The following is a 144,179-nucleotide window of genomic DNA, read 5'->3' on the forward strand; positions in this document are numbered from 1 at the left end:
TCCATTACAGACAGCTGAGGAAGGTCGTTACAACCAGGGGGGACATCCTTCTAGGAGAGATCCACATTCCAGCTTATTCTGGAGCCTTCCTTCAGCTCCACCATTACAAAACCCTCAACCCAACTTTTAATAGAGTCTTTATACCCCGAGAAGATAGACAGCCCTCCTCGGATAGCAAAATAGTAGAACCCCTAGCTAGCCCTAATCAAATGAAAAAAGGTGGAGAAAATGGCGGCCGACGGGGCAAAATCCCAACACAGATTGACAAACTCAAAATAACACATGAAGAGAATGGAGTTGGGCGAGAGCATGCGGGGAGTTACACCGAACTAACGGAAAACTTCGATGAAGAAGGGAGAAAAGGGAAAAGTTAAACCAAAGTCGCATTGCTTGACAAAAAAGACCAAGTTGTGATCTCGCTGAGGGTCAATCAAACCCGGCGGTGGAGGAACAGGAAGAACAATCCTCTCATTACGAAGGGGAGCCCTCACGCGGTAGATAGAGGTGTCTAGGTACTCCCGAAAAAAGAAGTTGGCAAGGGAAGAAGGGGTGATGTAGGACTTCAGATTCACAACATCAGGGATTTTGGGGACAGCCATTAGAGAAAGCATAAGACGTACCTCAAAGAAATTTGGCAGAGGATGAGAGAGACGAAGTACAGAGAACAGGGCAAGCAGGAAAGTCTGGGAAAAATTGGAGATTTTGAATTTGAAAAGAGTAAAGGTAGAGAAAGGACGTTTTGACAGGAGTCGTCCTCGGGCTGCGCGTTCATAATGGGGCCTAGGGATTTACCCCTCATCACTCATGAAATAAGTGCTGAGGAGGTAAAGGGGCAATTGATGATCGCCAGCCTTCTTAAATTTATTTCACCACTAAACAATAATATTTTTTTTAATAAAATAAATTTAACTAAATAATTTTTTTACAATATAATATTTTTCTTACCCAAATGATTCACAACGACATTTATATTTATAAATTTTTTCTACTTTTATAATATTTTAATCCTTACAATTTTTTTCCACCAACCTATGGATATTAAATTTTTTAAATAAATAAATTTTCATATTAATTATGAATAATATAAATTTATTTTGGCACTAAATAATAATTTAATTTTATTAATAAAATAAATTTAACTAAACAATTTTATTAATCGTCTTGGAGAAGGAGCGACTTCGGTCCCTCCTTGGAACTATCCTCTATAGACTCTTCGATGGTGATAGGCTCACGGGAGGCTGAAGTGGAGGTCGACTTGGGCCTGGGGACCGCAGGAGACTTGGAGGAGCTCGGAGTCTTGCCGTGGGTGGAAGCCTTGGAGGCTGCAGAGTGTGAAACCTTGGAGGCAGGCACTAGAGCCCGAGAAGAAGCATGGGCAGGAGGAGCAGTCCGACTAGCCACCGAGGGAGAGATGGCTTGGAAGACCTCTTGGGTCACGTCTGCCACAGATCGGCCAGCCCGGAAGGCCTTCAAGGTAGCCCTCATATTCTTTCTGGACATTGTGAAGTTCTTCGGCAGCTTAATCTTGTCCATGGGCGTAGAGGAAGCTGCGAATAACAAAAATGACAAACGATTTAAAACAAATACAAGAAAAAGACAAGAAACAGAAGAAAAAAGATAGAACATCAAACAAATACCAACATCTTGGTAGTCTTGAAAACTGGAAACGAACATGCACTTCTCAACATTATACTTCCGAGAGACAGAGGTTAGTCGAAAAAGGCATATCTGATCCATTATAGACAGCTAAGGAAGGTCGTTACAGCCAGGGGGGACATCCCTTCAGGAGAGATCCACATTCCAGCTTATTCCAGAGCCTTCCTTCAACTCCACCACTACAAAACCCTCAATCCAACCCTTAATAGAGTCTTTATACCCTGAGAAGATAGACAGCCCTCCTCGGAGAGCAAAATAGTAGAACCCCTAGCTAGCCCTAACCAAACGAAAAAAGGTGGAGAAAAGGGCGGCCGACGGGACAAAATCCCAACACAGACAGACTCAAAAGAACACACGAAGAGAGTGGAGTTGGGCGAGAGCATGCGGGGAGTTACACCGAAGTAACGAAAAACTTCAATGAAGAAGAGAGAAAAGGGAAAAGTTAAACCAAAGTCGCATTGCTTGACAAAAAAGACCAAGTCGTGATCCCGCTGAGGGTCAATCAAATCCGGCGGCAGAGGAACGGAAAAAACAATCCTCTCATTACGAAGGGGAGCCCTCATGCAGTAGATAGAGGTGTCTAGGTACTCCCGAAAAAAGAAGTTGGCAAGGGAAGAAGGGGTGATGCAGGACTTCAGATTCACAACATCAGGGATTTTGGGGACAGCCATTAGAGAAAGCAGAAGACGTACCTCAAAGAAATTTGGCAGAGGATGAGAGAGACGAAGTACAGAGAACAGGGCAAGCAAGAAAGTCTGGGGAAAATGGAAAATTTTGAATTTGAAAAGAGTAAAGGTAGAGAAAGGACCTTTTGACAGAGTCGTCCTCGGGCCGCGCGGTCATAATGGGGGCCTAGGGATTTACCCCTCATCACTCATGAAATAAGTGCTGAGGAGGTAAAGGGGCAATTGATGATCGCCGGCCTTCTTATACCCTGGGGTGAGGCCAGACCCTGAACAAGGACACAGGCCCAAAGCCCATTAGGCTGCACTCAAGTAGACCGGCCCAACATCATGCAATGCAGTCCAGAGACATGGAGTAGGCCGTACTGACCATGCGTGCGGGCCTACCTAAGAAAAGTCTAGCCTGGTGACATGACAAGAGATAAGGAGAGCAGGTCCAGTCACCTTGTAGCCCTGTCAGCACGCGCGTCGAGAGGAATTAAATGGCCACCTGACATGGAGGGGTGCTCTGACCCGTGGTCTGAGTGACAGAGATAGGTGCACCGTAGCAGGAAGGCAATTATACGTCACTAGCAGACAAAAGGAAAAAGTATAAATGGGAAGAGAGGTGATTTTCCCTAACCAAGCTTACACACGTACTGTAAACTCTATTTTCTGGATCTCAGAACATCATAATTTTTCCTCATTTCTTAATATTTTTCCTACACAAAATATTCACAAAAACATTTATATTTATAAACCTTTTCTACTTTTATACTATTTTAATCCCTACAATTTTTTGTCACAATAATCTATATATATTAAATTTTTTAAATAACTAAATTTTCAGATTAATCATGAATAATATAAAATTATTTCACCGCTAAACAATACTTTAATTTTTGACATAAAATAAATTTAACTAAATAATTTTTTTTCCATCTCCTAATAAGTTTTTCCCATCACCTAATATTTTTCCTACACAAAATATTCACAACAACATTTATATTTATAAATTTTTCTTAATTTATACTTTAATCTCTATAATTTTTTGTCATAACACCCTATATATATGAAATTTTTTAAATAACTAAATTTCTAAATTAATTATGAATAATATAAATTTATTTCACCACTAAACAATACTTTAATTTTTATAATAAAATAAATTTAACTATGTAATTTTTTCGCCATTTCCTAATATTTTTCTTACACAAAATATTCACAATAACATTTAAATTTATAAATTTTTTCTACTTTTATACTATTTTAATCCTACAATTTTTTCTCACAACACCCTATATATATTAAATTTTTTAAATAATTAAACTTTTAAATTAATTATGAATAATATAAATTTATTTCACCATTAAACAGTAGATTATTTTTTTTAATAAAATAAATTTAACTAAATAATTTTGTCCCATCTCCAAATATTTTTCCACACTAAATGTTAGCACAAATTTATATTTTTATAAATTTTTCCTCTTTTATATTATTTTAATGCTTACAATTTTTTATCACAACACCCTATATATATATATATTAAAATTTTTAAATAATTAATTTTTTAAATTAATTATGAATAATATAAATTTATTTCACCACTAAACAATATATTAATTTTTTTAATAAAATTAATTTAACTAAATAATTTTTTCTCATTTTCTAATATTTCTGCTACACAAAATATTCACAACAACATTTCTATTTATAAATTTTTCCTACTTTTATACTCTTTTAATCCCTACAATTTTTTGTCACAACGCCCTATATATATTAAATTTTATAAATAACTAAATTTTCAGATTAATTTAGAATAGTATAAATTTATTTCAGAACTAAACAATACATTAATTTTTTAATAAAATAAATTAAACTAAAAAAGTTTTCCCATCTCCTAATAATTTTTTTCCATCTCCTAATATTTTTCCTACACAAAATATTCACAACAACATTTATATTTATAAATTTTTCTTATTTTATACTATTTTAGTCTCTACAAGTTTTTGTTACAACACCCTATATATATTAAATTTTTTAAATAACTAAATTTTCAGATTAATTATGAATAATATAAATTTATTTCACTACTAAACAATACTTTAATTTTTATAATAAAATAAATTTAGCTAAATAATTTTTTTGCCATCTCCTAATATTTTTCCTATACAAAATATTCACAACATTAATTTTTATAAATTTTTGCTACTTTTATACTATTTTAATCCCTAAAATTTTTTGTCACAACACCCTATAATTATTAAATTTTAAATAATTAAATTTTTAGATTAATTATGTATAATATAAATTTATTTCACCACTAAACAATACATTAATTTTATAATGAAATAAATTTAACTAAATAATTTTGCCGCATCTCCAAATATTTTTCCTACACAAAATATTAACACAAACTTTTATATTTATAATTTTTTCCTACTTTTATATTATTTTAATCCTTAGAATTTTTTGTCACACCACTCTATATATATTAAATTTTTTAAATAATTAAATTTTTATATTAATTATGAATAATATAAATTTATTTCACCTTTAAACAATACACTATTTTTTAATAAAATAAGTTTAACTAAATAATTTTTTTCTCATGTTCTAATATTTCTGATAGACAAAATATTCACAATAATATTTATATTTATAAATTTTTTCTACTTTTATACTATTTTAATCTCTACAATTTTTTTGTCACAATACCCTATATATATTAAATTTTTTAAATAACTTAATTTTAAGATTAATTAAGAATAATATAAATTTATTTCAGAACTAAACAATACTTTATTTTTTTAATAAAATAAAATTAAACTAAATAATTTTTTCCTAATAATTTTTTCTCCATCTCGTAATACTTTTCCTATACAAAATATTCACAACAACATTTATATTTATAAATTTTTCTTATTTTATACTATTTAATCTCTACAATTTTTTGTTACAATACCCTATATATATTAAACTTTTAAATAACTAAAATTTTAAATTAATTATAAATAATATAAATTTATTTCACCACTAAACAATAATTAATCTTTTTAATAAAATAAATTTAACTAAATAAATTTTACCCATCTTCTAATATTTCTGCTATACAAAATATTCACAACACCATTTATATTTATAAATTTTTTCCTACATTTATACTATTTTAATCCCAACAATCCTGCATATATTAAATATTTTAAATAATTAAATTTTTAGATTAATTATTAATAATATAAATTTATTTTACCACTAAACAATATATTAATTTTTTAATAAAATAAATTTAACTAAATAATTTTTTCTCATCTCCTAATATTTTTCCTACACAAAATATTTACAACATTTATGTTTATAAATTTTTTTCTATTTTATACTATTTTAATCCCTACAATTTTTTGTGACTAACACCCTATGTAATTTAAATATTTTAAGTAACTAAACTTTTAGATTAATTATGAATAATATAAATTTATTTCACCATCAAACAATACTTTAATTTTTTTAATAAAATAAATTTAACTAAATATTTTTTCTCTATCTCCTAATAATTTTCCTACACAAAATATTCACAACAACATTTATATTTATAGATTTTTCCTACTTTTATACAATTTTAATCCCTACAATTTTTGTCATAACACCCTATATATATTAAATTTTTTAAATGACTAAATTTTCAGATTAATTATGAATAATATAAATTTATTTTAAGCACTAAACAATATTTTAATTTTTTTAATAAAATAAATTAAACTAAATAATTTTTTCCCATCTCCTAATATTTTTTCTACACAAAATATTTACAAAAACATTTATATTTATAAATTATTCTTATTTTATACTATTTTAATCCCTATAAAATTTTATCACATTACTCCATATATATATATAATTTTTTAAATAACTAAATTTTCAAATTAATTACAAATAATATAAATTTATTTCACCACTAAATAATACTCTAATTTTTTAAAGAAATAAATTACAAAATATTTACAACAACATTTATATGTATAAATTTTTCCTACTTTTATACAATTTTAATCCCTACAATTTTTTCCCAAAACCCTATATATATTAAAATTTTTAAATTATTAAATTTTCAAATTAATTATGCATAATATAAATTTATTTCACCACTAAACAATACTATAATTTTTTTAGTACAATAAATTTAACTAAATAATTTTTTTCCATCTCCTAACATTTTTCCTCCACAAAATATTCACAACTATATTTATATTTATAAATTTTCCCTACTTTTATGCTATTTTAATCCCTAAAATATTTTGTCCCAATACCTTATAGATGTTAAATTTTTTAAATTATTAAATTTTCAGATCAATTATGAAAAATATAAAATTATTTCACCACTAAACAATACTTTAATTTTCTTAAAAAAATAAATTTAACTAAATAACTTTTTTCCATCTCCTAATATTTTTTCAACACAAAATATTCACAACATTTATATTTATAAATTTCTCTTGCTTTTATACTATTTTAATCCATACAATTTTTTGTACCAACCCATATAGATATTAAATTTTTTAAATAACTAAAATATTAAATTAATTATGAATAATATAAATTTATTTTACCACTAAACAATATTTTAATTTGTTTAACAAAATAAATTTAACTAAATAATTTTTTCCCTTTTTTCTAATATTTTTCCTACAGAAAATATTCACACCAACTTTTATATTTATAAATTTTTCCTACTTTTATACTATTTTAATCCTTACAATTTTTTATCCCAACACCCTATAAATTTTACATTTTTTAAATAAGAAAAAAAATTTTCAAATATATTTATATAAAAAAAAGAAGAAATTTTTTTTATTTTAGTAGTGTGAGTTTTTTTTTAAAAAATGAGATAAAAAAAGAATGAAAAAAAATCGTTTCGGTTGTTTGATTTAAATAAAAAAAGAAAAAAAGATGAGAGATGTCAAAGTTTAGTGTTTTATTCGCGAAATGTCAAACTGAATTCAAAGAGGATCCCATGTCTGTTGAAATAAATTTATATTATTCATAATTAATCTGAAATTTTAATTATTTAAAAAATTTAATATCTATAGGTTGGTGGAAAAAAATTGTAGGGATTAAAATAGTATAAAAGTAGGAAAAAATTATAAATATAAATGTTGTTGTGAATATTTTCTGAAGAAAAAATATTAGGAGAAGAGAAAAAAAATTATTTAATTAAATTTATTTTATTAAAAAAATTAAAATATTGTTTAGTGGTGAAATAAATTTATATTATTCATAATTATGAAAATTTAGTTATTTAAAAAATTTAATATCTTGGGATGAAAAATTGTAGGGATTAAAATAGTATAAAGTAGAAAAATTTATAAATATAAATGTTGTTGTGAATATTTTGTGTAGGAAAAAAAATTAAGAGATGGAAAAAATTATTAGGAGATGGAAATATAATATTTAGTTTAATTTATTTTATTAAAAAGATTAAAGTATTATGTAGTGATTAAATAAATTTATGTTATTCATAATTAATAAGAAAATTTAGTTATTTAAAAAAAATTTAATATATATAGAGTGTTGGGACAAAAAATTGTACAGTCTAAAATAGTATAAAAGTAGAAAAAATTTATAAATTTAAATGTTGTTGCTATGAAGGAAAAATATTAGAAAAAGAAAAATAAATTATTTAGTTAATTTTATTTTATTAAAAAATTAAAATATTGTTTAATGGTGAAATAAATTTTTATTATTTATAATTAATCCGAGAATTTAGTTATTTAAAAAATTTAATATATATAGTGTGTTGGGACAAAACAATTAAAAGGATTGAAATAGTGTAAAAGTATGAAAAATTTATAAATATAAATTTTGGTATGAATAATTTGTGTAGGCAAAATATTAGGAGATAAAAAAATATTATTTAGTTAAATTTATTATATTAAAAAAATTAAAATATCGTTTAGTTGTGAGATAAATTTATATTATTCATAATTAATCTGAAATTTTAGTTATTTAAAAAATTTAAAATCTACAGTTTGGTGAAAAAAAATTATAGGGTTTATAATAGTATGAGAGTAGGAAAATTTTATAAATATAAATGTTGTTGTAAATATTTTCTGAAGGAAAAATATTAGGAGAAGAAAAAAAATTATTTAATTAAATTTACTTTATTAAAAAAAATTAAAATATTGTTTAGTGGTGAAATAAATTTATATTATTCATAATTATGAAAATTTAGTTATCTAAAAAATTTAATATCGGATGTTGGGATAAAAAATTGTAAGGATTAAAATAGTATAAAAGTAGAAAAATTTATAACTATAAATGTTGTTGTGAATATTTTGTGTAGGAAAAAATTAAGTGATGGAAAAAATTATTAGGAGATGGGAAAATAATATTTAATTTAATTTATTTTAATATAAAGATTAAAGTATTGTTTAGTGCTTAAATAAATTGATGTTATTCATAATTAATCTGAAAATTTATATATTTAAAAAAATTAATATATATAGTGTGTTGGGACAAAAAATTATAAAGATTGAAATAGTATAAAAGTAGAAAAAATTTATAAATATAAAAGTTGACGTGAATATTCTGTGTAGGAAAAATATTAGGAGATGGAAAAAAATTATTTAGTTAAATTTATTTTATTAAAAAAATTAAAGTATTGTTTAGTAGTGAAATAAATTTATATTATTCATAATTAATCTAAAAATTTAGTTATTTAAAAAATTGAATATTTATAGGGTGTTAGGACAAAAAAATTGTAGGGATTAAAAACGTATGAAAGTAGAAAAAAAATTATAAATATAAATGTTTGTGCAGGAAAAATATTAAGAGATTGGAAAAAAATTATTCAGTTAAATTTATTTTATTAAAAAAATAAAGTATTATTTAGTGGTGGAATAAATTTATATTATTTATAATTAATCTGAAAATTTATTTATTTAAAAAATTGAATATTCATAGGGTGTTGTGACAAAAAAATTGTAGGATTAAAATATTATAAAAAGTAGAAAAAATTTATAAATATCAAGTATTGTTACATGGGTAAAAAATCATTTAGTTAAATTTATTTTATAAAAAAATTAAAGTATTGTTTAGTGGTGAAATAAAAAAATTGTAGGGACTAAAATAGTATAAGAGTAAGAAAAATTTATAAATATAAATTTTATTGTGAATATTTTGTATAGGAAAAATATTAGAAGATGGAAAAAAAAATTATTTAGTTAAATTTATTTTCTTAAAAACATTATAGTATTGTTTAGTGGAGAAATAAATTTATATCATTTATAATTAATATGAGAATTTAGTTATTTAAATAATTTAATATATATAGTGTGCTGGTAAAAAAATTATAATAATTGAAATAATACAAAAATAGGAAAAGTTTATAAATATAAATGCTAAGTGTAAATATTTTGTGTAGAAAAAATATTAGGAGATGGGAAAAAAATTATTTAGTGAAATTTATTTTCTTAAAAAAATTAAATTATTGTTTAGTAGTAAAATAAATTTATATTATTCATAATTATTCTAAAAATTTAGTTATTTAAAAAATTTAATATATATGGGGTGTTGTTGCAAAAAATTGCAGTGATTAAAATAGAATAAAAGTAGAAAAAAATTTATAAATATAAATATTTTTGTTAATATTTTGTTTAGGAAAAATATTAGGAGATGAGAAAAAAATTATTTAGTTAAATTTATTTTATTAAAAAAATTAAAGTATTGTTTAGTGGTGAAATAAATTTATATTATTTATAATTATTTAAAAAATTTAATATTGGGCATTGGGATAAAAAATTATATGGATTAAAATAATATAAAAGTAGAAAAAATTTATAAATATAAAAGTTGGTGTGAATATTTTGTGTAGACAAAATATTAGGAGATGAAAAAATATTATTTAGTTCAATTTATTTTATTAAAAAATTAAAGTATCGTTTAGTCGTGAAATAAATTTATATTATTCATAATTAATCTGAAATTTTAGTTATTTAAAAAATTTAATATCTATAGGTTTGTGGAAAAAAATTATAGGGATTAAAATAGTATAAAAATAGGAAAAATTTATAAATATAAATGTTATTGTAAATATTTTCTGAAGTAAAAAATTAGGAGAAGAGAAAAAAAAATTATTTAGTTAAATTTATTTTCTTAAAAAAATTAAAATATTGTTTAGTGGTGAAATAAATTTATATTATTCATAATTATGAAAATTTAGTTATCTAAAAAATTTAATATCGGATGTTGGGATAAAAAATTGTAAGGATTAAAATAGTATAAAAGTAGAAAAATTTATAACTATAAATGTTGTTGTGAATATTTTGTGTAGGAAAAAATTAAGTGATGGAAAAAATTATTAGGAGATGGAAAAATAATATTTAATTTAATTTATTTTATTATAAAGATTAAAGTATTGTTTAGTGCTTAAATAAATTGATGTTATTCATAATTAATCTGAAAATTTATATATTTAAAAAAATTAATATATATAGTGTGTTGGGACAAAAAATTATAAAGATTGAAATAGTATAAAAGTAGAAAAAATTTATAAATATAAAAGTTGACGTGAATATTCTGTGTAGGAAAAATATTAGGAGATGGGAAAAAATTATTTAGTTAAATTTATTTTATTAAAAAAATTAAAGTATTGTTTAGTAGTGAAATAAATTTATATTATTCATAATTAATCTAAAAATTTAGTTATTTAAAAAATTGAATATTTATAGGGTGTTAGGACAAAAAATTGTAGGGATTAAAAACGTATGAAAGTAGAAAAAAAATTATAAATATAAATGTTTGTGCAGGAAAAATATTAAGAGATTGGAAAAAAATTATTCTGTTAAATTTATTTTATTAAAAAAATAAAGTATTATTTAGTGGTGAAATAAATTTATATTATTTATAATTAATCTGAAAATTTAGTTATTTAAAAAATTGAATATTCATAGGGTGTTGTGACAAAAAATTGTAGGATTAAAATATTATAAAAAGTAGAAAAAATTTATAAATATCAAGTATTGTTACATGGGTAAAAAATCATTTAGTTAAATTTATTTTATAAAAAAATTAAAGTATTGTTTAGTGGTGAAATAAAAAAAATTGTAGGGACTAAAATAGTATAAGAGTAAGAAAAATTTATAAATATAAATTTTATTGTGAATATTTTGTATAGGAAAAATATTAGAAGATGGAAAAAAAATTATTTAGTTAAATTTATTTTCTTAAAAACATTATAGTATTGTTTAGTGGAGAAATAAATTTATATCATTTATAATTAATATGAGAATTTAGTTATTTAAATAATTTAATATATATAGTGTGCTGGTAAAAAAATTATAATAATTGAAATAATACAAAAATAGGAAAAGTTTATAAATATAAATGCTAAGTGTAAATATTTTGTGTAGAAAAAATATTAGGAGATGGGAAAAAATTATTTAGTGAAATTTATTTTCTTAAAAAAATTAAATTATTGTTTAGTAGTAAAATAAATTTATATTATTCATAATTATTCTAAAAATTTAGTTATTTAAAAAATTTAATATATATGGGGTGTTGTTGCAAAAAATTGCAGTGATTAAAATAGAATAAAAGTAGAAAAAAATTTATAAATATAAATATTTTTGTTAATATTTTGTTTAGGAAAAATATTAGGAGATAGGAAAAAAAATTATTGAGTTAAAATTATTTAGTTGTTTAAAAAATTTAATATCGGTGTGGGATAAAAAATTGTAGGGATTAAAATAGTATAAAATTGAAAAAAATTTATAAATATAATTGTTGATATGAATATTTTGTGTAGAAAAAATATTAGAAAATGGAAAAAAAATTATTTATTTAAATTTATTTTACTAAAAATATTAAAGTATTGTTTGTTGGTCAAATAAATTTATATTATTTATTATTTATAATTAATTTTAAAATTTAGTTATTTAAAAAGTTGAATATTCATGAGTGTTGCGACAAAAAATTTATAAATATAAAAATTAGTGTCAATATTTTGTGTAGGCAAAATAGTAGGAGATGAAAAAAAAATATTTAGTTTAATTTATTTTATTAAAAAGATTAAAGTATTGTTTAGTGGTAAAATAAATTTATATTATTCATAATTAATCTGAAATTTTAGTTATTTAATATTTATAGTGTGTTGGAAAAAAAATTGTAAGGACTAAAATAGTATAAGAGTAAGAAAATTTTATAAATACAAATTTTATTGTGAATATTTTGTGTAGGAAAAATATTAGAAGATGGAAAAATATTATTTAATTAAATTTATTTTATTAAAAACATGATAGTATTGTTTAGTGGTGAAATAAATTTATATTATTTATAATTAATCTGATAATTTAGTTATTTAAAAAACTTAATATATATAGTGTGTTGGTAAAAAAATTATAAGGATTGAAATAATATAAAAATAGAAAAAGTTTATAAATATAAATGCTAAGTGTAAATATTTTATGTAGGAAAAATATTAGGAGATGGGAAAAAACTATTTAGTTAAATTTATTTTATTAAAAAAATTAAAGTATGTTTAGTAGTGAAATAAATTTATATTATTCGTAATTAATCTGAAAATTTAGTTTTTAAAAATTTGAATATCTATAGGATGTTAGGACAAAAATTGTACGGATTAAAATAGTATAAAAGTAAAAAAAAAATTTATAAATATAAATGTTGTTGTGAATATTTTCTGAAAGAAAAATATTATGAGATGATAAAAAATTTTTTAGTTAAATTTATTTTATTAGAAAAATTAAAGTATTGTTTAGTGGTGAAGTAAATTTATATTATTCATAATTATGAAAATTTAGTTATTTAAAAAATTTAATATCGAGCATTGGGATAAAAAATTACATGGATAAAAATAGTATAAAAGTATAAAAATTTACAAATATAAATGTTGTTGTGAATATTTTGTGTAGGAAAAATATTAGGAGATGAGAAAAAAATTATTTAGTTAAATTTATTTTATTAAAAAAATTAAAGTATTGTTTAGTGGTGAAATAAATTTATATTATTTATAATTATTTAAAAAATTTAATATTGGGCATTGGGATAAAAAATTATATGGATTAAAATAATATAAAAGTAGAAAAAATTTATAAATATAAAAGTTGGTGTGAATATTTTGTGTAGACAAAATATTAGGAGATGAAAAAATATTATTTAGTTCAATTTATTTTATTAAAAAATTAAAGTATCATTTAGTCGTGAAATAAATTTATATTATTCATAATTAATCTGAAATTTTAGTTATTTAAAAAATTTAATATCTATAGGTTTGTGGAAAAAAATTGTAGGGATTAAAATAGTATAAAAGTAGGAAAAATTTATAAATATAAATGTTATTGTAAATATTTTCTGAAGTAAAAAATTAGGAGAAGAGAAAAAAAAATATTTAGTTCAATTTATTTTCTTAAAAAAATTAAAATATTATTTAGTTGTGAAATAAATTTATATTATTTATAATTATAAAAATTTAGTTATTTAAAAAATTTAATATCGGGCGTTGGGATAAAAAAATTGTAGGGATTAAAATAGTATAAAAGTAGAAAAATTTATAAATATAAATGTTGTGAATATTTTGTGTAGGAAAAAAATATTTAGTTTAATTTATTTATATAAAAAGCTTAAAGTATTGTTTAGAGGTGAAATAAATTTATGTTATTCATAATTAATCTGATAATTTAGTTATTTAAAAAATTTAATATATATAGGGTGTTGGGACAAAAAATTATAGGGACTAAAATAATATAAAAGTAGGAAAAATTTATAAATATAAATTTTATTGTGAATATTTTGTGTAGGAAAAATATTAGAAGATGAGAAAAAAATTATTTAGTTAAATTTATTGTATTAAAAAAATTATTGTTTAGTGGTGAAATAAATTTATATTATTCATAATTAATCCGAGAATTTAGTTATTTAAAAAATTTAATATATAACAAAAGATACTGCTCAAGATAGGGATGGCAAACGCTCTCGCCTTTGACGATAGCAAACATGCTACCTCCATGGAGGAGGACGATCTGATTGACAGGAGTACAAGGGAAAAACGTAAAGAGGTGTCGGATGATGCTCCGGTTAACTACCTGGACGAGGAAGACCACGAGGTTTTGGATGACGGGACAAGGAGGGATGATAAGGAGCCGAAGACGCCTGATCTCCCTAAATCTTCTTTCAAAGGCACGTTGTTGAATCAACATATGGGGGCTAGGGATGCTTGTTTTGATGATGATGCAATGAGTGAAGCATCATGTGAATCTGATGATGAGGGGGATGCTACTTGCCCTAGGGTTAAAATACCGCCAGAAGAAAAGAACAGGCTTAAATAGCCTTGGCAAAACTCTTTGATCCTTAAACTTTTGGGACGTTCAATTGGTTATGTTTATTTATCAAAAAGAATCTCTGAGCTTTGGCGTCCGAAGTCTTATTTCAATGTTATAGCTCTTGATAATGGCTATTTTTTAGTAAAGTTCACTAGCAAGCAAGACTACGATCATGTACTTTTGGGTGGACCTTGGATGATTGCTAATCACTATCTTACAGTACGGCGATGGCATCCTGAGTTTGATCCGTATGCTGCTAATGCTTTAGAACAATTTACAGTCTGGGCCAGGATTCCTTACTTACCTATTGAATATTACAATGACGAGTTCCTTTTGAGAATTGGGAGCTTGCTCGGAAAACCTATTAAGGTGGATCGCAATACAAGTATGGTGAGTAGAGGACACTACGCCAGGATTTGCATTGAGATTAACATGGAAAAACCCTTAGTGGCCAAATTCAAGCTTCACCGACGTGTTAGACCAGTGGAATATGAAGGGCTCCACCTGGTGTGTTTCAGTTGCGGTAGATATGGCCATGATGCCGAGAAGTGCCCGGTGAGGGGAGATTCTGGCGGTGCCGGTAATCTTGCGGGGAAAGCCCATGCCAATGATCCGATTGATTTGGATAAGGACAAGGGAAGAGCAATCCCTAATAATTCGATGATTGTCAATGATTATGGGGATTGGATGCTTGTCAAAAAAGATAAGAGGAATTTCAAAAAAGTCTCTAACAAAGTCCTAGTCAACAAGGAGTCTTCAAAAGAGAAATTTTCTGCCAAGGAAAAAGGGACAAAACCTTTGACGGACCGTTCTAATCAATATGCTGCTTTGGAGATTAATGGGCCAGCTCCTGTTGAGCCCATGCGACTACCCCCTCTAATACTATTCATACGGGCTCATCCCGAGCTGGACCGTCCTCTAGTGGCCCACAAACTAAAAGACCTGCCAGTAAAAACCCAGTGAGACCTGGTGCTGGAGATACTCGGACAGATATTACTTCTACTCCTACCATTTCGTCTTTAGTTTTGAATAAAGTGGCTACTGTTCCTAAGCCTAGAAGAGCTGCGGAGGAGACAGAACATGTCCTTGTTTTTGGAGGGAAGACATGCTTCGATTTCTCGTATTGTTACCAACTGGGGTGTTTTTTCTAACCATGCCAACACTCATGCAAATGGTAACCTCGATTTTCCTAATGTGGAGAATCAATTTCTGCATCCATCTGCTCCTAATATTGACAAGAACCTGGAAACGAATGAGATTCAAGAGATGGACATTGTTCCGGAGACTCCACTTGAGGGGGTAATACTTTAGCCTCTCGTCTGGGGGAGAGATGGTCAATTTCTGGCGGTGCCGGTAATCTTGCGGGGAAAGCCCATGCCAATGATCCGATTGATTTGGATAAGGACAAGGGAAGAGCAATCCCTAATAATCCGATGATTGTCAATGATTATGGGGATTGGATGCTTGTCAAAAAAGATAAGAGGAATTTCAAAAAAGTCTCTAACAAAGACCTAGTCAACAAGGAGTCTTCAAAAGAGAAATTTTCTGCTAAGGAAAAAGGGACAAAACCTTTGACGGACTGTTCTAATCAATATGCTGCTTTGGAGATTAATGGGCCAGCTCCTGTTGAGCCCATGTGACTACCCCCTCTAATACTATTGATACGGGCTCATCCCGAGCTGGGCCGTCCTCTAGTGGCCCGCAAACTAAAAGACCTGTCAGTAAAAACCCAGTGAGACCTGGTGCTGGAGATACTCGGACAGATATTACTTCTACTCCTACCATTTCGTCTTTAGTTTTGAATAAAGTGGCTACTGTTCCTAAGCCTAGAAGAGCTGTGGAGGAGACAGAACATGTCCTTGTTTTTGGAGGGAAGACATGCTTCGATTTCTCGTATTGTTACCAACTGGGGTGTTTTTTCTAACCATGCCAACACTCATGCAAATGGTAACCTCAATTTTCCTAATGTAGAGAATCAATTTCCGCATCCATCTGCTCCTAATATTGACAAGAACCTGGAAACGAATGAGATTCAAGAGATGGACATTGTTCCGGAGACTCCACTTGAGGGGGTAATGCTTTAGCCTCTCGTTTGGGGGAGAGATGGTCAATTTCTGGCGGTGCCGGTAATCTTGCGGGGAAAGCCCATGCCAATGATCCGATTGATTTGGATAAGGACAAGGGAAGAGCAATCCCTAATAATCCGATGATTGTCAATGATTATGGGGATTGGATGCTTGTCAAAAAAGATAAGAGGAATTTCAAAAAAGTCTCTAACAAAGTCCTAGTCAACAAGGAGTCTTCAAAAGAGAAATTTTCTGCTAAGGAAAAAGGGACAAAACCTTTGACGGACCGTTCTAATCAATATGCTGCTTTGGAGATTAATGGGCCAGCTCCTGTTGAGCCCATGTGACTACCCCCTCTAATACTATTGATACGGGCTCATCCCGAGCTGGGCCGTCCTCTAGTGGCCCGCAAACTAAAAGACCTGTCAGTAAAAACCCAGTGAGACCTGGTGCTGGAGATACTCGGACAGATATTACTTCTACTCCTACCATTTCGTCTTTAGTTTTGAATAAAGTGGCTACTGTTCCTAAGCCTAGAAGAGCTGTGGAGGAGACAGAACATGTCCTTGTTTTTGGAGGGAAGACATGCTTCGATTTCTCGTATTGTTACCAACTGGGGTGTTTTTTCTAACCATGCCAACACTCATGCAAATGGTAACCTCAATTTTCCTAATGTAGAGAATCAATTTCCGCATCCATCTGCTCCTAATATTGACAAGAACCTGGAAACGAATGAGATTCAAGAGATGGACATTGTTCCGGAGACTCCACTTGAGGGGGTAATGCTTTAGCCTCTCGTTTGGGGGAGAGATGGTCAATTTCTGGCGGTGCCGGTAATCTTGCGGGGAAAGCCCATGCCAATGATCCGATTGATTTGGATAAGGACAAGGGAAGAGCAATCCCTAATAATCCGATGATTGTCAATGATTATGGGGATTGGATGCTTGTCAAAAAAGATAAGAGGAATTTCAAAAAAGTCTCTAACAAAGTCCTAGTCAACAAGGAGTCTTCAAAAGAGAAATTTTCTGCTAAGGAAAAAGGGACAAAACCTTTGACGGACCGTTCTAATCAATATGTTGCTTTGGAGATTAATGGGCCAGCTCCTGTTGAGCCCATGCGACTACCCCCTCTAATACTATTGATACGGGCTCATCCCGAGCTGGGCCTTCCAGTGAGACCTGGTGCTGGAGATACTCAGACAGATATTACTTCTACTCCTACCATTTCGTCTTTAGTTTTGAATAAAGTAGCTACTGTTCCTAAGCCTAGAAGAGCTGCGGAGGAGACAGAACATGTCCTTGTTTTTGGAGGGAAGACATGCTTCGATTTCTCGTATTGTTACCAACTGGGGTGTTTTTTCTAACCATGCCAACACTCATGCAAATGGTAACCTCGATTTTCCTAATGTGGAGAATCAATTTCCGCATCCATCTGCTCCTAATATTGACAAAAACCTGGAAACGAATGAGATTCAAGAGATGGACATTGTTCCGGAGACTCCACTTGAGGGGGTAATGCTTTAGCCTCTCGTCTGGGGGAGAGATGGTCAATTGATGTCTTCGTGTGGAAGCTCGTTATTACTTGCAAGCTGATGCTGTTGGGGTTATATGGTATCGTGGTTTTGCTTTAGGGCTTAATACCCTCCTTACTATGTAAAAGAAATTTAATATATATAGTGTTGGGACAAAAAAATTATAAGAATTGAAATAGTATAAAAGTAGGAAAAATTTATAAATATAAAAGTTGGTGTGAATATTTTGTGGTGGAAAAATATTAGGTAATAGGAAAAAATTATTTAGTTAAATTTATTTTATTAAAAAACTAAAGTATTGTTAGTGGTGAAATAAATTTAAATTATTCATAATTAATTTGAAATTTTAATTATTAAAAAAATTAAATATGTGTTGGGAAAAAAATGTAGAGATTAAGATAGTATAAAAGTATGAAAAATTTATAAATATAAATGTTGTTGTTGTTAATATTTTCTGAAAGAAAAATATTAGGAGATAAGAAAAAAAATTTATTTAGTTAAATTTATTTTATTATTAAATTAAATTATTATTTAGTGCTAAAATAAATTTATATTATTTATAATTAATCTGAAATTTTAATTGTTTAAAAAATTTAATATTCAAATGTTGGTGAAAAAAAATTATAAGGATTAAAATTTTATAAAAGTAAAAAAAATTTATAAATATAAATGTAGTTGTGAATCCCTTGTGTAACAAAAATATTAGATTGTAAAAACATTATTTAGTTAAATTTATTTTATCAAAAAAATAAAGTATTGTTTAGTGGTGAAATAAATTTATATTATTCATAATTAATCCGAGAATTTAGTTATTTAAAAAATTTAATATATATAGTATGTTGGGACAAAAAAATTGTAAGGATTGAAATAGTATAAAAGTAGGAAAAAATTATAAATATAAAAGTTGGTGTGAATATTTTGTGTAGGAAAAATATTAAGAGACGAAAAAAATTATTTAGTTAAATTTATTTTATTTAAAAATTAAAGTATTGTTTAGTGGTAAAATAAATTTATATTATTTATAATTAATCTAAAAATTAATTATTTAAAAAATTTAATATATATAGTATGCTGAAACAAAAAATTGTAGGGTTTAGCATAGTATAAAAGTAGGAAAATTTATAAATATAAAAGTTAGTGCGAATATTTTGTGTAGAAAACTTATTAGGAGATGGGAAAAAAATTATTTAGTTAAATTTATTATATTAAAAAAGTAAAAGCATTGATTAGTGGTGAAATAAATTTACATTATTCATAATTAATCTGAAAATTTAGTTATTTAAAAATTTTATATTTATAGGGTATTGAGACAAAATATTGTAGAGATTAAAATAATATAAAATTATGAAAAATTTATAAATATAAATGTTGTTATGAATATTTTGTGTAGGAAAAATGTTAGGAGATGGTGAAAAAATTATTTAGTTAAATTTATTTTATTTAAAAAATTAAAATATTATTTAGTGGTGAAATAAATTTATACTATTCATAATTAATCTGAAAATTTAGTTATTTAAAAAAATTTAATATTTATAGGGTGGTGAGATAAAAAAAAATTGTAGGGATTAAAATAGTATAAAAGTAGGAAAAATTTATAAACATAAATGTTGTGAAAATTTTGCATAGGAAAAATATTAGGAGATGGAAAAAAATTAAAGTATTATTTAGTTGTGAAATAAATTTATATTATTCATAATTAATATGAAAATTTAGTTATTTAAAAAATGTAATATTTATAGGGTATTGGGATAAAAAATTGTAAGGATTAAAATAGTATAAAAGTAGAAAAAATTTATAAATATAAAAGTTGGTGTGAATATTTTGTGTAGGAAAAATATTAGAAAAAAAGGAAAAAAATTATTTAGTTAAATTTATTTTGTTAAACAAATTAAAGTATTGTTTAATGGTGAAATAAATTTATATTATTTATAATTAATCTTAAATTTTAGTTATTTAAAAAATTTAATATATATAGGGTGTTGTACCAAAAAATGATAAATTAAAATAGTACAAAAATAGAAAAAAATTTATAAATATAGAGGTTGCTGTGAATATTAAAGATGGAAAAAAATTATTAAGTTAAATTTATTTTATTAAAAAATTAATGTATTGTTTAGTGGTGAAATAAATTTATATTATTCATAATTAATTTGAAACTTTAGTCATTTAAAAAATTTAATATCTATGGGTTTGTAAAAATAATATTATGGATTAAAATAGTATAAAAGTAGAAAGAATTTATAAATATAAATGTTGTTGTGAATATTTTTGAAGGAAAAATATTATGAGATGATAAAAAAAATTTTAGTTAAATTTATTTTATTAGAAAAAATAAAGTATTGTTCAGTGGTGAAATAAATTTATATCATTCATAATTATGAAAATTTAGTTATTTAAAAAATTTAATATCTATATCATTCATAATTATGAAAATTTAGTTATTTAAAAAATTTAATATCGAGCACTGGATAAAAAATTGCAGGGATAAAAATAGTACAAAAGTAGAAAAATTTACAAATATAAATATTCTAGAGGAAAAAAAAATAGTATAAAAGTAGAAAAATTTACAAATATAAATGTTGTGGAGGAAAAAAAATAGTATAAAAGTGAAAATTTACAAATATAAATGTTGTGGAAGAAAAAAATTAGAAGATGGGAAAAAATTATTTAGTTAAATTTATTGTACTAAAAAATTGTAGTATTTTTCAGTGGTGAAATAAATTTATATTATTCATAATTAATTTGAAATTTTAGTAATTTAAAATTTTTAATATATATAGGGTTTTGAGAAAAAATTGTAAGGATTAAAATAGTATAAAAGTAGAAAAAATTTATACATATAAATGTTGTTGTAAATATTTTGTTTAGAAAAAATATTAAGATTAAAAAAAAATTAGAATATTGTTTAGTGGCGAAATAAATTTATATTACTTATAAATAATTTGAAAATTTAGTTATTGAAAGAATTATATATGTATGGGTGCTGTGACAAAATTTTATAGGGATTAAAAGAGTATAAAATAAGAATAATTTACAAATATAAATGTTTTTATAAATATTTTGTGTAGAAAAAATATTAGGATATGGGAAAAAATTATTTAGTTTAATTTATTTTATTAAAAAAATTAAAATATTGTTTAGTGCTTAAAATAAATTTATATTATTCATAATTAATTTGAAACTTTAGTTATTTAAAAAATTTAATATCTATGGGTTTGTAAAAAAAATATTATGGATTAAAATAGTATAAAAGTAGAAAGAATTTATAAATATAAATGTTGTTGTGAATATTTTCTGAAGGAAAAATATTATGAGATGAGAAAAAAAATTTTAGTTAAATTTAATTTATTAGAAAAATTAAAGTATTGTTCAGTGGATTTAGTTATTTAAAAAATTTAATATCTATATCATTCATAATTATGAAAATTTAGTTATTTAAAAAATTTAATATCTATATCATTCATAATTATGAAAATTTAGTTATTTAAAAAAGTTAATATCGAGCATTGGATAAAAAATTGCAGGGATAAAAATAGTATAAAAGTAGAAAAATTTACAAATATAAATGTTGTGGAGGAAAACAAATAGTATAAAAGTAGAAAAATTTACAAATATAAATGTTGAGGAGGAAAGAAATTAGAAGATGGGAAAAAATTATTTAGTTAAATTTATTGTATAAAACATTGTAGTATTTTTTAGTGGTGAAATAAATTTATATTATTCATAATTAATTTGAAAATTTAGTAATTTAAAAATTTTAATATATATAGGGTTTTGAGAAAAAATTGTAAGGATTAAAATAGTATAAAAGTAGAAAAAATTTATACAGATAAATGTTATTGTAAATATTTTGTCTAGGAAAACTATTAAGAGATGGGAAAAAATAATTTAGTTAAATTTATTTTATTAAAAAAAATTAGAGCATTGTTTTGTGGCGAAATAAATTTAAATTATTTATAAATAATTTATATTATTTATAATTAATTTAAAAGTTTAATTATTTAAAAAATTTAATATATACAGGGTGTTGGGACAAAAAATTGTAGGATTAAAATAGTATAAAAGTAGAAAAAATTCATAAATTTAAATGTTGTTGTGAATATTTTGTGTAGGAAAAATATTAGGAGATGACGAAAAAATTATGTAGTTAAATTTATTTTATTATAAAAATTAAAGTATTGTTTAGTGGTGAAATAAATTTATATTATTCATAATTAATTTGTAAATTTAGTTATTTAAAAAATTTAATATATATAGGGTGTTATGACAAAAAAATTGTAGAGATTAAAGTATAAATTAAGAAAATTTTATAAATATAAATTTTATTGTGAATATTTTGTGTAGGAAAAATATTAGGAGATGGGAAAAACTTATTAGGAGATGGAAAAAAATTATTTAGTTAAATTTATTTATATTAAAAATTAAAGTATTGTTTAGTGGTGAAATAATTTTATATTATTCATGATTAATCTGAAAATTTAGTTATTTAAAAAATTAATATATATAGATTGTTGTGACAAAAAATTGTAGGGATTAAAATAGTATAAAAGTAGGAAAGGTTTATAAATATAAATGTTGTTGTGAATATTTTGGGTAGGAAAAATATTAAGAAATGAGGAAAAATTATGATGTCCTGAGATCTAGAAAATAGGGTTTACAGTACATGTGTAAGCTTGGTTAGGGAAAATCACCTCTCTTCCCATTTATCCTTTTTCCTTTTGTCTGCTAGTGACGTATAACTGCCTCCCTGCTACGGTGCACCTATCTCTGTCACTCAGACCATACTTACGGATGGGTCAGAGCACCCCTTCATGTCAAGCAGCCATTTAATTCCTCTCGACGTGCGTGCTGACAAGGCTGCAATGTGACTGGGACATTTATTTAAATTTAGTTAAATTTAGTTAAATCAAAGTGACTGGGACAAGGCTGCAATATTCACATTTAGTTAAATTTATTTTATTAAAAAAATCAAAGTATTGTTTAGTGATAAAATAAATTTATATTATTCATAATTAATTTGAAAATTTACTTATTTAAAAAATTTAATATCTATCGGTGTTGGGACAAAAAATTGTAGCGATTAAAATAGTATAAAAATGAAAAAAATTTATAAATATAATTGTTGATGTGAATATTTTGTGTAGAAAAAATATTAGGAAATGGAGAAAAAATTATTTAGTTAAATTTATTTTATTAAAAAAATTAAAGTATTGGTTAGTGGTGAAATAAATTTATATTATTTATTATTTATAATTAATTTTAAAATTTAGTTATTTAAAAAGTTGAATATCTATGGGTGTTGCAACAAAAAATTGTAGGAATTAAAATAGTATAAAAGTAGAAAAAATTTATAAATATAAAAATTAGTGTCAATATTTTGTGTAGGCAAAATATTAGGAGATGGAAAAATATATTTAGTTTAATTTATTTTATTAAAAAGATAAAAGTATTGTTTAGTAGTGAAATAAATTTATATTATTCATAATTAATCTAAAATTTGAGTTATTTAAAAAATTTAATATTTATAGTGTGTTGGAAAAAAAATTGTAGGGACTAAAATAGTATAAGAGTAAGAAAAATTTATAAATATAAATTTTATTGTGAATATTTTGTGTAGGAAAAATATTAGAAGATGGAAAAAATTATTTAGTTAAATTTATTTTATTAAAAACATTATAGTATTGTTTAGTGGTAAAATAAATTTATATTATTTATAATTAATCCGAGAATCTAATTATTTAAAAAATTTAATATATATAGCGCATTGATAAAAAAATTATAAGGATTGAAATAATATAAAAGTATGAAAAGTTTATAAATATAAATACTAAGTGTAAATATTTTGTGTAGGAAAAATATTTGGAGATGGGAAAAAATTTATTTAGTTAAATTTATTTTATTAAAAAATTAATGTATTGTTTAGTGGTGAAATAAATTTATATTATTCATAATTAATTTGAAACTTTAGTCATTTAAAAAATTTAATATCTATGGGTTTGTAAAAATAATATTATGGATTAAAATAGTATAAAAGTAGAAAGAATTTATAAATATAAATGTTGTTGTGAATATTTTTGAAGGAAAAATATTATGAGATGATAAAAAAAATTTTAGTTAAATTTATTTTATTAGAAAAAATAAAGTATTGTTCAGTGGTGAAATAAATTTATATCATTCATAATTATGAAAATTTAGTTATTTAAAAAATTTAATATCTATATCATTCATAATTATGAAAATTTAGTTATTTAAAAAATTTAATATCGAGCACTGGATAAAAAATTGCAGGGATAAAAATAGTACAAAAGTAGAAAAATTTACAAATATAAATATTCTGGAGGAAAAAAAAATAGTATAAAAGTAGAAAAATTTACAAATATAAATGTTGTGGAGGAAAAAAATTAGAAAATAGGGAAAAAATTATTTAGTTAAATTTATTGTATTAAAAAATTGTAGTATTTTTCAGTGGTGAAATAAATTTATAATATTCATAATTAATTTGAAAATTTAGTAATTTAAAAATTTTAATATATATAGGGTTTTGAGAAAAAATTGTAAGGATTAAAATAGTATAAAGTAGGAATAATTTATACATATAAATGTTGTTGTAAATATTTTGTCTAGAAAAAATATTAAGATTAAAAAAATTAGAGTATTGTTTAGTGGCGAAATAAATTTATATTATTTATAAATAATTTGAAAATTTAGTTATTTAAAGAATTATATATGTATGGGTGCTGTGACAAAATTTTATAGGGATTAAAAGAGTATAAAATAAGAATAATTTACAAATATAAATGTTTTTATAAATATTTTGTGTAGAAAAAATATTAGAAGATGGGAAAAAATTATTTAGTTTAATTTATTTTATTAAAAAAATTAAAATATTGTTTAGTGCTTAAAATAAATTTATATTATTCATAATTAATTTGAAACTTTAGTTATTTAAAAAATTTAATATCTATGGGTTTGTAAAAAAAATATTATGGATTAAAATAGTATAAAAGTAGAAAGAATTTATAAATATAAATATTGTTGTCAATATTTTCTGAAGGAAAAATATTATGAGATGAGAAAAAATTTTTTAGTTAAATTTATTTTGTTAGAAAAATTAAAGTATTGTTCAGTGGTGAAATAAATTTATATTATTCATTTTTATGAAAATTTAGTTATTTAAAAATTTAATATCTATATCATTCATAGTTATAAAAATTTAGTTATTTAAAAAATTTAATATCGAGCACTGGTTAAAAAATTGCATGGATAAAAATCGTATAAAAGTAGAAAAATTTACAAATATAAATGTTGTGGAGGAAAAAAAATAGTATAAAAGTGAAAATTTACAAATATAAATGTTGTGGAAGAAAAAAATTAGAAGATGGGAAAAAATTATTTAGTTAAATTTATTGTACTAAAAAATTGTAGTATTTTTCAGTGGTGAAATAAATTTATATTATTCATAATTAATTTGAAATTTTAGTAATTTAAAATTTTTAATATATATAGGGTTTTGAGAAAAAATTGTAAGGATTAAAATAGTATAAAAGTAGAAAAAATTTATACATATAAATGTTGTTGTAAATATTTTGTTTAGAAAAAATATTAAGATTAAAAAAAATTAGAATATTGTTTAGTGGCGAAATAAATTTATATTATTTATAAATAATTTGAAAATTTAGTTATTGAAAGAATTATATATGTATGGGTGCTGTGACAAAATTTTATAGGGATTAAAAGAGTATAAAATAAGAATAATTTACAAATATAAATGTTTTTATAAATATTTTGTGTAGAAAAAATATTAGGATATGGGAAAAAATTATTTAGTTTAATTTATTTTATTAAAAAAATTAAAATATTGTTTAGTGCTTAAAATAAATTTATATTATTCATAATTAATTTGAAACTTTAGTTATTTAAAAATTTTAATATCTATGGGTTTGTAAAAAAAATATTATGGATTAAAATAGTATAAAAGTAGAAAGAATTTATAAATATAAATGTTGTTGTGAATATTTTCTGAAGGAAAAATATTATGAGATGAGAAAAAAAATTTTAGTTAAATTTAATTTATTAGAAAAATTAAAGTATTGTTCAGTGGATTTAGTTATTTAAAAAATTTAATATCTATATCATTCATAATTATGAAAATTTAGTTATTTAAAAAATTTAATATCTATATCATTCATAATTATGAAAATTTAGTTATTTAAAAAAGTTAATATCGAGCATTGGATAAAAAATTGCAGGGATAAAAATAGTATAAAAGTAGAAAAATTTACAAATATAAATGTTGTGGAGGAAAACAAATAGTATAAAAGTAGAAAAATTTACAAATATAAATGTTGAGGAGGAAAGAAATTAGAAGATGGGAAAAAATTATTTAGTTAAATTTATTGTATAAAACATTGTAGTATTTTTTAGTGGTGAAATAAATTTATATTATTCATAATTAATTTGAAAATTTAGTAATTTAAAAATTTTAATATATATAGGGTTTTGAGAAAAAATTGTAAGGATTAAAATAGTATAAAAGTAGAAAAAATTTATACAGATAAATGTTATTGTAAATATTTTGTCTAGGAAAACTATTAAGAGATGGGAAAAAATAATTTAGTTAAATTTATTTTATTAAAAAAAATTAGAGCATTGTTTTGTGGTGAAATAAATTTAAATTATTTATAAATAATTTATATTATTTATAATTAATTTAAAAGTTTAATTATTTAAAAAATTTAATATATACAGGGTGTTGGGACAAAAAATTGTAGGATTAAAATAGTATAAAAGTAGAAAAAATTCATAAATTTAAATGTTGTTGTGAATATTTTGTGTAGGAAAAATATTAGGAGATGACGAAAAAATTATGTAGTTAAATTTATTTTATTATAAAAATTAAAGTATTGTTTAGTGGTGAAATAAATTTATATTATTCATAATTAATTTGTAAATTTAGTTATTTAAAAAATTTAATATATATAGGGTGTTATGACAAAAAAATTGTAGAGATTAAAGTATAAATTAAGAAAATTTTATAAATATAAATTTTATTGTGAATATTTTGTGTAGGAAAAATATTAGGAGATGGGAAAAACTTATTAGGAGATGGAAAAAAATTATTTAGTTAAATTTATTTTATATTAAAAATTAAAGTATTGTTTAGTGGTGAAATAATTTTATATTATTCATGATTAATCTGAAAATTTAGTTATTTAAAAAATTAATATATATAGATTGTTGTGACAAAAAATTGTAGGGATTAAAATAGTATAAAAGTAGGAAAGGTTTATAAATATAAATGTTGTTGTGAATATTTTGGGTAGGAAAAATATTAAGAAATGAGGAAAAATTATGATGTCCTGAGATCTAGAAAATAGGGTTTACAGTACATGTGTAAGCTTGGTTAGGGAAAATCACCTCTCTTCCCATTTATCCTTTTTCCTTTTGTCTGCTAGTGACGTATAACTGCCTCCCTGCTACGGTGCACCTATCTCTGTCACTCAGACCATACTTACGGATGGGTCAGAGCACCCCTTCATGTCAAGCAGCCATTTAATTCCTCTCGACGTGCGTGCTGACAAGGCTGCAATGTGACTGGGACATTTATTTAAATTTAGTTAAATTTAGTTAAATCAAAGTGACTGGGACAAGGCTGCAATATTCACATTTAGTTAAATTTATTTTATTAAAAAAATCAAAGTATTGTTTAGTGATAAAATAAATTTATATTATTCATAATTAATTTGAAAATTTACTTATTTAAAAAATTTAATATCTATCGGTGTTGGGACAAAAAATTGTAGCGATTAAAATAGTATAAAAATGAAAAAAATTTATAAATATAATTGTTGATGTGAATATTTTGTGTAGAAAAAATATTAGGAAATGGAGAAAAAATTATTTAGTTAAATTTATTTTATTAAAAAAATTAAAGTATTGGTTAGTGGTGAAATAAATTTATATTATTTATTATTTATAATTAATTTTAAAATTTAGTTATTTAAAAAGTTGAATATCTATGGGTGTTGCAACAAAAAATTGTAGGAATTAAAATAGTATAAAAGTAGAAAAAATTTATAAATATAAAAATTAGAGTCAATATTTTGTGTAGGCAAAATATTAGGAGATGGAAAAATATATTTAGTTTAATTTATTTTATTAAAAAGATAAAAGTATTGTTTAGTAGTGAAATAAATTTATATTATTCATAATTAATCTAAAATTTGAGTTATTTAAAAAATTTAATATTTATAGTGTGTTGGAAAAAAAATTGTAGGGACTAAAATAGTATAAGAGTAAGAAAAATTTATAAATATAAATTTTATTGTGAATATTTTGTGTAGGAAAAATATTAGAAGATGGAAAAAATTATTTAGTTAAATTTATTTTATTAAAAACATTATAGTATTGTTTAGTGGTAAAATAAATTTATATTATTTATAATTAATCCGAGAATTTAATTATTTAAAAAATTTAATATATATAGCGCATTGATAAAAAAATTATAAGGATTGAAATAATATAAAAGTATGAAAAGTTTATAAATATAAATACTAAGTGTAAATATTTTGTGTAGGAAAAATATTTGGAGATGGGAAAAAATTTATTTAGTTAAATTTCTTTTATTAAAAAATTAAATTATTGTTTAGTGGTGAAAAAAATTTATATTATTCATAATTAATCTTAAATTTTAGTTATTTAAAAAATTGAAGATCCATAAAGTGTTGTGACAAAAAATTGTAGGATTAAAATACTATAAAAAGTAAAAAAAGTTTATAAATATAAATATTGTTGTAAATATTTTGTGTAGGAAAAATATTAGAAGATGTGTAAAAAATTATTTATTTAAATTTATTTTATTAAAAAATTAATGTATTACTTAGTGGTGAAATAAATTTATATTATTCATAATTAATCTGAAACTTTAGTTATTTAAAAAATTTAATATATGGAGTGTTGTGGCAAAAAATTGTAATGATTAAAATAGTATAAGGTAGGAAAAAATTTATAAAAATAAATATTTTTGTAAATTTTTTGTTTAGAAAAATATTAGGAAATAGGAAAAAAATTATTTAAAAAAATCAAAGAATTGTTTAGTGATCAAATAAATTTATATTATTCATAATTAATTTAAAATTTTAATTATTTAAAAAATTTAATATCTATCGGTGTTGGAAAAAAAATTATAGGGATTAAAATAGTATAAAAATAAAAAAAAATTTATAAATATAATTGTTGATGTGAATATTTTGTGTAGAAAAAATATTAGGAAATGAGAAAAAATTATTTAGTTAAATTTATTTTATTAAAAAATTAAAGTATTATTTAGTAGTGAAATAAATTTATATTATTTATTATTTATAATTAATTTTAAAATTTAGTTATTTAAAAAGTTGAATATCTATGGGGTTGCGACAAAAAATTGTACGAATTAAAATAGTATAAAAGTAGAAAAAATTTATAAATATAAAAGTTTGCGTTAATTTTTGTGTAGAAAAAATATTAGGGGAGGAGAAAAATTATTTAGTTAAATTTATTTTATTAAAAAATTAAAGATAGCTTAATGGTGAAAAAAATTTATATTGTTTATAATTAATCTGAAAATTTAGTTATTTAAAAAATTGAATAAATAAAGGATGTTGTGGTAAAAAATTGTAGGGATTAAAATAGTATAAAAGTACGAAAAATTTATAAATATAAATATTGTTATTAATATTTTGTGTAGGAAAAATATTAGAAGATTGTGAGAAAATTATTTAGTTAAATTTATTTTATTAAAAAAATTAATGTATTGTTTAGTGGTGAGATAAATTTATATTATTTATAATTAATCTGAAAATTTAGTTATTTAAAAAATTGAATAAATAAAGGATGTTGTGGTAAAAAATTGTAGGAATTAAAATAGTATAAAAGTATGAAAAATTTATAAATATAAATATTGTTATGAATATTTTGTGTAGGAAAAATATTAAAAGATTGGGAGAAAATTATTTAGTTAAATTTATTTTATTAAAAAAATTAATGTATTATTTAGTGGTGAGATAAATTTATATTATTTATAATTAATCTGAAAATTTAATTATTTAAAAAATTTAATATGTATAAGGTGTTGTGATAAAAAAATTGTATGGATTAAAATAGTATAAAAGTAGAAAAAATTTATAAATACAAAAGTTGTGTTAATATTTTGTGTAGGAAAAATATTAGGAGATGGAAAAAAAATTATTTAGTTAAATTTATTTTATTAACAAAATTAAAGTATTAGTTAGTGGTGAGATAAATTTATATTATTTATAATTAATTTGAAAATTTAATTATTTAAAAAATTGTAGGGATTAAAATAGTATAAAAGTAGAAAAAATTTATAAATATAAAAGTTTGTTGTAATATTTTGTGTATGAAAAATATTAGGAGATAGAGAAAAAATTATTTAGTTAAATTTATTTTATTAATAAAATTAAAGTATTAGTTAGTAGTGAAAAAAAGTTATATTATTTATAATTAATCTGAAAATTTAGTTATTCAATAAATTTAATATGTGGTGGGACAAAAAATTATAGAGATTAAAATAGTATAAAAGTACGAAAAATTTATAAATATAAATGTTATTGTAAATATTTTATGAAAGAAAAATATTAGGAGATGAAAAAAAATTATTTAATTAAATTTATTTTATTAATAAAATGAAATTATTATTTAGCGCTGAAATAAATTTATATTATTCGTAATTAATCTGAAAATTTAATTATTTAAAAAATTTAATATCCATAGGTTGGTGGAAAAAAATTATACGGATTAAAATATTATAAAGTAGGAAAAATTTATAAATATAAATGTTGTTGTGAATTTTTTTTAAGAAAAATATCAGATTGTAAAAAATTATTTAGTTAAATTTATTTTATTAAAAAATTAAATTATTGTGCAGTGGTGAAATAAATTTATATTATTTATAATTATAAAAATTTAGTTATTTAAAAAATTTAATATCGGACGTTGGGATAAAAAATTATAGAGATTAAAATACTATAAAAGTATGAAAAATTTATAAATATTGTTATGAATATTTTGTGTAGAAAAAATATTAGAAGATTGGCGGAAAATTATTTAGTTAAATTTATTTTATTAAAAAATTTAATGTACTGTTTAGTGGTGAGATAAATTTATATTATTTATAATTAATCTGAAAATTTAATTATTTAAAAAATTTAATATCTATAAGGTGTTGTGATAAAAAATTGTAGAGATTAAAATAGTATAAAAGTAGAAAAAATTTATAAATACAAAAGTTGTGTTAATATTTTGTGTAGGAAAATAATTAGGAGATGGAGAAAAAATTATTTAGTTAAATTTATTTTATTAACAAAATTAAAGTATTAGTTAGTGGTGAGATAAATTTATATTATTTATAATTAATCTGAAAATTTAATTATTTAAAAAATTGTAGGGATTAAAATAGTATAAAAGTAGAAAAAATTTATAAATATAAAGTTTGTTTTAATATTTTGTGTATGAAAAATATTAGGAGATAGAGAAAAAATTATTTAGTTAAATTTATTTTATTAGCAAAATTAAAGTATTAGTTAGTAGTGAAATAAATTTATATTATTTATAATTAATCTGAAAATTTAGTTATTCAATAAATTTAATATGTGGTGTGATGACCGCTGGGTTTCTTCATCCCGGATTGAAGCATATGGCACAAGTTCTCCTTGGTGGCCCATCCTCAGACTAACGGCCAAACGGAGGTCACCAACCGAGCTATCCTCCAAGGATTGAAGAAACGGCTGGATGGGGCAAAGGCGAATTGGGGGGAAGAGCTCAATAGCATTCTATGGACACTCCGAACTACCCCCAGAACGTCCACTAAGGAAACGCCCTTTGCACTTAATTTTGGCACAAAGGCCGTAGTCCCCATCGAGTTACAAGTTCCCACTCATCGAGTTCAATTTGCTAACGAGAGCACCAACAGTGACAAACTGAGAAGTAACCTTGATGCCCTCGAAGAGATTAGAGAAGAAGCCCAAGTCCGAACTGCCGCTTATCAATAACGAGCAGCTCGCTACTACAACCAAAGGGTTAGGGAAAGAAGCCTAAAGGTGGGAGACCTAGCCCTGAGAAACCTGGAGGCTACGGGAAAAAGAGCAGCAGTAGGCAAATTAGCACCGACCTGGGAGGGCCCCTTTAGAATAACAAAAGTGATCAGGGCAGGAGTATACCGAATTGAAGATATGCAGGGAAACCCCGAGCCCACGCCTGGAATATCCAACACTTGGAAAGATACTTCCCTTGAGGTATCGATAAATGCAAAAGATTCATTGTATTTTAAAAGCATGATAATAAAACAGGCGATGCTTATCGTCTCAATTCATTATTTGTCTCTGCTCACATGGCTCTCATAAAAGAAACAAAAGGGAAAAATGAAACAGGCACAAGTGCCCAAGACCTCAGTTAGGCACAAAACCAGCTGAGATGACGAAGCGACAGTAAGGCCAATGAGCCTGAATCTTGCTCAAGACCTCAGTTAGGCACAAAACCAACTGAGATGACGAAGCGACAGTAAGGCCAATGAGCCTGAATCTTGCTCAAGGCCTCAGTTAGGCACAAAACCAGCTGAGATGACGAAGCGACAGTAAGGCCAATGAGCCTAAATCTTGCTCAAGACCTCAGTTAGGCACAAAACCAGCTGAGACGACGAAGCGACAGTAAGGCCAATGAGCCTGAATCTTGCTCAAGACCTCAGCTAGGCACAAAACCAGCTGAGATGACGAAGCGGCAGTAAGGCCAACGAGCCTGAATCTTACAGAAGACCTCAAAGAAGGTACAAGGCCGGCGGATCTCAAAGATCTCCCGGAGCAAAAACGGCCATGATCTCGTAAGATCTCCTGGAGCAAAAACGGCCGGCGGGATCAACAAGATCTCCCCGGAGCAAAAACGGCCAGGATCCCGTAAGATCTCCTGGAGCAAAAACGGCCGGCGGGATCAACAAGATCTCCCCGGAGCAAAAACGGCCAGGATCCCGTAAGATCTCCTGGAGCAAAAATGGCCGGCGGGATCAACAAGATCTCCCCGGAGCAAAAACGGCCGGCGGGATCAACAAGATCTCCCCGGAGTAAAAACGGCCAGGATCCCGTAAGATCTCCTGGAGCAAAAACGGCCGGCTGGATCAACAAGATCTCCCCGGAGTAAAAACGGCCAGGATCCCGTAAGATCTCCTGGAGCAAAAACGGCCGGCGGGATCAACAAGATCTCCCCGGAGCAAAAACGGCCAGGATCCCGTAAGATCTCCTAGAGCAAAAACGGCCGACGAGTTCAACAAGATCTCCCCGGAGCAAAAACGGCCAGGATCCCGTAAGATCTTCTGGAGCAAAAACGGCCGGTCAAGATCTCGTAAGATCTCCTAGAGCAAAAATGGCCGACGGGATCAACAAGATTTCCTCAGAACAAAAATGACCGGGAGCCTTGAAATACAGCCCATCTGAGGCCCATCAAGAAAGCAAGAAATTAAGCGTGGACTTCACAAAAAAGAAGGAGAATTTCCGAACTCATGAGCCCGTCACACAAACAGCGCAAAAGCTGTAGCACGAAAATCCAAGTAAATAACAAAAGTCCGAGCTCCTTGGTCGGCTGAACAGGCGAACTCACGACAAAAGCAAATGATCCCACCCACAGCTCGGATCAACTCGCAATAAATAAACGCTTAGCAAAAATAACCCTGGGAGAGGACAACAACAACACAGCCAAACTCCCCCTCCCAGTGGGGCATACAGCCCACACCGCACCAACTGACAAAGGATAACCTCAAAGAAGACCAGATACCCGAACTCATCACCAGACAGAGAGGCAAAATCGTCTAAATTGAAGCAGCGCCATTCCAAATGAAGTTTAGGAATTTACCCCCTCACCACTCACGTCATAAATACTGAGGAGGTAAAGGGGGGCAATTCGAGGAAAAATCCAAAGGCATGAGCAAATGAAACCCCAGTTTCAGCTTTTATCAAATTGGAACCAAGAACAAAAAGCCAGCCCTGCCTAGCACCTTCAAAGGTACGCAATCTGACACACTACTATTAAACAAGGGTTGTATGACCGAGCTCATAATAATGAAGTAATAAAAAAAATGAGGCTATCTTTGCAAGAATCATAAGAACTTGCAGGACGAGAGTCCAGCCCCATGTTAGAAACAGAGCTCGCAGGCACGGCCAGTTCAGCTCGGAAACGAGAACGGTTAGTCCAGCTCGGAAAGAGCTTACAGATAAGAATGCCTTAGCAAAATAAACGAGTCTGTAAGCCAAAAGTTCAGTCGATTAGTAGAATTTTAGTTCTGATGAGTTTGAAAGCAAAAAGAAGAAAACAAGCAAAATAAGTAAAAATAAAGTTTCATTAAAAGAAAAGTACATTTATAGCACGATACAAGTGCCTACTCCACTGAAGGAAAAACTGTCCCCAAAGGACTTACACAACCAGAGGTGCTATTATCTACCCTGCTCCTTTTTTAGCTCGGCGGACTCCTTAAACTCCCTTAGAGGTCCCCTACTCGCCAACCGAACTCTATCTCGTTATTATAGGAGAGCTGAACAAGTTGATCCCCATAAGCATCTCTCACTATTCCGTCATAAGCAGGCTTCTTGTCACCCAAGTGTGATGCACGATACACTTGAGCAAGCCGAGGAAAATTGACGAGGCATTCTGAAGAGCAATGGAACAAGTGAATGTTGCAAATCCACACACATACTATGTTGGACTAATTTTAGCAGATTACCCTTACTGATATTACGTGTGTGAACAACATCTTGTATCTCACAATAAGCCTCAGAAACCATGTTATTCCATGAGTTTGAGTCAGGAGCAGACATCAGAGATACCACGAGAATCCTCTCCTCTCCCCCGGGAAAAAGAAAGACAGGAGCCGATCTTCCGGAAGCCCAAGACTTCTTTAGAGCGCGAACCAAGGCAAGCACTTTGGGGAGAATGGGACACTTGCCTTCGACCTTCTCCGCTACACCCCCATCATCCACAAAGCTAAGTTCCCTATCCTCGGCAGTCGGACCGACCTCGGAAGGGACCCCATAGACATTCCTCACCGAGGAGACCTCAGCCCTGCTAGCAAGGGTCCCCATCTCAGCTATAAAGGCCTCAGGCCTCTTTCCAGAAGCATCACCAAAAGACGGGGTAGGCCTCGCTGTCGTCAAACCGGAGTCCTCGCTCAACCTTGAAGCTCGGGCAGGAACAAGAGAAGGAGGCCGACTAGACGACCCGAACGATATAACTTCGATCACTAGCTGGGTAAACCCCCCCGCCAATCGTCCAACCAGGAGGGTGTCCGGGGCTACATTCAGGCTCCCCCTAGACAGCGTAAGAATTTAGGGGGTTCAATCTGATTCATCTTCACCTAAGAAACTGCAAAAAAATCCAAAACCGGGGCAAGTCAGAACGGCTCTCAACAAGAATCACAAAAGCAAGATCAAAACGGACATCTATAAGGGACAGGGTAATAAAACTTTCGGCTCGACTTAACCAGCCCGAATAAGGTACCAAACGGATGCCTCATGAACGTGAAACGCCCGCTCGGACAGATAGGTTCAAAAGAAAATATGAAGAGAATAAAATTAGTGGCTGACACTTGAGGAGCAATCTCGAAATGCTATAAAAATCCCATGAAAGAAAAGGCATAAGAGCAAGGAGTTCACACCTGCATGAAGATCGATTATACCAGAGATACATGGATCAGAAGGAAAGACCCCTCCATCCTAGCGAAGGTCCTGAAAGGGAAGAAGGGGGCGATATCGAGAGATACCCCGAGAAGGGGGTTCTTATGCTGAACGATATGATGCTAGACTCTAGGCTAGCGGCGTCAGGATTCTTAAAGGATATTCATAGAAAAGGAAGGAAGGCGTATCTGGAAAATAAAAGCAAGGAAGTGAAGACGATCATACGTACAAAAAATAGAGGAAAGCCAGAAATGGAAAAAGACAGAGGGGACTCGAAAGTCAAAAGGACAAAAAGATGAAAAGGCATTATGAAGGAAGCAGTATATAAATAGACGCGGTCATAATGATTCTTGGGATTTACCCCCTCATCAGTCGAAGCAATAACTGACGAGAAGGTAAAGGGGCAATTGATGACCGCTGGGTTTCTTCACCCCGGATTAAGGCCAGGCCCATTAGGACAGCCCATAATCTGAAGGCTTCTAGATCTCTTTTAAGAGTCAGGTCCAGCCCGCTCGGCTCAAAGACCGGACTCCAGTCAGATTCTCCAATCAGACCGGCCCAGCTCATTCGGCCCAATGAACAGATCCCCTCTGGGCCTAGCCTTACCCTTATCTTCTGGCCCAGCTCGGAACCCAGAAGGAGTTCAGCCCATTCGCTTTGTAGGACCACCCGCATGCGTACCTGGGGAGAATCAGGGGTCGTTATGCATAGGACAGAGATCTGATTCCCTCGTACGTCCGTATCAAGGTAGCAGAGACAGGTGGCCCAATGATACACGTTCTATTACACGTCACTAGTAGTCAAAAGGAAACATATAAAAGGAGAAATACTCTCCTCTAGGTCTAAACTTTTTCAGTTTCAAAGGACCCATTGTAAAACCCTATTTTTTGGATCTCAGATCATCATGCTGGGACAAAAAATTATAGAGATTAAAATAGTATAAAAGTACGAAAAATTTATAAATATATATGTTATTGTAAATATTTTATGAAAGAAAAATATTAGGAGATGAAAAAAATTATTTAATTAAATTTATTTTATTAATAAAATGAAATTATTATTTAGCGCTAAAATAAATTTATATTATTCATAATTAATCTGAAAATTTAATTATTTAAAAAATTTAATATCCATAGGTTGGTGGAAAAAAATTATACGGATTAAAATATTATAAAAGTAGGAAAAATTTATAAATATAAATGTTGTTGTGAATTTTTTTTAAGAAAAATATTAGATTGTAAAAAATTATTTAGTTAAATTTATTTTATTAAAAAATTAAATTATTGTGCAGTGGTGAAATAAATTTATATTATTTATAATTATGAAAATTTAGTTATTTAAAAAATTTAATATCGGACGTTGGGATAAAAAATTATAGAGATTAAAATACTATAAAAGTATGAAAAATTTATAAATATTGTTATGAATATTTTGTGTAGGAAAAATATTAGAAGATTGGAGGAAAATTATTTAGTTAAATTTATTTTATTAAAAAATTTAATGTATTGTTTAGTGGTGAGATAAATTTATATTATTTATAATTAATCTGAAAATTTAATTATTTAAAAATATTAATATCTATAAGGTGTTAGTGATAAAAAATTGTAGGGATTGCACTCCAAGGCTTAGCCTGGTGGAAAGTGCATCCTATAGCCTTGAAAGGTCTAAGGTTCGACTCCCCCAACCCCCTATTTAAAAAAAAAAAAATTGTAGGGATTAAAATAGTATAAAAGTAGAAAAAATTTATAAATATAAAAGTTGTGTTAATATTTTGTGTAGGAAAAATATTAGGAGATGGAGAAAAAATTATTTAGTTAAATTTATTTTATTAACAAAATTAAAGTATTAGTTACTGGTGAGATAAATTTATATTATTTATAATTAATCTGAAAATTTAATTATTTAAAAAAATTGTAGGGATTAAAATAGTATAAAAGTAGAAAAAATTTATAAATATAAAAGTTTGTTTTAATATTTTGTGTATAAAAAATATTAGGAGATAGAGAAAAAATTATTTAGTTAAATTTATTTTATTAACAAAATTAAAGTATTAGTTAGTAGTGAAATAAATTTATATTATTTATAATTAATCTGAAAATTTAGTTATTCAATAAATTTAGTATGTGGTGGGACAATAAATTATAGAGATTAAAATAGTATAAAAGTATGAAAAATTTATAAATATAAATGTTATTGTAAATATTTTATGAAAGAAAAATATTAGGAGATTAAAAAAATTATTTAATTAAATTTATTTTATTAATAAAATGAAATTATTATTTCGCATTGAAATAAATTTATATTATTCATAATTAATCTGAAAATTTAATTATTTAAAAAATTTAATATCCATAGGTTGGTGGAAAAAAATTATAAGGATTAAAATATTATAAAAGTAGGAAAAATTTATAAATATAAATGTTGTTGTGAATCTTTTTTTAAGAAAAATATTAGATTGTAAAAAATTATTTAGTCAAATTTATTTTATTAAAAAATTAAATTATTGTGCAATGGTGAAATAAATTTATATTATTTATAATTATGAAAATTTAGTTATTTAAAAAATTTAATATCAGACTTGGGATAAAAAATTATAGAGATTAAAATACTATAAAAGTATGAAAAATTTATAAATATTGTTATGAATATTTTGTGTAGGAAAAATATTAGAAGATTGGAGGAAAATTATTTAGTTAAATTTATTTTATTAAAAACTTTAATGTAGAGAGATAAATTTATATTATTTATAATTAATTTGAAAATTTAATTATTTAAAAAATTTAATATCTATAAGGTGTTAGTGATAAAAAATTGTAGGGATTAAAATAGTATGAAGTAGAAAAAATTTATAAATATAAAAGTTTGTGTTAATATTTTGTGTAGGAAAAATATTAGGAGATGGAGAAAAATTTATTTAGTTAAATTTATTTTATTAACAAAATTAAAGTATTAGTTAGTAGTGAAATAAATTTATATTATTTAAAGTAATCTGAAAATTTAGTTATTCAATAAATTTAATATGTGGTGGGACAAAAAATTTTAGAGACTATAGTATAAAATTACGAAAAATTTATAAATATAAATGTTATTGTAAATATTTTATGAAAGAAAAATATTAGGAGATGAAAAAAAAATTATTTAATTAAATTTATTTTATTAATAAAATGAAATTATTATTTAGCGCTAAAAATTTATATTATTCATATTTAATTCAAAATTTTAATTATTTAAAAAATTTAATATCTATAGGTTGGTGGAAAAAAATTATAAGAATTAAAATATTATAAAAGTAGGAAAAATTTATAAATATAAATGTTGTTGTGAATCGTTTTTTAAGAAAAACATTAGATTGTAAAAAATTATATAGTTAAATTTATTTTATTAAAAAATTAAATTATTGTTTAGTGGTGAAATAAATTTAAATTATTTATAATTATGAAAATTTAGTTATTTAAAAAATTTAATATCAGATGTTGGGATAAAAAATTTTAGGGATTAAAATAGTATAAAAGTCTGAAAAATTTATAAATATAAATATTGTTATGAATATTTTGTGTAGGAAAAATATTAGAAGATTGGGAGAAAATTATTTAGTTAATTTTATTTTATTAAAAAATTTAATGTATTGTTTAGTGGTGAGATAAATTTATATTATTTATAATTAATCTGAAAATTTAATTATTTAAAATATTTAATATCTATAAGGTGTTGTGATAAGAAATTGTAGGGATTAAAATAGTATAAAAGTAGAAAAATTTATAAATATAAAAGTTTGTTTTAATATTTTGTGTATGAAAAATATTAGGAGATGGGGAAAAATGATTTAGTTAAATTTATTTTATTAACAAAATTAAAGTATTAATTAGTGGTCAAATAAATTTATATTATTTATAATTAATCTGAAAATTTACTTATTCAATAAATTTGATATGTGGTGGGACAAAAAAGTATAGAGATTAAGATAGTATAAAAGTAAGAAAAATTTATAAATATAAATGTTATTGTAAATATTTTATGAAAGAAAAATATTAGGAGATAAAATAAATTATTTAATTAAATTTATTTTATTAATAAAATAAATTATTATTTAGCGCTGAAATAAATTTATATTATTCATAATTAATCTTAAAATTTAATTATTTAAAAAATTGAATATCCATTGGTGGAAAAAAATTATAAGGATTAAAATATTATAAACATAGAAAAATATAAATTTTGTTGTGAATTTTTTGTTTAAGAAAAATATTAGATTGTAAAAAATTATTTAGTCAAATTTATTTTATTAAAAAATTAAATTATTGTTTAGTGGTGAAATAAATTTATATTATTTATAATTATGAAAATTTAGTTATTTAAAAAATTTAATATCGGATGTTGGTATTAAAAATTATAGGGATTAAAATAATATAAAAGTAGAAAAAATTTATAAATATAAAAATTAGTGTAAATATTTTATATAGGCAAAATATTAGGAGATGAGAAAATATTATTTAGTTAAATTTATTTTATTAAAAAAATTAAAGTATTGTTGAAATAAATTTATATTATTCATAATTAATCTGAAATTTTAGTTATTTAAAAAATTTAATATTTATAGTGTGTAGAAAAAAAAATTGTAGGGATTAAAATAGTATAAAATTTGTGTAGAAAAAATATTAGGAGATGGAAAAAAAATTATTTAGTTAAATTTATTTTATTAAAAAATTAAATTATTGTTTAGTGGTGAAATAAATTTATATTATTCATAATTAATCTGAAAATTTAGTTATTTAAAAAAGTTGAATATCTATAGGGTGTTGGGACAAAAAATTGTAGGGATTAAAATAGTATAAAAATAGAAAAAATTTATAAATATAAAAGTTTGTATAAATATTTTGTGTAGGAAAAATATTAAGAGATAGGGAAAAAATTATTTAGTTAAATTTATTTTATTAAAAAAATTAAAGTATTTTTAGTAGTGAAATAAATTTATATTATTTATAATTAATTTAAAAATTTAGTTATTTAAAAAATTGAATATCTATTGGGTGTTGTGACAAAAAATTATAGGAATTAAAATATTATAAAAAGAAGAAAAAATTTATAAATATAAATGTAGTTGTAAATATTTTGTGTAGGAAAAATATTAAAAGGTGGGTAAAAAATTATTTAGTTAAATTTTTTTATTAAAAAATTAATGTATTGTTTAGTGGTAAAATAAATTTATATTATTCATAATTATGAAAATTTAGTTATTTAAAAAATTTAATATCGGGTGTTGAAAAAAATTTATAAGGATTAAAATAGTATAAAAGTAAGAAAAATTTATAAATATAAAAGTCGATGTGAATATTTTGTGTAGGAAAAATATTAAGAGATAGGAAAAATATTATTTAGTTAAATTTATTTTATTAAAAAATTAAAATATTGTTTAGTGGTAAAATAAATTTATATTATTCATAATTAAATTGAAAATATAATTATTTAAAAAATTAAATGTGTTGGGACAAAAAATTGTATTGATTAAGATAGTATAAAAGTATGAAAAATTTAACTAAGATAATCACCTGCCTCATTCCAAAACACACCTAAGCTACTCACTTTGCTTGAGTAGAGCAACCTTCTAGAAGATATCTTTGCCTTATTCTTCGTCAAGTTGTGTGACGGGTTTTTTAATCACATGTTGGTCCTGAGTTCCGCATCAGACAAGAGCAAAGCTAAGCAGCTATGAACTTATACATTCAATAACAAGTAACTCAAGAATTGACTGAGTTTGCTATCAGCAAATGTCTTGTGGAGCTTGAAAACACACCTAAGCTACTCACATTGCTTGAGGTGTGCAATAGAGATTGCGCTGCCTAATTTATTCAGCATTATTATGATGGGTTTACTATATTTTATTATTTAAACACTTGATTTATTTTGTATTATGACTATATTTTATCTTTTAAGTTTTAGAGTGTTGGGTCATGTCTTGGACTTATGTTTTAATACTTATGAGTTTGATGTATTATTTTAGTGTGTGATTGTGGCTAGATCTCGTGTGTGGTTCGGCTAGGCCTAAGAAGAGTATTTTAGGGTTTTGTTTATTTTTTCTTATTATATAAGGATAAGAAACACTTGTAGGAGAGAACTTTTAAATCAAAATTTTCAGAATAATAAAATCTCACAAAATACTAAAATACCAAAATAATAAAATTGGCCTAAATGCAATGTGGTCATACATGAATTACGCAATCTACAATTATAAATGATAAATTTAACATAAAATAATTTAACACATTTAATCCCATCTACAAAATTAAAAATATTAATATTTTGTTCATATATAAAATTTACCTCAGTCACAGAGTTGTAGTCTCGAGTAGATGGGTCAATATCGAATTTCAAATTCTACCTATAAATAAGTAAAAAAGCTTACATATTAAATTTTTAAGTACTAAAAGATATATTTTATGACATAATAAATAATAAGAAAATTTGAAAAATAAGAAAAAAAAATAAAAAAAGCTTACCTTCAACGTATGTAAAATTTTCAAATAAATGGCTCAATGGCAAATTCAAATTTCACATACAAATAATTGTAAATTTACACATTAAAATTTAAGAACTAAAGAGAAATTTTATCAAATAAAAAATTAAACTCATATAAAATTATAAAAAAAATTTTTTTTATAAAAAAATTCAACATGAATGTAAGCAAAGATGAATGGAAAGTTTAAATTATATATACAAATAATTAGTATATAAATTTTAAGGACTAAAAGAAAAATTTTATATAAAAATATTTATAAATTTATACATAAAAATCTAAGGAGTAGTTGAGAAATTTTACTAAATGAAAAATTAAACTCATACAAAATTATAGAAGAATTTTAAAAAAAAAGTTCAACTTTAATGTAAGCTAAGATGAATGGAAAACTTAAATTATATATAAAAATAATTAGTATATAAATTTTAAAGACTAAAAAAAATTTTAGATAAAAATTATTGTATATTTATACATCAAAATATAAGAATTAAAAGAGAAATTTTATTAAATAAAAAAATAAAATCACACATGATTATATAAAAATTTAAAATAAATAAACATAAAAATTTAAGGGAAAATTACTTTTTAGTCCCCGAGGTTTAACGTAATTAACACTTCTGTCCCTCTATTTTGGCGACCCCACTTAAGTCCCTCACTTTATTTTCTGTCCAAATTCGTAGTCCTTCGGTCTAAAATAGCCGTTTGGGACACGTGAATTGACAAAATTAACCCTCTTCTTCTTCTTCTTCTTCTTCTTCTTCCTACCCTTTCTGCAACTTCTTCTTCTTCTTCTTCTTCTTTCTTCTTTCTTCTTCTTCTTCTTCCTACTCTTTCTGCAGCTTCTTCTTCTTCTTCTTCTTCTTCTTTCTTCTTCTTCTTCTTCTTCTTCTTCTTCTTCTTTCTTCTTCTTCTTCTTCTTCTTCTTCTTCTTCTTCTTCTTCTTCTTCTTTCTTCTTCTTCTTCTTCTTGTTCTTCCTACCATTTCTGCAACTTCTTCTTCTTCTTCTTCTTCTTCTTCTGGAATCTCACATTGAAAGAAGGGTATTTTTGGAAAAAATTATCACATCTCATCTTTGACTCTTTGACCAAACGGTTTAAATGGACGGAAGGACTACGAATTTGGACGGAAGAGAAAGTGAGGGACTTAAGTGTTGGGTCGCCAAAATAGAGGGACAGAAGTGTTAATTACGTTAAACCTCAGGGACTAAGAAGTAATTTTTCCAAAATTTAATATAAATATGAACTGAAATGAGTAAAAAATTTAAATTATATATATAAATAATTAATATATATATTTTAGAGATTAAAAGAAACTTCTATCTATTTCTCCTTCAAAACTCACAAACACGAATCGAATTTACCTCTTTTTGCTATGTTTTATATTTATATATATATATATATATATAGGGGTGTGCATCGGTCGGTTCGGTTCGATACCGAATCGAATCAGCCAAAACCGATTTAACCGAATTTTTTCAAATTGTAGACCGAACCGAACTAAATAAGATAAAAAACTGAATCGAACCGAACTGAATTGGTTCGGTTCAGTTCGGTTCGAAATCAATTTTTGATATTTTCTCTAATTTCATTGAATTATACTATAATTTGGGCATAATAAGAATTGATTTGAATCTAATCCAATCAATTAATCATAAAATCCAATCAATTAATCACAAAATCCAATCAATTAATCATAAAATCCAAATTAATCAACATCTTCTAACCTAATATACTTAATCAAATATAATAGTTAAATTATAAAATAATTCAAACAGTATCAAAATATAACAGTAAGTAATTTACCACGATTGTATAAGGGAGAGATGCGAGCGACGGCCATCAAGGATAGATTCAAGCCGTGAACGACAGCCGTGAGAGAGAGACGCAAGCCGCGAGCGATAGCTGTGAGAGAGAGACGCAAGCCGCGAGCGATAGCTGTGAGAGAGAGATGCGAGCCGCGAGCGATGGCCGTGAGAGAGAGACGCGAAGGATGGAGAGAAAAGACTATGGCTTTGGCGAGTGGGTGGGTGGGTGGCTGTGGCTGCGAGACTGAAGACGCGAAGGATGGAGAGAAGCACACTATAAATATTAAATTTTTTAAATAACTAAAATTTCAGATTAATTATGAATAATATAAATTTATTTCACCACTAAACAATACTTTAATGTTTTTGATAAAATAAATTTAACTAAATAATTTTTTACCCATTTTCTAATATTTTTCCTACACAAAATATTTACAACAACATTTATATTTATAAATTTTTTCTACTTTTTATAATATTTTAATCCTACAATTTTTTATCACAACACCCTATAGATATTCAATTTTTTAAATAACTAAATTTTCAGATTAATTATAAATAATATAAATTTATTTCACCACTAAACAATACTTTAATTTTTTAATAAAATAAATTTAACTAAATAATTTTTTTTCATCTCTTAATATTTTTCCTACACAAAAATTTATATTTATAAATTTTTTTCTACTTTTATATTATTTTAATTCCTACAATTTTTTGTCCTAACACCCTATAGATATTCAATTTTTTAAATAACTAAATTTTCAGATTAATTATGAATAATATAATTTTATTTCACTACTAAATGATACTTTAATTTTTTTTAATAAAATAAATTTAACTAAATAGTTTTTTCCCATCACCTAATATTTTTCCTACACAAAATATTTATGCTTAGCATTTATATTTATAAACTTTTCCTATTTTTATATTATTTCAATACTTATAATTTTTTTACCAACACACTATATATATTAAATTTTTTAAATAACTAAATTCTCAGATTAATTATAAATAATATAAATTTATATCACCTAAACAATACTATAATGTTTTTAATAAAATAAATTTAACTAAATAATTTTTTTTCCATCTCCTAATATTTTGCCTACACAAAATATTGACACCAATTTTTATATTTATAAATTTTTTCTACTTTTATACTATTTTAATTCCTACAATTTTTTGTCGCAACACCCATGTATATTCAACTTTTTAAATAACTAAATTTTAAAATTAATTATAAATAATAAATAATATAAATTTATTTGACCACCAAACAATACTTTAATTTTTTTAATATAATAAATTTAACTAAATAATTTTTTCCCCATTTCTTAATATTTTTTCTACATAAAATATTGATATCAACAATTATATTTATAAATTTTTTCAATTTTATATTATTTTAATCTCTATAATTTTTTTATCCCACGTTATCAAATAACTAAATTTTCAGATTAATTATGAATAATATAAATTTATTTTATCACTAGACAGTACTTTGATTTTTTAATAAATAAATTTAACTGAATAATTTTTTTTCTTTATCTCCTAATATTTTTCCTAAACAAAAAATTCATAAAAATATTTATATTTATAAATTTTTTCTACTTTTATTCTATTTGAATCACTGCAATTTTTTGCTACAACACCTCATATATATTAAATTTTTTAAATAACTAAAATTTTAGATTAATTATGAATAATATAAATTTAATTCACCACTAAACAATAATTTAATTTAAAAAAAAATAAATTTAACTAAATAATTTTTTCTCATCTACTAATATTTTCCTACACAAAATATTTACACTTTGCATTTATATTTATAAACTTTTCCTATTTTTATATTATTTCAATCCTTATAATTTTTTTACCAGCACACTATATATATTAAATTATTTAAATAACTAAATTCTTGGATTAATTATAAATAATATAAATTTATTTCACCACTAAACAATACTATAATATTTTTAATAAAATAAAATTTAACTAAATAATTTTTTTTCCATTTTCTAATATTTTTCCTACACAAAATATTTACAACAACATTTATATTTATAAATTTTTTTTGCTTTTTTATAATATTTTAATCCTACAATTTTTTGTCACAACACCCTATGGATATTCAATTTTTTAAATAACTAAATTTTCAGATTAATTATTGATGACCGCTGGATTCCTTCATCTCGGTCCAGAGCCTCGACCACAAAGTAAAGGCCCACGTACTTGGCACCCAAAACAGGTCCGGCTCATCCAACTTCCAAGGCCGGGCTCGACCAAACCTCCTCACCCAGATTGACTCAGTTCGCGCAAAACAGGCCCTTTCATCTCTGGCCCAACTCTCGGCCCGACCCAGTATCCAGAATGATACTCACCAGACAGCCTGGCAGATCCGTTCGAACGTACGCACAGGGAGAATCAGAGGCCGTTACGCATGGGGCAGGCGCCTGATACCCTCGTACGCCCGAATCTGTATGGCAGAGACACGTGGCCCAATCCTAGAGAGACCTTTACATGTCACCAGCAAGCAAGACGAAATGGATAAAAGAGGAGTCCCCTCCTCAGAATGTTGAAGCTTTATTCTCTAATACAAAAACCCTTGTAAAACCCTATTCTATTGGATCTCAGATCATCAATTGGCGCCGTCTGTGGGAAACGACGTAGATCTTTTCATCACCGGAGTTTTCACTCTTAAAGAAACCCACTGAGATCCACGTTGGCTAATCACCAAGAAAGTAACCCTAACGTCCCAAATGACCTAAGCTCTGCCCAAGAGGGGCAACAATTCTCCTTTTCTAGTCCTACGGCATTAAACAACCAAACACCTGTTCCTCTTAATCCTTCGCCAAGTTTGGCAGGGAACACTCCCGCTGTCACCTTGTCTAACCAAGATCTTCAAAACATGGCTTTCCAGTTGCAAAATACAGCCCACTAGTTGGGGCAGATAATGCAACAGAGAGGCCTCAACACCCCAGCAAATACACTCCCGGTTGTAGAAGAACCTCAGACCAATGACCCCCGACCTGCACCTGACCGTCTTCAAACCAGCAGCCGCGAGACTGAAGAAAGAGGGAGAAGAGCCGGCGAAGAGGAAGGACCGGAGGCCCGAATCCATGGGAGGAGGGCGAGAGAGATGATAGAAAATGAGGAGGTGGATAACTATTCCGCCGAAATAACCGGGTGGACGGGAACTGAAGCAGAGGAGGAGGAGTACCACCTGGAGAAAAAACTCAGCCCAGAAGACGAGAAGGTGGACCAAAAGTTGAAGAAACTGAGAGAACAGCTCCTCGCCGAGTTAGGTAAGAAAGACCAAAGCAAAACCTCTTTGCCTACTTCTTCCCCTTTCTCCAAGTGGGTGCAGCAAGAGACTGTCCCTAAGAAGTTTATGATGCCATCAATGGCGGCTTATGATGGAACTGGTAACCCGAGGGAGCACGTCATGAACTATAAGACCTTCATGGAGTTGCAAACTCTATCTGATGCCTTAATGTGTAAAGTATTCCCAACGACGCTCTCGGGACCAGCGCGGGCGTGGTTCAACAGCCTTGAGGCCGGAAGTATCAGGAGTTTCGGAGACCTAGCCATTCGCTTCATCAGTCGATTCATAGCCGGAGTGCCAGCGGAGAGGAAGACGAGCTATTTGGAGACAGTAAGGCAGAGAGAGGGTGAATCACTCAGAGAGTATGTCGCTCGTTTCAATACGGAGGCCCTGCAGATTCTCGATCTTGATGAAGGAAGGGCGGTAGAGGCAATGCAAAAGGGAACGACCTCTGCCGAGTTCTTCGGTTCCTTGAGCAGGAAGCCTCCCACATCCCTGGCCGAGTTGATGCAGAGAGCGGAGAAGTATATAAGGCAGGATGACTCCTTAGTAACAAGCCGATTTGCCAAAAGGATGGCAGGAAAAGAAAAAGCCTCAGAAGAAAGGAGGCCGAAGAAACATGAAAAGAAACACGGCAAGAGGCCCGAGCCATACAAGCAGGCCTGGGAGCGAAGGGATCAAAGGCCTCCCCCTCCACGGGCCCTTGAGCCAAGGATGCCTCCCCCTTGGGTCCCTGAAAAGCCGACTCCATTAAATGCGTCCAGAGCCGAGGTGCTCATGGCTGTCCAGGATAAGGATTTTCTCCAGTGGCCTAAACCTATGAAGTCGGAAGCAGATCATCAGAATCCTGACAAATACTGTCAATATCATCGGACGCATGGCCACGATACCAACAACTGCTTCCAGTTGATAGCAGAGATCGAGAGGTTGATAAAGAGGGGGCACCTAAAGAATTTTGTAAAGAAATCAGAGGGACAAAGGCCTCAATCCAGCCCGGCGGTTCAGGCGTCAAGGAGAACAGGAGCGGGACCAGTGAACGATGGATCCAGTGGGACCATCAACATGATTGTAGGAGGAACAGGAGGACGGATGGGCCGCCGAGGGAAGAAGAGAAATCGGGAGGGAGAGACCAGCAGCACCGAGGTCATGCAGATCGTTGACCACTCTCCCATGACAATCACCTTCTCTTCAGAAGATGCTCAGGGTATTCAGATGCCCCATGATGACGCGCTCGTCATTGAAGCCGTCATTCACAATTATCGGGTAAAGAAGGTCTTAGTGGATGATGGGAGCAAAGTCAACTTGCTACCATACCGGGTTTTTCAGCAGATGGGAATCCCAGAAGAACAGTTGGTCCGAGACCAAGCACCAATCAAGGGGATCGGAGGAGTACCGGTGCTCGTGGAAGGGAAGGTGAAGCTGGCTCTCACCTTGGGCGAAGCCCCCATAACTCGTACTCACCATGAGGTATTTTTAGTAGTCAAACTTTCGTTAAGCTATAATGTGATCTTGGGGAGGCCTGCGCTGTTCAATTTCGAAGCTGTCACCAGTATCAGGTATTTGGCGCTCAAATTTCCAACAGAAGAAGGAGTAGGAATAGTCCGGGGCAGCCAGGAAGAGGCAAGAGCAGTATACTTAGCCACAGTGGCGGAACCAAGCTCCATTGGAGAGGCTCTTGACTCGGAAGTCCTAGAGGTTCGGGATGAGAAAACGGAGGCCAGGACAAAACCGGTGGGGGAGCTGGAGACCTTCCCTTTATCAGAAGCAGAGGTAGAAAAGGTCTTTAGTCTCAACGCCGGCCTCACTAAAGAACAAAAAGCTGAAGTCATGGCCCTGATCCGAGGTCACGCGTCTAGTTTCGCCTGGAAGCCCTCCGACATGCCTGGAATTGACCCCACGGTAATGACACACAAGCTGAATGTACTCCCCGAAGCCAAGCCAGTAAAACAGAAGAAGAGAGTAGTAGGAAGAGAGAAGCAGCAGGCCACCAGGGAAGAGGTGCAGAAACTTGAGGAGGCAGGCTTTATTAGGGAAGTTATGTACCCACAGTGGTTAGCAAATCCTGTATTAGTCAAAAAAGCCAATGGCAAATATAGGATGTGCATAGATTTTACTGACCTAAACAAGGCCTGCCCTAAAGATTGTTATCCACTGCCTGATATTAATAAAATGGTCGACTCTACGGCCGGTTTTGATTATATGTCTTCTTTGGATGCTATGTTTGGTTATCATCAAATCCCAATGGAAAGGTCGGATGAGGAAAAGACCTCGTTTATAACTGAAGATGGGACTTATTGCTACAGAGCTATGCCATTCGGATTGAGGAACGCCGGGGCAACGTACCAAAGACTGATGAATAAAATCTTCAAAAATCAGATTGGCAGGAATGTAGAAGTTTATGTAGATGATATGGTGGTCAGCTCAAACTTCCAGCAGCACATGGCAGACTTGAGGGAAGTATTCGGGGTATTAAACCAGTACAGAATGAAGTTGAACCCAGCAAAGTGTGCTTTCTTTATTCGAGGAGGAAAATTCTTGGGATTCATGGTGAGCGGAAAAGGCATCGAGCCTAATCCGAAGAAGGTGGAAGCCATATTGAATATGCCAGAGCCGACCTGTGTAAGGGACGTCCAGAGACTAACTGGGAGAGTAGTGGCGCTCAACCGATTCATGTCAAGATCGGCAGAAAAGTGCTTGCCGTTCTTCCAAAAGTTGAGAAAAGTACCGAACTTCGAGTTGACGGAAGACTGCAAAAAAGCCTTCACAGAGCTTAAGAAATATCTTAGCTCGCCCCATGTACTCAGCAGCCCTGTAAAAGGAGAGGAACTTCTGATATACTTGGCGGCCTCAGAACAAGCAGTCAGCGCAGTGTTAGTAAGGGTGGAAGAGGGGGAGCAGAAACCCGTCTTTTACGTCAGCAAGGTACTCAGAGATACCAAGGTCAGATACTCAAACGTTGAAAAAATGGCTTACGCCCTATTGCTAGCAGTTCGGAAATTCAAGGTTTACTTGGAGGGCCACCAAGGAGTTGTGATGACAGACCAACCCTTAAAGAAGATTCTACGCAGGCCGGAAACTTCAGGTCGGATGTTGGCTTGGTCCGTAGAGATCAGCCCTTACTGTCTAGAATATCGACCCAGGACAGCTATAAAGTCTCAAGCTTTGGCTGACTTCATAGCAGAGTGCTCATTCAACAAGGAGCGGGGAGGATCATCCTCAGGGATAGCAAGACAGCAGTGTGAGGGGGAGCCTCATCCATAATTTAACTGGAAGCTGTATGTAGACGGAGCATCAAGCACTGAGGGCAATGGTGCCGGAATAATGCTCAAGGGGCCAGAGGAGTTTAAAGTGTGTTACGCCCTACGTCTAGAGTTCAAAGCCTCGAATAATGTAGCAGAATATGAAGCCCTGGTGAATGGAATGTTGGTAGCTTTGGAGGTAGGGGTAACCGACCTCGAAGTGAATAGCGACTCTCAACTAGTGATCAACCAGGTGACGGGAGTATATCAGGCTAGAGACCCCGTCATGCAGAACTACCTTGATAAAGTAAAAACTTTGGAAGCCGAGCTCATGGGTCGAGGAGTAACCATCAGGTTTCAAAGAATACCCCGAGAAGAAAATGAGGAAGCAGATCTGCTCAACCGATTATCCAAAGAAGAACTGGAACAGCTTCCCGATGAAGTATACATACAACAGGTCCATACACCTGCTTTTAATAAAACTAACACGATATTGCAGGTAGAACAAAGCCCAACTTGGATGACCCCATACCTGAGATACTTGGAAAAGGGCGAGCTCCCCGAAGATAAAGATGAAGCCAGAAAGATAGCAGCTCGTGCCGCTAACTACCAAGCAATAAGGGGGACCTTATACAGAAAAGGAAAATCCAGTCCATGGCTCCGATGTGTGAGCCCGGAAGAGGCTACAAAGGTAATGGAAGAGATACATAGAGGCCTGTGTGGAGCCCACGAGGGAGCAGGAACATTAGCCAACAAAGTATTCAGGCAAGGATACTATTGGCCCACTGTTAAAAAAGAAGCAGAAGAGTTTGTCCGGAAGTGCGACGTATGTCAGAGATTTGCTAATGCCATCAGAACCCCTGCCACTCCTCAAGCAAGCATATCCAGTCCATGGCCTTTCTCACAATGGGGAATCGATATCCTAGGACCGTTCCCCAAGACTACGGGGCAAAGGAAATTCGTAGTAGTGGCTGTCGAATACTTTTCAAAATGGCCAGAGGCAGAAGCGATAGCCACAATCACAGCTCGCAAGATGATAGATTTCGTGTGGGGGCATATCATCTGTAGATTCGGCATACCTAGAGTACTTATCTTAGACAATGGCAGACAATTTGACTGCAGTACCTTCAGAGCCTTCACGACGAACATGGGCATATGGCACAAATTCTCCTCTGTGGCCCATCCTCAAACTAATGGCCAAACAGAAGTCACTAACAGAGCTATCCTCCAAGGGTTAAAGAAACGGCTAGATGGCGCAAAGGAGAATTGGGCTGAAGAACTCAACAGTATCCTGTGGGCACTCCGAACCACTCCCAGAGCACCCACTAAAGAAACACCCTTTGCACTTGCTTATGGCACGGAGGCCGTAGTCCCAGTCGAGTTGCAGATTCCCACTCACCGAGTCCAATTCGTTAGTGAAGACACTAATGGGGACAAGTTAAGAAGCAACCTAGATGCTCTTGAAGAAGTTAGGGAAGAAGCCCAAATCCGAACTGCTGCTTATCAACAACGGGCAGCACGATATTACAACCAAAAGGTTAGAGAGAGAAGCTTGAAAGTGGAGACCTGGCCTTAAGAAACCTAGAAGCTACAGGGAAAAGAGCGGCCGCGGGCAAGTTAGCACCGACCTGGGAAGGTCCATTCAGGGTGACAAAAGTGGTCAAGCCAGGGGTATACCGGATCAAAGATATGCAAGGAAACCCTGAGCCCCACGCTTGGAACATCCAGCACTTAAAGAGGTATTTCCCTTAATATATTTGTAAAGAAAAACATTGTATTCTGACACACATGAGTGAATAAAATTGTTTATACAATGTGATTATCTTTCTGAATAATACTCCTCCGTGAAAAAGAACGAATAGGGCTCAGAGAGACCTCTTGAAAAACAAGACCTCAGTTAGACACAAAACCAGCTGAGATGACGAAGCGACAGTAAGGCCAATGTGCCTGAATATTGTGCAAAACCTCAAGAAGGTACAAAAATAACCAGGATCCCGTAAGATCTCCTGGCGCAAAGGCAACCGGCGGGGCCCCGAGGTCACCCCGGAACAAAAATAACCAGGATCCCGTAAGATCTCCTGGCGCAAAGGCAATCGGCGAGGCCCCGAGGTCACCCCGGAACAAAAACGACCAGGATCCCGTAAGATCTCCTGACGCAAAAGCAACCGGCGGGGCCCCGAGGTCACCCCGGAACAAAAACGACCAGGATCCCGTAAGATCTCCTGACGCAAAAGCAACCGGCGGGGCCCCGAGGTCACCCCGGAACAAAAATAACCAGGATCCCGTAAGATCTCCTGGCGCAAAGGCAACCGGCGGGGCCCCGAGGTCACCCCGGAATAAAAACGACCAGGATCCCGTAAGATCTCCTGACGCAAAAGCAACCGGCGGGGCCCCGAGGTCACCCCGGAACAAAAACAACCAGGATCCCGTAAGATCTCCTGACGCAAAAGCAACCGGCGGGGCCCCGAGGTCACCCCGGAACAAAAATAACCAGGATCCCGTAAGATCTCCTGGCGCAAAGGCAACCGGCGGGGCCTCGAGGTCACCCCGGAACAAAAATGACCAGGATCCCGTAAGATCTCTTGACGCAAAAGCAATCGGCGGGGCCCCGAGGTCACCCCGGAACAAAAATAACCAGGATCCCGTAAGATCTCCTGGCGCAAAGGCAACCGGCGGGGCCCCGAGGTCACCCCGGAACAAAAACGACCAGGATCCCGTAAGATCTCCTGAAGCAAAAGACAGCCGGCGGGGCCCCGAGGTCACCTCGGAATAAAAAAGATCAGGATCCCGTAAGATCTCCTGAAGCAAAAGGCAGCCGGCGGGGCCCCGAGGTCACCCCGGAACAAAAATGGCCGGTGAGGACCTTAAAGGACCTCCCAGAGCATGAAAACCGGGATCCCCTAAGAACTCCCAGAAAAACAAAGCAAGAACGGTCGGTGAAGGTCCCAAAAACCTCCCGAAGTACAAACTTCTCATATCATATGCAGGGGCAACTTATAAAAATACTGTTCCAACTTCACAAAAAAGAAGGACTCAAAGCTATCAAGCCAAAATCAGGTTCCAACCTCTTGAAAAGGTTCGGGGCATAACAGCTAAAAAACACCGACCTCAAAATGACTGCTAATACTTAAAGCCTGGGTAAGAAGAAAAGGCCGAGCCCCAGTTTGGATAGTCCTGTACCCTAACGCTCGAAGTATAAAGGCCGAGCGAAAAGCCGAGCTCCCTCTATAAAAAGGCTCATAAACGAAGAAACCAGCAGGAAGATAAATGAAGGTAAAAAGGCTATACTCAAAGCCCAAATCAGTTTGTCTAGAACAAACATCCGAAGTCACAACCTAGAAGAAAGGGCTAAAAACAGAAAAACAAACATGCTAGTCGACATTAAAAGATATGAGATTTGATCTCTCAGATAATTAGCCAAGAACTGAGCTCACAACTTAAGACTGATTCAGTGGGGAAAAAGCTTATGAATGAGAATACGTAGTGTAAATATTACAAGTATGAAAAGCAGAGATAAATATGAAGAACAAGAATAGTTCAAGGAAAAAGGAATCAAAGTTTCATTAAAATAGCTGTTACAATCTATTTTCGGACGAAGTAGAAGGAAAAATAGTCCTTAAAGGACTCACATCTGTGAGAACATCCTCGCCTACACTATCTTTATTTACAACTACATCTGGAGGAAGCACGACCTCCTTTGGATCAGGCCTCTCAACATTAACAACAGGGGCAATCTCTGACCCTAGGTGGGAGTCCTCCTTCTCAGAATTAGGGTCATCTCCCTCTGACCCAAGAACTTCCTCGTCCTCCCCCTCTGGCTCGGATTCTTCTGAAGAAGACACAGATGACCGGCCTGCGATGCGACAATCCCCTCTGGGCATAGGGAAATCATCTTCCCCATATAACACCGGCTCGCCATCCGAGTCCAATTCGGGCTTACGAAGCTTTTCCAAAGGAATATCAGGAGCGTGTCTAGCTTCCCTTAAACCACGATTATAACCAGTTACGTACATACGGAAGGCTTTCTTAAAAATGGCCGACCCCATCTCAGCGGAAGCTTTATATTCATCAAGATGTGCTTCACAAGCCTCAGCTACAAACGCCTTCAATTCAGAGGAATCTTTGTAGTCCTGAAGGTGAACCTCACAGGCCTGGTCGATCTTCCTCTTCAGTTCATCAGACTCCTCATACTCCGCTATACATTGCTCACGCTCTAGCTGAGCCCTGTCCTCAACATGTTTTACTACCTTGAGCAGGGCTGAACACTTACGTTCCAAGGTCCTGACTTCATGGTTGAGCTGTTGGTGGCGAAGGTTAAACTCTTCAGCCGACGAAGCCAGGTCCCTGATACGATCAGAGCTCGTACTCAACTCCTGCTCAAGGACCTCCACCCGAGCTAGGGCCCCTTCCTTCTGAGCTTTCACCTCCTCCAGGTGAACCTGCAGTCCTTCAGAATCAGCCTTTAAGGCCTCATATCGACGCTGGATCTCAGTTTTCTGGCTCACAGCCTCATCTCTCTCTCGAAGGGCCCCCGTCATAGAGGACAGCTGCTTTAAAACTTCTGCACAACGAGCCTCCACGGCAGCTGCTCTCTCATCAGACTCCTTGAGAACCTTGCGAGTATGAGACAGCTCTGCTTCTAAAGACTTGGTGTGCTCTGCTGTCTCAGCCGCCTTCTCCTCAGCCTTTTTAATGACCTCCAGCGCAGAGTGCAACTCTACCTGGAGGGACTGGGTATGCTCCCGAGCCGCTGCAAGGTTACCCCTGGCGTCACTAGTTGCAGACAAATTTTCATCCAGACGTGCCTCTTCAATCCGACGGTCTACAGACTCCCGAAAGGAGTAATCACGAGCATCCACCTCCATAAAGAGGCCCGTCACCTAGCACGGAATAACAATCGTCAAGAGGAAGAAATAAAGCAAACTAAAAGAGAAGTGGAAAAGTAATTTACCATCAGAAGCATCTCCCTAATCGTCGATCCGAGCTCCTCCCGAGAGCGAGACCGAAAGGACGCTTGTTCCTTGGTAAAACTGGCTAAGAGACCAGTCAGGGCAAGAAGACGCGAATCAGAGGCCTCGGTAATTCCGCCGAACATTCGCTCTCTAAGAAGTTCGGCAACAGCACTGGCCGGAGACTCAGAGGTAATGTCCGACGCGTTTAGAACGTTGTCAGAAGAAGACAACAAAGGCGTAGCAGGAACACCTTTCCCCTTCCCAATGGGAGGAAGAGCTGGAGAAGATCCTGTGGCAGCCCTGGATTTCTTCCGAGCAGGAGATGGGGAAGATGTTCCGGAAGGGGCTGGGCGCTTATCCCCGGTCTTTAGTGGAATGCCTTCAGAATCCTCAGGCCCAGTTCCCACAGAGGCAGGGGCATTTTGGATAGGAACATCTGGGACTTGGTCCTCTATGAGGATGATCTCCACAGAGGCCTCCTTGTCTTCAGTAACGGGGGACTTAGATTTTCCCCCTGACACCCCTTCAGGAGAATGGACAAGACCCGACTCCACTTGTTCAACGACTTGGGTCTGCTCCACAATGGCTAGGGAGGTTTCCCTCGCGCCCTCCGAGGAAGCTGGAGTAGATTTAGACCCTTCAGCGGGCTTAAGAGTTGAGCTCGATCCACCACGGCTAGATGGCCGACATGATTTGGCGCTGCGAGAGCTTGGTTTAGAAGCTCGAGAAGAAGCTTTGGCAGGAGGACGGCTAACCTTTTTGGAGGAAACAGCTTGAACCACCTCCGCAGCAGCCTCAGACACTGAACGCCCAGCCGAAAAAGCGTCGAAAACTGCGTGCATATTCTCCCGAGACAAGACAAAGTTCTTGGGGAGCTTGAGTTCATCCATTTTAACCTCAGAAGCTGCAAAAAACATGAAATTATAAAGAGTCAGCATACTTTCGGATATCATGAGCAAAGAAGAAACAGAATCGCTAGACAAAGCAATATACCCGTGTCCCGGATATCCCTAAGATTGGACACGAACATACACTTCTCGACGTCATACTTCCTTTCAACGGAAGTCAGTCGAAGCAACCCCACCTGCTCAATAAGGCTCAATTGGGGCAGCTCGTTGCAACCCGGATGGACCTCCTCCCAACTTAGATCCACCTCCCACGATCGGGCGGACTCTAATTTCAGCTCCACCACAAGGAAATTCTCTACCCATCCCTTTATGGAATCCTTGTAGCCCGTGAAAAGAGACAACCCACTACGGGGGGAAAAGTAATAAAAATTCTAAACTGCTCTAACCAGACGGAAAAAAGTGACAAACAGACACGCTGTGGGGGTAAAACCCCAACTCAGGCAGATAGACTCAAAACAGGACAGAAACAAAATGGAATTTGGGGATAACATCCGAGGGGTTACCCCGAAGTACTCGAAAACCTCAATAAAGAAAGGGGTAAAAGGAAACGGTAGACCGAAATCCCTCTGTTTGAGAAAGAACACTATACAGCGACCCCTTTGGGGATCAATCAAACCAGGAGGAGGAGGGTTAGGAAGGACTATCCTTTCGTTTTGAAAAGGCGCTCGAATGAGATACAGAGGAGTATCTAAGAGCCTCTGGGAAATGTGCTTAGTTATGTTGGAAGAAGTAATATGCGACCTAATATTAACGACATCAGGGAGCTTTGGACCCTCCATAGAAGAGCAAAGAAGCGTACCTGAAAGCACAATAAGATGGAAGAAACATAAGAAGTTGCAGGAAAACAGAGAGCAGAAGAGAGCGAGTTTCTTCAGAAGACAGGGAGAATTCGAAGGGAAAGGCAATAATGAGATGAAACGTTGTTCTGAGCAGTTTTGTCTTGGAGCGGCGCGATCATTAATTGCTCTCGAAGTTTACCCTCTCAACGGTTAGATAGTAACCGGCGAGAAGGTAAAGGGGCAAGGAGATGACCGCTGGGCTTCTCCACCTCTACAAAGGGCCAGGCCCACGACAATGGCCCATCAGCTGAAGGCCCGCACGCTATTCGCATAAGACAAACAAGTTGTCAAAACCTTAAAATCGAGCTCCAGTCGAATCTCTCCCTCAGGACGACCTGACGCGCAAAATGCACATCATCACCGCTCAGGCAGTAAAAACCAAGGAAAAAGAATAAGTCATAGAAAAGCCCAAGGAGACAAACAGGAGGAAGCATGATAAAGGTCAGACCAGCCCATCACCTAAGAAGGATCATCATTAAGCAAAGGCCAGGAGCCCAGAACGACGCGATGAAGACGCCTCGGAATCTTACAAAGTTATGGGTCAGAAGCTCAACCTTTTTGATTAAAAGCAAAGCTCATAGGTCAGTCAGTTCAGCTCGAAAAAACTTAAATCGAAAGTTAAGGAAACTTAGAGCTCGGATCATTGAACACAGATAGAGCTCAGAGGTCGGATTAGTCTCGCTTGGACAAAGTAAACCGAAAGTAAGCTCGCAGGTCGGTCGGTACAGCTCGGAAAGAGCAAACTAAAAACTCAGACTGGCTAAATAGATTCCAGGTCGGATCAGAGAAAACCACGAAGAAAAAAGTCATCTCATGCATAATAAAGAACAGCTCGGATATGAACGAAAAAACGAAAGTTTCATTACAGCGCGTTACAAATACCCACATTACAGAACAAAAAGCTATCCTTAGAGGATTTACATGACCAGATACATCGTCTACGTTTACATCACTATCACCTATCATTATCCTAGTCTTTGACACAGAGGAACTCTTGAATACGGGAAACGAGCTCAGTAGGTCGGCCGAACCCTGCGTCGTTATTATAGGAGAACTGAACAAGTTGATTCCCATAAGCATTTCTCACTGTTCCCCTATGGACAAACATTCGGTTGCCCAAATGTGATGTGCGGTACATTCGAACAAGCTCAGATATTATATGATGTCCGGATGTCGCGCATGAAAAACATAAGTCTTCGAGTTACGGCCTCAAGAAGATCACAGAGCATATATTCGAAGGCATCGCCGAAAGCTTGACTGAGTGCAGCAGATCTCAGCCTTTCATAATACGGGTACTTCACACCAGAGGGGGTAATAAATTGATCATTTTCGCCACTTCCCTTTATATCAAAAGCGGACATGGACATCGGAGAAATTTCCTTCTTGAAGGAAGATAAAGTCAAAACAGACCTCCCAGCAGCCTATAGCCTCTTTGGAGACCGAACAACAACCAAAAGGGGAGGCCAGCCAGACGATCTGGGTAAAACAGTTTCAACGACCTGCCGAATGACTCCACCCACCAACCGCCCTGCTAGAAGGATCTCAGAAGCAACATTCAGACTCCCTCGAGGTATATCAGATTTTCAAGAGTTTTGGACTGATCCATCTTTATCTCAAGTACTGCAAAAAGTTCCAAACAGAGAAGTCAGGATAATTTTTTGTAAGCAAGGTTAAAGCAAATCCCTGGGGCAGCAAAGCAATGAAGCCTCCTGCTCACCTTAATCTGTGTGAAGAAAACGTAAAATACATCCTTTGCGGAAAAAACAGGAGAATCTCGCTGGAAGGAAAGACTCCTTTTCTCCGACAAAGGGCCTAGAAGTGAAGAAGAGTCCACACTGATATATACTCGAAATCTGAAGTCTTAGCGCAAAGTAACTCTAGACTCTAAGACCACAATGTCAGGATCTTTAACAGATATTCATGGAAAAGGAAAAAGAAGCGCGTCCAGGCAATAATGACAAGAAAGTAAAGAAGAGAAGAGTATTTGAGAGGTAAGGAAAGGCCAGAAAGGGAAAGAGGCAGATAGAATTCAAGAAATGAGGAATGAGAAAAAGATGAAAGGGAGTTATGAAGGCATCTGTACGCGAACAGACGCGGTCATAATGGTTCTCGATATTCACCCCCTCGGCAGTCAGAGCAATAACTACCGAGAAGGTGAAGGGGCAATTGATGACCGCTGGATTCCTTCATCTCGGTCCAGGGCCTCGACCACAACCTAAAGCCCACAAAGTAAAGGCCCACGTACTTGGCACCCAAAGCAGGTCCGGCTCATCCAACTTCCAAGGCCGGGCTCGACCAAGCCTCCTCACCCAGATTGACTCAGTCCGCGCAAAACAGGCCCTTTCATCTCTGGCCCAACTCTCGGCCCGACCCAGTATCCAGAATGATACTCACCAGACAGCCTGGCAGATCCGTTCGAACGTACGCACAGGGAGAATCAGAGGCCGTTACGCATGGGGCAGGCGCTTGATACCCTCGTACGCCCGAATCTGTATGGCAGAGACGCGTGGCCCAATCCTGGAGAGACCTTTACACGTCACCAGCAAGCAAGACGAAATGGATAAAAGGGGAGTCCCCTCCTCAGAATGTTGAAGCTTTATTCTCTAATACAAAAACCCTTGTAAAACCCTATTCTATTGGATCTCAGATCATCAATTATAAATAACATAAATTTATTTCACCACTAAACAATACTTTAATTTTTTTAATAAAATAAATTTAACTAAATAATTTTTTTCCATCTCTTAATTTTTTCCTATTTATAAATTTTTTTCTACTTTTATACTATTTTAATCCCTACAATTGTTTGTCCTAACACCCTATAGATATTCAATTTTTTAAATAACTAAATTTTCAGATTAATTATGAATAATATAAATTTATTTCACTACTAAACGATACTTTAATTTTTTTAATAAAATAAATTTAAATAAATAGTTTTTTTCCATCTAATATTTTTCCTACACAAATATTCACACCAACGTTTATATCTATAAATTTTTTCTACTTTTATACTATTTCAATCTTTATAATTTTTTGTCCCAACACACTATATATATTAATTTTTTTACATATATAAATTTTCAGATTAATTATGAATAACATCAATTTATTTACCCACTAAACAATACATTAATCTTTATAATAAAATAAAATAAATTAAATATTATTTTTCATCTCCTAATAATTTTTTCCCATCTCTTAATTTTTTCCTACACAAAATATTCACAACAAAATTTATATTTATAAATTTTTCTACTTTTACACTATTTTAATCCTTTCAATTTTTTATCCCAACGTTCGATATTAAATTTTTTAAATAACTAAATTTTTATAATTATGAATAATATAAATTTATTTCACCACTAAACAATATTTTAATTTTTTAATAAAGAAAATTTAATTAAATAATTTTTTTCTTCTCCTAATATTTTTCCTTCAGAAAATATTCACAACAGCATTTATATTTATAAAATTTTCCTACTCTTATACTATTTTAAACCCTACAATTTTTTTCCACCAACCTATAAATTTTAAATTTTTTAAATAACTAAAATTACAGATTAATTATGAATATTATAAATTTATCTCACAACTAAACTATACTTTAATTTTTTTAATATAATAAATTTAACTAAATAATATTTTCCCTATCTCTTAATATTTTGCCTACACAAATTATTCACACCAAAATTTATATTTATAAAATTTTCCTACTTTTACACTATTTCAATCTTTATAATTTTTTTGTCCCAACACATTATATATATTAAATTTTTTAAATAACTAAATTCTCGGATTAATTATGAATAATATAAATTTATTTCACCATTAAACAATATTTTAATTTTGTAATAAAATAAAATTAACTAAATAATTTTTTTTCTCTTCTGCTAATATTTTTCCTTCATAAAATATTCGCAACAACATTTAGATTTATAAATTTTTCCTACTTTTATACTATTTTAGATCCTAAAATTTTTTGTCCCAACACTCTATATATATTAAATTTTTTAAATAACTAAATTTTCTTATTAATTATGAATAACATAAATTTATTTAACCACTACACAATACTTTAATCTTTTTAATAAAATAAATTAAACTAAATATTATTTTTCCATCTCCTAATAATTTTTCCCATCTCTTAATTTTTTTCCTACACAAAATATTCACAACATTTATATTTATAAATTTTTCTACTTTTATACTATTTTAATTCCTACAATTTTTCATCCCAACGCCCAATATTAAATTTTTTAAATAACTAAATTTTCATAATTATGAAGAATATAAATTTATTTCACCACTAAACAATATTTTAATTTTTTAATAAAATAAATTTAATTAAATAATATTTTTCTTGTCTCCTAATATTTTTCCTTCAGAAAAATATTCACAACAACATTTATATTTATAAATTTTTCCTACTTTTATACTATTTTAATCCCTACAATTTTTTTCCACCAACCTATAGATATTAAATTTTTTAAATAATTAAAATTTCAGATTAATTATGAATTATATAAATTTATTTCAACAGACATGGGATCTTCTTCGAATTCAGATTGACATTTCGCGAACAAAACACTAAACTTTGATATCTCTCCTCTTTTTTTCTTTTTTTATTTAAATCAAACAATCGAAACGATTTTTTTCATTCTTTTTTTATCTCTTTTTTTTTTAAAAAAATCACACTACTAAAATAAAAAAAAATTTCTTCTTTTTTTATATAAATATAATTGAAAATTTTTTTCTTATTTTTTTTGGAGAGAAACTATAAGATAAACTGAAATAAAAAAATAAGATAGAGTAAAAAAATTTAAAAAAAAACTTATGAAATAAATAAATCTAAATAAATAGGAATTTATCTATCACCGTGCTTTGATACCAACAGATGCGGAACCCAGGATTAACATGTGATAAAAAAATCTCATTACACAACTTGACAAAGAACAAGATAAAGATATAGATAATCAAACGAAAGTTGCTCTACTATACCTAACCAACCAATGTGATTAGAAACATAGATAATCAAGCGAAGGTTGTTTTACCACACCCCTAACCAACCAATGTGCAATGATACAAGCAAGGAAATAATACGATGTTTCAAAGATTTAAAATGGAAAACTCCAAATTATGCCAAATCAAGTTACCATCGCTTAATTCAAGACTTACGAGATGAGAACTATATTTGAGAAGTATGGGAGAATAAGGAAACAAGTCACACTCTCTTCAACACATGTGGACTCACAACACAGTTTCAGATCGCGTAATGCATATATGGCCAAATTGCATTTAAGCCAGTTTTATTATTTTGATATTTTAGTATTTTGTGGGATTTGTTTTAAATTAATTTGACCTATATTAGAAGCCAAATTCATGCAGCCCATTTGGGAAGGAGATTTCCGCAAGATAATTTAGGAAAATGATCTTTAATGTAATCCAGGTTTGACTATTTGACTAGATACCCTTCCTATATTGTAATTACACCTTCCTACAATAGGATTAGGGTTTTGAAGGCTATAAAAATACTCTTAAGGTGACATCCACAATTAGCCAACGAATAAAGATGATGTTATAAACAATATTTTGGTTCTTCTCCATTATTTAGCAACTTATCAAGGTTTAACCTTGTGGCGTTCTAATATGGATCTCCATGCTTAGTTAACTTATCAAGCATTTCTTGTGGCGTTCTCGAAGCTGGAATCTCTTAATTATCTATGTTTCTAATCACATTGGTTGGTTCGGGGTTTAGTAGAGCAATCTTTTGGAAGATATCTTTGTCTTGTTCTTTGTCAAGTTGTGTGACGGGATTTTTGATCAAATGTTGGTCCTGGGTTCCGCATCATTTAGGAACTAATGCATCTTCAAAGATGATACGGATCCAATAGGACAACTTTCTAACAATGGTGTGGAGCAAACTTATATCATTCCAATGGATCCAAGAGTAGTTCAAAATCATATTCATATAATCCATATATATTTAGGACATGCTTTAATTCATATGGGACAGATTTGGTGCAACATTTGCAATCATAGGCTGAGGGAGCCTAATCAAACCTATGGGCTAAAACTACATAAAGGAAAGCCTAAAGTGAAGATCAAGTAAGGCTTTTGTGAAGATTCAACTTTGTTATGATGGGCTTGCTAGTTTGATTATTTAAACACTTGTTTTATTTTAGTTTTGTTTGGGCTTGTATTCTGGCCATATTTTATCTTTTAAGTTTTAGAGTGTTGGGCCATGTTGTGGGCTTATATTTTAATACTTATATGTTATTTTAGTGTGTGATTGGGCTTGGGTCTTATGTGTTTAAGTCAGGCCCAAGAAGAGTGTCTTAGGGTTTTATTTCTTTTTCTCCTTACTATATAAGGATAAGAAACAATTGTAAGAGGCAGCTTCTAATCAAATTTTCAGAATTATTTTCATGCCTTTGGCGTGTATTGCTTTGAGTGAGAGTGAGGATTTGCTTTCATCAATTGCACCAGGAATCTTGGCTAACTTATCAACTATTCGTTGTGGCGTTTGTCGGATTCTCATCTAAATCCTTCAATCATTGGTGTTTCAGCTTCTCTAAGTGTGGGGTGCCATAGGAGGTGGGTTTATCATATCTTTGGATTCCATATCTACTTGTGCGTGTGGGTTTGAGGCATGTGCCATAGGGTTCCGCGTCAGTTGGTATCAGAGCCAGGTTGAGGTAAATTCTGATTTATCTTAGGATCTAGGGTTTTTGAGTTTTCCTTTTCTTCCTTGTTCTTTCCGGTGAAAGCTTGTGTATCCATGGCTGCACCTTCTTGATTATTAATCTAAAAAAAAAAAAAAAAATTGAAATCCAAAAAAAAAAAAAAAAAAAATCGCCTTTGCCTTATTTACCTTGATCTGGCCGAAATTCTGATATACTTCCTTTTTCGTCCATATTGCCTTACCTATTTCAATTGATTGCAGTAAATTATAGGAATTAATTTTGAATTTTGAATTTTGAATTGGGTTGAATCCAGATTATGAGATAAAAAAAATTCTGCCTATTGCCTAAAGTGCACATTTAAGGCAATTGCATCTACATTGATTTGATGTCAATCCCTTCTTTTAACACCAGAATTTTCGTCCATGTCTCTGATCTGACAGAAATTTACATTTTTTTTTCTGATTCTATTTGCAGTGTTTTGATACTTTCCTTTTTGGGTAGATTTAATTAGATCCATATTTAATTTGCTTTGAAGTGAATTAATTTCAAACTTTTGTCCAGGTTCGTTTTTATTTGAATTCAAAGTTTCTTTTTTGATTTAAACTTGCTTTTGCTTCCTTGACATTGCTGGAGTATTGTTTGCTTGGGTCTATACTCTAGGTGATATTTTCAAGTAGCACAAAACCTAGTTCGTGTGTTACTTTCCAAATTGTCAGTGTCTTCTTTCTAGTTTTTGCGCTCTTCGTTCTTTCTTTAGGTTTTCTTTTTTTTTTGTTTCATTAAACGCACCTTGTGGTTAGTTGGTTGACCTTAGTTTCTGAAGTGCAATTGAAGAATCAGCAAAAGAGTGGTAAGTGTGCAAACACTTGAGTTCTTTCTTTTCTAACACAATATTTGCTAGTTCTCTTTGTTCTTTGTTGATTAAAGGTAGGATGAGTAAAGATCAAAATGTCTCACCAGCGTCCACTTCTACAAGAATACCTCAAAGAACTCATAATTGCAATAATGACTGTGATGATTCGGATGTGTTTGTTAATAATGTGTTGCTTGCTGCACATTGTGAGATGCTTGTTGCTAGGCGTGCTCTGAATATGCAGGTTAAGGAAGAAAGCCTGAAACAACGGGAAAACATATTTCACACTAGGTGTTTGGTTAATGGAAAAGTGTGTACTGTCATTGTTGATGGAGGTAGTTGTGCAAATGTGGCTAGTGTGTATATGGTGGAGAAATTGGGCTTGGCTTCTATTAAACACCCTAAGCCATACAGATTGCAATGGTTGAACGACTGTGGTGAGGTCAGAGTTACATGCCAGGTGGTTATACCATTTTCTATTGGTAGGTATAAGGATGAGATCTTGTGCGATGTGGTACCTATGCAGGCAAGCCATATATTGTTGGGTAGGCCGTGGCAATATGATAGAAAGGTGCAACATGATGGGCTCAATAACAAGTACTCCTTCACTCATGAAGGACAGAAGCTTATACTCGCTCCTTTATCACCTCAAGAGGTATATGCCGATCACATAAAAATGCTGGAGAGGGAGAGGGAGGCTTCGGCCTTGGCTACAAAGGAGAGTGAGAGCTTGAGTTCTGTGGAAAAAATGAGAGAAAAGAGTGAGTTTGAGGGTAACGAGGCTGGAAAAGAATCAAGACTACTTCAAGGAGGGAAGATGGAGAAAGAAAAGGAGAAAGAAAAGGCTAAAGTTCCAATGTCAACTTCCATAGAGATTGAAATTGAAAATTCCATTAATGAACTTATAGAAGAGGTTGTGAATGATGGTGGACATGGGGAGCACATGATTGATGAGGTGGAGGAGGTGAATAAGACTGTTTTGGAAGTTGTAGAGGAGAATGGGTCACATCCACATGATCTTTCTATGACTAATATTTTTATGTCTAGTTCATTTGTTCTTGATGTGCAGGTTGTTGATGAAAACATCCATGATGAAAGTTTTATACTATTTCCACCTATTCAAAAGGAGGTCTTTGAAGATACATGGGTGCCTAAAGCTTTCCTTCTTGACATAAATATCAGCAAGATTCGAGGACGAATCTTTTCTAAAGAAAGAGGGAATGATACGGATCCAATAGGACAACTTTCTAACAATGGTGTGGAGCAAACTTATATCATTCCAATGGATCCAAGAGTAGTTCAAAATCATATTCATATAATCCATATATATTTAGGACATGCTTTAATTCATATGGGACAGATTTGGTGCAACATTTGCAATCATAGGCTGAGGGAGCCTAATCAAACCTATGGGCTAAAACTACATAAAGGAAAGCCTAAAGTGAAGATCAAGTAAGGCTTTTGTGAAGATTCAACTTTGTTATGATGGGCTTGCTAGTTTGATTATTTAAACACTTGTTTTATTTTAGTTTTGTTTGGGCTTGTATTCTGGCCATATTTTATCTTTTAAGTTTTAGAGTGTTGGGCCATGTTGTGGGCTTATATTTTAATACTTATATGTTATTTTAGTGTGTGATTGGGCTTGGGTCTTATGTGTTTAAGTCAGGCCCAAGAAGAGTGTCTTAGGGTTTTATTTCTTTTTCTCCTTACTATATAAGGATAAGAAACAATTGTAAGAGGCAGCTTCTAATCAAATTTTCAGAATTATTTTCATGCCTTTGGCGTGTATTGCTTTGAGTGAGAGTGAGGATTTGCTTTCATCAATTGCACCAGGAATCTTGGCTAACTTATCAACTATTCGTTGTGGCGTTTGTCGGATTCTCATCTAAATCCTTCAATCATTGGTGTTTCAGCTTCTCTAAGTGTGGGGTGCCATAGGAGGTGGGTTTATCATATCTTTGGATTCCATATCTACTTGTGCGTGTGGGTTTGAGGCATGTGCCATAGGGTTCCGCGTCAAAAGACCTCCTCTTGAATAGGTGGAAATAGCATAAAACTTTCGTCATGGATGCTTTCATTAACAACCTGCACATCAAGAACAAATGAACTAGACATAAAAATATTAGTCATAGAAAGATTTTATGGATGTGACCCATTCTCCTCTATAATTTCTAAAACAGCCTCATTCGCCTCCTCCACCTCATCAATCACGTGCTCCCTATGTCCACCATCATTCACAACCTCTTCTATAAGCTCATTGATGGAATTTTCAGCAACAACTACATTAACTTCATACATTACAACTTCCTATTCAATTTCAATCTCTATGGAAGTTTAAAATGGGAAACTCTAAATCATGACAAATCAAGCTACCATCGCTTAATTCAAGACTTACAAGATGAGAACTATATTTAGGAAGCATGGGAGAATAAGAAAATAAGCAACACTCTTCAATACATGTAGACGCGCAATACAATTTCAGATCGCGTAATGCATGTATGGCCAAATTGCATTTATGTCAATTTTGTTATTTTGATATTTTAGTTTTTTGTGTGATTTGTTTTAAATTAATTTGGTCTATATTAAAGCAAAATCCGTACAGTCCATTTAAGAAGAAGATTTCTCCAAGATAATTTAGGAAAAATGATCTTTAATGTAATTCAGGTTTGACTATTTGACTAGAATTAGGGTTTGAAGGCTATGAAAACACCCTTAAGGTAGCAGCCACAAGGAAGCCAATGGAAAAGATGATTTTATGAATAATATTTTGGTTCTTCTCCATTATTTAGCAACTTATCAAGGTTTAACCTTATTGCGTTCTAATATGGATCTTCTCCATGCTTACTTAACTTATCAAGAATTTCTTGTGGCGTTCTCGAAGCTGGAATCACTTGATTATCTATGTTTCTAATCACATTGGTTGTTTGGGCTTGTATTCCTGGTGCAATTGATGAAAGCAAATCCTCACTCTCACTCAAAGCAATACACGCCAAAGGCATGAAAGAAATTCTGAAAAGTTTGATTAAAAGCTGCCTCTTACAATTGTTTCTTATCCTTATATAGTAAGGAGAAAAACAAATAAAACCCTAAGACACTCTTCTTGGGCCTGACTTAAACACATAAGACCCAAGCTTAATCACACACTAAAATAACACATAGGTATTAAAATATAAGTCCACAACATGGCCCAACACTCTAAAACTTAAAAGATAAAATATGGCCAGAATACAAGCCCAAACAAAACTAAAATAAAACAAGTGTTTAAATAATAAAACTAGCAAGCCCATCATAACAAAGTTGAATCTTCACAAAAGCCTTACTTGATCTTCACTTTAGGCTTTCCTTTATGTAGTTTTAGCCCATAGGTTTGATTAGGCTCCCTCAGCCTATGATTGCAAGTGTTGCACCAAATCTGTCCCATATGAATTGAAGCACGCCCCAAATATATATGGATTATATGAATATGATTTTGAACTACTCTTGGATCCATTGGAATGATATAAGTTTGCTCCACACCATTGTTAGAAATTTGTCCTATTGGATCCGTATCACAAAAGATAAAAAATAGTAGGGTGGATTCTTTAGAAAAATTATTGAGCACATAGCTTAAGTGCTTTATTCTTAACATATTGGGCTTTTTACAGATTGAGCAGTTCGGTAAAGCTAGAAAAACAAACAAAAGTTGAAACGATTCAAATGTAAATATAAGCAGAAGTTAAATTTCATTAAAGGAAAAATAAAAATTACAACCTATTCTAGTCATCTACAACTACTGGAGGAAAAATTGTCCTTAAAGGACTTACATTCATGGAAGCATCATTATTTACATTATTATATACACTACTACCTACAAAAGGCACAATTTCCCCTCCTTGGGGCCCGACATCTTCTCCAAGGGACCTAGTTGAAGTGTGAGGAGCTCCCTTAGGCAAGGGTCTATCATCCTCCCCGTAAAGCACCTCCTCGCCATCGAAGTCTACCTCAGCAGCTCAGAGTTCAGCTAGCGGGGTGGAAGGGGCATGCCTGGCTTCCCTCAAGCCCCGATTGAAGCCGGAGACGAACATACGGAAGCCCTTGTGCCATATTGCGTTCTTCATCTCGTCAGAGGCCTTGAACTCTGCAAGTCGCTCCTCGCAGGCCTCAACTATCTTTGCCTTTAACTTAGAAGAGTCTTTGTAATTTTGGAGATGAGCTTCACAGGCCTGCTCGATCTCCTTTTTCAGCTCGACCGACTCCTTGTACTCCCTCAGTCGCTCCTCACACTCCAGCTGAACCCTGTCTTCAGCGAGCTTAGCGTCCTTAAGCAAGGCTAAGCACCTCTTCCCTAATACTTTGACTTCTTGGCAGAGTTGTTGATTCTGAAGTTTAGACTCCTCTGCTGCCAAGGTCAGGTCTTTGATCTGCACACTTTGCTTGCTCAGCTCCTGCTCGAGGACCACAACCCGAGCTAGGGCTTCATCTCTCTAAGCACACACGGCATCAACATTTGCCTTCAACAACTCGTGCTGGTGCCGGGCCTCATCCCTTTGGCGTGCCTCATCCCTTTCCTGCCGGACCTCTTCCAGGGAAGACAGCTGTTTCAAAGCTTCATCACAGCGAATTTCTGCCGCAGTTGCCTTTTCATCGGCTCTCTTGAGAGCGTCCAGGGCATATGTCAGTTCAGCCTGTAAGGACTTTGAATGTTCACGGGCCGCCGCAAGATTGCCCCGGGCGTCACTAGTGGCAGACAAATTTTCCTCAAGACGTGCCTCCTCAATCCAGCGATCTACTGATTCCTGGAGAGAGTGGTCACGAGCATCCACCTCCATGAAGAGGCCCATCACCTAGTACAAAGAGAAAACCATTAAGACAAAGAAACAAAGAAAGCCAAAATGAAAGCAAAAGGGACAACTTACCATCAGAAGCATCTCCCTGATTGTATCCCCGAGTTCCCCCCGGGTCCGAGACCGGAACACTACCTGCTCTCGAGTAGAGCTGGCCAAAAGGCCAGTGAGAGCAAGTAAGCGAGGGTCTTAAGCCTCGATCACCCCGCCAAACATGTGCTCCAGAAGAATTTCCACGACCACGCTCGCCGGAGACTGATGGGTGATGTCCTCTGCGTTCAGGATGTCGTTATCAGGGGCAGAAAGTAGGGGCACCACCAGAGTCTTTTCCTTCTCGAGCGGAGGCAGAGCGGGGGTCGGATGCCTGGAGGCCTGAGACCTCTTGGGAGCTGGGACAGGAGCGCCAGAGGGGAGAGAACGCTTGCCCTCGGTCTTCTCAGTAGCGCCCGTAGGAACGTCCCCAACCAGCCTGGACTCACCCCCCTCCATAGGGGTGCCCTCAGTAGCAACTCCCTGAACCCCTTCACCCGCAGGGATGATTTCCAGCCCGCCTTCAGGAGCCCTGCCTCCAGCTGGAGAGGCCTCAAACCTTTCTTCAAGGACACCCTCCAAAGATGTGGCGGCATCCGTCCTCACGTTCCCAGGATCTTCGACCGACCTGTCAGTAACCCTGGGAGCCTCCTCCGTCCTCACAGCAGAGACTTGTTGAGATTTCGGGGCCTGGGAAGACTGAGGAGCTGAGCTCGACCTGCTACGGCTGGAGGGTCTGGAGGTCCTGACACCTCGAGAGCTTGGCTTAGGAGCTCGGGAAGGAGCGGGGGAAGGGTGAATGGATCGGCCTGCCGACCTGGAAGAGATGACCTGGGCCACCTCTTGAGTGGCTTCCGACACAGATCGCCCGGCTTGGAGGACGTCTAATGTAGCGTTCATACTCTCCCGTGACAGAGTAAAGTTCTTAGGAGCTTTAATCTTCTCCATTTTTGATTGAGAAGCTGCAAAAATATCACATCAACACAAGTTAAGCATCCCTCAAGAAAGGTTAAAAGAGGAGAAACAAAGTGTAACAGCCCGGACACCGATACCCCTCTGTAACGGCTCCAAACTGCTCGGCGCTAGGATCCAGATCGGCTTAAGGCCGCCTAGACCCGTAGCAAGCCTGCTACTGAACTCTGGATACCTGCTCAATCCCATACATGATCCAACAACTGGAAAACTTTTCTGAAAGACTACCAGACTTAACTTAAAAACCACTCAGATATACTAATCTGAAATAGCCCTTAGGGCTATCTGTAATACACCAGTGACACGTTACCAAGTAACCTCCATGCACTATGCGCTGTGTCATAGAACCCACTCTGTAAGGGTCAGCATATCATAAGTTACCTTGGCTACCATAGAGTCACAGGAATCAAACCTGGTCTTCTCTATTGGCCTCTCTATGGATCACAGGAATCAAACCTGGTCTTTCCTCCGCACTGGTCTTGGGTCAAAGGAAGTAATCCCTGTCTTCCCTCACAGTTATAATTCACTGGGTTTTCGAAACACAATATGTAGTAAGCCTGGTTTGACTCATTTCTCATCAAGAAACTAAAAACAGGATACATGCATATACAAGGGATTCAGCACACACTGGGCAAAGCACAACTCTAGACATTATCTCATTATACTCTATCTCTTTACCACAAGCTCTTTCCATGCATAACCTGTATACACAGTATGTCCATACATCATGTCCACAACTATACTATACCAACATACATAACATATCATATCATCCTTAATCTTTACATCATCTTGCCTAAACATATACATCAAGCTTCTTTATACATATACATGCCACATACTACTCTATCAAAACCTAGCTATGCTATTACAGCCAAACACGACAATCCATGCTTAACCTCTGCTCTCCCATAGCTCACTCTGCTGAACTCTGGCCCTGCAAAACTGGGGTTAAGGGAATGGGGTGAGCTATAAAGCCCAGTGAGTAGAAACACTGAAAAACAGTTCATTCAATACACTCGGTCATGAAATGCATCACAACACAACTAGTCCATATCTTGGATTAGACATGACCTCAAAACTCCCTCGATGGGCTATTGATGTCGCCTTGGTCCAATCCGCATAAACAATGATAATGCAATGCACCATCTTCGTGATTCTAATGCAATCACCCTAACATATCCTAACATATCATGGCATCCATGATGCATGAACTATGCTCAAACATTCTGTTATTTTATTATAAAATATTATGTTTAGTTCTACTCACCTCTGCTCCTCTGGCAGAAACTGTACTGACTCTGTAACTGCTAATCCTGACGACCTCCCTGAACTGCCGGGTCCAATCCTACACAAATGGACTCGAATGAGGTGTCAAACACTGCTAACATAACTCTAACACAACTCCCTACACACCTTCCCAAAAACCCCCTAAAAGATCCTAGAACAATCATGCAAAGCATGCAAAAGAAGGCTGGGCAGGACACGTTCGGCGGCAGGTTCGGCGGCCGAATGTCCTCTCCAGAGACGAAACTCGCCTACTTTCGGCGGCCGAATCTCCTCTTTCGGCGGCCGAAGCCTTCGGGGGTAAGCTTCGGGGGCCAAACCATACTCCAGAGACGAAAGTCTCAACCTTCGGCGGCACCTTCGGCGGCCGAACCTCCCCTCCAGAGACGAAAGTCCAATCCTTCGGGGGCAGGTTGAGGCAGCCGAAACCACCTCCTCAACACGTTCGGCGGCCGAACCTTCTTTCGGCGGCCGAAGCTGGGTTCTCCAGTTAGGCAGAACCTAGCTCACCTCATACTCAACTTCCCCCAAACCTCACTCAACATGCATCTCAACACACATAACAAGCATATACTCAAATATATGCACAAAGGGGTCCAAAACTACCTAAAAACCCCAACAAACAACACCCATAACACAGCAACATACTCATGCATAAAAACCCTCAAAAACATCCTTTGCACCTCACCATGCAACTCTACCCTTTCCCTCCATAAAACGTGCTGAAAACACTATGAAACATAAGGATCAACACTTACCTCTTGGCTGGTGTGATCCTAGCTTCAAAACATGGAGAAACCAAGCTCCTCAAGCTTCAAGCTCCACAACTTCCTCGTTTTACTCAAAACCTTCAAACCCAAGTGAAAACTCATAAAAACCTTGCCATTTGGAGGAAAACATCATGAAAACATCCAAGGAGAACCTAAACCCCACCTTGACCACAAAGAGAGCTTCCAGCACCCTCCATGGCCAGTCAACGGGGCTTAAATAGGTGGCCAACCGCCCTTCCTTCGGCTGCCGAAACTGCATGCAAAACCATGCAACGTTCGGCGGCCTAACGTGAAGTTTCGGAAGCCGAACCTATCGCACTTTCGGCGGCCGAACATGACCTTCGGCGGCCGAACCTGCATTCTGCCTCCTTGGTCTTTTCTCTGCAAAACTCATTCCCTTTCCTTTCAAAACCATAAAACACTTACAAAAACATGTTAGAAAACCTTGAGAAAACCCCGCAACACGAATCCGACATCCGAGATTCCACCTGACGGTAGGAATTCCGATGTCTGAACGAGTCGGGTATTACACAAAGCAATTAAACAAAATATGATACCCGCGTCCTTGATGTCCCGAAGATTGGACACGAATATACATTTTTTGACATCATATTTCCTTTCAATGGAAATCAGTCGAAGATACCCCACCTGCTCGGTAAGGCTTAGCTGGGGTAGGTCATTGCAGCCTAAAGGGACATCCTCCCAGGAGAGATCCACTTCCCAGGATAGCCCGGAGTCCTTCTTCAGCTCGACCACTGCGAACCCCTCCACCCAGCCTTTTATCGAGTCCTTGTGACCCGTAAAGATAGACAACCCTCCGCGAGGGGCAAAATAATAAAAACTTTGGCTTGCCCTGACTAGCCTAAAGAAAGTGACGAACAGACGCGCTTTGGGTGTGAACCCCCAGCTTAGGCAGACTGACTCAAAGGAACACATGAACAAAACCGAATTTGGGATCAGCATCCGAGGGGTTATCTCGAAGTACCGGAAGACCTCGATGAAGAAGGGAGAGAAGGGAAAGGTTAAACCGTATTCCCTTTGTTTGGCAAAGAAGACCAAGCGAAGGTCCTTCTGCGGGTCGATTAAACCAGAGGGAGGAGGATCGGGAAGAACAATCCTCTCATTCCGGTAAGGAATCCGGATGTGAAAAAGGGGGGTATCCAGGTATTCCCTGGAAAAGAAGTTTTTAAGGGTGGATGGAGTAATGCTAGACTCTAGGTTAAGGACATCAGGGAGCTTTGGGCCTTCCATGGAAGAATGAAGAGCGTACCTGGAAAGCGGTTAGAGCAGAAGGACGGAGCAAGCGAAACGCACAGAGAACAGAGGAGAGCAAAAGTTTTGAGAAGACTGAGAGAATTTGAAAATTTGAAACAACAATGAGACGAAGAGGTGTTCTGAGGAAAACTGTCCTTGGGCGGCGCGATCATTATGATTCCCGATATTTACCCCCTCATCATTCGTACAATAACTGATGAGAAGGTAAAGGGGCAATTTATGACCGCTGGATTTCACCACTCCGGTTTGAGGCCTGGCCCATGACGACAGCCCTTTACCTGAAGGCCTTTAAGCCTCTCGAATGAACCAGGTCCAGCCCGCTCAGCCTTAAGACTGGACTCCCTCTAAGCCTCTCAATTGGGCCGGCCTAGTCCGTTTGGCCTTAAGATCAGACCTCCACTGAGCTTCAGTCCTAATCTCACCAACCAGCCTAGTCCAAAGGAGAAAAGGTAGCCAGCCCATTCACCTAGTGGGTCCATCTGCATGCGTGCCAGGGGGGAATTAAATGGCTGTTACGCATGGAGCAGAGATCTGATATTCTCCTACGTCCGTATCCGTATGGCAGAGACAGGTGACCCAATGGCAGTGAGGCCGTTATACGTCACTGGTAGATAAAGGAAAAGAATAACAGGAGAGGAGCACCCTCCTCTCAGACTAAACTTAAAAAACCCTTGTAAAACCCTATTCTCTGGATCTCAGATCATCAATGCTTATGCTTTTAGATAACTGAAGAAGCATGAGTTGAATTACCATGCACATGATCTACAAATGGCAACTTTGACTTCTTACACTCAAGATGTAAAGGTATTATCTTTATAGGGTAAAATGTGAGATTTCACATATTATAAAAGTGTACAATACATTTTAAGTCAAGAGAGTTAAATCTTAGGTAGAGCTGCTTACTGATCATGATTACAAAAGTTAAATCTTAGAGAGCTGCTTACTGATCATGATTACAAAATTTAATACCGCAGCAGATGCTCTTAGTTGAAAATCACTTGCTATTTTATCACTACAAGAAAAAAAGATATCAACAATGATTTTTTTTTTTATCATCGAAAGCTAAAATTTTGTCAATAAAGTTTTCAGTGATAGATACTAAAAATCCGTTATTGTTGATTTCATCAGATTTTATAACCTGTCTCTAAATTACAGTTTATTTTTCTAATTGTAAACTTTTCACTTAATCCATTGCAAATCCATTACAAATTTGTCCTATCATCTAGTAGCGTTTGAAACTAGTTTAAAGATATCATAAGTTTAGAAGATGATGCAAAATGAGCTAATGTAAAATTATCACACAAATGTTTCGCCATTTTTCCATCACGGATATATCATAATTCTGACTCTAATTCCTAAGTTTGTCATTAAACAGTGATATTCCTTCACAAATGGAATTTTTTTCATTAATATTTCCTCTATTTTTATATATTTTTGATATTATTTCTCCAAAATTATTAATACAATATTCAACAACAATATTATCAACAAACAGTATCTAGTAACACAATTAAATTCACACAACATGACTGATGTTTATAAAAATAATATATATCCCATCTTAAAATTACATAATAATATTTCTAAATCAATTTTCTGTATTTTTCATCAATTTTCAAAAATTAAAATATTTTCTCCACAAAATTGTATTTTGTACCAACTGTATTATTTAATAGCATGTCCAAAAAAATTATATATTAATAAAGAGAATACTTAACGGACTAAATTGTCCCCTGTGTAACTCTATCAAATGGGTAGATCCACATCAATAAATTATAAGTAAAGCATGATATCGTGCATGAACCTCAAAATTCAACCAAAATAAATAGAGATTCAACAACAATACAAGCTATCATTTATGGTCTTTTAGCAGTTATTGTGGGATAAAAATAGAACAAGCTCACCTTAAGAAAGTGCCCAACCAAGGATCGTAAAGCTAGCTCTTTCAAGTCATCTAATTCCAATCCAATTCAAAAACCTATTTTCAATCAATCAAATTGCTCCTTAAAGGAAGTTAATGAAAAGTCTAATTTATAAAACAAGGGCACAAACTTTATAAGGTTGTTAGTCTACATTCTAAAGAATAAATTATTTCTAAAGGATTACTTTAATATTTGCGAGAGTAAAAAATTGAAATTTTATGATTTGTAAAAAGGGAATTGCAATGTGAATACAAACAAGAAGCAAAGCAAGAGAGCTAGATTCTTACACCTTGTGCAAAATTTGATTTAAGAGGTGGAGATCCTAAACTTAGATGTGAAAAAATTTGGATTTGCAATAAATATATAGCTGAACCCCTCCTTCATAGGAGATGAGAGTACCACCCATTACATCAGCTACGGTATTTAGTGTCCCTTGGAAAAGAGTAAAAATATAAGAGAACATATTTGAAGCTAAAATAGAATCAATTGACTAAATTCAAATTTTTGTACCTCCATGCAGTATTCATTCTTATTTCTAATCAAATGATTTAAGATTTCTATAGCATTAAGTCAAGGGAAATTACTTAAAATACTTCAATTTAAACACTTTCATCATTAAGACCAGTAGCCAGAAAACTAAAAGGCCTTGTAGGTAAACTGAGATCTAAATTCAGGATACTCAAATCAACTATAGCACCAAGGATATCTGAGTTGGTAATAACTATGTATTCCTTGCTCTGCACGGGATAGAATAGTGAGATAGATTATAAAGGTCTATGGACTTTATAAATCTTTGAAGCATCGTGTCATTTCCTTACTCGTATCATTCTCTCTTTCTTCAAAAAGATTCGTCCTCGAATCTTCAACCATAATAACAAGAAAAGAATCGATATACATGGAATCCTCTTTGAATTCAGTATGGCATTTTGCAAATGAAGCACTAAACTTTGACATCTCTCTTTTTTTTTTTAAATCAAATAATTGAAATGATTTTTTTTTCTTTACTCTTTTTTTTATCACTTTTTTTAAAAAAATCTCACACTGAAATAAATTTTTTTCTTTGTTTTTTTCTTCTTTTCTTTTTTTGTAAGAGAAACTATAAGATAAAATGAAATAAAAAAATAATAAGATAGAGTAAAAAAATAAATAAATAACTTACGAAATAAATAAATATAGATAAATAGAAATTTATCTATCACCGTGCTCTGATACCAACTGATACGGAATCCATGATCAACTTGTAATAAAAAACACCGTTACACAACTTGATAAAGAACAATATAAAGATATCCTCCAGAAGGTTGTTCTACTACACCTCTAACCAACCCATGTAATTAGAAACATAGATAATCAAGCGATTTCAGTTTCAAGAACGCCACAAGAAATTATTGATAAGTTAACTAAGTATGGAAAATATCTATATTAGAAGGTCACAATGTTAAATCTTGATAAGTTGCTAAAATACCAAAATAACAAAATTGGCCTAAATGCAATTTGGCCATACATGCATAACGCGATCTGAAATTGTATTGCGCGTCTACATGTATTGAAGAGTGTGTTGCTTATTTCCTTATTCTCCCATACTTCCCAAATATAGTTATCATCTTGTAAGCCTTGAATTAAGCGATGGTAGCTTGATTTGTCATGATTTAGAGTTTTCTCTTTTAAATCTTTGAAGTATCGTACCATTTCTTTGCTCGTATCACATCTTCTTTTCTAATTTTCAACTGATGACACTCGAATATCAAATCTATCTTAGAGAATCAATCAGCTCCTGCTAGTTGGTTAGGCAGATCATTAATCTTAAGTAAATGATATTTTTTATTATTAGTTGTGACTTTATTCAACTGTTTGTAGTCAATATAAAGTCTCAATGATCTTTTTTTTTTCACTAACAACACTAGAATACCCCGAGGTGAGATACCGAATAAGATGTAATTCTTATTTACCGACTCTCGCGATTGTTCTTTCAGCTCTTTCAATTGGACAGGTGCCATCCTATAGGAAGGGATAAAAAGGGGCTGACACCTAGCAACACTTTAAATTCAAATTCTATTTCCCTATTATATGCTAATTTTGGCAAATCCTCTGGGAAAATATCTAAAAACTCGGTAACCATATGCACTGAAGCTGATTTTTTGATTGGACTCTCAAGCTCTTTAACATGAGTAAGAAATCATTGACAATCCTTCCTAAGCAACATATGAGCTTGTAAAGAAGATATCAACCCTCTAGACATATTTGACTTGTCCACTTGAAAGACAACATTTGATTTATTATGTCTCTTGAACGTAACTACATTATCTCTATAGTCCAAGGTAGCACCATGAGTAGATAGCCAATCCATCTTTAGAATAATGTCAAAATTAATCAACTTTAAAACTACAAAGCCAACCGGAAGTCGACAAAACTTACATACTGTCTCTATCAAAGACATATCACACTTGTGCCCACTGACCCAAATAGGATACTCAAGCCTAGAAGTCAACAAACTCAATCTATTTATAACACTTAGAGAAATGAAAGAATGAGAGGCACAAAATGAGACTATCGACTTATTTGCTGGTTCTAGCTGATTCTAGGGATGTGATTTTATTTGATTAGAATCCTTAATTATTTTTGTAATTATTATTTAATTATTTACTTTCTGTTTAAATATAATTGTTTGTGTATAAATAGTCATGTAAACCAATTGTAAAGATCAAGAGTGAAATATAAGAATACTCTAAACTTCCCTAAAATTCTTCATAGTATCAGAACTTTTTCTTGATTTTAGGATTTAAATCAAAATTTTCCTCTTTAGGGTTTCAAAACCCTAAATCTACCTTTTTGGTACTAACCTATTTAGGAGCCTTTTCACCTCTTACTGTTGGCATTAGGGGAATCGTCGGACCGTCACCGGCCTGACCGCCTGCTCCGACGCTGGAAAAGCCCACGCGTGAGACTCACGCGCCTTCCCTTCTCGACGCGTGATATATCACCTGAATAAAATAACTATATTTATATTTATAAATTTTTCCTATTTTATACTATTTTAATCCTGTAATTTTTTTGTCAACACCCCATATATATTAAAATTTTTAAATAACTAAATTTTTAGATTAATTATGAATAATATAAATTTATTTCACCACTAAATAATACTTTATTTTTTTTAATTAAATAATTTTTTCCATCTCCTAATATTTTTCTAACACAAAGTATTCACAACAACCTTTATATTTATTAATTTTTCCTATACTTATACTATTTTAATCTCTACAATTTTTATTCCACCAACCTATAGATATTAAAATTTTTAAATTACTAAAATTTCAGATTTAATATAAATTTATTTAACCACTACACAATACTTTAATTTTTTTTAATAAAATAAATTTAATTAAATAATTTTTTCCTATCTCCTAATATTTTTCTTACACAAAATATTCACACCAACTTTTATATTTATAAATTTTTCCTACTTTTATACTATTTTAATCCTTATAATTTTTTTTCCCAACACACTATATATACAAAATTTTTTAAATAACTAAATTTTCAGATTAATTATGAATAATATAAATTTATTTCACCACCAAACAATACTTTAATTTTTTTAATTAAATAAATTTAATTAAATAAATTTTTTTCTCATCTCCTACACAAAATATTCACAATAAAATTTATATTTATAAATTTTTCGTAATTTGATATTATTTTAGTCCCCACTATTTTTTACTCTAACCCTGTATAAATATTAAATTCTTTAAATAACTAAATTTTCAGATTAATTATGAATAATATAAATTTATTTCACCACCAAACAATACTTTAATTTTCTTAATAAAATAAATTTAATTAAATAATTTTTTTTCTTATCTCCTACACAAAATATTCACAATAAAATTTATATTTATAAATTTTTCATAATGTGATATTATTTTAGTCTCCACTATTTGTTGTCTCTAACCCTGTATAAATATTAAATTTTTTAAATAACTAAATTTTTAGATTAATTATAAATAATATAAATTTATTTTATCACTAAACAATACTTTGATTTTTTAAATAAAATAAATTTAATAATTTTTCCCTATCTCCTAATATTTTTTCTAAACAAAAAATCCACAACAATATTTATATTTATAAATTTTTTCCACTTTTATATAATTTTAATTCAAACCATTTTTTATCCCAACACCCTATAAATATTAAATTTACTAAATAACTAAAGTTTCAGATTAATTATGAATAATATAAATTTATTTCACCACTAAACAATACTTTAATTTTTTTAATAAAATAAATTTAATTAAATAATTTTCCCTACCTCCTAATATTTTTCTTACACAAAATATTCACACCAACTTTTATATTTATAAATTTTTCTTACTTTTATACTATTTTAATCCTTATAATTTTTTTCCCAACATACTATATATACTAAATTTTTAAATAACTAAATTTTCAGATTAATTATGAATAATATAAATTTATTTCATCACCAAACAATACTTTAATTTTTTAAATAAAATAAATTTAATTAAATAATTTTTATAATTTTTTAAATAATATAAATTTATTTTATCACTAAACAATACTTTGATTTTTTAAATAAAATAAATTTCATAGTTTTTTCCTATCTCCTAATATTTTTCCTAAACAAAAAATGCACAACAATATTTATATTTATAAATTTTTTCCACTTTTATATAATTTTAATTCAAACCATTTTTTATCCCAACACCCTATAAATATTAAATTTACTAAATAACTAAAGTTTCAGATTAATTATGAATAATATAAATTTATTTCACCACTAAACAATACTTTAATTTTTTTAATAAAATAAATTTAATTAAATAATTTTCCCTACCTCCTAATATTTTTCTTACACAAAATATTCACACCAACTTTTATATTTATAAATTTTTCTTACTTTTATACTATTTTAATCCTTATAATTTTTTTCCCAACATACTATATATACTAAATTTTTAAATAACTAAATTTTCAGATTAATTATGAATAATATAAATTTATTTCATCACCAAACAATACTTTAATTTTTTAAATAAAATAAATTTAATTAAATAATTTTTATAATTTTTTAAATAATATAAATTTATTTTATCACTAAACAATACTTTGATTTTTTAAATAAAATAAATTTCATAGTTTTTTCCTATCTCCTAATATTTTCCCTAAACAAAAAATGCACAACAATATTTATATTTATAAATTTTTTCCACTTTTATATAATTTTAATTCCTACCATTTTTTATCCCAACACCCTATAGATATTAAATTTACTAAATAACTAAATTTTCAGATTAATTATGAATAATATAAATTTATTTCACCAATAAACAATACTATAATTTTTTTCCCCTCTCCTAATATTTTTCCTACTCAAAATATTAACACAAACTTTATATTTATAAATTTTTCTACTTTTATATTATTTTAATCCCTACAATTTTTTATCCAAACACCCTATAGATATTCCATTTTTTAAATAACTAAATTCTCGGATTAATTATAAATAATATAAATTTATTTCACCACTAAACAATACTATAATGTTTTTAATAAAATAAATTTAACTAAATAATTTTTTTCCATCTTTCCTACACAAAATATTCATAATAAAATTTATATTTATAAATTTTTTTACACTTATGCTATTTTAGTCCCTACAATTTTTTTTCCTACACACTATATATATTAAATTTTTTAAATAACTAAAATTTCAGATTAATTATGAATATTATAAATTTATTTCACTACTAAACGATATTTTAATTTTTTTAATAAAATAAATTTAACTAAATAATATTTTCCTATCTCCTAATATTTTTCTTACACAAAATATTCACACCAACTTTTATATTTATAAATTTTTCCTACTTTTATACTATTTTAATCCTTATAATTTTTTTCCCAACACACTATATATACTAAAATTTTTAAATAACTAAAATTTCAGATTAATTATGAATAATATAAATTTATTTCACCACCAAACAATACTTTAATTTTTTAATAAAATAAATTTAATTAAATAATTTTTTTTCTCATCTCCTACACAAAATATTCACAATAAAATTTATATTTATAAATATTTTGTAATTTGATACTATTTTAGTCCCCACTATTTTTTGTCTCTAACCCTGTATAAATATTAAATTTTTTAAATAACTAAAATTTTAAATTAATTATAAATAATATAAATTTATTTTATCACTAAACAATACTTTGATTTTTTAAATAAAATAAATTTAATAATTTTTTCCTATCTCCTAATATTTTTCCTAAACAAAAAATCCACAACAATATTTATATTTATAACTTTTTTCCACTTTTATATAATTTTTAATTCCTATCATTTTTTATCCCAACACCCTATAGATATTAAATTTACTAAATAACTAAATTTTCAGATTAATTATGAATAATATAAATTTATTTCACCAATAAATAATACTATAATTTTTTCCCCTCTCCTAATATTTTTCCTACTCAAAATATTAACACAAACTTTATATTTATAAATTTTTCTACTTTTATACTATTTTAATCCCTACAATTTTTTATCCCAACACCCTATAGATATTTCATTTTTTAAATAACTAAATTCTTGGATTAATTATAAATAATATAAATTTATTTCACCACTAAACAATACTATAATGTTTTTAATAAAATAAATTTAACTAAATAATTTTTTTCTCATCTTTCCTACACAAAATATTCACAATAAAATTTATATTTATAAATTTTTTTACACTTATGCTATTTTAGTCCCTACAATTTTTTTTTCTACACACTATATATATTAAATTTTTTAAATAACTAAAATTTCAAATTAATTATGAATATTATAAATTTATTTCACTACTAAACGATATTTTAATTTTTTTAATAAAATAAATTTAACTAAATAATATTTTCCTATCTCTTAATATTTTGCCAACACAATATTTACACTAATTTTTATATTTATAAATTTTTTCAACTTTTATATTATTTTAATTCCTACAATTTTTTATCCCATCATCCGATATTAAATTTTTTTAAATAACTAAAATTTTAATTTAATTATAAATAATATAAATTTATTTCACCAGTAAACAATACTTTAATTTTTTTGATAAAATAAATTTAACTAAATAATTTTTTATCCATCTTCTAATATTTTTCCTACACAAAATAATTACTTATATTTATAAATTTTTTTCTACTTTTTATAATATTTTAATCCTACAATTTTTTTGTCACAACACCCTATGGATATTCAATATTTTAATTAACTAAATTTTCAGATTAATTATAAATAATATAAATTTATTTCACCACCAAACAATATTTTAATTTTTTAATAAAATAAAATTAACTAAATAATTTTTTCCCATCTATTAATATTTTTCCTATAAAAAATATTAATTTTTTTAATATTTATAAATTTTTTCTGCTTTTATACTATTTTAATTCCTACAATTTTTGACCCAACACCCTATAGATATTCAATTTTTTAGATAACTAAATTTTCAAATAAATTTAAGTAAATAATTTTTTTTTCATATCCTAATTATTTTCCTACACAAAATATTTACACTTCGCATTTATATTTATAAACTTTTTTCTATTTTTATATTATTTCAATCCTTATAATTTTTTTACCAACACACTATATATATTAAACTATTTAAATAATTAAATTCTCAGATTAATTATAAATAATATAAATTTATTTCATCACTAAACAATATTACAATATTTTTAATATAATAAATTTAACTAAATAATTTTTTTTCCATCTTCTAATATTTTTCCTACACAAAATATTCATAATAAAATTTATATTTATAATTTTTTTTTACTCTTATACTTTTTTAGTCCTTACAATTTTTTTTTCCAACACACTATAAATAATAAATTTTTTAAATAACTAAAATTTTAGATTAATTATAAATAATATAAATTTATTTCACCACTAAACAATACTTTAATATTTTTAATAAAATAAATTAAACTAAATATTATTTTTCATCTCCTAATATTTTGTCTACACAAAATATTGACACTAATTTTTATATTTATAAATTTTTTCTACTTTTATACTATTTTAATTCCTACAATTTTTTTGTTGCATTAGCCATGAATATTCAACTTTTTAAATAACTAAAATTTAAAATTAATTATAAATAATAAATAATATAAATTTATTTGACCACCAAATAATAATTTAATTTTTTTATAAAATAAATTTAACTAAATGATTTTTTACCCATCTTCTAATATTTTTCCTACACAAAATAGTTATAACAACATTTATATTTATAAATTTTTTCTATTTTTTATAATATTTTAATCCTACAAGTTTTTGTCACAACACCCTATGGATATTCAATTTTTTAAATAACTAAATTTTCAGATTAATTATAAATAATATAAATTTATTTCACCACTAAACAATACTTTAATTTTTTAATAAAATAAATTTAACTAAATAATTTTTTTCCTGTCTCTTAATATTTTTCCTACAAAAAAATTTACATTTATAAATTTTTCTTACTCTTATACTATTTTAGTCCCTACAATATTTTTGTCCTAACACCCTATAGATATTAAATTTTTTAAATAACTAAAATTTCATATTAATTATAAATAATATAAATTTATTTCACCACTAAATAATATTTTAATCTTTTTAATAAAATAAATTAAACTAAATATTTTTTTTCATCTCCTAATATTTTTCCTATACAGAATATTCACGCCAACTTTTATATTTATAAATTTTTTCTACTTTTATACTATTTCAATCTTTATAATTTTTTATCCCAACACACTATATGTATTAATTTTTTTAAATATATAAATTTTCATATTAATTATGAATAACATCAATTTATTTAAGCACTAAACAATTCTTTAATCTTTATAATAAAATAAAATAAATTAAATATTATTTTTCCATCTCCTAATAATTTTTTCCATCACTTACTTTTTTCCTACACAAAATATTCATAATAACATTTATATTTATAAATTTTTCTACTTTTATACTATTTAATCCTTATAATTTTTTATCCCAACGTCCGATATTAAATTTTTTAGATAACTAAATTTTCATAATTATGAATAATATAAATTTATTTTACCACTAAACAATATTTTAATTTTTTTAATAAAGTAAATTTAATTAAATAATTTTTTTTCTTCTCCTAATATTTTTCCTTCAGAAAATATTCACAACAACATTTATATTTATAAAATTTTTGTACTCTTATACTATTTTAAACCCTACAATTTTTTTTTCACCAAACTGTAGATTTTAAATTTTTTAATATAATAAATTTAACTAAATAATATTTTTCCATCTCCTAATATTTTGTCTACACAAATTATTCATACCAAAATTTATATTTATAAATTTTTCATACTTTTACCCTATTTCAATCCTTATAATTTTTTTCCCAACACACTATATATATTAAATTTTTTAAATAACTAAATTTTTCAATCCTTATAATTTATTTTACCATTAAACAATATTTTAATTTTTTAATAAAATAAAATTAACTAAATAATTTTTTTTCTTTTTCTAATATTTTTCCTTCATAAAATATTTGCAACAACATTTAGATTTATAAATTTTTCCTACTTACAATTTTTTGTCCCAACACTCTATATATATTAAATTTTTTTAAATAACTAAATTTTCTTATTAATTATGAATAACATAAATTTATTTAATCACTACACAATACTTTAATCTTTTTAATAAAATAAATTAAACTAAATATTATTTTTCCATCTCCTAATAATTTTTTCCCATCTCTTAATTTTTTTCCTACACAAAATATTCACAATAACATTTATATTTATAAATTTTTCTACTTTATACTATTTTAATCCCTACAATTTTTCATCCCAACGCCCGATATTAAATTTTTTAAATAACTAAATTTTCATAATTATGAATAATATAAATTTATTTTACCACTAAACAATATTTTAATTTTTTAATAAAATAAATTTAATTAAATAATTTTTTTCTCTTCTCCTAATATTTTTTCTTCAGAAAATATTCACAACAACATTTATATTTATAAATTTTTCCTACTTTTATATTATTTTAATCCCTATAATTTTTTCCACCAAACTATAGATATTAAATTTTTTAAATAATTAAAATTTAAGATTAATTATGAATAATATAAATTTATTTCGCTACAAAATAATACTTTAATTTTTTAATAAAATGAATTTAACTAAAAAATATTTTCTCATCTCCTAATATTTTTCCTACAAAAAATATTCACACCAACTTTTATGTTTATAAATTTTTTCTACTTTTATAATATTTCAATCCTTATAATTTTTTTGTCCCAACACACTCAACAGACATGGAATCCTCTTCGAATTCAGTTTGACATTTCGCGAATAAAACACTAAACTTTGACATCTCTCATCTTTTTTTCTTTTTTATTTAAATCAAACAACCGAAACGATTTTTTTTCATTCTTTTTTATCTCATTTTTTTAAAAAAAAAACTCATACTACTAAAATAAAAAAAAATTTCTTCTTTTCTTATATAAATATATTTGAAAATTTTTTTCTTATTTAAAAAATGTAAAATTTATAGGGTGTTGGGATAAAAAATTGTAAGGATTAAAATAGTATAAAAGTAGAAAAAATTTATAAATATAAAAGTTGGTGTGAATATTTTCTGTAGGAAAAATATTAGAAAAAAGGGAAAAAATTATTTAGTTAAATTTATTTTGTTAAACAAATTAAAGTATTGTTTAGTGGTGAAATAAATTTATATTATTCATAATTAATTTAAAATTTTAGTTATTTAAATTATTTAATATCTATATGGGTTGGTACAAAAAATTGTATGGATTAAAATAGTATAAAAGCAAGAGAAATTTATAAATATAAATGTTGTGAATATTTTGTGTTGAAAAAATATTAGGAGATGGGAAAAAGTTATTTAGTTAAATTTATTTTTTTAAGAAAATTAAAGTATTGTTTAGTGGTGAAATAATTTTATATTTTTCATAATTAATTTGAAAATTTAATAATTTAAAAAAATTTAACATCTATAAGGTATTGGGACAAAATACTGTAGGGATTAAAATAGTATAAAAGTAGAAAAAATTTATAAATATAAATGTAGTTGTGAATATTTTGTGGAGAAAAATGTTAGAAGATGGGAAAAAATTATTTAGTTAAATTTATTGTACTAAAAACATTATAGTATTGTTCAGTGGTGAAATAAATTTATATTATTCATAATTAATTTGAAAATTTAATAATTTAAAAATTTTAATATATATAGGGTTTTGGGAAAAAATTGTAGGGATTAAAATTGTATAAAAGTAGGAAAAATTTATACATATAAATATTGTTGTAAATATTTTGTAATTTATTTCTTTAAAAAAATTAGAGTATTATTTAGTGGTGAAATAAATTTATATTATTTATAATTAATTTGAAAATTTAGTTATTTAAAAAATTATATATATATATGGGGTAATGTGACAAAATTTTATAGAGATTAAAATAGTATAAAATAAGAATAATTTATAAATATAAATATTTTTATAAATATTTTTTGTAGAAAAATATTAGGAGATGGAAAAAAAATTATTTAGTTTAATTTATTTTATTAAAAAAATTAAAATATTATTTAGTGCTTAAAATAAATTTATATTATTCATAATTAATCTGAAAATTTAGTCATTTAAAAAATTTAATATATATAGGGTGTTATGACAAAAATTGTAGGGATTAAAATTGTATAAAAGTAGGAAAAATTTATAAATATAAATGTTGTTGTGAATATTTTGTGTAGAAAAATTATTAGGAGATAGAGAAAAAATATTTAGTTAAATTTATTTTATTAAAAAAATTAAAATATTGTTTGGTGGTGAAATAAATTTATATTATTCATAATTAATCTAAAAATTTAGTTACTTAAAATATTTAAATTACATAGGGTAATATTTAAATTACATAGGGTGTTAGTGACAAAAAATTGTAGGGTGTTAGTGACAAAAAATTGTAGGGATTAAAATAGTATAAAATAGAAAAAAATTTATAAACATAAATGTTGTAAATATTTTGTGTAGGAAAAATATTAGGAGATGAGACAAAATTATTTAGTTAAATTTATTTTATTAAAAAATTAATATATTGTTTAGTGGTAAAATAAATTTATATTATTAATAATTAATCTAAAAATTTAATTATTTTTTATTCAAAAAAAATTATTTAAAATATTTAATATATGCACGTTTGTTGGGATTAAAATAATATAAATGTAGGAAAAAATTTATAAATATAAATGGTGTTGTGAATATTTTGTATAGCAGAAATATTAGAAGATGGAAAAAATTTATTTAGTTAAATTTATTTTATTAAAAAGATTAATGTATTGTTTAGTGGTAAAATAAATTTATATTATTTATAATTAATTTAAAATTTTAGTTATTTAAAAGTTTAATATATATAGAGTATTGTAACAAAAAATTGTAGAGATTAAATAGTATAAAATAAGAAAAATTTATAAATATAAATTTTGTTGTGAATATTTTGTATAGGAAAAGTATTAGGAGATAGAGAAAAAATTATTAGGAAAAAATTATTTAGTTTAATTTTATTTTATTAAAAAAATAAAGTATTGTTTAGTTCTGAAATAAATTTATATTATTCTTGATTAATCTTAAAATTAAGTTATTTAAAAAATTTAATATATATTGGGTATTGTGACAAGAAATTGTAGAGATTAAAATAGTATAAAAATAGAAAAAATTTATAAATATAAATATTATTGTGAATATTTTGTCTATCAGAAATATTAGAAGATGAGAAAAAAATTATTTAGTTAAACTTATTTTATTAAAAAGTAGTGTATTGTTTAAAGGTGAAATAAATTTATATTATTCATAATTAATATAAAATTTTAATTATTTAAAAAATTTAATATATATAGAGTGGTGTGACAAAAAATTGTCGGGATTAAAATAGTATAAAAGTAGAAAATGTTTATAAATATAAATGTTTTTGTGAATATTTTGTGTAGGAAAAATATTAAGAAATGAGGAAAAATTATGATGTCCTGAGATCCAGAAAATAGGGTTTACAGTACGTGTGTAAGCTTGGTTAGGGAAAATCACCTCTCTTCCCATTTATACTTTTTCCTTTTGTCCATGGACAAGATTAAGCCGTCGAGGAACTTCACAATGTCCAGAAAGAATATGAGGGCTACTTTGAAGGCCTTCCGGGCTGGCCGATCTGTGGCAGACGTGATCCAAGAGGTCTTCCAAGCTATCTCTCCCTCAGTGGCTGGTCGGACTGCTCCTCCTGCCCCTGCTTCTTCTCGGGCTCTGGTGCCTGCCTCCAAGGGTTCACACTCTGCAGCCTCCAAGGCTTCCACCCACGGTAGGACTCCGAGCTCCTCCAAGTCTCCCGCGGCCCCCAAGCCCAAGTCGACCTCCACTCCAGCCTCCCGTGAGCCTATCACCATCGAATAGTCTACAGAGGATAGTTCCAAGGAGGAACCGAAGTTGCTCCTTCTCCAAGACGATTAATAAAATTATTTAGTTAAATTTATTTTATTAATAAAAATAAATTATTATTTAGTGCCAAAATAAATTTATATTATCCATAATTAATCTGAAAATTTATTTATTTAAAAAATTTAATATCCATAGGTTGGTGGAAAAAAATTGTAAGGATTAAAATATTATAAAAGTAGAAAAAATTTAAAAATATAAATGTTGTTGTGAATCATTTGGGTAAGAAAAATATTATATTGTAAAAAATTATTTAGTTAAATTTATTTTATTAAAAAAATATTATTGTTTAGTGGTGAAATAAATTTAAGAAGCCCGGCGATCATCAATTGCCCCTTTACCTCCTCAGCACTTATTTCATGAGTGATGGGGGATAAATCCCTAGGCCCCATTATGAACGTGCGGCCCGAGGATGACTCCTGTCAAAACGTCCTTTCTCTACCTTTACTCTTTTCAAATTCAAAATCTCCAATTTTCCCCAGACTTTCCTGCTTGCCCTGTTCTCTGTACTTCGTCTCTCTCATCCTCTGTCAAATTTCTTTGAGGTACGTCTTCTGCTTTCTCTAATCGCTGTCTCCAAAATCCCTGATGTTGTGAATCTGAAGTCCTGCATCACCCCTTCTTCCCTTGCCAACTTCTTTTTTCGGGAGTACCTAGACACCTCTATCTACCGCGTGAGGGCTCCCCTTCGTAATGAGAGGATTGTTCTTCCTGTTCCTCCATCGCCGGGTTTGATTGACCCTCAGCGAGATCACAACTTGGTCTTTTTTGTCAAGCAATGAGACTTTGGTTTAACTTTTCCCTTTTCTCCCTTCTTCATCGAAGTTTTCCGTTACTTCGGTGTAACTCCCCGCATGCTCTCGCCCAACTCCATTCTCTTCATGTGTTATTTTGAGTTTGTCAGTCTGTGCTGGGATTTTGCCCCGTCGGCTGCCCTTTTCTCCACCTTTTTCCATTTGATTAGGGCTAGCTAGGGGTTCTACTATTTTGCTCCCGGAGGAGGGCTGTCTATCTTCTCGGGGTATAAAGACTCTATTAAGGGTTGGGTTGAGGGTTTTGTAATGGTAGAGCTGAAGGAAGGCTCCAGAATAAGCTGGAATGTGGATCTCTCCTGGAAGGATGTCCCCCCTGGCTGTAACGACCTTCCTCAGCTGTCTGTAATGGATCAGATATGCCTTCTCCGACTAACCTTTGTCTCTTAGAAGTATAATGTCGAGAAGTGCATGTTCATGCCCAATCTTCAAGACTGCTGGGATGTTGGTATTTGTTTGATGTTCTGCCTTTTTCCTTCTATTTCTTGTCTTTTTCTTGTATTTGTTTTAAATCATTTGTCATTTTTGTTATTCGAAGCTTCCTCTATGCCCATGGACAAGATTAAGCCGCCGAGGAACTTCACAATATCCAGAAAGAATATGAGGGCTATCTTGGAGGCCTTCCGAGCTGGCCGATCTGTGGCAGACGTGACCAGGAGGCCTTCCAAGCCATTTCTCCCTCGGTGGCTGGTCGGACTGCTCCTCCTGTCCCTGCTTCTTCTCGGGCTCTGGTGCCTGCCTCCAAAGGTTCACGCTCTGCAGCCTCCAAGGCTTCCACCCACAGCAGGACTTCGAGCTCCTCCAAGTCTCCCGCGGCCCCCAGGCCCAAGTCGACCTCCACTCCAGCCTCTCATGAGCCTATCACCATCGAAGAGTCTACAGAGGGTAGCTACGGAGAGGATGATACCTGCTGCCTAAAGGAGCTCCTCCCCTGCCAGCTGGACCCCAAGGAGAAGACAGAGTAAATAAGCCCTTGAATGATCTTGTCAATTCAGGCTCTTCCTCTGTACCTGTAAACCAATAAATGAATAAAGATGTGTCTTTTTTTACCTACTTTGCCTTTGTGTTTGTTTTATTTGTTGCACTTTTATTTCTTATCTTTTTACTTGATGTCTGAATGTATGTTGACCTGGGCATTTGCAGTAATAACAAATGATATTTCACCTCAGCACAAGCTTTGTTTATACTTAGATTATTTTTTGTACACCTCGCTTTCTTTGCTTTGCCAAGCTGCTAAGCTCTTCAGGACTCAACTCATCTTCATTGTCTTAACTTGTGAGCTTCCTCCAACTTACTTAACCTACTTATGCTTAATAAATTCCAACTTACTCAACTTACTCACTTAACGGACTAAATTGTCCCCTGTGTAACTCTATCAAATGGGCAGATCTGGGCTGAAAGCTCGGAATTATGCTAAGTATTTGACTTGTAAGTTTTTCCCATTCTTATGAGGGCATTTGCATCATTTACTTGCTACTTCCTCAACGCCATGAGCTCGGATGTATGGTACTTTTTTTTGTGTTGCCCCGATGAACTCGTTTGCACTTAGAGGAATGACCCTCTTCTCTTGGAGGAATGATCTCCTGAGCCTATCCGAGCTGCAAGGTTGGACGCGTCATCCTTGGGTTTTCTCTTTTGTTTGATGCGATAATTATTAGGAAATTATAAACTAAATGCATGGGCCATGGGCTCGTCTAAGATGCTAAGGATTCGTCCAATCTTCAAGCTCGATTGTCCTCACGCGGTTTGGCTGTTTTGCGTGTTCGAAGCCTGTGGGTCCCTCCGATTGAAAATCTTGGCTTGCTATTATTATCTTCCTGTACTTAGCATATTCTGCTAATGGTTTATATGTCGTGAATTCATCCGAGCTAGGAGCTCGGCTCTTTGCTTTTTGCTCAGGCTTTTTTCGTATGCCTATAGTCTGTGATGCTGCTTGTGCTGCAAGCTCAGGGGTTCAGGATTTTGCTTCTTGAATTTGGATGCTCTGAGCTTTTTTCATGAGGTCGGGCTTACTTTTCTGCTTACGTGTTGAGCCTTATGCACGCTGTATTTTGGTCTACCTGTTTGTTTGTTCGTTTTGCCTTAACTTTTTCTTTTGAGGGGAGGCTTGGTGCCTTTGTTTTTTCTTTGTTAATCTTTTCCTTCTCAACTCAGCTTGTCGGTGCTGGCGGTCATTGTCCGAGATCAGTCACCTACCTAACTGAGGCTTTATTTCCCTCTCAACTCGGTTTTGCGTAGCCTCGCTTGGGATTCAGGCTTATTGGCGTTACTGTCGCTTTCAGGCTCATTGGCCTTGTTCGAGATTTAGACTCTTTGGCCTTACTGTCGCTTCCAGCCTCTTTGGCCTTGCACGGAATTCAAGCTCTTTGGCCTTATTGTCGCTTCCAGGCTCTTTGGCCTTGCACGGGATTTAGACTCTTTGGCCTTACTGTCGCTTCGTCCTCTCATCTCGATTTTGTGGTGCTGACGGTCATTTTTTGAGGCCAGTCACTGCCTCACTGAGGGCTTGTTTCCTCTCCAGCTCAGTTTTGTGGTGATAGCGATCATTTTCTGAGGCCAGCCACCTACCTCACTAAGGGCTTGTTTCCTTTCCAGCTCAGTTTTGTGGTGCTGGCGGTCATTTTTTGAGGCCAGTCACCCACCTCACTGAGGGCTTTCAGTGTCTGTTTTGAAAAAAAACTCTAGACATATAGGGAGATAAAAATAACATTTCTCATTCATTCATATTTTCAGAGTACAGAGTATTACATTGTACATATTTCAAGGAAAGTACCTCATCAGGTGTTGGATACTCTAAGCATGAGGCTCCTGATTCCCTTGCAGGTCTTCAATCCGGTAGACTCCAGGCTTGACGACTTTAATTATCTTGAAGGGGCCCTCCTAGGTTGGTGCCAACTTCTGACGCGGAACCCTATGGCACAAGCCTCAAACCCACACGCACAAGTAGATACGGAATCCAAAGATTTGATAAACCCACCTCCTATGGCACCCCAAACTTAGAGAAGCTGAAACACCAATGATCGAAGGATTTAGATGAGAATCCGAAAAATGCCACAACGAATAGTTGATAAGTTAGCCAAGATTCCTGGTGCAATTGATGAAAGCAAATCCTCACTCTCACTCAAAGCAATACACGCCAAAGGCATGAAAAGAATTCTGAAATTTTGATTAAAAGCTGCCTCTTACAATTGTTTCTTATCCTTATATAGTAAGGAGAAAAATAAATAAAACCCTAAGACACTCTTCTTGGACCTGACTTAAACACATAAGGCCCAAGCCCAGTCACACACTAAAATGACACATAAGTATTAAAACATAGCCCAACACTCTAAAACTTAAAAGATAAAGTACAGCCAGAATACAAGCCCAAACAAAGCTAAAATAAAACAAGTGTTAAATAATAAAAATATAGCAAGCCAATCATAACAAAGTTGAATCTTCACAAAAGTCTTACTTGATCTTCACTTTAGGCTTCCCTTTGTGTAGTTTTAGCCCATAGGTTTGATTAGGCTCCCTAAGCCTATGATTGCAAGTGTTACACCAAATCTGTCCCATATGAGTTGAAGCACGACCCAAATATATATGGATCATATGAATATGATTTTAAACTCCTTTTAGATCCATTTGAATGACATAAGTTTGCTCCACACCATTGTTAGAAATTTGCCCTATTGGATCCGTATCAACTTCCCTACTACTGCTCCTTTCCCCGTTGCTTCTAGCCTCCTCAGGGCTAAATCTCCAACTTTCAGGCTCCTTTCTCTAATTCTCGGGCTATAGGAACGGGCTGCCTTTTGTTGATAAGCAGTAGTGCGCACTTGAGCTTCCTCTTTGATCTCCTCTAGGGCGTCTAAGTTGCTTCTCAGCTTCTCGTCGTTGGTGTCCTCATTGTTGAACTGGACACGGTGAGAAGAGATTTGCAGCTCGATGGGGACTACTGCCTCGGTGCCGAATGCCAGTGTGTATACGAATCCAATAGGGCAAATTTTTAACAATGGTGTGGAGCAAACTTATATCATTCAAATTGATCTGAAAAGAGTTCAAAATGATATTCATATGATCCATATACATTTGGGACGTGCTTCAACTCATATGGGGCAGATTTGGCACAACACTTGCAATCATAGGCTTAGGTAGCCTAATCAAACCTGTGGGCCAAAGGGAAGCCTAAAGTGAAGCCTAAAGTGAAGATCAAGAAAGGCTTTTGTGAAGATTTAGCTTTGTCATGATGGGTTTGCTATGTTTTATTATTTAAACATTTGCTTTATTTTGGCTTTGTTTGGGCTTGTATTATGGCCATATTTTATCTTTTAAGTCTTAGAGTGTTGGGTCATGTTTTGAGCTTATGTTTTAATACTTATATGTTTGATGTGTTATTTTAGTATGTGATTGGGTTTGGGTCTTGTGTGTGGTTCGGCCAGACCTAAGAAGAGTGTCTTAGGGTTTTATTTTCTCTCCTTACTATATAAGGATAAGAAACACTTGTAAGAGGTAGCTTTCAATCTAAATTTTTAGAATTCCTTTTCATGCCTTTGGCGTGTATTGCTTTGAGTGAGAGTGAGGATTTGCTTTCATCAACTACACTAAGAATCTTGGCTAACTTATCAACTATTAGTTGTGGCATTTTTCGGATTCTCATCTAAATCCTTCGATCATTGGTGTTTCAGCTTCTCTAAGTGTAGGGTCCCATAGGAGGTGGGTTTATCAAATCTTTGGATTCCATATCTACTTGTGCATGTGGGTTTGAGGCTTGTGCCATAGGGTTCCACGTCAGTGTGAACAGTGTTTCCTTCGTTGGCGTCCGAAGGGTAGTCCTGAATGCCCATAGGATGCTATTGAGCTCGAACGTCCAGTTCTTCTTTGCTCCATCCAGCTGCTTCTTTAGCCCTTGAAGAATGGCTCGGTTCGTGACCTCCGTCTAGCCATTGGTTTGAGGGTGGGCTATCGAGGAGAACTTGTGCCAGATGCCCATATTTCTTGTGAAATTCTTGAAGGTTTTGCAGTCGAACTGCTTGCCATTGTCTGATATAAGTGTCCTTGGTATCCCAAATATGCAGATGATGTTGCCCTAGATGAAATCTATTACTTTGCGCGCTGTGATAATAGGCATAGCCTCGGCTTCGGGCCACTTGGAGAAGTATTCCACCGCTACTATCACAAACTTCTTTTGCCCGGTGGTATTAGGGAAAGGGCCTAGGATGTCTATGCCCCACTGTGAAAATGGCCAAGGGCTTGATATACTGGACTGTGGTGTAGCCGAGATGTTAATGGCGTTGGCAAACCTTTGGCAGACGTTGTATCTTCTGACAAATTCCTCTGCTTCTTTTTTTACTGTGGGCCAGTAATAGCCTTACCTAAAAATTTTGTTTCCCAATGTGCCTGCTCCTTCATGTGCTCCATAGATTCCCTGATGTATCTCCTCAATTACCCTGGCCACTTCCTCTGGACCCACACATTGGAGCCATGGACTGGACCTTCCCCTTCGATATAGGGTTCCCCTTATCGCCTGATAGTTGGCAGCTCGGGCTGCAACTTTTCTTACTTCAGCTTTATCCTCAGGGAGCTTCCCAGCCTCTAAGTACTTTAGGTACGGGGTCATCCAATTCTGCCCTTCTCCGATCTGCATTATTGTGGCGGGTTTTTCAAAAGTGGGGGTGCTGATGTGTTTTATGTACACCTCATCCAAGAGTTATTCCAGTTCTTTTTCAAATAGCCGGCTAAGCAGGTCTGCTTCTTCATTCTCCTCTCAGGGTATCCTCTAGTATTGCACAGCAATTCCCTGCTCGCGAGCTCAGCTTTTACAGCTTGCACATTGGCCAAGTATTTCTGCATGATGGGGTCCCTTGCTTGGTATGTCCCTATTATTTGATTGATCACCAGCTGGGAGTCGCTGCTTATTTTGAGGTCGGTTGCCCCTACTTCCGATGCTATCAGCATCCCATTTATGAGGGCTTCATATTTTGTCATGTTATTGGAGGCTGTAAACTCCAGGCGTAGGGCGTAGCAGACCTTGAATCCTTCTGGGCCTTTCAACAATATCCCAGCTCCGCTGCCCCCAACATTGGACGCCCCATCCACAAACAAGTTCCAGCTGAACTCTCTTGGTGGCTGATTTCCATCCCTTCCTTCTGCTGAGCTCGGTGACTCTCTATTGAGCTCTGGCTGTTCCTCATTGAAGGAGCATTCGGCTATGAATTTAGCAAGGGCTTGAGCTTTGATGGCCGTCCGAGGTCAATATTCAAGACAGTATGGACCGATTTCGACAGACCAGGCGATCATTCAACTTGATGTTTCCGGTCTGTGAAGGATTTTCTTTAAAGGTTGATCTGTCATCACAACTCCCTAGTGGCTTTCAAGGTAGACTCTGAACTTCCTCACTGCCAACAGCAGGGCAAACATTAGCTTCTCTATGTTCATGTATCTGACCTCCGTATCCTTGAGCACCTTGCTAACATAGAAGATCGGCTTTTGCTCTCCTCCTTCTTCTCTCACCAGCACAGCGTTTATGGCTTGCTCTAAGGTCGCTAAGTAGATTAGGAGCTCTTCCCCAGCTAATGGGCTGCTGAGTACATGTGGTGAACTGAGGTATAGCTTGAGGCTTCTGAAAGCCTGTTGGCAATCCTCTGTCCCTTCGAAGTTTGAGACTTTCCTTAGTTTCTTGAAGAAGGGCAAGCCCCGTTCTGTAGATTTTGACATAAATCGGTTGAGCGCTACCACCCTCCCTGTGAACCTCTGCACATCTCTCACACAAGTTGGCTCTGGCATCTTTAGTATGGTTTCCACTACTCGGCTCTCATCCAACTCAGGGATCTGCAAAGTCTCTGTATTGAAATGGGCCACATACTCCCTCAGAGATTCATTATTCCTATGCCAGACCGTTTCTAAGTAGCTGGTCTTCCTCTCAGCCGGGACCCCTACTATGAACCGACTGATGAATATGTTGGCGAGGTTCCCGAAGCTTTTAATGCTCCCCTCCTCCAGCCTATTGAACTAGGCCCTCGCTGGTCCCGTGAGAGTCGTGGGGAAGACCTTACACATCAGGGCATCCGACAGAGTCTGGAGTTCCATGAACATTTTATAGTTCAGGATGTGCTCTCGAGAGTTCCCTGCTCCGTCATATGTTTCCATTGGTGGCATCATAAACTTTTTTGGGGTGGTCTCCTGCTGGATCCACCCTGAAAATGGTGAGGAAGTAGGGTCTGGCTGTTGTCTTTTGCCCCCAGCTCAGCTAGGAGCTGGTACTTCATTCTCCGCAACTTCTGGTCTACGTTTGTCTCTTCCTGCCTCAGCCTTTTTTCCAAGTGATACTCTTCTCCCCATTCCTCGCTTTCCATCATCCTAGCTCTCTACTTCGCTATTTTCAATAAGCTCTCTCACCCTCCTTCCTCAGGCTCTAACTGCTAGCTCATCTTCTCTATCGGCTCCTCCACTCCCTTCTCCGAGACTCCAACTACTTTGTTGGGGGATCTGGTAGTTGAAGGTGGGTTGGAGCTCGGTGGCGTTAAACCATTCAGCTATAGGAGGTACGCTTAATGGGGTATTAAGCCCCTCTGTTGCAACATCTGCCCCAACTAGTGAGTAGTGTTCTGTAGCTGGAGGGCCATGGTTTGGAGTTCTTGGTTGGACAAGGTGGTTCTGGGTACATTCCCTGCCGAGCTCGGCGAGGGATTGAACAGTACAGGTGGTTGGTTTGAAGGGGTTGTGGGGCTTGAGAATGAGGACTGCTGACCTTCTTGAGTAGAGCTCAGGTCGTTCGGGGTGTTACTGGTATAGTTTTCGTTGTGGTTTACCATGTGGATCTCAGTGGGTGTTATGAAAATGGAACTCCGGTGACGAGAAGATCTCCTTCGTTCCCACAGACGGTGACAATTTATGTCCTAAGATCTAGAAAATAGGGTTTACAGTATGTGTGTAAGCTTCGCTAGGGAAGATCACCCCCTTCCTTTTTATCCCTTTTCCTTTTGTCTGCTAGTGACGTATAACCGCCTCCCTGTTATAGTGCCACTTATTTCTGTCAGTCAAATTGTATGTATGGACGAGTCAGAGCATCCCTCCATGCCAGGCGGCCATTTAATTCCTCCCGGCGCGCTAGCTAACAAGGCTACGAGGTGACTGGGCCTGCTCTCCTTATCTCTTGTCACGTCACCCGGCTAGACTTTCCTTGGGTAGGCCTGCGTGCATGGTCAGTCTGGCCTATTCCACGTCTCCGGGCTGGATTGTGTGATGTTGGGCTAGTCTACTTGAGTACGGCTTGATGAGTTTTGGGCCTGTGTCCTTCTTCAGGATCCGGCCTCACCCCAGGATATAAGAAACCGAAATTATTTAGTTAAATTTATTTTATTAAAAAATTAAAGTATTGTTTAGTGGTAAAATAAATTTATATTATTCATAATTAATCTAAAAATTTAGTTATTTAGAAAATTTAATATCTATAAGGTGTTAGGGACAAAAAATTGTAGGGATTCAAATAGTATGAAAGTAGGAAAAATTTATAAATATAAATGATGTAAATATTTTGTGCACGATAAATATTAGGAGATCAAGGAAAAAATTATTTAATAAATTTATTTTATTAAAAAATTAAAGTATTGTTTAATGGTAAAATAAATTTATATTATTCATAATTAATCCAAAAATTTAGTTACTTAAAAAATTTAATATTTATAGCAAAAAATTGTAGGAATTAAAATAGTATAAAAGTATAAAAAATTTATAAATGTAAATGTTGTTGTGAATATTTTGCTTAGGAAAAATATTAGGAGAAGGGAAAAAAATTATTTAGTTAAATTTATTTTATTAAAATATTAAAGTACGGTTTAGTGGTGAAATAAATTTATATTATTCATAATTAATTTGAGAATTTAGTTATTTAAAAAATTTAATATATATAGTGTGTTAGGACAAAAAATTATAGGAGTTAAAATAGTATAAAAGTTGGTGTGAATATTTTGTCTAGGAAAAATATTAGGAAATTGGAAAAAATTATTAGGAGATGGAAAAAAATTATTTAGTTAAATTTATTTTATTAAAAAATCAAAGTGTTGTTTAATGGTGAAATAAATTTATATTATTCATAATTAATCTGAAAATTTAGTTATTTAAAAAATTTAATATTTATAAAGTGTTGAAAAAAAATTGTAGGGATTAAAATAGTATAAAAGTAGGAAAATTTATAAATATAAATGTTGTTGCGAATATTTTGTGTAAGAAAAATATTAAGAGATTGTAAAAAAATTATTTAGTTAAATTTATTTTATTAAAAATATTAAAGTATTTTTTAGTGGTAAAATAAATTTATATTATTCATAATTAATCTGAAATTTTAGTTATTTAAAAAATTTAATATCTATTGGTACAAAAAATTGCAAGGATAAAATAGTATAAAAGTAGAAAATATTTATAAATATAAATTTTGTATTACAAAAATATTAGGAGATGGGAAAAAATTAGTTAGTTAAATTTATTTTATTAAAAACAATAATATTTAGCGGTGAAATAAATTTATATTATTTATAATTAATTTGAGAATTTAGTTATTTAAAAAAATTAATATATATTGTGTGTTGGGAAAAAAATTATAGGGATTAAAATAATATAAAAGTAGAAAAATTTATAAATATAAAAATTGGTGTAAATATTTTGGGTAGGCAAAATATTAGGAGATGGAAAAAAAATATTTAGTTAAATTTATTTTATTAAAAAAATTAAAGTATGTGAAATAAATTTATATTATTCATAATTAATCTGAAATTTTAGTTATTTAAAAAATTTAATATCTATACGTTGGTGGAACAAAAAATAGTAGTGATTAAAATAGTATAAAAGTAGTAAAAATTTATAAATATAAATATTAGTTGTGAATATTTTGTGTAAAAAATAATATTAGGAGATGGGAAAAAATTATTTAGTTAAATTTATTTTATTAAAAAAATTAAATTATTGTTTAGTGGTGAAATAAATTTATATTATTCATAATTATGAAAATTTAGTTATTTAAAAAATTTAATATCGGTCGTTGGGATAAAAAATTACAGGTATTAAAATAGTATAAAAATAGAAAGAATTTATAAATATAAATGTTGTTGTGAATATTTTCTTAAGGAAAAATATTATGAGATGAGAAAAAAAATTTAGTTAAATTTATTTTATTAAAAAAATTAAAGTATTGTTTAGTGGTGAAATAAATTTATATCATTCATAATTATGAAAATTTAGTTATTTAAAAAATTTAATATCGAGTATTGGAATAAAAAATTGGGGATAAAAATAGTATAAAAGTAAAAAATTTTACAAATATAAATGTTGTTGTGAATATTTTGTGTAGGAAAAATATTAGGAGATGAGAAAAAAATATTTAGTTAAATTTATTTTATTAAAAAAATTAAAGTATTGTTTGGTGGTGAAATAAATTTATATTATTTATATTTATGAAAAATTAATTATTTAAAAAATTTAATATTGGGAGTTGGGATAAAAAATTATAGGGATTAAAATAATATAAAAGTAGAAAAAATTTATAAATATAAAAGTTGGTATGAATATTTTGTGTAGGCAAAATATTAGAGATGAAAAAATATTATTTAGTTCAATTTATTTTATTAAAAAATTAAAGTATCATTTAGTCGTGAAATAAATTTATATTATTCATAATTAATATGACATTTTAGTTAATTAAAAATTTAATATCTAAAGGTTTGTGGAAAAAAATTGTAGGGATTAAAATAGTATAAAAATAGGAAAATTTTATAAATATAAATGTTGTTGTAAATATTTTCTGAAGTAAAAATATTAGGAGAAGAGAAAAAAAATTATTTAGTTAAATTTATTTTCTTAAAAAAATTAAAATATTATTTAGTGGTGAAATAAATTTATATTATTTATAATTATGAAAATTTAGTTATTTAAAAAATTTAATATCGGGCGTTGACATAAAAAAAATTGTAGGGATTAAAATAGAATAAAAGTAGAAAAATTTATAAACATAAATGTTGTTGTCAATATTTTGTGTAGAAAAAAAATTAAGAGATGGAAAAACATTATTAGGAGATGGAAAAAATATTTAGTTTAATTTATTTATATAAAAAGGTTAAATTATTGTTTAGTGGTGAAATAAATTTATGTTATTCATAATTAATCTGAAATTTTAGTTATTTAAAAAATTTAATATATATAGTTTGTTGGGACAAAAAATTATAGGGACTAAAATAGTATAAAAGTAGGAAAAATTTATAAATATAAATTTTATTGTGAATATTTTGTGTAGGAAAAATATTAGAAGATGAGAAAAAATTATTTAGTTAAATTTATTGTATTAAAAAAATTAAAGTATTGTTTAGTGGTGAAATAAATTTATATTATTCATAATTAATCTGAGAATTTAGTTATTTATAAAATTTAATATATATAGTGTGTTGGGACAAAAAAATTATAAGGATTGAAATAGTATAAAAGTAGAAAAATTTATAAATATAAAAGTTGGTGTGAATATTTTGTGGTGGAAAAATATTAGGTAATGGGAAAAAATTATTTAGTTAAATTTATTTTATTAAAAAATTAAAGTATTGTTTAGTGGTGAAATAAATTTATATTATTCATAATTAATTTGAAATTTTAATTATTAAAAAAATTAAATATGTGTTGGGAAAAAAAATGTAAAGATTAAGATAGTATAAAAGTATGAAAAATTTATAAATATAAATGTTGTTGTAAATATTTTTTGAAAGAAAAATATTAGGAGATAAGAAAAAAAATTATTTAGTTAAATTTATTTTATTAATAAAATTAAATTATTATTTAGTGCTAAAATAAATTTATATTATTTATAATTAATCTGAATATTTAATTATTTAAAAAATTTAATATTCATAGGTTGGTGAAAAAAATTTATAAGGATTAAAATTTTGTAAAAGTAGAAAAAAATTATAAATATAAATGTAGTTGTGAATCCTTGTGTAACAAAAATATTAGATTGTAAAAACATTATTTAGTTAAATTTATTTTATTAAAAAAATTAAAGTATTGTTTAGTGGTGAAATAAATTTATATTATTCATAATTAATCCGAGAATTTAGTTATTTAAAAAATTTAATATATATAGTGTGTTGGGAAAAAAAATTGTAAGGATTGAAATAGTATAAAAGTAGGAAAAATTTATAAATATAAAAGTTGGTGTGAATATTTTGTGTAGGAAAAATATTAAGAGATGAAAAAATTATTTAGTTAAATTTATTTTATTTAAAAATTAAAGTATTGTTTAGAGGTAAAATAAATTTATATTATTTATAATTAATCTGAAAATTAATTATTTAATAAATTTAATATATATAGTATGCTGGAAAAAAAATTGTAGGGTTTAACATATAAAAGTAGGAAAATTAATAAATATAAAAGTTGGTGTGAATATTTTGTGTAGAAAACGAGATGGGAAAAAAATTATTTAGTTAAATTTATTTTATTAAAAAAGTAAATGTATTGATTAGTGGTGAAATAAATTTATATTATTCATAATTAATCTGAAAATTTAGTTATTTAAAAAAATTATATCTATAGGGTATTGAGATAAAATATTGTAGAGATTAAAATAATATAAAATTATGAAAAATTTATAAATATAAATGTTGTTATGAATATTTTATGTAGGAAAAATATTAGGAGATAGTGAAAAAATTTAGTTAAATTTATTTTATTTAAAAAATTAAAGTATTGTTTAGTGGTGAAATAAATTTATACTATTCATGATTAATCTGAAAATTTAGTTACTTAAAAAATTTAATATTTATAGAGTGGTGGGATAAAAAAATTGTAGGGATTAAAATAGTATGAAAGTAGGAAAAATTTATAAACATAAATGTTGTTGTGAATATTTTGTATATGAAAAATATTAGGAGATGGGGAAAAAATTATTTAGTTAAATTTATTTTATTAAAAAATTAAAGTATTATTTAGTTGTGAAATAAATTTATATTATTCATAATTAATCTGAAAATTTAGTTATTTAGAAAATGTAATATTTATAGGGTGTTGGGATAAAAAATTGTAAGGATTAAAATAGTATAAAAGTAGGAAAAATTTATAAATATAAAAGTTGGTGTGAATATTTTGTGTAGGAAAAATATTAGAAAAAAGGGAAAAAATTATTTAGTTAAATTTATTTTGTTAAACAAATTAAAGTATTGTTTAGTGGTGAAATAAATTTATATTATTTATAATTAATCTTAAATTTTAGTTATTTAAAAAATTTAATATATATAGGGTGTTGGACCAAAAAATGATAAATTAAAATAGTAAAAAAGTAGGAAAAAAATTTATAAATATAGAGGTTGTTGTGAATATTAAAGATGGAAAAAATTATTAAGTTAAATTTATTTTATTAAAAAAGTTAAAGTATTGTTTAGTGGTGAAATAAATTTATATTATTCATAATTAATTTGAAACTTTAGTTATTTAAAAAATTTAATATCTATGGGTTTGTACAAAAAAATATTATGAATTAAAATAGTATAAAAGTAGAAAGAATTTATAAATATAAATGTTGTTGTGAATATTTTCTGAAAGAAAAATATTATGAGATGATAAAAAAATTTTTAGTTAAATTTATTTTATTAGAAAAATTAAAGTATTGTTTAGTGGTGAAATAAATTTATATTATTCATAATTATGAAAATTTAGTTATTTAAAAAATTTAATATCGAGTATTGGGATAAAAAATTACATGGATAAAAATAGTATAAAAGTAGAAAAATTTACAAATATAAATATTGTTGTGAATATTTTGTATAGGAAAAATATTAGGAGATGAGAAAAAAATTTATTTAGTTAAATTTATTTTATTAAAAAAATTAAAGTATTGTTTAGTGGTGAAATAAATTTATATTATTTATAATTATGAAAATTTAATTATTTAAAAAATTTAATATTGGGCATTGGGATAAAAAATTATAGGGATTAAAATAATATAAAAGTAGAAAAAATTTATAAATATAAAAGTTGGTGTGAATATTTTGTGTAGACAAAATATTAGGAGATGAAAAAATATTATTTAATTTAATTTATTTTATTAAAAAAATTAAAGTATCGTTTAGTCGTGAAATAAATTTATATTATTCATAATTAATCTGAAATTTTAGTTATTTAAAAAATTTAATGTCTATAGGTTTGTGGAAAAAATTGTAGGGATTAAAATAGTATAAAAATAGGAAAAATTTATAAATATAAATGTTATTGTAAATATTTTCTGAAGTAAAAAATTAGGAGAAAGAGAAAAAAAATTATTTAGTTAAATTTATTTTCTTAAAAAAAATTAAAATATTATTTAGTTGTGAAATAAATTTATATTATTTATAATTATGAAAATTTAGTTATTTAAAAAATTTAATATCGGGCGTTGGGATAAAAAAAATTGTAGGGATTAAAATAGTATAAAAGTAGAAAAATTTATAAATATAAATGTTGTTGTGAATATTTTGTGTAGGAAAAAATATTTAGTTTAATTTATTTATATAAAAAGATTAAAGTATTTTTTAGAGGTGAAATAAATTTATGTTATTCATAATTAATCTGAAAATTTAGTTATTTAAAAAATTTAATATATATAGGGTGTTGGGACAAAAAATTGTAGGGACTAAAATAGTATAAAAGTAGAAAAAATTTATAAATATAAATTTTATTGTGAATATTTTGTGTAGGAAAAATATTAGAAGATGAGAAAAAAATTATTTAGTTAAATTTATTGTATTAAAAAAAAATTAAAGTGTTGTTTAGTGGTGAAATAAATTTATATTATTCATAATTAATCTGAGAATTTAGTTATTTAAAATATTTAATATATAACAAAAGATACGGCTCAAGATAGGGATGGCAAACGCTCTCGCCTTTGACGATAGCAAACATGCTACCTCCATGGAGGAGGACGATCTGATTGACAGGAGTACAAGGAAAAAACGTAAAGAGCTGCCGGATGATGCTCCGGTTAACTACCTGGACGAGGAAGACCACGAGGTTTTGAATGGCGGGACAAGGAGGGATGATAAGGAGCCGGAGACGCCTGATCTCCCTAAATCTTCTTCCAAAGACACATTGTTGAATCAACATATGGGGGCTAGGGATGCTTGTTTTGATGATGATGCAATGAGTGAAGCATCGTGTGAATCTGATGATGAGGGGGATGCTACTTGCCCTAGGGTTAAAATAACGCCAGAAGAAAAGAACAGGCTTAGACAGCCCTGGCGAAACTCTTTGATCCTTAAACTTTTGGGACGTTCGATTGGTTATGTTTATTTATCAAAAAGAATCTCTGAGTTTTGCTGTCCGAAGTCTTATTTCAATGTTATAGCTCTTGATAATGGCTATTTTTTAGTAAAGTTCACTAGCAAGCAAGACTATGATCATGCACTTTTGGGTGGACCTTGGATGATTGCTAATCACTATCTTATAGTACGGCGATGGCATCTTGAGTTTGATCCGTATGCTGCTAATGCTTTAGAACGACTTACAGTCTAGGCCAGGATTCCTTGCTTACCTATTGAATATTACAATGACGAGTTCCTTTTGAGAATTGGGAGCTTGCTCGGAAAACCTATTAAGGTGGATCGCAATATAAGTATGGTGAGTAAAGGACACTACGCCAGGATTTGCATTGAGATTAACATGGAAAAACCCTTAGTGGCCAAATTCAAGCTTCGCCGACGTGTTAGACCAGTGGAATATGAAGGGCTCTACCTGGTGTGTTTCAGTTGCGGTAGATATGGCCATGATGCTGAGAAGTGCCCGGTGAGGGGAGGTTCTGGCAGTGCCGGTAATCTTGCGGGGAAAGCCCATGCTAATGATCCGATTGATTTGGATAAGGACAAGGGAAGAGCAATCCCTAATAATCCGATGATTGTCAATGATTATGGGGATTGGATGCTTGTCAAAAAAGATAAGAGGAATTTCAAAAAAGTCTCTAACAAAGTCCTAGTCAACAAGGACTTGTCTTCAAAAGAGAAATTTTCTGCTAAGGAAAAAGGGACAAAACCTTTGACGGACCGTTCTAATCAATATGCTGCTTTGGAGATTAATGAGTCAGCTCCTGTTGAGCCCATACGACTACCCCCCTTTAATACTATTGATACGGGCTCATCCCGAGCTGGGCCGCCCTCTAGTGGCCCGCAAACTAAAAGACCTGCCCGTAAAAAACCCAGTGAGACCTGGTGCGGGAGATACTGGGACAGATATTACTTCTACTCCTACCATTTCTTCTTTAGTTTTGAATAAAGTGGCTACTGTTCCTAAGCCTAGAAGAGCTGCGGAGGAGACAGAACATGTCCTTGTTTTTGGAGGGAAGACATGCTTCGATTTCTCGTATTGTTACCAACCGGGGTGTTTTTTCTAACCATGCCAACACTCATGCAAATGGTAACCTCGATTTTCCTAATGTGGAGAATCAATTTCCGCATCCATCTGCTCCTAATATTGACAAGAACCTGGAAACGAATGAGATTCAAGAGATGGACATTGTTCCGGAGACTCCACTTGAGGGGGTAATGCTTTAGCCTCTCGTCTGGGGGGAGAGATGGTCAATTGATGTCTTCGTGTGGAAGCTCGTTATTGCTTGCAAGCCGATGCTGTTGGGGTTATATGGCCTCGTGGTTTTGCTTTAGGGCTTAATACCCTCCTTACTATGTAAAAAAATTTTAATATATATAGTGTGTTGGGACAAAAAAATTATAAGAATTGAAATAGTATAAAAGTAGGAAAAATTTATAAATATAAAAGTTGGTGTGAATATTTTGTGTAGGAAAAATATTAAGCGACGAAAAAAATTATTTAGTTAAATTTATTTTATTTAAAAATTAAAGTATTGTTTAGTGGTAAAATAAATTTATATTATTTATAATTAATCTAAAAATTAATTATTTAAAAAATTTAATATATATAGTATGCTGGAACAAAAAATTATAGGGTTTAGCATAGTATAAAAGTAGGAAAATTTATAAATATAAAAGTTGGTGCGAATATTTTGTGTAGAAAACTTATTAGGAGATGGGAAAAAAAATTATTTAGTTAAATTTATTTTATTAAAAAAGTAAAAGCATTGATTAGTGGTGAAATAAATTTATATTATTCATAATTAATCTGAAAATTTAGTTATTTAAAAAATTTATATCTATAGGGTATTGAGACAAAATATTGTAGAGATTAAAATAATATAAAATTATGAAAAATTTATAAATATAAATGTTGTTATGAATATTTTGTGTAGGAAAAATGTTAGGAGATGGTGAAAAAATTATTTAGCTAAATTTATTTTATTTAAAAAATTAAAATATTGTTTAGTGGTGAAATAAATTTATACTATTCATAATTAATCTGAAAATTTAGTTACTTAAAAAATTTAATATTTATAGGGTGGTGGGATAAAAAAATTGTAGGGATTAAAATAGTATGAAAGTAGGAAAAATTTATAAACATAATGTTGTTGTGAATATTTTGCATAGAAAAAATATTAGGAGATGGGAAAAAAATTAAAGTATTATTTAGTTGTGAAATAAATTTATATTATTCATAATTAATCTGAAATTTTAGTTATTTAAAAAATGTAATATTTATAGGGTATTGGAATAAAAAATTGTAAGGATTAAAATAGTATAAAAGTAGGAAAAATTTATAAATATAAAAGTTGGTGTGAATATTTTGTGTAGGAAAAATATTAGAAAAAAAGGGAAAAAATTATTTAGTTAAATTTATTTTGTTAAACAAATTAAAGTATTGTTTAGTGGTGAAATAAATTTATATTATTTATAATTCATCTTAAATTTTAGTTATTTAAAAAATTTAATATATATAGGGTGTTGTACTAAAAAATGATAAATTAAAATAGTAAAAAAATAGAAAAAAAATTTATAAATATAGAGGTTGTTGTGAATATTAAAGATGGAAAAAATTATTAAGTTAAATTTATTTTATTAAAAAAATTAATGTATTGTTTAGTGGTGAAATAAATTTATATTATTCATAATTAATTTGAAACTTTAGTTATTTAAAAAATTTAATATATATGGGTTTGTAAAAAAAATATTATAGATTAAAATAGTATAAAAGTAGAAAGAATTTATAAATATAAATGTTGTTGTGAATATTTTCTGAAGGAAAAATATTATGAGATGAGAAAAAAAAATTTTAGTTAAATTTATTTTGTTAGAAAAATTAAAGTATTGTTCAGTGGTGAAATAAATTTATATCATTCATAATTATGAAAATTTAGTTATTTAAAAAATTTAATATCGAGCACTGGATAAAAAATTGCAGGGATAAAAATAATATAAAAGTAGAAAAATTTACAAATATAAATGTTGTGGAGGAAAAAAATTAGAAGATGGGAAAAAATTATTTAGTTAAAAAATTATAGTATTTTTCAGTGGTGAAATAAATTTATATTATTCATAATTAATTTGAAAATTTAGTAATTTAAAAATTTTAATATATATAGGGTTTTGAGAAAAAATTGTAAGAATTAAAATAGTATAAAAGTAGGAAAAATTTATACATATAAATGTTGTTGTAAATATTTTATCTAGGAAAAATATTAAGAGATGGGAAAAAATAATTTAGTTAAATTTATTTTATTAAAAAAAATTAGAGTATTATTTAGTGGCAAAATAAATTTATATTATTTATAAATAATTTGAAAATATAGTTATTTAAAAAATTATATATATATATGGGGTGCTGTGACAAAATTTTATAGGGATTAAAAGAGTATAAAATAAGAATAATTTATAAATATAAATGTTTTTATAAATATTTTGTGTAGAAAAAATATTAGGAGATAGGGAAAAAATTATTTAGTTTAATTTATTTTATTAGAAAATTAAAATATTGTTTTGTGCTTAAAATAAATTTATATTATTCATAATTAATTTGAAACTTTAGTTATTTAAAAAATTTAATATCTATGGGTTTGTAAAAAAATATTATGGATTAAAATAGTATAAAAGTAGAAAGAATTTATAAATATAAATGTTGTTGTGAATATTTTCTGAAGGAAAAATATTATGAGATGAGAAAAAAAATTTTAGTTAAATTTATTTTATTAGAAAAATTAAAGTATTGTTCAGTGGTGAAATAAATTTATATCATTCATAATTATGAAAATTTAGTTATTTAAAAAATTTAATATCGAGTACTGGATAAAAAATTGCAGGGATAAAAATAGTATAAAAGTAGAAAAATTTACAAATATAAATGTTACGGAGGAAAAAAAAATAGTATAAAAGTAGAAAAATTTACAAATATAAATGTTGATACGGATTCAATAGGGGAATTTTTAACAATGGTGTGGAGCAAACTTATGTCATTCAAATGGATCTGAAAGGAGTTCAAAATCATATTCATATGATCCATATATATTTGGGGCGTGCTTCAACTCATATGGGACAGATTTCGTGCAACACTTGCAATCATAGGTTTAGGGAGCCTAATCAAACCTATGGGCTAAAACTACACAAATGGAAGGCTAAAGTGAAGATCAAGTAAGGCTTTTGTGAAGATTCGGTTTTGTTATGATGGGCTTGCTATATTTTTATTATTTAACACTTGTTTTATTTTAGTTTTGTTTGGGTTTGTATTTTGGCCATACTTTATCTTTTAAGTTTTAGAGTGTTGGGCCATATTTTGGGCTTATGTTTTAATACTTATGTGTTATTTTAGTGTGTGATTGGGCTTGGACCTTATGTGTTTAAGTCAGGTCCAAGAAGAGTGTCTTAGGATTTTATTTGTTTTTCTCCTTACTATATAAGGATAAGAAACAATTGTAAGAGGAAGCTTTTTAATCAAAATTTCATAATTATTTTCATGCCTTTGGCGTGTATTGCTTTGAGTGAGAGTGAGGATTTGCTTTCATCAATTGCACCAGGAATCTTGGCTTACTTATCAACTATTCATTGTGGCGTTTGTCAGATTCTCATCTAAATCCTTCGATCATTGGTGTTTAAGCTTCTCTAAGTTTGGGGTGCCATACGAGGTGAATTTATCAAATCTTTGGATTCTATATCTACTTGTGCGTGTGGGTTTGAGGCTTGTGCCATAGGGTTCCGCGTCAGTTGGTATCAGAGTCAAAGTGAGGTAAATTCTTATTTATCTCAGGATCTAGAGTTTTTTTTTATTCAAAATCCAAAAAAAAAACAAAAAAAAATCGCCTTTTCCATATTTATCTTGATCTGGCCGAAATTGTGATATGCTTCCTTTTTCATCTATATTTCCTTACCTATCTCAATTGATTGCTGTACTTTATGGGAATCAAGTTTGAATTTTGAATTGGGTTGAATCCAGATTAGGAGACAAAAGAAATCTGTCTTTCTTGCCTTCCTTAAGGTGCACATTTAAGGCAACTGCATCTAAATTGATTTGATGTCAAATCCTTCTTTTAAAATCAGAATTTTCGTCCATGTTTCTGATCTGAGTGAAATTTACATTTTTCTTTCTGATTATATTTGTGGGGTTTTGATACTTTCCTTTTTGGGTAGATTTATATAGATCCATATTTAATTTGCTTGGAAGTGAATTAAATTCAAACTTTTATTCAGGTTTGTTTTTTTTATTTGAATTCTAAGTTTCTTTTTTTTTGTTTAAGCTTGCTTTTGCTTCCTTGACATTGCTGGAGTATTGTTTGTTTGGGTCTATACTCTAGGTGATATTTTTCAAGTAGCACAAAGCCTAGTTCGTGTGTTACTTTCCAAATTGTCAGTGTCTTCTTTCTAGTTTTTTTGCGCGTTTCCTTCTTTCTTTAGGTTTTCTTCTTTGTTTTATTAAACACACCTTGTGGTTGGTTGGTTGACCTTAGTTTCTGAAGTGCAATTGAAGAGTCAACAAAAGAATGGTAAGAGCACAAACACTTGAGTACTTTTTTTTAACACAATATTTGCTAGTTCTTTTTGTTCTTTGTTGATTTAAGGAAGGATGAGTAAAGACAAGAATGTGGTGAATCGTACTGATGGAAGTGAATCGAATATGGGTAACGATTATAAGCTCTTTAAGATGTCAGTCAGTGGTGAGTTACAAAGGCTCAATAAGACTCTTGAGAGGTTGACTGAAACTATGGAGAGTTTGAATGTCTCACAAGCTTCCACTTCTACAAGAATACCTCAAAAAACTCCTAATTGCAATAATGATGTGATGATTCGGATGTGTTGCTTGCTGCACATTGTGAGATGCTTGTTGCTAGGCGTGCTCTGAATATGCAGGTTAAGGAAGAAAGCCTAGAACAACAGAAAAATATATTTCACACTAGGTGTTTGGTTAATGGAAAAGTGTGTACTCTCATTATTGATGGAGGTAGTTGTACAAATGTGGCTAGTGTGTATATGGTGGAAAAATTGGGCTTGGCTTCTATTAAACACCCTAAGCTATATAGATTGCAATGGTTGAATGATTGTGGAGAGGTTAGGGTTACACGCCAGGTGGTTATACCATTTTCTATTGGTAGGTACAAGGATGAGATCTTATGTGATGTGGTACCTATGCAGGCAAGTCATATGTTGTTAGGTAGACCGTGGCAACATGATAGAAAGGTGCAACATGATGGGTTCAATAACAAGTACTCCTTCACTCATGAAGGACAGAAGGTTATACTCGCTCCTTTATCACCTCAAGAGGTATATGTTGATCAAATAAAGATGTTGGAGAGGGAGAGGGAGGCTTCAACCTTGGCCACAAAGGGGAGTGAGAGCTTGAATTCTGCGGAAAAGATGAGAGAAAAGAGTGAGTTTGAGGGTAAAGAGGCTGGAAAAGAATCAAGACTAGTTCAAGGAGGGAAGGTGGAGAAAGAAAAGGAGAAAGAAGAGGCTAAAGTTCCAATCTCAACTTCCATAGGGATTGAAATTGAAGAGGAAGTTGTAATGCATGAATCTAATGTAGTTGTTGTTGAGAATTCCATCAATAAACTTATAGAAGAGGTTGTGAATGATGAGGGACATGGGGAGCACGTGATTGATGAGGTGGAATGGGTCACATCCACAAGATCTTTATATGACTAATATTTTTATGCCTAGTTCATTTGTTCTTGATGTGCAGGTTGTTGATGAAAACATTCATAACGAAAATTTTATCCTATATCCACCTATTCAAAAGGAGGTCTTTGAAGACACATGGGTTCCTAAAGCTTCCCTTTTTGACATAAATATCAGCAAGATTTGAGGACGAATCTTTTCTAAAGAAGGAGAGAATGATACGGATCCAATAGGGGAAATTTCTAACAATGGTGTGGAGCAAACTTATGTCATTCAAATGGATCTGAAAGGAGTTCAAAATCATATTCATATGATCCATATATATTTGGGGCGTGCTTCAACTCATATGGGACAGATTTCGTGCAACACTTGCAATCATAGGTTTAGAGAGCCTAATCAAACCTATGGGCTAAAACTACACAAAGGGAAGCCTAAAGTGAAGATCAAGTAAGGCTTTGTGAAGATTCAGTTTTGTTATGATGGGCTTGCTATATTTTTATTATTTAACACTTGTTTTATTTTAGCTTTGTTTGGGCTTGTATTCTGGCCATACTTTATCTTTTAAGTTTTAGAGTGTTGGGCCATGTTTTGGATTTATGTTTTAATACTTATGTGTTATTTTAGTGTGTGATTGGGCTTGGGCCTTATGTGTTTAAGTCAGGTCCAAGAGGAGTGTCTTATGATTTTATTTGTTTTTCTCCTTACTATATAAGGATAAGAAACAATTGTAAAAGTAAGCTTTTTAATCAAAATTTCAGAATTATTTTCATGCCTTTGGCGTGTATTGCTTTGAGTGAGAGTGAGGATTTGCTTTCATCAATTGCATCAGGAATCTTGGCTTACTTATCAACTATTCGTTGTGGCGTTTGTCAGATTATCATCTAAATCCTTCGATCATTGGTGTTTCAGCTTCTCTAAGTTTGGGGTGCCATAGGAGGTGGGTTTATCAAATCTTTGAATTTCATATCTACTTGTGCGTGTGGGTTTGAGGCTTGTGCCATAGGATTCCGCGTTAAATGTTGTGGAGGAAAAAAATTAGAAGATGGGAAAAAATTATTTAGTTAAATTTATTGTACTAAAAAATTGTAGTATTTTTCAGTGGTGAAATAAATTTATATTATTCATAATTAATTTAAAAATTTAGTAATTTAAAAATTTTAATATATAGGGTTTTGAGAAAAAATTGTAAGGATTAAAATAGTATAAAAGTAGGAAAAAATTATACATATAAATGTTGTAAATATTTTGTCTAGGAAAAATATTAAGAGATGGGAAAAAATAATTTAGTTAAATTTATTTTATTAAAAAAAATTAGAGTATTGTTTAGTAGCGAAATAAATTTATATTATTTATAAATAATTTAAAATTTTAGTTATTTAAAAAATTATATATATATGGGGTGCTGGGACAAAATTTTATAGGGATTAAAAGGGTATAAAATAAGAATAATTTATAAATATAAATGTTTTTATAAATATTTTGTGTAGAAAAAATATTAGGAGATGGGAAAAAATTATTTAGTTTAATTTATTTTATTAAAAAAATTAAAATATTGTTTAGTGCTTAAAATAAATTTATATTATTCATAATTAATTTGAAACTTTAGTTATTTAAAAAATTTAATACCTATGGGTTTGTACAAAAAATATTATGGATTAAAATAGTATAAAAGTAGAAAGAATTTATAAATATAAATGTTGTTGTGAATATTTTCTGAAGGAAAAATATTATGAGATGAGAAAAAAAATTTTAGTTAAATTTATTTTATTAGAAAAATTAAAGTATTGTTCAGTGGTGAAATAAATTTATATCATTCATAATTATGAAAATTTAGTTATTTAAAAAATTTAATATCTATATCATTCATAATTATGAAAATTTAGTTATTTAAAAAATTTAATATTGAGCACTGGATAAAAAATTACAGAGATAAAAATAGTATAAAAGTAGAAAATTTTACAAATATAAATGTTGTGAAGGAAAAAAATTAGAAGATGGGAAAAAATTATTTAGTTAAATTTATTGTATTAAAAAATTGTAGTATTTTTTAGTGGTGAAATAAATTTATAATATTCATAATTAATTTGAAAATTTAGTAATTTAAAAATTTTTATATATATAGGATTTTGAGAAAAAATTGTAAGGATTAAAATAGTATAAAAGTAGGAAAAATTTATACATATAAATGTTGTTGTAAATATTTTGTCTAGGAAAAATATTAAGATATGGGAAAAAATAATTTAGTTAAATTTATTTTATTAAAAAAATTAGAGTATTGTTTAGTGGCGAAATAAATTTATATTATTTATAAATAATTTGAAAATTTAGTTATTTAAAAAATTATATATATATGGGGTGCTGGGACAAAATTTTATAGGGATTAAAAGAGTATAAAATAAGAATAATTTATAAATATAAATGTTTTTATAAATATTTTGTGTAGAAAAAATATTAGGAGATGGGAAAAAATTATTTAGTTTAATTTATTTTATTAAAAAAATTAAAATATTGTTTAGTGCTTAAAATAAATTTATATTATTCATAATTAATTTAAAACTTTAGTTATTTAAAAAATTTAATATCTATGGGTTTGTACAAAAAATATTATGGATTAAAATAGTATAAAAGTAGAAAGAATTTATAAATATAAATGTTGTTGTGAATATTTTCTGAAAGAAAAATATTATGAGATGAGAAAAAAATTTTTAGTTAAATTTATTTTATTAGAAAAATTAAAGTATTGTTCAGTGGTGAAATAAATTTATATCATTCATAATTATGAAAATTTAGTTATTTAAAAATTTAATATCTATATCATTCATAATTATGAAAATTTAATATCGAGCACTGGATAAAAAATTACAGGGATAAAAATAGTATAAAGTAGAAAAATTTACAAATATAAATGTTGTGGAGGAAAAAAATAGTATAAAAGTAGAAAAATTTACAAATATAAATGTTGTGGAGGAAAAAAATTAGAAGATTGGAAAAAATTATTTAGTTAAATTTATTGTATTAAAAAATTGTAGTATTTTTTAGTGGTGAAATAAATTTATAATATTCATAATTAATTTGAAAATTTAGTAATTTAAAATTTTTTATATATATAGGGTTTTGAGAAAAAATTCTAAGGATTAAAATAGTATAAAAGTAGGAAAAATTTATACATATAAATGTTGTAAATATTTTGTCTAGGAAAAATATTAAGAGATGGGAAAAAATAATTTAGTTAAATTTATTTTATTAAAAAAAATTAGAGTATTGTTTAGTGGCGAAATAAATTTATATTATTTATAAATAATTTGAAAATTTAGTTAGTTAAAAAATTATATATATATATGGGGTGCTGTGATAAAATTTTATAGGGACTAAAAGAGTATAAAATAAGAATAATTTATAAATATAAATGTTTTTATAAATATTTTGTGTAGAAAAAATATTAGGAGATGGGAAAAAATTATTTAGTTTAATTTATTTTATTAAAAAAATTAAAATATTGTTTAGTGCTTAAAATAAATTTATATTATTCATAATTAATTTGAAACTTTAGTTATTTAAAAAATTTAATATTTATGGGTTTGTAAAAAAAATATTATGGATTAAAATAGTATAAAAGTAAAAAAAATTTATAAATATAAATGTTGTTGTGAATATTTTCTGAAGGAAAAATATTATGAGATGTTAAAAAATTTTTTAGTTAAATTTATTTTATTAGAAAAATTAAAGTATTGTTCAGGTGAAATAAATTTATATCATTCATAATTATGAAAATTTAGTTATTTAAAAAATTTAATATCTATATCATTCATAATTATGAAAATTTAGTTATTTAAAAATTTTAATATCGAGCATTGGATAAAAAAATTGCAGGGATAAAAAAGTATAAAAGTAGAAAAATTTACAAATATAAATGTTGTGGAGGAAAAAAATTAGAAGATGGGAAAAAATTATTTAGTTAAATTTATTGTACTAAAAAATTGTAGTATTTTTGAGTGGTGAAATAAATTTATATTATTCATAATTAATTTGAAAATTTACTAATTTAAAAATTTTAATATATATAGGGTTTTGAGAAAAAATTGTAAGGATTAAAATAGTATAAAAGTAGGAAAAATTTATACATATAAATGTTATTGTAAATATTTTGTCTAGGAAAAATATTAAGAGATAAGAAAAAATAATTTAGTTAAATTTATTTTATTAAAAAAAATTAGAGTATTGTTTAGTGGCGAAATAAATTTATATTATTTATAAATAATCTAAAAATTTAGTTATTTAAAAAATTATATATATATGGGTGCTGTGACAAAATTTTATAGGGATTAAAAGAGTATAAAATAAGAATAATTTATAAATATTAATGTTTTTATAAATATTTTGTGTAGAAAAAATATTAGGAGATGGGAAAAAATTATTTAGTTTAATTTATTTTATTAAAAAAATTAAAATATTGTTTAGTGCTTAAAATAAATTTATATTATTCATAATTAATCTGAAAATTTAATCATTTAAAAAATTTAATATATATAGGGTGTTATGACAAAAATTGTAGGGATTAAAATAGTATAAAAATAGGAAAAATTTATAAATATAAGTGTTGTGAATATTTTGTGTAGGAAAATTTTTAGGAGATAGAGAAAAATTAAAGTTTTGTTTGGTGGTGAAATAAATTTATATTATTCATAATTAATCTGAAAATTGTAGGGATTAAAATAGTATAAAATAGAAAAAATTTATAAACATAAATGTTGTAAATATTTTTTGTTATATAAATGGTGTTGTGAATATTTTGTATAGCAGAAATATTAGAAGATGGGAAAAATTTATTTAGTTAAATTTATTTTATTAAAAAATTAATATATTGTTTAGTGGTGAAATAAATTTATATTATTAATAATTAATCTAAAAATTTAATTATTTAAAATATTTAATATATATAGGGTGTTGGGATAAAAAATTGTAGTGATTAAAAGAGTATAAAAGTAGGAAAAATTTATAAATATAAATGGTGTTGTGAATATTTTGTATAGTAGAAATATTAGAATATGGGAAAATTTTATTTAGTTAAATTTATTTTATTAAAAACATTGATGTATTTTTTAGTGGTGAAATAAATTTATATTATTTATAATTAATTTAAATTTTATTTTTTAAAAAAGTTTAATATATATAGAGTGTTGTAATAAAAAATTATAGCGATTAAATAGTATAAAATAAGAAAAATTTATAAATATAAATGTTGTTGTGAATATTTTGTGTAGGAAAAATATTAGGAGATGGAGAAAAAGTTATTAGGAAAAAATTATTTAGTTTAATTTTATTTTATTTAAAAAAATAAAGTATTGTTTAGTCTGAAATAATTTTATATTATTCTTAATTAATCTTAAAATTAAGTTATTTAAAAAATTTAATATATATAGGGTGTTGTCACAAAAAATCGTAGAGATTAAAATAGTATAAACGTAGAAAAAATTTATAAATAAAAATGTTGTTATGAATATTTTGTCTAGCAGAAATATTAGAACATGAGAAAAATTATTTAGTTAAACTTATTTTATTAAAAAAATAGTGTATTGTTTAAAGGTGAAATAAATTTATATTATTCATAATTAATATAAAAATTTAATTATTTAAAAATTTTAATATATATAGAGTGGTGTGACAAAAAATTGTAAGGATTAAAATAATATAAAAGTAGAAAAAATTTATAAATATAAAAATTTGTGTTAATATTTTGTGTAGGAAAAATATTAGGAGATGGGACAAAATTATTTAGTTAAATTTATTTTATTAAAAAATTAATGTATTTTTTAGTGGTGAAATAAATTTATATTATACATAATTAATCTAAAAATTTAATTATTTAAAAATTTCATAATTATAGGGTGTTATGACAAAAACTTGTAGGGATTAAAATAGTATAAAAGTAGCAAAACAATTATAAATATAAATGTTGTGAATATTTTGTGTAGGAAAAATATTAGGAGATGAGAAAAAAATTATTTAGTTAAATTTATTTTATTAAAAAAATTAAAGCTTTGTTTGGTGGTGAAATAAATTTATATTATTCATAATTAATCTGAAAATTTAAATTACATAGTGAAAAAAATTGTAGGAATTAAAATAGTATAAAATAGAAAAAATTTATAAACATAAATATTGTAAATATTTTTTTAAGGAAAAATATTAGGAGATGAGACAAAATTATTTAGTTAAATTTATTTTATTAAAAAATTAATATATTGTTTAGTGGTGAAATAAATTTATATTATTAATAATTAATCTAAAAATTTAATTATTTAAAATATTTAATATATATAGGGTGTTGGGATAAAAAATTGTAGGGATTAAAATAGTATACAAGTTGGAAAAATTTATAAATATAAATGGTGTTGTGAATATTTTGTATAGCAGAAATATTAGAAGATGGGAAAAATTTATTTAGTTAAATTTATTTTATTAAAAACATTGATGTATTTTTTAGTGGTGAAATAAATTTATTCTATTTATAATTAATTTAAAATTTATTTATTTAAAAAATTTAATATATATAGGGTGTTGTAATAAAAAATTGTAGAGATTAAATAGTATAAAATAAGAAAAATTTATAAATATAAATGTTGTTGTGAATATTTTGTGTAGGAAAAATATTAGGAGATGGAAAAAAAATTATTAGGAAAAAATTATTTTGTTTAATTTTATTTTATTAAAAAAATAAAGTATTGTTTAGTTCTGAAATAATTTTATATTATTCTTAATTAATCTTAAAATTAAGTTGTTTAAAAAATTTAATATATATAGGGTGTTATCACAAACAATTGTAGAGATTAAAATAGTATAAAAGTAGAAAAAATTTATAAATAAAAATGTTGTTATGAATATTTTGTCTAGCAGAAATATTAGAACATGAGAAAAAATTATTTAGTTAAACTTATTTTATTAAAAACATAGTGTATTGTTTAAAGGTAAAATAAATTTATATTATTCATAATTAATATAAAAAATTAATTATTTAAAAAATTTAATATTATTAGAGTGGTGTGACAAAAAATTATAAGGATTAAAATAATATAAAAGTAGGAAAAATTTATAAATATAAAAATTTGTGTTAATATTTTGTGTAGGAAAAATATTTGGAGATGGGACAAAATTATTTAGTTAAATTTATTTCATTAAAAATTAATGTATTTTTTAGTGGTGAAATAAATTTATATTATACATAAATAATCTAAAAATTTAATTATTTAAAAATTTAATAATTATAGGGTGTTGTGACAAAAATTGTAGAGATTAAAATAGTATAAAAGTAGCAAAAATTTATAAATATAAATGATGTGAATATTTTGTGTAGAAAAAATATTAGGAGATGAGAAAAAAATTATTTAGCTAAATTTATTTTATTATAAAAATTAAAGTATTATTTAGTAGTGAAATAAATTTATATTATTCATAATTAATCTGAAAATTTAGTTATTTAAAAAATTTAATATATATAGGATGTTGTAACAAAAAATTGTAGACATTAAAATAGTATGAAATAAGAAAAATTTATAAATATAAATGTTGTTGTGAATATTTTGTGTAGGAAAAATATTAGGAGATGGGAAAAAATTATTAGGAGATGGAAAAAATTTTTTTAGTTTAATTTATTTTATTAAAAAATTAATGTATTGTTTAGTTCTAAAATAAATTTATACTATTCTTATATAATCTGAAAATTTAGTTATTTAGAAAATTTAATATATATAGGGTGTTGACAAAAAATTGTAGGGATTAAAAGAGTATAAAAGTAGGAAAAATTTATAAATATAAATGTTGTTGTGAATATTTTGTGTAGCAGAAATATTAGAAGATGTGAAAAAATTATATAGTTAAATTTATTTTATTAAAAAAGTTAATATATTGTTTAGTGGTGAAATAAATTTATATTATTTATAATTAATTTAAAAAATTAATTATTTAAAAATTTAATATATATATAGGGTGTTGTGATAAAAAATTGTAAGGATTAAAATAATATAAAAATGGAAAAAATTTATAAATATAAAAGTTTCTCGTAACATTTAGTGTGGAAAAATATTTGGAGAAGGGATAAAATTATTTATTTAAATTTATTTTATTAAAAAAATTAATGTATTGTTTAGTGGTGAAATAAATTTATATTATTTATAATTAATTTAAAAGTTTAATTATTTAAAAAATTTAATATATACGGGGTGTTGTGACAAAAAATTATAGGATTAAAATAGTATAAAAGTAGAAAAAATTTATAAATTTAAATGTTGTTGTGAATATTTTGTGTAGGAAAAATATTAGGAGATGGTGAAAAAATTATGTAGTTAAATTTATTTTATTATAAAATTAAAGTATTGTTTAATGGTGAAATAAATTTATATTATTCATAATTAATTTGTAAATTTAGTTATTTAAAAAATTTAATATATATAGAGTGTTATGACAAAAAATTGTAGAGATTAAAGTATAAATTAAGAAAATTTTATAAATATAAATTTTGTTGTGAATATTTTGTATAGGAAAAATATTAGGAGATGGAAAAAACTTATTATGAGATGGAAAAAAAATTATTTAATTAAATTTATTTTATATTAAAAATTAAAGTATTGTTTAGTGGTGAAATAATTTTATATTATTCATGATTAATATGAAAATTTAGTTATTTAAAAATTAATATATATAGATTGTTGTGACAAAAAATTATAGGGATTAAAATAATATAAAAGTAGGAAAGGTTTATAAATATAAATGTTGTTGTGAATATTTTGTGTAGGAAAAATATTAAGAAATGAGGAAAAATTATGATGTCCTGAGATCCAGAAAATAGGGTTTACAGTACATGTGTAAGCTTTGGTTAGGGAAAATCACCTCTCTTCCCATTTATCCTTTTTCCTTTTGTCTGCTAGTACGTATAACTGCCTCCCTGCTACGGTGCACCTATCTCTGTCACTCAGACCATACATACGGACGGGTCAGAGCACCCCTCTATCCAAGCAGCCATTTAATTCCTCTCGACGCACGTGCTGACCCTGCAAGGTGACTGGACCTGCTCTCCTTATTTCTTGTCATGTCACCAAGCTAAACTTTCCTTGGGTAGGCCCGCACACGTGGTTAGTACGGCCTACTCCACGTCTCTGGACTGCATTGCGTGATGTTGGGCCGATCTACTTGAGTGCAGCCTAATGGGCTTTGGGCCTGTGTCCTTGTTCAGGGTCCGGCCTCACCCCAGGGTATAAGAAGCCCAGCGATCATCAATTGCCCATTTACCTCCTCAGCACTTATTTCATGAGTGATGAGGGGTAAATCCCTAGGCCCCATTATGACCGCGCGGTCTGAGGACGACTCCTGTCAAAATGTCCTTTCTCTACCTTTACTCTTTTCAAATTCAAAATCTCCAATTTTCCTCAGACTTTCCTGCTTGCCCTGTTCTCTGTACTTCGTCTCTCTCATCCTCTGCCAAATTTCTTTGAGGTACGTCTTCTGCTTTCTCTAATGGCTGTCCCCAAAATCCCTGATGTTGTGAATCTGAAGTCCTGCATCACCCCTTCTTCCCTTGCCAACTTCTTTTTTCGGGAGTACCTAGACACCTCTATCTACCGCGTGAGGGCTCTCCTTCGTAATGAGAGGATCGTTCTTCCCGTTCCTCCGCCGCCGGGTTTGATTGACCCTCAGCGGGATCATGACTGGGTCTTTTTTGTCAAGCAATGCGACTTTGGTTTAACTTTTCCCTTTTCTCCCTTCTTCATCGAAGTTTTCTGTTACTTCGGTGTAACTCCCTTCATGCTCTCGCCCAACTCCATTCTCTTCATGTGTTCTTTTGAGTCTGGCAGTCTGTATTGGGATTTTGCCTCGTCAGCCGCCCTTTTCTCCACCTTTTTTCGTTTGGTTAGGGCTAGTTAGGGGTTCTACTATTTTGCTCCCCGATGAGGGCTATCTATCTTCTCGGGGTGTAAAGACTCTATTAAGGGTTGGGTTGAGGGTTTTGTACTGGTGGAACTGAAGGAAGGCTCTAGAATAAGCTGGAATGTGGATCTCTCCTAGAGGGATGTCCCCCCTAGCTGTAACGACCTTCCTCAGCTGTTTGTAATGGATCAGATCTGCCATTCTCCGACTAACCTCTGTCCCTCGGAAGTATAATATCGAGAAGTGCAGTCTTCAAGACTGCCGGGATGCTGGTATTTATTTGATGTTCTGTCTTTTTTCTTCTATTTCTTGTCTTTTTCTTGTATTTATTTTAAATCGATTGTCATTTTTGTTATTCGCAGCTTCCTCTAGGCCCATGGACAAGATTAAGCCGCCGAGAAACTTCACAATGTCCAGAAAGAATATGAGGGCTACCTTGAAGGCCTTTCGGGCTGGCTGATCTGTGGCAGACGTGACCCAGGAGGCCTTCCAAGCCATCTCTCCCTCGGTGGCTAGTCGGACTGCTCCTCCTGCCCCTGCTTCTTCTCGGGCTCTGGTGCCTTCCTCCAAGGGTTCACGCTCTGCAGCCTCCAAGGCTTCCACCCACGGCAAGACTCCGAGCTCCTCCAAGTCTCCGAGGTCCCCAAGCCCAAGTCGACCTCCACTTCAGCCTCCCATGAGCCTATCACCATCGAAGAGTCTACAGAGGGTAGCTCCAAGTGGGGACCGAGGTCACTCCTTCTCCAAGACGATCTGAGCAGGCCGCTGCCGTTGGTGTCATCGTGATTAGTGGCTCCACTAGCAAGCGAGCCCAGTCTTCCATGGGTCTCCTGAGGCCATTCTCCCTCCTCCTGCTGAAAAAGGGAAGCAAGCTATAGGGTTGTTGTCTTCTGCCCCTGACAACGAGCTCCTTAACGCAGCTGAGATAACTTAAAAAATTTATAAATATAAAAGTTTGTGTTAATATTTTTTGTACGAAAAATATTAAGAGATAGGAAAAAAATTATTTAGTTAAATTTATTTTATTAAAAAACTTAACGTATTATTTAGTGGTGAAATAAATTTATATTTTTTATAATTAATCTCAAAATTTAGTTATTTAAAAAATTGAATATCCATATGGTGTTGTGATAAAAAATTGTAGGGATTAAAATATTATAAAAATTAGAAAAAATTTATAAATATAAATGTTGTTGTAAATATTTTGTGTAGAAAAAATATTAGAAGATGGGTAAAAATTATTTAGTTAAATTTATTTTATTAAAAATATTAAAGTATTGTTTAGTGGTGAAATAAATTTATATTATTCATAATTAATCTTAAATTATTGTTTAGTGCTGAAATAAATTTATATTATTTATAATTATGAAAATTTAGTTATTTAAAAAATTTAATATCGGACGTTGGGATAAAAAATTGTAGGGATTAAAATAGTATAAAGTATGAAAAATTTATAAATATTGTTATGAATATTTTGTGTAGGAAAAATATTAGAAGATTGGGAGAAAATTATTTAGTTAAATTTATTTTATTAAAAAAATTTAATGTATTGTTTAGTGATGAGATAAATTTATATTATTTATAATTAATCTGAAAATTTAATTATTTAAAAAATTGTAGGGATTAAAATAGTATAAAAGTAGAAAAAATTTATAAATATAAAAGTTTGTTTTAATATTTTGTGTATGAAAAATATTAGGAGATGGAGAAAAAATTATTTAGTTAAATTTATTTTATTAACAAAATTAAAGTATTAGTTAGTGGTGAAATAAATTTATATTATTTATAATTAATCTGAAAATATAGTTATTCAATAAATTTAATATGTGGTGGGACAAAAAATTATAGAGATTAAGATAGTATAAAAGTAAGAAAAATTTATAAATATAAATGTTATTGTAAATATTTTATGAAAGAAAAATATTAGGAGATGAAAAAAAATTTTATTTTATTAATAAAATGAAATTATTATTTAGCGCTGAAATAAATTTATATTATTCATAATTAATCTGAAATTTTAATTATTTAAAAAATTTAATATCTATAGGTTGTGGAAAAAATTATAAGGATTAAAATATTATAAAAGTAGGAAAAATTTATAAATATAAATGTTGTTGTGAATTTTTTTTAAGAAAAATATTAGATTGTAAAAAATTATTTAGTTAAATTTATTTTATTAAAAAATTAAATTATTGTTTAGTGGTGAAATAAATTTATATTATTTATAATTATGAAAATTTAGTTATTTAAAAAATTTAATATCGGACGTTGGGATAAAAAATTGTAGGGATTAAAATAGTATAAAAGTATAAAAAATCTATAAATATAAAAGTTTGTTCTAATATTTTGTGTATGAAAAATATTAGGAGATGGAGAAAAAATTATTTAGTTAAATTTATTTTATTAACAAAATTAAAGTATTAGTTAGTGGTGAAATAAATTTATATTATTTATAATTAATCTGAAAATATAGTTATTCAATAAATTTAATATGTGGTGGGACAAAACATTATAGAGATTAAGATAATATAAAAGTATGAAAAATTTATAAATATAAATGTTATTGTAAATATTTTATGAAAGAAAAATATTAGGAAATGAAAAAATTATTTAATTAAATTTATTTTATTAATAAAATGAAATTATTATTTAGTGCCGAAATAAATTTATATTATTCATAATTAATCTGAAATTTTAATTATTTAAAAAATTTAATATCCATAAGTTGGTGGAAAAGAATTTTAAGGATTAAAATATTATAAAAGTAGGAAAAATTTATAAATATAAATGTTGTTGTGAATCTTTTGTTTAAGAAAAATATTAGATTGTAAAAAATTATTTAGTTAAATTTATTTTATTAAAAAATTAAATTATTATTTGGTGGTGAAATAAATTTATATTATTTATAATTATGAAAATTTAGTTATTTAAAAAATTTAATATCGGACTTTGGGATAAAAAATTGTAGGGATTAAAATAATATAAAAGTAGAAAAAATTTATAAATATAAAAATTAGTGTAAATATTTTGTGTAGGCAAAATATTAGGAGATGGGAAAATATTATTTAGTTAAATTTATTTTATTAAAAAAATTAAATTATCGTTGAAATAAATTTATATTATTCATAATTAATCTGAAATTTTAGTTATTTAAAAAATTTAATATTTATAGTGTGTAGAAAAAAAAATTGTAGGGACTAAAAAGTATAAGAGTAAGAAAAGTTTATATATATAAATTTTATTGTGAATATTTTGTGTAGGAAAAATATTTGAAAATGGAAAAAAATTATTTAGTTAAATTTATTTTATTAAAAACATTATAGTATTGTGTAGTGGTGAAATAAATTTATATTGTTTATAATTAATCCGAGAATTTACTTATTTAAAAAATTTAATATACATAGGTAAAAAAATTATAAGGATTGAAATTATATAAAAGTAGAAAAAGTTTATAAATATAAATGCTAAGTGTGAATATTTTGTGTAGAAAAAAATTAGAAAATGGGAAAAAGATTATTTAGTTAAATTTATTTTATTAAAAAAATTAAATTATTATTTTGTAGTGAAATAAATTTATATTATTCATAATTAATATGAAAATTTAGTTATTTAAAAAAATTGAATATCTATATAAGGTGTTGGGACAAAAAATTGTAGGAATTAAAATAGTATAAAAGTAGAAAAAATTTATAAATATAAAAGTTTGTATAAATATTGTGTAGGAAAAATATTAAGAGATGAGAAAAAATTATTTAGTTAAATTTATTTTATTAAAAAAATTAAAGTATTTTTTAGTAGTGAAATAAATTTATATTATTTATAATTAATCTGAAATTTTAATTATTTAAAAAATTGAATATCTATTGGGTGTTGTGACAAAAACGTATAGGGATTAAAATATTATAAAAAGTAGAAAAATTTTATAAATATAAATGTTGTTGTAAATATTTTGTGTAGGAAAAATATTAAAAGGTGGGTAAAAAATTATTTAGATAAATTTTTTTATTAAAAAATTAATGTTTTATTTAGTGGTAAAATAAATTTATATTATTCATAATAATTATAAAAATTTAGTTATTTAAAAAATTTAATATCGGGTGTTGTAAAAAAAATTGTAAGGATTAAAATAGTATAAAAGTAAGAAAAATTTATAAATATAAAAGTCGGTGTGAATATTTTGTGCAGGAAAAATATTAGGAGATGAGAAAATATTATTTAGTTAAATTTATTTTATTAAAAATTAAAATATTATTTAGTAGTGAAATAAATTTATATTATTCATAATTAAATTGAAATTATAATTATTTAAAAAATTAAATGTGTTGGGACAAAAAATTGTATTGCTTAAGATAGTATAAAAGTACGAAAAATTTAACTAAGATAATCACGTGCCTCATTTCAAAACGCACCTAAGCTACTCACCTTGTTTGAGTAGAGCAACCTTTTAGAATATATATTTGCCTTGTTATTTGTCAAGTTGTGTGACGAGTTTTTTTATCACATGTTGATCTTGGGTTCCGCATCAGACAAGGAGCAAAGCTAAGCAGCTATAAACTTATACATTCAATAACAAGTAACTCAAGAATTGATTAAGTTTGCCATTGGCAAATATCTTGTGGAGCTTGAAAACACACCTAAACTACTCACATTGCTTGAGGTGTGCAATAGAGATTGCGCTGCCTAATTTATTCAGCATTGTTATGATGGATTTGCTATATTTTATTATTTAAACACTTGCTTTATTTTGTATTATGACTATATTTTATCTTTTAAGTTTTAGAGTGTTGGGTCATGTCTTAGACTTATGTTTTAATACATATGAGTTTGATGTGTTATTTTAGTGTGTGATTGGGGCTAGATCTCGTGTGTGGTTCGGCTAGACCTAAGAAGAGTATTTCAGGGTTTTGTTTATTTTTTCTTATTATATAAGATAAGAAACACTTGTAGGAGAGAACTTTTAAATCAAAATTTTCAGAATAACAAAATCTCATAAAATACTAAAATACCAAAATAACAAAATTGACCTAAATGCAATTTGATCATACATGAATTACGCAATCTAAAATTGTATTGTACATCCACATGTGTTGAAGAGTGTGTTGCTTATTTTCTTATTCTCCCATACTCCCCAAATATAGTTCTCATCTTGTAAACTTTAAATTAAGCGATGGTAACTTGATTTATTATGATTTGGAGTTTTCCATTTTAAATTTTTGAAATATCGTGTTATTTTCTCAATCGTATCAGCTTTGGCCCATCTTCTTGGTAGCTATCAATCGGATACTGAGAGTTGAATATCTCTTTAACTCCTTAATAATATAACCAACTTAATCTTGGTCACTCTTGCTCTACTTCTTTCAGGTTTCAACCTTCTTTAGAAAGGTTTTAAACTCAATCATGTCTCTTGAATTTATTGTCATAATCTGTTTATTCTATTAAAAGTCAAATACCACATTCTTTTATCCCAACACCCTATAAATATTCAATTTTTTAAATAACTAAATTTTCAGATTAATTATAAATAATATAAGTTTATTTCACCACTAAACAATAATTTAATTTTTTTAATAAAATAAATTTAACTAAATAATTTTTTACCACCTCCTAATATTTTTTCCACACAAAATATTCACACTTAGCATTTATATTTATAAACTTTTCCTACTTTTATATTATTTCAATTCTTATAATTTTTTTTACAACACACTATATATATTAAATTTTTTAAATAACTAAATTCTCAGATTAATTATAAATAATATAAATTTATTTCACCACTGAACAATACTATAATGTTTTTAATAAAATAAATTTAACTAAATAATTTTTTTTCATCTTTCCTACACAAAATATTCACAATAAAATTTATATTTATAAATTTTTCTTACGCTTATACTATTTTAGTCCCTACAATTTTTTTCCTACACACTATAAATATTAAATTTTTTAAATAATTAAAATTTCAGATTAATTATGAATAATATAAATTTATTTCACCACTAAACGATATTTTAATTTTTTTAATAAAATAAATTTAACTAAATAATATTTTCCCATCTCCTAATATTTTGCCAACACAATATTTACACTAATTTTTATATTTATAAATTTTTTCAACTTTTATATTATTTTAATTCTTACAATCTTTTATCCCAACGCCCGATATTAAATTTTTTTAAATAACTAAATTTTCAAATTAATTATAAATAATATAAATTTATTTCACCACTAAACAATACTTTAATTTTTTTAATAAAATAAATTTAACTAAATAATTTTTTCCCTATCTCTTAATATTTTTCCTATGAAAAATATTAACACAAACTTTAATATTCATAAATTTTTTCTACTTTTATACTATTTTAATTCCTACAATTTTTTGACCCAACACCCTATAGATATTCAATTTTTTAGATAACTAAATTTTCAAATAAATTTAAGTAAATAAAATTTTTTTTCATCTTCTAATTATTTTCCTACACAAAATATTTACACTTAGCATTTATATTTATAAACTTTTCCTACTTTTATATTATTTCAATCCTTATAATTTTTTTACCAACACACTATATATATTAAATTATTTAAATAACTAAATTTTCAAATTAATTATGAATAATATAAATTTATTTCACTACTAAACAATACATTAATTTTTTTAATAAAATAAATTTAACTAAATAATTTTTTACACATCTTCTAATATTTTTTCTACACAAAATATTTACAACAATATTTATATTTATAAATTTTTTTCTACTTTTTATAATATTTTAATCCTACAATTTTTTATCACAACACCCTAGGGACATTCAATATTTTACATAACTAAATTTTCAGATTAATTATAAATAATATAAATTTATTTCACCACTAAACAATACTTTAATTTTTTTAATAAAATAAATTTAACTAAATAAAATTTTCACATCTCTTAATATTTTTCCTACACAAATTTTTATATTTATAAATTTTTTCTATTTTATACTATTTTAATCCTTATATTTTTTTGTCAACACCCGATAGATATTCAATTTTTTAAATAACTAAATTTTCAGATTAATTATGATAATATAAATTTATTTCACCACTAAAAAATAATTTAATTTTTTTAAGAAAATAAATTTAACTAAATAATTTTTTCCCATCTCCTAGTATTTTTCCTACACAAAATATTTACACTTAGCATTTATATTTATATACTTTTCCTACTTTTATATTATTTCAATCCTTATAATTTTTTTACCAACACACTATATATATCAAATTTTTTAAATAACTAAATTTTCGGATTAATTATAAATAATATAAATTTATTTCACCACTAAACAATATTATAATGTTTTTAATAAAATAAATTTAACTTAATAATTTTTTTTCCAATCTTATAATATTTTTCCTATATTTATAAATTTTTCTTACTTTTATACTATTTTAGTCCCTACAAATTTTCTTTTCCAACACACTATAAATATTAAATTTTTTAAATAACTAAAATTTCATATTAGTTATGAATAATATAAATTTATTTCACCACTAAATAATATTTTAATCTTTTTAATAAAATAAATTAAACTGAATATTTTTTTCCATCTCCTAATATTTTGCCTACACAAAATATTGACACTAATTTTTATATTTATAAATTTTTTCTACTTCTATACTATTTTAATTCCTACAATTTTTTATAGCAAACACCCATACATATTCAACCTTTTAAATCACTAAATTTTAAAATTAATTATAAATAATAAATAATATAAATTTATTTGACACCAAACAATACTTTAATTTTTTTAATAAAATAAATTTAACTAAATAATATTTTCCCCATTTCCTAATATTTTTTCTACACAAAATATTCATATCAACAAGTATATTTATAAATTTTTTTAAATTTATACTATTTTAATCCCTAGAATTTTTATCCCACACCGATAGATATTAAATTTTTTTAAATAACTAAATTTTTAGGTTAATTATGAATAATATAAATTTATTTTATCACTAGACAATACTTTAATTTTTTTAATAAATAAATTTAACTGAATAATTTTTTTTCTATCTCCTGATATTTTTCCTAAACAAAAAATTCACAAAAATATTTATATTTATAAATTTTTTTCTACTTTTATTCTATTTTAATCACTGCAACTTTTTGCCACAACACCCCATATATATTAAATTTTTTAAATAACTAAATTTTTAGATTAATTATGAATAACATAAATTTATTTTACCACTAAACAATAATTTAATTTTTTTAAGAAAATAAATTTAACTAAATAATTTTTTTTCATCTCCTAATATTTTTCCTACACAAAATATTTACACTTAGCATTTATATTTATAAACTTTTCCTATTTGTATATTATTTCAATCCTTATAATTTTTTTACCAGCACACTATATATATTAAATTATTTAAATAACAAAATTCTCATATTAATTATAAATAATATAAATTTATTTCACCACTAAACAATATTATAATATTTTTAATATTTTTCCTACACAAAATATTCACAATAAAATTTATATTTATAAATTTTTCTTGCTCTTATACTATTTTAGTCCCTACAATTTTTTTTTTCAACACACTATAAATATTAAATTTTTTAAATAACTAAAATTTCATATTAATTATGAATAATGTAAATTTATTTCACTACTAAACAATACTTTAATTTTTTTGATAAAATAAATTTAACTAAATGATTTTTTACCCATCTTCTAATATTTTTTCTACACAAAATATTTACAACAATATTTATATTTATAAATTTTTTCTTTTTATAATATTTTAATCCTACAATTTTTTGTCACAACACCCTATGGATATTCAATTTTTTAAATAACTAAATTTTCAGATTAATTATAAATAATATAAATTTATTTCACCACTAAACAATATTTTAATTTTTTAATAAAATAAATTTAACTAAATAATTTTTTCCCATCTCTTAATATTTTTCCTGCACAAACATTTATATTTATAATTTTTTTTCTACTTTTATACTTCTTTAATCCCTACAATTTTTTGTCCTAACACTCTATAGATATTCAATTTTTTAAATAACTAAATTTTCAGATTAATTATGAATAATATAAATTTATTTCACTACTAAACGATATTTTAATTTTTTTAATAAAATAAATTTAACTAAATAATTTTTTTTCCATCGCCTAATATTTTTCCTACACAAAATATTTACACTTAGAATTTATATTTATAAACTTTTCCTATTTTTATATTATTTCAATCCTTATATTTTTTTACCAACACACTATATATATTAAGTTTTTTAAATAACTAAATTCTCGGATTAATTATAAATAATATAAATTTATTTCACCACTAAACAATATTATAATGTTTTTAATAAAATAAATTTAACTAAATAATTTTTTTCCATCTTCTAATATTTTTCCTACACAAAATATTCACAATAAAATTTATATTTATAAATTTTTCTTACTCTTATACTATTTTAGTCCCTACAATTTTTTTTCCAACACACTATAAATATTAAATTTTTTAAATAACTAAAATTTCAGATTAATTATGAATAATATAAATTTATTTCACCACTAAACAATACTTTAATCTTTTTATTAAAATAAATTAAACTAAATATTTTTTTTCATCTTCTAATATTTTGCCTATACAAAATATTGACACTAATTTTTATATTTATAAATTTTTTCTACTTTTATATTATTTTAATTCCTACAATTTTTTGTCGCAACACCCAAATAATTAAATTTTTAAATTATAGATAATAAATAATATAAATTTATTTGACAACCAAACAATACTTTAATTTTTTTAATAAAATAAATTTAACTAAATAATTTTTTCCCCATTTCCTAATATTTTTTCTACACAAAATATTCATATCAACAATTATATTTATAATTTTTTTTCAATTTTATACTATTTCAATCTTTACAATTTTTTATCCCACACCGATAGATATTAAATTTTTTAAATAACTAAATTTTCAAGTTAATTATTAATAATATAAATTTATTTTATCACTAGACAATATTTTGATTTTTTTAATAAATAAATTTAACTGAATAATTTTTTTTCCTATCTCCTAATATTTTTCCTAAACAAAAAATTCCTAAAAATATTTATATTTATAAATTTTTTCAACTATTTTTTTCTTTTAATCACTGTAATTTTTTGCCACTAACACCCATATATATTAAATTTTTTAAATAATTAAATTTTTAGATTAATTATGAATAATATAATTTTATTTCACCACTAAACAATAATTTAATTTTTTAAGAAAATAAATTTAACTAAATTTTTCCATCTCCTAATATTTTTCCTACACAAAATATTTACACTTAGCATTTATATTTATAAACTTTTTTTACTTTTATATTGATGATCTGAGATCCAGAAAATAGGGTTTTACAATGGGTTCTGTAAAACTGGAAAAAGTTTAGACCTAGAGGAGAGTATTTCTCCTTTTATATGTTTCCTTTTATCCGCTAGTGACGTGTAACAGAACGTATGTTTTTGGGCCACCTGTCCCTGCTACGTTGATACGGACGTACGAGGGAATCAGATCTCTGCCCCATGCGTAGCAGCCCCGGATTCTCCCTGGGCGCGCATGCGGATGGTCCCACAAGGCGAATGGGCTAAATTCCTTCCGGGTTCCGAGCTGGGCCGGAGGATAAGGTTAAGACTAGGCCCAGAGGGAATCTGTCTATTGGGCTAGAAGGACTGGGCCGGCCTGTTTGAAGGAACTGATTGGAGCCCGGTCTTTGAGCTGAGTGAGCTGGACCAGGTTCTTGGCGGAGGCTTAGAAGCCTTCAGATTATGGGTCGCCCTAATGGGCCTGGCCTTAGACTGGGGCAAAGAAATCCAGCGGTCATCAATTGCCCCTTTACCTTCTCGTCAGTTATCGCCTCAACTGACGAGGGGTAAATCCCAAGAATCATTATGACCGCGCCTATTTATGTCCTGCTTCCCTCATAACGCCCTTTCATCTTTTTGTCATTTTGACTTTCGAATCCACTCTGTCTTTTTCCACTTCTGGCTTTCCTCTGTTCTTCGTGCACACTGCCATCGCCACTTTCCCTGCTTTTATTTTCAAGGTACGTTTCCCTTCCTTTTCCACGAATGTCTTTTAAGGACCCTGGCGCCGCTAGCCTAGAGTCTAGCATCATCCCGCCCAACATAAAAACTTCATTCCTTGGGTATATCTTGATATTACCCCTGTTGCCACCTCCAGGACTCTCACCGGAATGAAAGGGTCTTTCTTTCCGATTCGCATACTTCTGGTATAATCTGTCTTCAGAAAGATGTGAGCTTAGTCTTCTCCGTTAGACGGAAAGAGTATGGTTTACCTTTTCCCTTAACTTCCTTCTTCCACGGGATTTTCTAGTTATTTCGAGATTGCTTCTCGAACGCTGACCCCTAATTTCATTCTCTCCATGTCTTCTTTCGATTCTGTCTGTCTGAGCGGAGGTTTGCTTTAATCTTGCTTTTGTGATTTTTATTGAGAGTTGTTCTGACTTGCCCCGGTTTTGGATTTTTTGCAGCTTCTAAGATGAAGATGGATCAGACTAAGCCCCCTAAAATTCTTATGCTGCTCAGGGAGAGCCTGAACGTTGCCTCGGACGCCCTCCTAGTAGGACGATCTGAGGGGGGATTTACCCAACAAGTGGCCGAGGTCATATCGTTCAGGTCGTCCAACCGGCCTCCTCCTCTTATTCCTGCCCGAGCTTCGAAGCCGAGCTTTTGAGGTGCCAAATCTTCAAGGTTGCCAAGTATCGTCAGGTCAGTCCCAGCCGCTCTAGCTGTTCAAGCTCTCAGATCCCCTCGGACTTCAAGGCCAAGCGAGGACTCCGGATTGACGGGAGCGAGGTCGGCCCCGCCTTTTGGCGATGCTTCTGGAGAAAGGCTTGAGGCCTCCATAGCTGAGATGGGGGCCCTTGCAGGCAGGGCTGAGATCGTCTTTGTGAAGAATGTCCATAAGGTCCTTTCCGAGGTCGGCCCGACTGCCGAGGATAGGGAACTCAGCTTTGTAGATGATGGGGGTGTAGCGGAGAAGGTCGGGGGCAAGCGTCCCATCCCCACTGAAGTGCTTGTCTTAGTTCGCGTTCCAAAGAAGTCTTGGGCTTCTAGAAGACCGGCTCCTGCCTTTCTTCCTCTCGGGAAGAAGGAGAAGGTTCCCGTGGTGCCCCTGACGTCTGCTCCTGACTCAAACTCATGGAATAACATGGTTTCTGAGATTTTTTATGGAATACAAGATGCAGTTCACACATGTAACATAAAGCGGCTCATGGCGGGCTTGTGTCAGGATTTTGATATAGGGCATTTGTGCTATGAGGAGCGGAGATTTGCTGCACTCAATCGAGCTTCTGTTGATGTTTTCCAACATGTGTTTCGCGATATTCAAAGTTTAGCTTACAAATATGCAAGTGAGGACAATGCATTAATGACTATGTTTAAATCAGGAAGCAAGGGTAATCTGCTAAAATTAGTCCAACATAGTATGTGTGTAGGTTTGCAACATTCACTTGTTCCATTGCTCTTCAGAATGCCTCGTCAATTTTCCCGTGGAATGTTTTGTTCATTCAGTAACCAGTCGACAAGGCTGATCTTCCTGGGACTTTAACTTGAAAACTTATGCTTTTCATGCGTGATATACACACAGCATATGATGGAACGGTGAGAGATGCTCATGGGTATCAACTTGTTCAGTTCTCCTATAATATCGAGACAGAGTTCAGCTGGAATGTAAGGAGCGTCTAAAGGAGTATAGGGAGTCTGCCGAGCTAAAAGAGGGGAGATCCAACAGACTCGTGAAGCTCATCTTCCGAACTGTAAGGATTCTCCTACATTGAAAGCTAAGATAATAGTGTAGGTGATAGTGATGTAGATGTAAATGATAATGTACCTAGGCATGTAAGTCCTTTGAGAACGGTTTTTCCTTCAGTAGCGTGGATGATTAGACTGTAACTCTTCTTTTTCTTTGAATGAAATTTCATTTTCATTTTCATTCACTTTGCTTGTTTTTCTCTTTTTGCCTTCAAGCTGATCAGAACTAAAATTCTACTAATTGACTGAACTTTTGGCTTATAAACTTATCTATTTTGCTAAAGTATTTTTATCCGTAAGCTCTTTCCGAGCTGGACTAGCCATATCCTTGAGCTCTGTTTTTAACTGTAGGCTGAACTCTCGACCTATGAGTTTTTATGATTCTTGTAAGGACATCCTCATTTTTCTTTTATTATTTCGTTACTATGAGCTTGGGCATACAGCCTTTGCTTAATAATAATAAATTAGATCATGTACCTTTGAAGGTGATGCGCAAGGCTGGCCTTTTTTCTTTTAGTTCTGATTTGCTGGGCTGAAGCTGTGGTCTCATTTGTTCACGCCATTGGATTTCTCCTTGGGTTGCCCCTTTACCTCCTCGGCATTTATTACATGAGTAGTGAGGGGGTAAATCTTCAGACTTTTATTTGTAACTGCGCAGCTTCATTTTAGGCGCGTTTGCCTTTCTTTCTGGTTATGAGTTTGGATATCTGGTCACTCTGGAAGTGACCCTTTGTCAGTCGATGCGGTCTGGGATGTATGCTCCACTGGGGTGGGGAGTTTAGCTTTTTGTCATTTTTCTCTCCCAGGGTCATTTTTGCTAAGTGTTTGTTTACTGTGAGTTAATCCGAGCTATAGGCTGGATCTCTTTCTTTCGTCGTGAGTCCATCCATTTAGCGGATTAAGGAGCTCGGATTTTTTGTTCTTTGTATAAGCTTGTGGGCTATCTATGTGCCGAGCTCAGGAGTTCAGAATTTCGTCTTCTTCACTGTGAAGTCAATACTTAACTTCTTGCTTTCTTTGACGAGCCTTATACGGACTGTGTTTCAGGAATCCTGGCCGTTTTTGCTCTGGGGAGATCTTAGTGATCCCGCCGGCCGTTTTTGCTCCAGGAGATCTTACGGGATCCTGGCCATTTTTGCTCCGGGGAGATCTTGGTGATCCCGTCGGCCGTTTTTGCTCCGGGGAGATCTTGGTGATCCCGCCGGCTGTTTTTGCTCCAGGAGATCTTACGGGATCCTGGCCGTTTTTGCTCCGGGGAGATCTTGATGATCCCGCCGGCCGTTTTTGCTCCAAGAGATCTTACGGGATCCTGGCCGTTTTTGCTCCGGGGAGATCTTGGTGATCCCGCCGGCCGTTTTTGCTCCCCTTTGAGGTCTTGCGCAAGATTTAGGCTCATTGGCCTTACTGTCGCTTCGTCATCTCAGCCGGTTTTGTGGTGTTAGGGGCCTTTTGGGAGCCCGGCCATCTACCTAACTGAGGTCTTGGGCAAGATTTAGGCTCATTGGCCTTACTGTCGCTTCGTCATCTCAGCCGGTTTTATGGTGTCGGGGGCCTTTTGGGAGCCCGGCCATCTACCTAACTGAGGTCTTGGGCAAGATTCAGGCTCATTGGCCTTACTGTCGCTTCGTCATCTCAGCTGGTTTTGTGGTGTCGGGGGCCTTTTGGGAGCCCGGTCATCTACCTAACTGAGGTCTTGGGTATTCGTGCCTGTTTCATTTTTCTTTTTTGTTTCTTTCATGAAAGCAATGTAAGTAGAGACAAATAATGAATTAGGACGATAAGCACCGCCTATTTTATTATTATGCTTTAAGATACAATAGGTCTTTTACATTTGACGATACCTTAGGGGAAGTACCTTTTTAAGTGCTGGATATTCCAAGCATGGGGCTCAGGGTTTCCCTGCATATCTTCAATTCGGTATACTCCTGGCCTGATCACTTTTGCTATTCTGAAGGGCCCCTCCCAGGTTGGTGCCAACTTGCCTACTGCCGCTCTTTTTCCCGTAGCCTCCAGGTTCCTTAGGGCCAAGTCTCCCACCTTTAGGCTTCTTTCCCTGACCCTTTAGTTGTAGTAGCAGGCTGCTCGTTGTTGGTAAGCGGCAGTTCGGACTTGGGCTTCCTCCCTAACCTCTTCGAGAGCATCTAGGTTGTTCCTTAACTTGTCATCATTAGTGCTCTCGTTAGCAAATTGGACTCGATGAGTGGGGATTTGCAGCTCGACTGGGACTACAGCCTCTGTGCCAAAAGCGAGTGCAAAGGGCGTTTCTTTAGTGGACGTTCTGGGGGTAGTTTGGAGTGCCCACAGAATGCTGTTGAGCTCTTCCGCTCAGTTCGCCTTTGCCCCATCCAGCCGTTTCTTCAATCCCTGGAGGATAGCTCTGTTGGTGACCTCTGTTTGGCCGTTGGTCTGAGGATGGGCCACTGAGGAGAACTTGTGCCATATGCCCATGTTGGCCGTAAATGCTCTGAAGGTGCTGCAGTCAAATTGCCTGCCGTTGTCTGAAACGAGCACCCTCGGTATGCCAAATCTGCAGATGATGTGCCCCCATACGAAATCTATCATCTGGCAGGCTGTGATTGTAGGAATTGCCTCCGCCTCTGGCCATTTTGAGAAGTACTCCACAGCCACCACCACGAATTTCCTCTGCCCCGTGGTCTTGGGAAAGGGCCCCAGGATATCTATTCCCCATTGTGAGAACGACCACGGGCTGGATATGCTGGATTGAGGAGTGGCCGGGATATTGATGGCGTTGGCAAACCTCTGGCATACATCGCATTTCCGGATGAACTCTTTTGCCTCTCTTTTAACAGTGGGCCAGTAGTACCCTTGCCTGAATATTTTATTGGCCAGTGTTCCGGCTCCTTCGTGAGCTCCGCACATGCCCCTATGTACCTCTTCCATCACCTTTATTGCCTCCTCTGGGCTTACACACCGGAGCCATGGGCTGGACTTCCCCCTTCTGTACAATGTCCCCCTTACTGCTTGGTAATTAGCAGCACGAGCTGCTATCTTTCTTGCTTCGTCCTTGTCTTCAGGGAGCTTTCCTTTTTCCAGATATTCTAGGTATGGGGTCATCCAGGTCTGGCCTTGTTCTACCTGCAACACAGTGGCCGTTTTATTAAAAGCAGGTGTGCTGACATGCTGTATGTATACTTCGTCAGGGAGCTGTTCTAATTCTTCCTTGGACAACCGACTAAGCAGGTCTACTTCCTCATTTTCCTCTCGAGGTATTCTTTGGTATTTGACGATGGTTCCCTGACCCTTGAGCTCGGCTTCTATGTCTTTTACCTTTGCTAAGTAATTTTGCATGGTTGGATCTCTGGCTTGATATACCCCAGTTACCTGATTGACCACCAGCTGGGAGTCACTATTCACTTCGAGGTCGGTTGCCCCTACCTCCATTACCACCAGCATCCCATTTATTAGAGCTTCATACTCTGCCACGTTATTGGAGGCCTTGAATTTTAGGCGTAGGGCGTAACAGACCTTAAATTCTCCAGGTCCTTTAAGCATTATCCCGACGCCACTGCCCCCGGTGCTTGATGCCCCGTCTACATACAACTTCCAGTCGAATTCTTGTAGAGGCTCTTCTTCTCTCCCATTCCCCGACGCTTCAGAAGATGACTTCCCCGCTCTTCGTTGAACGAGCATTCTGCTATGAAGTCAGCAAGGGCTTGCGATTTTATAGCGGTCCGAGGTCGATACTCTAGGCAATGAGGGCTAATCTCCATAGACCAAGCGAGCATCCGCCCTGATATTTCCGGTCTGCATAGAATCTTCTTCAGAGGTTGGTCTGTCATCACTACACCCTGATGGCTTTCCAGATAGACCCTAAACTTTCGGACTGCTAGCAATAAAGCATATGCCACCTTTTCAATGTTCAGATATCTGACCTCGGCATCCTTAAGCACCTTGCTGACGTAAAACACCGGCTTTTGTTCTCCTTCATCTACTCTCACCAATACTGCACTGATCGCTTATTCAGAGGCTGCCAAGTATATCAGAAGTTCTTCTCCTTCCAAGGGGCTACTGAGCACATGGGACGAGCTGAGGTAGCCTTTGAGTTCTTTGAAAGCTTCTCGGCAGTCTTCTGTCCATTCGAAGTTCGATACTTTCCTCAATTTCTTGAAGAATAGCAAGCATTCTCTGCTGATCTTGACATAAAGCGATTTAACGCCACTACTCTCCCAGTCAATCTCTGGACATCCCTTACATAGGTCGGCTCTGGCATATTTAGTATAGCTTCCACTTTCTCTAGGTTGGGTTCAATGCCTTTCCCACTCACCATGTATCCCAGAAACTTTCCTCCTCTGATGAAAAAGGTACACTTCGCTGGGTTCAGCCTCATTCTATACTATTCTAACACCTCAAACACCTCCCTCAGATCTATCATATGTTGCTGGAAAGTGGGGCTTTTGACCACCATATCATCTACGTAAACTTCTACGTTTCTACAGATCTGATTTTTGAAGATTTTGTTCATCAGTCTTTGGTATGTTGTCCCGACGTTTTTCAGCCCAAAGGGCATGGCTTTATAGCAGTAGGTCCCATCTTCTGTTATGAACGAGGTCTTTTCTTCGTCCGACCTGTCCATTGGGATTTGATGATAGCCAGACATAGCATCCAAAGAAGACATGTAATCGAAACCGGCCGTAGAGTCGACCATTTTATTAATATCAAGGAGGGGATAACAATCTTTAGGACAAGCCTGATTCAGATCAGTAAAATCTATGTACATCCTATATTTGCCATTGGCTTTTTTGACTAGTATAGGATTTGCTAACCACTGCGGGTACATAACTTCCCTGATAAAGCCTGCCTCTTTTAACTTCTGTACTTCCTCCCTGGTGGCCTATTGCTTCTCCCTTCCTACCACCCTCTTCTTCTGCTTCACCGGTCTGGCGTCGGGGAGGACGTTCAGCTTATGGGTCTCACCCCAGGGTCGATCCCGGGCATGTCAGAAGGCTTCCAGGCGAAGCTCGATGTGTGACCTCGGATCAGGGCCATGACTTCGGTTTTTTGTTCTTCAGTAAGGCCGGCATTGAGACTGAAGACCTTATCTGTCTCTGCCTCTGATAAAGGAAAAGTCTCCAATTCTCCGACCGGCTCTGTTCGGGCCTCTTTCTTCTCGTCCCTGACCTCTAGCACTTCTGAGTCGAGCCTCTCTGCTGCCGAGCCCGGTTCCGCTACTGTGGCTAAGTACACTGCTCTTGCCTCTTCTTGGCTTCCCCGGACTACTCCCACTCCTGCCTCTGTTGGGAACTTTAACGCCAGATATCTGATACTGGTGATGGCCTTGAAGTCAAACAGTGCAGGTCTCTCCAGGATTGCGTTGTAGCTCAACGGGAGTTTGACCACTAAAAACACCGCATAATGAGTGCGAGTTCTTGGCGATTCGCCTAAGGTGAGAGCCAGCTTCACTTTCCCCTCTACAGGCACTGGTATTCCTCCAATCCTCTTGACCGGTGCCTGATCCCGGACTAGCTGTTCCTCGAGGATTCCCATCTGTTGGAAAACCCGGTAGGGTAATAGGTTCACCTTGCTCCCATCATCTACCAAAATCTTCTTGACTCGGTAGTTGTGAATGACAGCTTCAACGATAAGGGCGTCGTCATGGGGCATCTGAACACCCTGAGCGTCTTCCGGAGAGAAGGTGATGGCCACTGGAGAGTGCTCGACGACCTGCATGACCTCGGCGCTGCTGCTTTCCCCTTCTCGACTCCTTTTCTTCCCCCTACGGCTCATCCGACCTCCAGTTCCCCCAACGATCATGTTGATGGTTCCGCTGGACCCATCATTCACTGGTCCAGCTCTCGCTCTTCCTGGCACATGGGCTGCCGAATTGGGCTGAAGCCTCTGTCCCTCCGATTTCTTCACGAAGTTCTTGAGGTGCCCTCTTTTTATCAGCCTCTCAATCTCCGTAATCAACTGGAAGCAGTTATTGGTGTCATGGCCGTGCGTGCGGTGGTACTGACAATATTTGTCGGGATCTCGCTAGCTTGCCTCCGTTTTCATCGGCCTGGGCCATTGGAGGAACTCCTTATCCTAGATGGCCATGAGCACTTCAGCTTTAGAGGCGTTGAGTGGGGTTAGCATCTCTGGAATCCATGGGGGAGTGGCCTCTGTTCTGGGATCCGAGGAGGGAGAGGTCTTTGGTCCCTTCGCTCCCAGGGTTGTCTGTAGGGCTCAGGCCTCTTGCCGTGCTTTTTCTCGTGCCTCTCCGGCCTCCCTTCCTCTGGTGCTTTCCCCTTATCTGTCGCTCCTCTAGCAAACCTGCTCGTCATCAAGGCATCATCCTGCCTTATGTATTTTTCAGCCCGCTTCATCAGCTCGGCCAGTGAGGTCGGAGGCTTCCTGCTTAATGAGCCGAAGAACTCGGTCGAGGTCGTCCCCTTCTGCATGGCTTCTACAGCCCTTCTCTCATCAAGCTCGGGAATTTGCAGGGCCTCCGTGTTGAAATGAGAGACGTATTCCTTGAGCGATTCATCTCTCCTCTGCCTTATCGTCTCGAGGTAGCTCGTCTTCCTATCTGCGGGCACTCCGGCGATAAACCAGCTGATGAAGCGAGTGGCCAGATCTCCAAAGCTGCTGATACTTCCGGCCTCGAGGCTATTGAACCACGCTCGTGCTGGCCCCGAAAGCGTCGTAGGGAATACCTTGCACATCAAGGCATCTGAAAGAGTTTGTAACTCCATGAAAGTCTTATAGTTCAATACGTGCTCCCGGGGGTTCCCAGCCCCGTCGTACGCGGCCATAGGCGGCATCATAAACTTCTTGGGGACAGTCTCCTGCTGCACCCACTTCGAGAAGGGTGAAGAGGTGGGCAGGAGAGCCTGGTTCTGATCCCTCGTTTCTAGCTCGGCCAAGAGTTGCTCTCTCATCTTTTGCAACTTCTGGTCTACACTCTCCACCTCCTGCCTGGGCTTCCTCTCCTGGCGGCACTCCTCTGCCCATGTCTCGCTCCCTATCTTTCCGGTGGTTCCGGCGGAATAACTATCAACTTCATCGTTCTCAATCATCTCTCTCACCCTCCTTCCATGAACTCTGGCCTCCGGTTCTTCCTCTTCTTTGGCTCTTCTCCCCCTTTCTCCGGTTTCGCGGCTAACTGTTTGGGGATGGTTGAGAGTAGGTTGAGGTTCATTGGTTTGGGGCTCTTCTACCACTGGCAGTACGTTTGTTGGGGTGCTAAGGCCCCGTTGCTGCATCATCTGCCCCAGCCAGTGGGCAGTGCTTTGTAGTTGGAGGGCCATGGTTTGGAGGTCCTGGTTGGACAAGGTAGTGGCGGAAGCATTCCCTGCCAAGCTTGGCGAGGAGTTGAAAGGGATGGGTGTTTGGTTGTTTGGTGTTGTAGGACTGGAAAAGGAGAACTGCTGCCCCTCTTGGGTAGAGCTCAGGTCATTGGGAGTGACGTTGTTTTCGTTGTGGTTAGCCATTGTGGATCTCAGTGGGTATTGTGAGAGTGGAACTCCGGTGATGAAAAGATCTCCTTCGTCCCCACAGACGGCGCCAATTGATGATCTGAGATCCAGAAAATAGGGTTTTACAATGGGTTCTGTAAAACTGGAAAAAGCTTAGATCTAGAGGAGAGTATTTCTCCTTTTATATGTTTCCTTTTGTCCGCTAGTGACGTATAACAGAACGTATGTTTTTGGGCCACCTGTCCTTGCTACGTTGATACGGACGTACGAGGGAATCAGATCTCTGCCCCATGCGTAGCAGCCCCGGATTCTCCCCGGGCGCGCATGCGGATGGTCCCACAAGGTGAATGGGCTGAATTCCTTCCGGGTTCCGAGCTGGGCCGGAGGATAAGGTTAAGACTAGGCCCTGAGAGAATCTGTCCATTGGGCTAGAAGGACTGGGCCGGCTTGTTTGAAGGAACTGATTGGAGCCCATTCTTTGAGCTGAGTGAGCTGGACCCGGTTCTTAGCGGAGGCTTAGAAGCCTTCAGATTATGGGTCGCCCTAATGGGCCTGGCCTTAGACCGGGGCAAAGAAATCCAGCGGTCATCATATATTATTTTAATCCTTATAATTTTTTTACCAACACACTATATATATTAAATTATTTAAATAACTAAATTCTAGGATTAATTATCAATAATATAAATTTATTTCACCACTAAACAATACTATAATGTTTTTTACTGAAATAAATTTAATTAAATAATTATTTTTCTAACTTCTAATATTTTTCCTACACAAAATATTCACAATAAAATTTATATTTATAAATTTTTCTTACTCTTATACTATTTTAATCACTGTAATTTTTTGCCACAACACCCCATATATATTAAATTTTTTAAATAATTAAAATTTTAAATTAATTATGAATAATATAAATTTATTTCACCACTAAACAATAATTTAATTTTTTAAGAAAATAAATTTAACTAAATAATTTTTTCCCATCTCCTAATATTTTTCCTACTAAAAATATTTCCACTTAGCATTTATATTTATAAACTTTTCTTATTTTTATATTATTTCAATCCTTATAATTTTTTTACCACCACACTATATATATTAAATTATTTAAATAACTAAATTCTAGAATTAATTATAAATAATATAGATTTATTTCACCACTAAACAATACTATAATATTTTTAATAAAAGAAATTTAACTAAATAATTATTTTTCCATCTTCTGATATTTTTCCTACACAAAATATTCACAATAAAATTTATATTTTTAAATTTTAGTCCCTACAATTTTTTTTCAACACACTATAAATATTAAATTTTTTAAATAACTGAATTTTCAGATTAATTATGAATAATATAAATTTATTTCACCATACTTTAATATTTTTGATAAAATAAATTTAACTAAATGATTTTTTACCCATCTTCTAATATTTTTTCTACACAAAATATTTACAACAATAT

Source organism: Manihot esculenta, chromosome 6 (assembly GCF_001659605.2).
Source record: "Manihot esculenta cultivar AM560-2 chromosome 6, M.esculenta_v8, whole genome shotgun sequence".
Lineage (NCBI taxonomy): Eukaryota > Viridiplantae > Streptophyta > Magnoliopsida > Malpighiales > Euphorbiaceae > Manihot > Manihot esculenta.